Raw genomic sequence first — 136802 nt, 5'->3', positions numbered from 1 at the left:
CTCTCATATCCAAATTTCTGCTACTGAATCTCCTGCATATACCCTTTTAGTTCCAAATCCTTTACTTTCAAATGGAAAGGGTGAAATCATAGATGTAGAAAGCAGCTCATCATTTCCTACAGAACCAAAGGAGCTGGCTAAGGATGTGAGTTTCAATTCAGTCCAAGATGGGAGTAGCTCACCAAGTGGATCAAGGAGCAAGAAAAATCGTCAGCGGGAAGACGACGATGATCTTGATGAAGGGAGGAGCAACAAGCAATCAGCTGTTTATGCTGATGAATCTGAGCTACCTGAACTGTTCGATAAGGTACTGCTCTGTCAAGGTGAAAAGCAAGAGTCTCAATCATGTTCTCCTCAGGAATCTGAGCACAAAGAGGGGAGCGGAAAGTTGCAGCTTAACAGGAAGTCAAGAGGATCCAAAGGCAAAAACACACGCAAGAAAAAACCGGATGACAATACAGGAGGGGTTGATTTATGGACACTGCTAATTCAATGTGCACAAGCTGTTGCAAGCTATGACATAAGGACTGCAAATGAGCAACTCAGGCAGATAAGGCAGCACTCTTCTCCCTACGGTGATGGAACCCAGCGATTAGCTCATTACTTAGCCAATGGCCTTGAACTACGCTTGGCTGCAGGAGTTCCCTTGAACCCAAAAATGTCAGCTGCTGAACTCTTGAGAGCTTACCAGACTTACATTACAGCATGCCCCTTCCATAAGATGTCAAATTTCTATGCTAACCGAACAATTGCAAAACTAGCAGAGAAAGCAACAAGGCTTCACATCATTGATTTTGGCGTTCTCTATGGATACCAATGGCCTTGCTTGATCCAAGGCCTCTCCAACAGACATGGTGGACCTCCCACACTTCGCATTACTGGAGTTGAGTTTCCCCAACCAGGTTTTCGGCCTTCAGAAAGGGTTGAAGCGACAGGGCGACGCCTGGAAAATTACTGCGAGAGATTTAAAGTCCCATTTGAGTATAATGTCATAGCAAAGAATTGGGAAACTATTCAGTATGAGGATATCAAAATTGACAGAGATGAGTTGATTGTTGTCAATTGCTTGTACCGATTGAAGAACCTACCTGATGAAACAGTGACAGACAGTCCAAGGGATACAGTTTTGAAGTTGATCAGGAGAATTAACCCAGATATATTTATTCATGGTGTAGTCAATGGGTCCTATAATGCACCCTTCTTCGACACACGCTTCCGGGAAGCACTCTTCCATTTCTCTTCACTGTTCGACATGTTCGAGGAGACTCTGCCCCGAGAAGATCAACAGAGGCTACTCTTTGAAAAAGAAGTATTTGGTAGGGATGTTATCAATGTAATAGCATGTGAGGGTTCAAGGAGGTTTGAAAGGCCTGAGACATACAAGCAGTGGCAGTTTAGAAACAAGAGAGCTGGGTTTAGGCAGTTACCACTGGACCAGGAGATCTTGAAGAAAGTCAGGAGTATGGTAACGTCAGAATACCATAAAGATTTCGTTGTTGACGAGGATGGCATGTGGGTCTTGCAGGGATGGAAAGGCAGAATAATTCATGCTATATCTTACTGGAAACCTGTTTGAGACTTACAGAAGGAGACCTCATGCCATGAGAAATTTCTCTTTCATCTTTGTTCCCACAGTTATAATCAATGTAACAAGAACTTTCAAGGGTTGCTATCCATGTTACGTTCTTCTTTGGCTTCTCTGGCATCGAATCGAAAGCGTTGCCCGATGTGTTTCGTGCTAGCATTCAGCCTGGCAGAGATTAGCTAGAGCTGCTTAGAGCATGATGCATATGTACTAGCTTTAAAATGGGCAAGGTTAGCTGTGTCCTCTATTACAAACTGATTTGCATGTACTACATAATTCAGCTTAATGAAAGTTTTTTCTGATAAACAGAGAGTTACGTAGTTTATAATTGACTCTCATAGTTCTTAAATTTCTTGGTATCATGATCTGTCTCATAGCACTAATTGCTGGTTAACAGCATATTTATAACATCGTCATGATTTGTTACTTACTTGAAAAGAAAACAATTATTTTATTATCCAAATGACTGACTGAAAAATACTAACGTCTTTACAGTATTGATGTAGACAAATTCCGAATTTGAATCATAATATCCAACAGCATACACTTTGGATCAAAATTCTATCAATTCATCTCTCTTTCAAGCCGTGCAACATTCCATCACCTCAAATCGAGATACTCGTCTTGCAGGCTTCAGCCAGAACAATAAAGAGAATATCAATGTTCAAAGTCATTGATTTACAAGCTCACACATGCTTATCAAACACTGATCTACTAGGTCTCGCACACGTCTACTATGTGTTGTATTGTTTTTGCATCCAGCTTTACTGAGATCCATGTTGTTGCCCTTCTTCATCAAGAGATGCTGTGCCACAACCTCAAAGCAATGGGGTAGTGAAAAATAAATGGTCAACACTTTCAACTGCAACTTTACACATATTGCACTAATGAGGTGATAAGCTAATGTTCAGCCTCGTATTTTGAATTACATCACAGATAATGCTTCTTCCAGAACTAATTATCCAAGCAAGTATTTGCACCTTGCAAGGAATCTTAGCCTTTCAAATCATCAAAGATGGGTAGGAAATAAGGAGTGAAACAAATAAGGGATTATTTCTCATCAATCAACTGGCTAAAAATTAGGAATTTGAAACATAATAGCAGCATTGGTCATTGCAAAATATACCTTTCCCTTTATACTAGTGTGCCAGTAAATCATAACTAACCAACATTCACAATCCAAATACTAACACATAAATGTAATGCACAATCCCTATTTTGGCCAGTGACGCAGACAAAGTGGGCTGGACAAGGGCCACTCTTTTAGATCCGTGCATATTTTTACAACTACGGCATCCTGAAAATTCCTTCATGTTTATACAGAACCCAGAAAGGCACATAAATCAGTGGCCTTGACATTCAAAATTTTCTTTAGGAAAAATCAGACTTTAGGATGGGTCTTGTGATGTTCAAAGCAACATATATGCCAAAAGTGTAGCTCATAATAATGTAATCAATGTTTTCTAAGTTTGATTGGAATAAATAATGCAAAAACTAGTACAACTTTATGCATTCATCTTTTCCAACTAGTGCATGAAGTTCGGGAGAAATAGCCTTTGGCACTAGAGGGTAACAAATAACCACAACTTTCAAACAGAACCCAGTTTGAATAATCCTAGCAGCACTAGCTAGAAGTCTTTATGTTTTTTTTGGGTCGGAAATAGAGAAACCAGTTCAGCTTGAAAGCTAACAACTTTAAATGGCAGTTACAAAAACTGAGCGTCGAAAATTTGACAGCAAGATTACAGATACAAATTATAGGGCCTGAAAGCCATTCAAAAATAAAATTCACACAACTGCAAGTGAATCACCTAGTTATGTTCAACCTCTTTTGTTTTGATTTTTTGTCGGTCTAAGAATGTTCCAGTCCAGCTTTTCACCCTTTGGTTTCTTGAACGAGCCTTTACTTTTATTTGGTGATGACAGCTGATCACCTTGATCAACTTTGGGAGACTTGTTCGGATATTGTTTTCCAGAAACTACTTCAGACGGTTTTCTTTTATGGTCTCCATCACGCTCACAATTCGACTTATCAGTATTTGAGCATTCCGCTTTATCCGTTGAGGACCCATTTTCTCTGTGGAAATGCAAATAGGAGAAAGAAGATAGGCGAGCAGAAACCAAAAATTTTGGAAAAAATTTAGGCAACGTATATTTCTTAGTCTCAACCCATTGGAGCAAAAAATTCATTTACAAAGACAATACATTCTTATAAATAAAACAAATAATTAAAAGACTGAAATGTCCAATCACCCACCTAAATGACCCTTTTTCACTTTGGATACCAGAAGAAGTGGCAGCAGGCTGACAAGGGTTTGCCGATGCTTCATTCAGTTTCTATCATGGAAACACTTTTATGTAAGGTGAACAAAAGCCAATCAAGAAGTACACAAGAAATTAATAGTCATCGGAAATCTTAAGGTCCATGAACCTTATACTCACATCAATCAATGGATTGAAACTTTGAAACGACATCCGCCCTTTAATTGCTCCAGGATGGGGGTCACCTTCCATTATGACCATACTGCAGCATGAGCACAGCCGTCCACATGAAGTAAGTCAAATTTGAAGAAACAAGGTGGATTAATGTAACTAATGAATAACTATAGCAGGCAATTGCAATCATCTCTGGTTCAATGCACAGAGTTATCTTAACTGACGCCTTAGGGCATCTATGTTGAGTCATTAATGCCTTTGCATCAACAAACTAAAGGCTTCCGAAAAGGGTAACCTTATGAAAGCTAATTATGTAAAATTAGCCCTTCAAAGTAGTAGCTTACGGTTAGGCGCTACAAACTGATTCTCCAAAAAATCATCTATCACAATCCAGACAATATTGCAATACTAATAAATCCAAAATTTCTTCAACTTTTTAGATACTGCACCTACGTTCACAAAATAATTTTTCCCTTTGGCAATTCAATAAAAAAGGTTCAAGAAGCGAAGTACTGCAAAAGCCAATATATGCTTATGCCTGAGGTGGACATAAAACTATAATGAAATTCTAATAATCCACACTGAACCTTAAAATTATATATTCTTTCATTAATGTAACCCCAGAAGTAAAACAGCTCAAATACTTAGAGAAATATCAGAACAAGGAATAAACAGAAAGAAAAGCTACCACTTCCTTATTTGGCTGGCAGGGAAAGTAGAATCGCCAGCAGGTTTGACATCTTCTTCTTTCTTCTCCTCTCTCTGAGTTGCTCTTTGCATGAACTACGGTAATAACCCAAAACAAAAAAAAAAACAACCCATATGCATTAATGTATTTGAAAAGCTAATTATGGGTTTACCAGAAAGTTAAAAAAATTCAACATTAAAGAACGCCAAGATGAATTTAAGCAAACCCCTGATCAAATTTCACGTGGGTTTATAAATAATAAAAATAAAAACTTCAAACAGAAACTAATACTGACCATTAATTATTAAAAAAAAAAAACAACAAAAAGGAAAAGGAGTGTGTTTCGTGTAGCTGTTCTCTTCAATTCTTTTACCTTTAAGTTCCTAAGCGTGCTGGAAAGCTCTCGCTTCGCCATATCACCGTCGGAGTTTTTCCTCCAATTGAAAGCTCAAGGCGGGAACTTTAAGCTTGATTTCTCCGTGAAGGCTCAGTTTTGTCTCGCCGTGAAGGAAAGAAGCTTCCTTTATTTGTTCTCCAACTTCAGCCGGGGACGAAGAGGATGAACGAGGGTTTTGTTTTGGGGAAGAATGGTAAATTACAGAACAAAAAGACAAATATGTCCCTCGCTAGTGATGGGCTTTCTTTAGGCTAGCCTTTGGGCCAATCAGAGTACCAAATGTTACTAGCTTAGATCTGGACTGCAAAGGCCCAAATCAGTCTCAAAATACAAGTCATTTTATAGTGAGGGAGCCATATAGATGTGAACTTAATTTTAAAGAAATTATCATATGACTAATATGAAGATCCACATGAGGGGTCCATATATGACACAATCACTATAGAATTTCGCCACAAAATACTTGTGTGAGAGAGAGTTGAATTCAAGTAAGGTTTTTTGTTGTTGAAAGGTTAAATACAAACTTGCACCCTAAAATTTTAAGGTTGTGATTTGATCAAGTTTGACATAATTGTTTAATGATTTAATAGTTCTTTTTGGTTATTAAGAAAGAACCAACCGTCAACCATGTGAATTGAAACGAATTGGATTGGATTTGATTAAATTGTAATATTAGAAATCTAATGTACATTGGATTATATTCTAAATATTAAAATATTTGAATCCACGAACACCGTAAATAGCTTTGTTTTAAAAGTTTCATATGGGTCCCATAGAATAAAGCTCGAACTCTGTCATATATTGTTCATACCTTGCAGCTTGGTTAAATTTAAAAAGTAAAAAGAGGCAAAATTCTTTAAAACGCTCAAATTGGGCTATTTTTCATAACTTTTCGTTTCTTTTGGATTACAATTTTATTGTAATTAACTTTAGTTTAGTGGTATTTGTCTTCAATTAATTAAAAGATGTGTTAAATTCAACTCACATAGATGTCAATGACAAATATTAATAAAGAGTTCAATACCTAGTTATATAGTGTATTAACCTGTTATGAAAGTATCTTATATATATATATATATCTATTTTTTGTTTTGGTTATTAAAGTATCTTTATATATCATATCTTTTGTTAAAGAACGAAAACCGAGGAATTTTGTTGGGAAGTGATTGCTTGCAAATTGAAATAAAAGAAAAGAAAATGCATTACAAAAAAAAAAAAAAATGAAGAAGAAGAAAACAACAATAGTAAAAAGAAAAAAAGAAATTGAACCACTCCTCCTATTCCACGAGCCACAAACCCGCGAGGACCCGCTTTAGTTTTTCCATCCGAATCCAAGGCTCTCTCTTAACCTATAAAAACCTCGGAACCCACCATCTCACAAAATTCACTGCTCAGACTCAGAGACTCACAGAGTCTCAGACCCAGCTGGCTCTCCTTAGGCAGCAAGAAAACCCAGCACCTCAACTCAACCATCATCCATTACAAACAAAAAGGTGCCCGGCTCTTCTTCAAAATCCCTGCTTTCTGTTTTAACAGCATCAAAATTCAATAACTTTTGGTGCCTATTTTCTTTTGGGTCTTCTATCTTCAATGCTTTTGTTGGTAGTCAGATAGTAGGTTTCTTCTTGTTCTCTTTGTTTCATTTTTCGAACAGAGTGGGTTTCTTTTGCTTGTAACTGTATATCTAGAATCTATATGGGTTAACTGATATTCTGAAGTTTGGATTTAGATTGATAATTGGGTTTTTCTTTTTTCTTTTTTTGATGTTTTCTCATTGTTTGCTTATTTGACAGGCAATCAGTTCTGGGACCCAGTGAAAATGGTACGTTCTTTTATTTTCCTTGTACTTTGTGTTTTCTTAAATTGAAATTCAAAATAAAGTTAAGGACTTGATTGTGTTGGCAGTATAGTTTCTAATGGGTTAGCTTGAATGGAAATCATGGGATAAAGGGGAACGGTTTAATGCATGTCTGTGGGATAGAGGAGGTTTTAGTTTGGGAGTAATATGTTTATGCGATTGGGTAACAACTTGGCATCAGATTTTGACAATCTGACTGTTTAAAACAGTGATGGGTATCAGTTAATGAGCTTAGATTGCTATTTTGAGTGTTGCTTGCTTCTTTTTCACATTGTATCCATTGATCTAATTGTTTTGAACTTGTTTGGCTGATAAATGTTATTCACCATTCTGATTATTTTTGTGTTACAGGCTCATGAAAACTATCGCATTTCTGCTTTTGAGCAGAGTTATCGTTGTTACCCTGTCTCATTTATTGACAAGGTTTGAATTCTGAACCTGGAAAATTTACTAATTAATTTCTCACCAAAAAATTTCGCTGATTAAGTTGAAAGTTTTCCCTGTGCCCTCCAAGTTATAAGCAAACTTATTCTTTGGCCAGCTTCCTAATTGTTTATACTGATTCCTCTTACTCTTGATCTTTTGCAGTCACATCTGGAAAAGGGGGATAAAAGTATGTTTATCTGCCTGACTGGTTCTTTTATACTATCCATGGCATCCTGTATGCTCATTTGCTTGATAGTATTAAATACTTACTTAATTATTTGTTTTTTTTTTTTTTGTCCTTCCAGTTATAATGCCTCCCTCAGCTCTTGACCGCCTCGGTAAATTGATAATTTTATCTATTATATGTCCTGCCGTTGCCATTTGGATTTTCAACTTATGTAACCCTGGGTCCTGATATATGATATGCCAACTAAATACGAGCTTTTCTTCTCCAGCATCTTTACAGATCGACTACCCTATGTTGTTCGAACTTAACAATCCTATTGTTGACCGAGTTACTCATTGTGGGGTTTTGGAATTTGTTGCTGATGAGGGCCTAATCTATTTACCTTACTGGGTACACATCTCTCTTGGAATTTGTTGCAGCAGCATTCCAGATATGGTGATGCTTACTCATTTATGTTCTTTTGTTTCTTTGTAGATGATGGAGAACATGCTCCTTCAAGAGGGAGACATTTGTCAAGTGAAAAACAAAAGCCTTGTAAAGGGAACGTATGTGAAGTTGCAGCCCCACACCAAGGACTTTCTTGATATCTCAAATCCCAAAGCCATGTTAGTTAATCACTTTGATATCTTCATTTGGGTCATTGCATTGCACTTTGAGTGTGATAATAAAATATTTATTTCCTCACTTTTCTTCCTTCAGTTTGGAGACTACATTGAGGAGCTACTCTTGTTTAACCACTGGTGACACTATCATGGTTCCTTATAACAATAAAAAGTATTACATTAACATAGTTGAAACAAAACCCTCCTCTGCAATCAGTATAATTGAGACGGACTGTGAGGTTGATTTTGCCCCTCCTCTTGATTATGTGGAACCCGAGAAACCAGCACCTATTACTTCGTCAAAGAAGAGACTGCTAGAAGGTAGTTATGTTATTCTGTTTAAATAATTTTAAAAGATGGTTCAGTTCTAACTTTTGACCTTAATTTTTTGCTTATAAGATGATAGAATTCCTTTTTAACGGATGACATCAATTTTCCATTTTTAACATGTATCTTTCAGCCGAAGAAGAACCATCTGAAAAGATAGCAAAATTCAGTCCCTTTACTGGTTCAGGAAAACGATTGGATGGGAAACCATTGGCACAATCAGTTGCACAAGTTTCCTCTCCCATACTCAAGCAGCACCAACTGAAGAGTGAAAATGGAACCAAGAGTTCGAAGTCATCAACTTGTGCTGCACGTCAACACTCTGGAAAGCTTGTGTTTGGTTCAAATGTCAACCAGCCCACAAATGAAACCCCAAAAGTACGTCCTTTTTTTTTTCTAATTTAATTGATTATCTGTTCTTATTAGCTTTAAAGTATCTCATCTGTTTGGTTTGAACTTGTAAACCCAGGTTGCCCCAAAGAACAGCAGGCAAGAACCTTCTCAGAAGGCAGAAGATCCTTCTCAAAAGACAGATGAGCCAAAGTTCCAAGCATTCACGGGGAAGAAGTATTCACTGAAAGGGTGAAGTTAAAGGCATATCCTTCATCCAAAGCAAAAGAAAAAAGAGAAGGCATTTATTCCATCAATTCTTTTTTAGATGAAACAGTCAAGTGATTGTGGCACTGGAAGGTCCAAACCCAGAAAGTGTTTTGCACATGAATAATGCTTTTTGTCTTTGTGTAAATATCCATATGAACCAGAAGTTGGTATGAAATGACAATTCAAACACACCTTCCATGTCGTACAGATTGTGTGGAATTTTGTTCATATATTTATAATATATCTTTATTTTCTTGAATTGTTGGATATTGTCCTGAGTGTTTTCCTGCTCTTCATCGGGCTTTGCTTCAACTCAAAATTTATGCGCCAATCAATTTAAATAGAGTAAATTATGCAAACCTTCCTTGAGGTTCAGTAAGCTTTACCCTAACCCTTCCTCTTATTTTGAGAAACAACACTTGTTGTAATTTTAAATCTATCATATGAGAAGGGAGGTTAGTGTTATTTATAAAAAAAAAAGTTTAGGCTATAAATGATAAACACACATGTTTTCATAACTTAAAAGATTTAAAATCATTTCGGGAATTTTTTTATAAATTTTTTATACTAGTGATGGTCTAGACTTTTCTAAACTATAGAGAAGAGGATCGAACTCAAGTACTAGTGTTTGGTTCTTTGTGCTATGCACATGTTCCAAATCAACAAAGGCAGAAGCTTGACTTAGCTAGTACAAGATGTATATTTCTGGGGTATGGTAGCTGTGAAAAAGGCTACAGATTATATAATATTGCATCTGGAAAAATGATTATTTCTAGGGATGTGATATTCAATGAGGCAGCTGTTTGGGATTGGAATGCACGAAAGGAATGTGATATCTCAATACCTCTTAATGAGACACTCGCTGAGAGAGAAGAGGAACCTAGTGATTCTAGCCTAAGTTAAGAAGAGATTTCAGAAGAGGGGCATGCTGATCCTGACTCAGGATCACAGGATGTTGATCACACACCTCTGAAATACAAGAGTGTTGCAGAAGTGTATGCAAGATGTAACTTGTGTATTATCGAGCCTGAGACTTTTGAAGAGGCTGTTAAAGATGAAGCATGGCAGAAGGCAATGGAGAATGAGATAGAAATGATAGAGAAGAACAAGACTTGGGAGTTGGTTGATAAACCAATTGATAAACCAGTGATTGGTGTCAAATAGATTTATAAAACCAAGCTGAATTTAGATGGTACAATTCAGAAAAACAAGGCTCGACTAGTGGCAAAGAGCTATTCTCAAAAGCTAGGGATAGACTTCAATGAAACGTTTAGACCTGTTGCTAGGTTGGATACCATTAAAACATTGGTGGCATTGGCTGCACAAAAGGGGTGGAAACTGTTTCAGTTAGATGTAAAGTCTGCATTCTTGAATGGAGTGTTGCATGAAGAGGTGTATGTGGATCAACCTCCTGTTTTTATGGTTAAGAACAAAGAGGACATAGTGTGTAGACTCAAGAAGGCATTATATGGACTTAAACAAGCTCCAAGAGCTTGGTATGAAGAAATCAATTCTTACTTCACCAAGGCAGGTTTCCAGAGAAGTCCTAAAGAGGCAACACTATATGTAAAGGCTGCAGAAAGTGGTATTATTATCGTTTCTTTATATGTAGACGATATTATCTACACTGGAAGCTCAAAAGCCTTGATGATGGTGTTCAAAACTAAAATGATGAGGCAATATGAAATGACTGATCTTGGTTTGCTTCACCATTTCTTGGGGTTAGGAGTGATACAAACCAAGTCTTACATTTTCTTGCACCAGAAGAAATATACTAAGACATTGCTAGACAAATTTGGCTTCAAAGACTGTAAAGCTGTAGCTACTCATCTTGCAATGAATGAAAAACTATCCAAGGAAGATGGGAGTGAACAAGCTGATGAAGGGGTCTATAGGCAGATTGTTGGAAGTCTGCTGTACCTGACTGCAACAAGGCCAGACATCATGTTTGCAGCAAGTCTTTTGGCTAGATTTATGCATGGACCTACTAGAAAACATATGGGAACTGCCAAAAGGGTACTAAGGTACATTCAAGGCACTTTTGATTATGGCATAGCTTTTGAGAAAGGAAAAGAAGCAAGGCTCATCGGCTACTATGACAGTGATTGGTCAGGGAGTGAGGATGACATGAGAAGCACCTCTGGATATGCATTTAATCTTGGATCAGGTGTGTTCTCTTGGGCTTCAGTTAAGAAAAGTAGTGTAGCTTTGTCTATAGCCGAGGCAGAGTACGTTAGTGCAGCAGAAGCCACTGCACAAGCAATCTGGTTGCGCTTTGTTCTCTCAGATATTGGTGAAGAATAGGTGAGTGCTACTACAATTCTATGTGATAATACCTCTGCTATTGCCATAACCAAGAATCCGGTGCATCATCATAAGACAAGGCATATAAAAAGAAGGTTTCACTTCATCCGAGATGCTTTGCAAAATGGAGAGATTGATTTGTTGTATTGCAAAACTGAAGAACAGACTGCAGACATCTTTACCAAGGCTCTAGCAAGAGATCGGTTTGAATACCTGAGAAGAAAGCTTGGAGTAATCTCACCTAAACACTTAGAAGGGAGTGTTGAAATATAAGTGTTTTAGCTGATATGATTTTGTATTTAGTTTAAGTTTACAGATTTAAATGTGAGCCCTTGGATTATAGTCCAAGTGGACAGCTAAGATCTAATCTTATAATAGAAGAATGGATGGCTAGATTTGGATGATGTAATTTGGAATATCTTATTCCAGCTGTTATTAGTGCACAGTGTGTGCGTGAGAAGAATGACAGACTTCTTCCTTTTGCTCTGTCCTCAAGCTTTCTCTCACTCTGAAAATTCCTCTGAAACTTCTACTCATTCAGTAGCATTTAGTAACATGCAAGTTACAATTCAGATCATAGTCTGAATTCTAACACCACCAGGGATCCCAAGCCTATTGCCTCTAGGGTCCCCAGGCTTATTACCTCCAGGGATCCCAAGGCCACTGCTGCCAGGGAACCTGGGTGACATAGCAAAGTGTCGGTCATCACTTCAGAACGTTCTTGGGTGCGGATGGGAAATTTATACCTCAATATCTACTGGTAAATTTGTAGTAGGCCCTGCTTGTTGCAAGGTCTTCCAAAAATTGAATATTTTAATCGTATAGCCGGGCGGCTATACTCCAAAAATTATACTATCATACAAGTATTGCTAAAACTAGAATATTCCGGCTATACTAAAAATAGAATATCTTAGAAGTATAGCCGCGATTATTCTCCAAAAAAGAATACCTTAAAAGTATAGCCGCGCGACGGTACTCCAGAAATTATAATATTGTATAAGTATAGACGGGCGGCTATACTCCAAAAATAAAATATCTTAAAAGTATAGCCGCGATTATTCTCCAAAAGAGAATAGCTTAAAATGCATGTTTGGCAAGATTCATCTTTATAGCATTTTGGCTTGTTCATATAACAATATTTCTGGTTAGACAAGGAGATGCAGAGGGTGTTCAAGCTAATATGGAGTATTGAATACATGTCTAGGGATTTTTCATTTCAAAATGAAATTCCGCATACGGTCGTAGTTGCTTTCAAAAAGGAAAAACTCATAATTTAATTTCTACAAAAAATTAATAAAAGAGGAAATATATAAAGAAAGAGAAGATGAAGACAGAAGAGGAGAGAAAAAGCATATTGGAGAGAGAGAGAGAGAGAGAGAGAGAGAGAGAGAGAGAGAGGAGAATGAAGAGAATAACCTTGGAGAAGATAGCAAAGAACAACTTTGGAGAAGATAGCCATAGGGAGAAGAAGATGAACATAGCATCGTCGGATTTTTCACATGAACTGTGTGTGTTCTTTTTCCCTAGTTGTATAATTAAGAGTGTATTATCTAAACCGAGATGTGTGGGTTGTATTAGTTAGTCAAGTAAGGAGAGTATTAAGAGCACAACCTGTTTAAAATAGTCAGGTACTTAAATAATACAAGTTGACACCAAACACCAGACATAGACTATTTACTCCTATCAATAGTCTAATACGGTGTACCAAATGAGCATCAACAATGGGCTCCCTAAACCACCTCCTTAAACTAATTTCAGGGAGGAATTAGAAAAATACAACGCCAACCATGCTCCCTATCCACCTCCTAAAATAGGAAGACCTCTAGGAGCTCCTAAATCTGAAGAGAGAGAGGACTTCTAGTGGCTCCTTATAATTTAATGCTGCTTTGTTTTATGCATAGTTTAAACTTTTAATTAATGATAACTAGTTTTTTTATCTTATTTTAGGAGTTCTATATAAAATTTAACTCCAATCATGCTCTCTAGTTTAGGGAGTCATAAATACTATAACTCTTTTTTAATTGGTCCATCTCAATTAAAAAAATAATTAGCATTAATTAAAGGTTTTAAATACTCAGTAAATACTTTTTATTAATGCTAACTAGTTTTTTATCTTATTAATGCTAACTAGTTTTTTTAATATTATTTTAGGAATTTAAACTCCAATCATGCTCTCTAGTTTAGGGAGTCATAAATACTATAACTCTTTTTTAATTGGTCCATCTCAATTAAAAAAATAATTAGCATTAATTAAAGGTTTTAAATACTCAGTAAATACTTTTTATTAATGCTAACTAGTTTTTTATCTTATTAATGCTAACTAGTTTTTTTAATATTCTTTTAGGAATTTAAACTCCAATCATGCTCTCTAGTTTAGAGAGTCATAAATACTATAACTCTTTTTTAATTGGTCCATCTCAATTAAAAAATAATTAGCATTACTTAAAGATTTGAAATACTTATTAAATAAAGCAACGTTAAATTATAGGGAACCATTATGAGTCATTTCTCTCTCCTCAAATTTAGGAGCTCCTAGAAGCCTCTATTTTTGGAGGTAAATAGAGAGTATGGTTGCCTGTGAAACACATAAGCTTACATATATAATACAATTCTACAATTCCAAAGTACGAGAAAATCACATAAATAAGAAACACATCAGCCACATGGTTGCCTGTGATGAATGTAGCTCTCAACATTTCAGATGACTTAAAAATGGCCTAAGCTTGTACTGGTTGTTCGATTGCAATCTCTCGCGAATATCGAACATTTTCACACTGTTCAGTGGTTTCCCAGAGTTCTGGCAATGCTTCCTTGATATTATGGATGCTCTCAAATGCATGATCCGCACCTTTAGTTCGGTGAGATGTGCCAATCTACACAGCAATTTCATAAACCATATTGGTGAGCACGATATCCTTATAGATCATTTCTCAGAAACAGCAAAATTTTACTTGCCCGAATTTGGTATTAGTAACTTACCATTACCGTATGGAGCCCCAACTCCTTTGCAGTTTGCAAATTGCGAATGCTATCGTCGAAGAATAACTGGAAACAAAAATGAAATCACAAAACGAATTGAAGAATGTTGAAGACAAGTAAAAGTATACAAAATGAACTGAAAAGTGCTAAGAAATAGCATACACCCTATTATTTCAAACAGTACCCTGCCAATTATGAGACCTATGGCAAAGTCAATTGCCGTAGTTATGAAAATAAAAATAAAAAATCTTACCGTTCTTTTGGGGTTGATGTTTGCAATCTTAAAAGTTTCTTCATATGCATGCTCAAACGGTTTGCACACAACTGGGGTCTTTGAAATTACAGAACCAGTATTTGGTTGTTCAATATTTTCAGTTTCTTTGGCACCAACAGAATCATCAGCATTGTTGGTGGGATTCAGAGTCTCGAAGCATATAATCATCTCAAAGCAGTCCTCTATTCCAAGCTTCCCGAGCACACTAGCGGCATGTGCCTTGTCTGAATTTGTGAAAATCTACACACAATGACCAACATAACATGAGAAGAACGCATCGTTGTTAAAACATTCCCCTTTTTTTTTAAAGACCAAATTTGAGAGTATAGATTGATCAATAAAACTTACCACTTTCCGGATAGGTAGACTAAGTAAAAGACCCCTGAGAATAGGGTCAGGATTAAGTGAATCGTAGGGCAACCTCCCATGAACAAAACTGCAAAAATGATTATTGTGACAAATCAAGATCATATGATTGTCGTAAACAATAGGAGCACAAATTAAGGTTAAGCATTTGGTACCTATGAAAGTCATCATACTCGAAGTTATAGCCCTGAGCCTGGAAATAAGGAAAAACGCAAAACCAACTTCATTATCATTCTGTTCTGACTTAAATACTTTTAGAAACAAAAATTAAAAGTTGAAGGGATCATAATCACCCTACCTTAAGACCAGCCATCGTCGTCCCGTAATCCTTATATAATGAAATACACAATTCAGGAACTTCACTTTCCTTCATGCCAAGCTTTTGAAGCATATATTCTACAGCGAAAAATTCATAGAAATTTTATTCAAACAATGAACATTTCACATAAAGCTTTAAAATCCATAATCATAAAGCATTCCTCACCTTGAATATTCTTAGTGATTTGTACTGAAATCCCTGAACTCTGAGGATATAGGGTGTCATCTAGATCTGGAAATCAAAACAGCTAGTTGTTATTCCGCCTTCTAGAACCATAAATTTCAAATCGACAAAACCTGTGTATTAAGGCTTACCAAATAGAAGGCAGTCATATTGCTGATATTGATCCTCGTTTTCCATCTTGATCTAGAAGGCTTCAAACCAGAGGAATTGAAGAAAAGCATTAAGCATATAAACAACTTCAACCAAAAAATCTTAAATGCTAAAAGTAGTAATAAAATTTCCAATGTTTTACATTTTCAAACTTCATTTTGATGGAAAATCACAATGCCTTCAAACCCAAACCTCACAAAAAATTCAATCTTTTATTTCCAAAACATCAAAAAAATCCAAAACTAAAAGGCCCTATATCACAAAAGAAAAGGTAACAAACTCACACATTACATTTCTGTTATCAAAGGTGCAAAAACATTCACACCCCACACCCGATTAAAGCAAGAAGATCACTCAAATCCCAGAAAGTATAGACATTGAAGAAACATTACAATGGACAAAATAAAACCCAATATTTGATTTCTACAACTTCAAAAATTGTGAACGAGAAATCAGAAAACGATGCTTCATCACAATGAAAATATAAAGAAAAAGATCCAAACTTCTAAAGTAATAAAAAAAGCATTCAAAGACTAGAAAATGAGCGTTACCAGATCCAAATGGCCGCAGTTGTAGATACTAGAGAGAGAGAGAGAGAGAGATGGAGAGAACAAGAGAGGAATTTTAGAAGGGAGCAGAGAGAGAGAGAAAATAATTGGAAGCGTGAAAGTGTTTAAATAGCCACACACCCGTCATTTTAGTATTGGATTTCAATTTCTTCGAACGTCAAAGTCATAACCCCATTTTTTACCGCATTACGTGGCCCTATGCGAACCTGACACGTGCCTGCTTTACGCGATATGCCTGCCAAAAAATCGCGTTTGATTAGGACACGTGTCGTTTTCGCCAGGAGCCTTTGGTATTTTATTTTTGTGGGCATACGTTATACGTACCCGGTTAGCCACGTCCCTGAAATTCACTTTGATTTGATGCTTTTTTGAGCAACAGAAAAAATCTTAATGCCACGTCCCTGAAATTCACTTTGATTTGATGCTTTTTTGAGCAACAGAAAAAATCTTAATGACAAAGCAACTTTTTGCGCCTTTTTTATGGGAGAGTTCTTACTCAAATAATCTCTTCTTATTTAGGTATAGCAAGTTGCAACACCTTATCAAACTCAAAAATCCTCAAACAATAGAAGGTTTTCTCTTCCTAGGATTCTTCCTTCTCAATATAAGTTTTTGTCTTCGTGCTGTATATGGCAACACATTCAGAGGCGGCGGGGTGGTAGAATTGTAAAATTTGGAGGGCAAGTAGAAAATACAAAATATAAAACACCTAAGTATTCAATAATTACATGTTTAGAGCTAAATATTTCTAATTGACTCATGTCTAATTTGTTTTAGAGGAAATTTTAACTTAAATTCTAAGTTGTTTATTACAAATTCTATATATTATATATAATATAATAAAATAGGGATAAAAATATGGTGGGGCCAGGGCTATTGCAGGTCTAGGAGTGGCTCCGCCACTGAACACACTCAAAGATGTAGACCAACGTAAAATACTAGTCCGACAGTCGGATTCAAGAATTTCTCTTCATTACAACTTAAAATTTAAGAGCACTCCAGCAACTTTCTATAAATAGATCGTATTTTCCGTTCATTTACCTAAACTTTAATATATCTTATTTTCAAACATATGGTAATATGATGATTTGAGCGTTTATGTTGTTCATTTACTCTTCCACGAAACTATCTTGATTACCCAAACCTCACAAAAAATTCAATCTTTTATTTCTTTGGCACATTTTAGTGTTTATGTTTGTTGGATATTAAGCCTTTATCTTATCTTAATTACTATTTAAGTACAGCGAAACATTTTGATTTTGGGTGGTATCATTGTCAATCCTTCGTGTGGAGAACTTTTCTTTTACGAAGATATTTAATTGATATAGTAGATGACATGACATCTTAATTACTAAAAACAAATTGGGTTCAGAATGCAACGCAACATGAACAAATAAAACAACGATCCCATTAGTTAGTACACCGACTCATTGTTGAAGATGTAAAGCATCTTCAAAAATAGATTGCTGACACTCTTTTTCAATTTACTCATAGGAAAGCAAATAGTGTTGTAGACCGACTTATTTGATTCGGTCTGCATAATGTGAACAACTTTATTTGGTTTGAGGTGCCTCTGATCTTATTCAAAACGCCAATTATGTGATTTGTTGAGTCGGGGTCAGGTGTGTTGTTCCCCGTTGTAATTTTTAATTTTATCAATAAAGTTTCTCTCATTCCATCGAGGTTCTCTCCACACAAAAAAAAAAAAAAAATGATCCCTTTAGTTAGTACTCAAAAATTGATATCTTATCATGATGTTTATTTATTCATTGTTTAGGTTAGGACAATTGTTTCAGTATGAGATTTGAGTATGAGATTGGTATTACGAAAACCCAAAGTTGTCACAGCAGACACCAATTTCTCATGTGAATACTTTGATTGTTAGAAATGAAGGGGGTGAAAGGGTCGATATTATGAACAAATCATATCAATTGCTGTCTAGAATTTTGAGATTAAATTTCGTCGGTGCATGTTGTTATCCATTGTGGTACCCTCAAAGGCTCATGCACACCTGTCCAATAATTGAGTGACAGCATGGTGGATATTAGCAAACTTTTCAATAATTTTCATCAATAATAGGCACCATTTTTTTTATCTTGTACAATTAATAATTTTCAGTATAACTGTCATTTTCCCCTTTCTGGATTTTAATTTGCTCCAATTATTTGTAGTTCGTCGGAGTTAATCTTTTGTACTTTCTTGTAAAAATCAAGAGGGGTTGTGGGGAATAGAGGGGTGTGATTGATCATCACAAATCAGAAAAGCAGATTTCTTTTTCATTGATCATACATTTATTAGAATAAACATGTAAATATATATACTAAGCCAATTGTTGGAGGAAAATATTTAGAGCGATAAACACATGATTGTATACAAACTGGTTACACTTAAGATTTTCTCCGACTTCCGGCCTGCATGCTGCTTCTTTTACTCAAAGGACTTTGAAGCTATATATAGTTAGGCAGTCACTGATGTCTCCATTGCCAGCTTACCAGAAAAGCTTCTGCTTATGTCTTTCTTATTATTGATTTCCCAAAGCTCTGGCAGTGCTTCTCTGATATTGTGGATGCTCTCTATTGCATAATCCACACCCTTTGTTCTGTTGGAAGTGCCCACCTATACATACATTTTGGTGCGAATGCATTATTAAAATTTTTATTCAACAATACAATAAACTTTCATTTATAAGATTTGAACTCAGGATCTGTATTTAACAAGAACTGAAAAATCCTTTTCTTTTATAACTTACCAATACAGTATGAAGACCCATATCCTTTCCAGCCTGTATGTTGCGGATGCTATCATCAAAGAAGAGCTGCAATAAGTGGTAAATTCACTGTTACATCAACTGAATTATACATGAAATGTATAAATAAACAAATAAAAAAAGGGTCATTTTGAAGTTTTTTGGGTTGAGGAATGCATGGTAAGAAACAAGAGCATGTTCAAGGGGTTGGGTTTCTCGCAAGGCAAATTAAAATTGCCTTGCCACATTCTTAAGCTCCAAACGGTCAAGGTTAGAAGCAAAGGAAAATTTTCCTCACCTCTTGGCAAAGGCAAAATACCTTGTTGAAAAGTCGTGGGGCAATTTGGGGACACGTTATTTTTATATTAACTATTTGCCTCATCTTTTGGAGTAAAGTGTCACATAGGTTGTCAAATGACGCATTTGCCTAGTCCATTGGAGATGCTCGAAGAGGGGGGGAAAGTAAAAGTTCACAGAAAATTTAAAACAATTAAGAAGGGTTATTAGAAGTGCCAGATTAGTTGTCTTACAGTTGTTTGAGGGTTAATATTGGCTTTCTGAAAGGCTTGTTCATATGCATTTGCAAATGGTTTGCAAACAACTGGAGTCACTGGAAGTGCTGATCCAGCATCAAATAAACAAGAATGGTCAAAAACGTTTCTGCAGCCTGTGGACTTTGAGTCTTCATTATCACTGATGGGATTCAGAGTCTCAAAACATATAACTCCTTCAAAACAGTCTTTCAATCCAAGCTTGCTAAGAGTTTTTGCCACATGGAACTTGTCCCCATTTGAGAAAATCTGTTTCATATCGTAAAGCCAAAACATCATCAGAGAAATTATATCTTGAAACAAAATTTTTTAGTTACGATCAACTTGTTTCCATATGTAACTTGCAGCTTACGAGTTTTCGATACGGCAGGCTCAGCAGCAGAGTCCTAAGGACATGGTCAGGTCTAAGTACCTCATAGGGCAATCTTCCATGAACAAAACTGTAAAAGGGGAATTTGTGAAATAATTTCATACTTCCTGATATGCACCAGCTCATATAATGATAAATAAAAGAGGTTAAAGGGAGGAGGAAACTTGGTACCTATGGTAGTCATCATTGTCAAAGTTATAACCAATGGCCTGGACAGGAGAAAAAATTGTACGAAAGTTTAATGATATAAAAATTATTTTTAAAAAAATTAGGATATTATAATCTGTGGCCATACCCTTAGACCAGCCATTGATGTCCCATAATTCTTGTATAACATTTGATTAAGCTGAGTGACTGTTGTTTCCGCTATGCCTAGTTTTTGAACCATGTATTCTGAGAAAAGAGATACAAGAATAATCAGATTGATTTTTTCTTGTAATTATTAGATAATGGATGAAAATGGTTTTGGATGGAAGGGTGATGAATTATATACTGTACCTTCAATATTCTTGGTGCATTGTTTAGACATTCCAGAACTCAAGGGATAAAGGGTATCATCTAGATCTGCAACACAAATAGTTTTATGTCATTGTTGGTACTAATGAAAAGTGGCTAGCTAGGTTGCAGATGCAAAGAACAACACAGAAATATGTTGATTGAAATCTGACACAAGTTATTAGTTATAATGACTTAAAGAAGGATAAAAAAAAAATGAAGGAAAAAAGACTTACCAAAGAGAAGACACTCATATTTTGGCATCTGATCAGCCTGCTGATACTGGTTTTGGAAATCCATCCTACTCTACAAATTAAATGCTTCAAACGAAAGGAGCGTCATCAGTTCATAGATATGAAAAAGAAAGCTAAAAAAGTGGAATTAGTTGAAGCATCACAATGTGGGGATTCATTTCAGATTCTTATTCGTTATCAGAGAGAGAGAGAGAGAGAGAGAGAGAGAGAAACCAATTATCGCAACTTAATTTATTTTTTTTCAACACAACCATCAATGAATATGCAACATTTGAGAGCTATTATGGGGAAGAAAAAGTACCTCAGAGAGAGAGAGATGTAAATAAGGACTGAATGAATGAGGAAGAAGTTGTGTGCAGAGAATAGAATACAGATGACAGGCTTAAATTGAGAGAACTCTATATATATAGGAGGCTTGAAGTATAATAATGAAATCCACAGGAAGGTCAAAGCTACCACCCTCTTTGATATTGGTCCAGCCAGACTCAACGTCTAGAAACATATGTTATGCGACTGGCCACCCCTTCACAATTCAAAATTTAACAGCGAAAATAAATTAACAAAAACACGAACTACATCTTTTTGACTTTCTTTTTATATGCCGCTCATGAGGAACATCAGTGCCTGACCATACATTATAAAAATAGCCAAGGACATATCTGAAAACGTTTCAAGCCTTCAAGCTACAAGCCCTTGGGGTTAGCTCAAGTGGTCGGACGCGTAGCGAAAATTAGGTCAAAGGTTGGATTCCCTTTCACAAGAAAAAGAAGATAAATAAAAAAGCATTAGGGATATCACAGGCGCAAGAGCTTCTAGCTTAAGCATAGAAACTTAACCCCCACACTCATGAACAAACGATTCTTTTAAGTAATTGTGAGAAATCATTTTAACAAAGTTCATTTCTTTTTATCTTTGTTAGCTTTCTTAAGGTGGTAGATTATGATTGATTTGTTGGAAACATAACATGAAAATCTTGTTTATATCATCAAATCTTTGACCAACTAAAGTACAATTTACAATCATAAAAGCAAAAGCATGCAAGCATTTTGGTGCCAATTTCTTAATCCTATAATGATGCTTTTAAAACGCATGGTCATTGACTTCACGGTCACCAACAAATAATGTTATTTGGAAAAAATCAACATCGCACTGTGAGTTGAGAATCTGAAAAATAAAGACTAGTCTATGACATCATTGAAAATGCTGTAGTCATAAAATAGCAATCAACGTATAATACAGAATTCGTCCATACAAGAAATATTTGAAATAGTTAGCACAAGAGTTGAAGAAAATTTTCCTTTTTAATGTACAATTACAAACAACTTCCTCCTCAATAACTTCTAAGTAGGCAGAACCTGGGGCTCAAGGGGCGAAGAGCCATCTTCCTCGGACCCAACTAGTGGAATCTCCACTATTTTCTCATCGTCTTTCTCTTCAAAACCTTCCTTAAATCTATCATAGTTGGTGACTTCGCTTGATTTAAATGGTCGCTCCCCCAACACCCGGAGAAGGTCATCTTGGTGAAGAACTTCCTTTTCAAGCAACAGTTCTGCAATTTGAGCTACTTGCTCTTTATGTTCCTCTATGATTTCAACTGTGCGTGTATACGCCTTACCCACCCATTCTCGCACTTCACTATCAATAATGGCCCCCGTCTTGCTGCTGTAGGGCTTTGCCATCTCAAACCCATCGTCCCTTTGAGGGAAAGAAAGGAGACCCACCTTGTCACTAAAACCATAGACTGCAACTTGGGCATAGGTCATCTTTGTCACTTTCTCCAAGTCGTTTTGGGCTCCCGTCGAGATTTTTCCCAACAGAACCTGCACCACAGAATATGCTCACCATCACTATCATAACACGACTAATAATGTTCCAAGACTTGAGAATGAAGAATTACTAGAAGTAATATAAACAATTTGCATTATAAGCCTCATCCAAAAAATAAGATTAAGTTTCATAGATAGCTACCTGTTCAGCTGCCCTACCACCAAGGGTCATGCAGGTCATATCAAAAAGCTGCTCCTTGGTCATGAGGAGGTTTTCGTTCGGAACATACTGGGCGAACCCAAGTGCAGCAGTACCTCGAGGAACAATGGTCACTTTCAACAATGGTTCTGCATATTCTAAGAACCAGCCTGTAACAGCATGCCCTGACTCATGGTAGGCAACTGTGCGGCGTTCGAGCTTGCTTATAACCTGTTTGACAAGCAAAGATGTCAAAAATTCCATTCTAAAAAGAACAAAGACAAAGAAACACACTGAAGGTTCAAAGTCGAAACATTTTCTTATAAAGTATAAATCGCTGCTAAAGCATAAATTCCTTCTAGCTACCTGAAAGTTTGATCTGGACCTTTATTAACAATTGCTGCCTCCCTAGCGGAAGGTCAAAATGGGTTCTACAAAGTCCAGATCAAAAGAAAAAATTCTCTCTAACCCAGCATAAGGAGCACCTAAAGAGTCATATAAGATGAGCAATTCCAACCCCAATACTATAGTTTAGGAAGATGGATAGCAGGAGTGTATTTTCTTCCACGGTATGTAATGATTATCTCCAAACAACTCTCTAGACATAGTGCATATCATCAGAGCCGTAACAGAAATGACCAGACTCCTAAGTGGGGGAGGACACAGTGTTGTCCCAACCCCGTGTTATGCAGCATCAGTCTTTCTTTTCCAGAAGATGAGGAGAGGGGAGGGAATGGTAAAAAATACTAGGAAATGAAACAAAGTAATCATATACCATGAAATTTACAAGGAGCCAGCCAAAAATGAGTTACCTTGTTCTTCTTCTCCAAACCACCAATAATCCTATCTATAGCCGCCTCAAAATGCTGCATCGTGACCAGTGCACTCTCATTCCTTGCAGCAATTAGAGCACCTTCGTTGCAAACATTTGCAATGTCTGCTCCAGCAAACCCTGGAGTCAGGGCTGCAAGTCTTTGAGAGTAGTATGATGGTTCATGATCAAGTTTGATTTTTTTCAGGTATATCTGAAATATCTGGTCGCGACCTTTAATATCAGGTTTATCAATAGAAATTTGGCGATCAAATCGACCAGGCCTCAATAAGGCTTTGTCCAAAATATCAGGCCTATTGGTGCCAGCAAGCACAACTACTCCAGCAGTTGTTCCAAAGCCATCCATTTCTACCAGCAACTGATTTAGAGTACTTTCACGCTCGTCATTGGAACCTGAGAAGCCCCCACGCCCCCTTGCTCGACCAATTGCATCAATCTCATCAATAAATATAATACTAGGAGCACATTGCCTTGCTTCCTGAAACAAGTTTCTAACTCTAGATGGTCCGACACCAACAAACATCTCCATGAAGTCTGAACCAGATATAGATAGAAACGGAACACCAGATTCCCCTGCAGTTGCTTTCGCTAGAAGAGTCTTTCCAGTGCCTGGAGGGCCTACTAATAGAGCGCCTTTGGGAATTTTGGCTCCCAAGTCCTCATATTTCTTAGGGTTCTTGAGGAAGTGAACAAATTCCATGATTTCCTGCTTTGCTTCATCGCACCCGGCAACATCTTTAAAGTAGATCTGGACCAATTAAATATGTAAGTTACTGATGAAACTTTGCAACAGAGTGCTTAAGAAAAGGTATTATAACTATTGGAAAGAAAATTCGTAAGAAAACATTTTGAATGCACACGAAAAACAAACAAGCACCAGTATCGACTTGGGAAACAGAAAGCCAACCTTATTCTTTGCATTTTTATCTACTTTTGTAACTTGAGCCTTTCCTATGTTGAAGATACCACGGCCACCTCGTCCACCAGAACCGCCAATGCCTAGTCCACCCTGCATTCTACGCCCCATAAACAAGAGGGATGCCAGAAGCAGTAGTGTTGGTGCAAATCTCATCAATTCTTGGTACCAAACCATTTCAGAGACATATGTAACAGGAACATAATCATGAGGGTCTATTCCCAATGCTTCCTGTGCATCCTCCAACTTCTCCTCAAAAGATTCAACACTTCCAATATTGAAATAGTATTTGTACTGGCCCCCATTTGCACGAGCAGGGTTACCATTAATGGGTCCTTGGACAACTTCATCACTTGTTTGACTGCGTGGTGAACTACGCACATATACTTTTGCAACTGATTTGTTAGAAACAACTATATGATCCACTAAGCCTGGTTCCAGAAGTTTGTTTTTGAACTCTTGGAAACTTATCTGCAGAGAGAACAAAATTGCATAGCATATGAGTAAAGAACTTTTTTATTTCACTGGAATAGAAAACTTACCTTCAAGATAAAACAGAATGATATAGAATATAATAATTTACACTGGTCATGCAAATTAATTTATTTTATAAATATCACCACAAAAGATTAAGAGCAGGACTCAGATCTTTAACCTGACATATTACAGATCCAATTCAACGAATTTACCGATATGAAAGTAAACGGATAATTTTTCAGTAATTAGGGTCACAAAGCATGTAGCCTGAATCTAGCTGAAGACCAACTTCAGTTCAGTCAAGGACGTTGCCCATGCCAAATCTAATCTAAATCAAAATGAGACAAACTTCTTTTATTTTTACATTAATATTTTATAGAAGATGTTAAAGAGCCAAACTACTTTTTCAACTCTCTCCTCTCATGTGTACGAGGTCCCAGCCACCTCATGTAATAGAACTGGAAAGAAAGAAAAAAATAAAATAGTTGGACTCCAAAGAATTTTCCTTAGTAATGTGCACAATTTAAACTTGTGAGTCGTAAGTAGAATTGACTTGGCTTTATATCATTATAAAAAAAGGAAAACGAAATGAAACAATATGCGACTCTATTTGCATAAACTAAAATTGACTTGGCTTTATATCATAAGAAAAAAATAAATGATAAAATAGGCGACTCTAATTGCATAAATCTATCCTATATATATATATATATATATATATATATATATATATGGATGCATTTACCTGTTGCTGATCAGGAGAACCAAAGGAGAAGGAGGAAAGAAATAGCCCAATGACCAATAAAGGGGTGATTAAATTTTGAAACTGCCTCAAGAAAGTTTCCTGAAAACTCCCCTGATCATCTGCCTTTGAGTCATCTGAAAATGAATGAACATTCAAGTTAGTATAAATGTTAAAGATTTTAAATCCAAAACTCAACAAGGAATTGACTTTAAAGCATATTCCTGAAATTCAGGGTGATGAAGGAGCATATGATCTAGGACGGGTGAGAGAAAATAGAGAGAGAGAGAGAGAGAGAGAGAGAGAGAGAGAGAAATAGAACAAGGAGAAAATAAGATGAACCAATATTCTTACTCAATATGACAAAATCTCCAAAACCTACTAAAAAGGCCTATATGCAGGCAATCCATAATAATAATACAAATTAACAGAATACAAAAACCAAAATATAATTAGCCATAAATAAATATAAACGATCGTAAGTAAATACTCAATCCAAAAATTCAAAGCCCTGACCTAATACAAACCCCACGAGAGATTTTATACTCTCTAACACCTCATCCCCTTCACCCCACCCGCTGAAGACTGGACAGCCTTAAATCACAAAAGTTTTCATTATCAAATATTAACACAGAACCTAGCATTCTAAATTTGACACTACTTTCTATCACACCTACTTGAGTCTTATATGATCAAGTCAAGATATATACCACTGTAGTCATTTATCTAAATGTAAGTTCACGCACCCCCTACATAAAACATCCACTTTACAACGAAACATGTCTCTTCCGTGGCAGAGGGAAGAGCAAGAGTCAAACTCTGACAATGAGTGTCAGGTATGTGCTCTACCACTAGAGCCATGTGTCCCTTGAAAATACTTATTTAAATCAACAACTAAAATATCACAGAGGTGCCACTGCAAACTCCAACTCTTAAAAACCACATCACTTTTTTTCTTGACAACCTGAGTTTTGTAGTCATAAAGTGGCAACTTGAACTAATCCAACATTCCAGCATTCATAAGTTGTGATGACTTAAAAACACTAATCTAAAATAAATTGGTAATAACAAAATCCTACTTTTGTCCACTTCTATGATAAACATTCAATTAAAACAAATACTAATGGCAATTCCTGATAGAACCATATGTAATTCGATGGAAAAATAGCATAGAGAATAAGCATTGTTCCAGCTGAAAGGATGGAAATTTAACCTTTGGACTCTGATTTCTGCTCATCTCCTTTGGGAATTTCCTTCTTTTCCTTGGGATAGAAGTTCTCATAATCTGCAACAGCAAGACCCACACAAGCACATGCTTAGCGCAATCACTCTTTTGTCCACATTTTGATTCATTTAGCTGAAATACCAATTGCTAACCAAACCATAAAAGATTAACCAACAAAAATTTTGTAACTTGCTTACTCTTTTTCTTTGGGGCTTCACTAGAAAAATGTCTGCGAAGCTTAGGGTTTCCAAGAATGTAACTGAAATCAGAAACGCAGGCCTTGTGGGCTGCTATTGATGAAGCAAAATAAGACCTCAAAAACCCTAAATCCCCATCTACCGGACCCAGATACGAACCAAGACGTGGTACACCCAAAATCGCTTCATTTCCATTCAGAGCCGCCGATCGCCCACTTCCATATATCGAATTCTAACACCAAAAACCAGATATTTAGCATACAAATTAAATTAGAAAAGGGGAAGAACAAGATTGGGAAACTTACTCTGGAGCGAGAAGATCGAGAAAAGGAGCGACCAATCCGAGAAAAAATCATAACTTTGCTGTCTCAGGCAGAAAATGAGATTGAAATTTCGTTCCTGAGAATTGGTGAGAGCCAATGGAAAACCACCTTATTTTTTAAGCTGATTCAAAGAACCCATTTGGGAAAATTATATTATTATTTTTTTAGTTTGTTTGTTTGTTTGCCTCTTTCTTTTATAAATAACTTTTGGGGCTATTTTCAGCTGTGCTCTTCAGAAAGGGCACTTTGAGAGAGAGATATATATATATATATATATATATATGAAATGTGATTTTGGGTTGCAGATATTTGGTGGTCTGTGTTGTGTGTATAATGGGTTGGTTGAGGGGGCTTGAGGTCAGCAAATGCGTTACGTAGATTTATTATTTATTTCAATAATTGGCTTGGCAAACAAGCCATACACGCCCACAGCTTTCGACTTCAGTTTTTCGGATTGTGGTTTGATACTTCTTTTGGTCATGTAAACAAAATTATATTTACAAAGATATATTTACAACATGATAACAAACGCACGACTCAGATCTGTATTAGTCGAATATAAAGCTTTATTTTTTTTATTTTTTATTTTTGTTCGAATAGTCGAATATAAAGCTTATTTCAACTAAATAGAGACAATTATTATTAAATGAAATTTTATATATATAACCAAATGACGACAACTATTACTAAATGAAAGGATAAACGATACATACCGTGTTCTATTTAACCAACAAATTAAAAATTGTAGAGGCCTTATTAAAGTGTGATAGGTGAGGGGAGATGGAAATACAAGTCCTTGACTCAAAATATTGATTCACAAACCAAGTTCAACTTGTTCTTTTCATGTTCAAAGCATGCAAGTTTGTAAATTGATAAATTTTAGGAATAGTCGGGTTTATATGCGTGTGATACTGTCAACTGTATATTTTTATAATTAATACAATATAATAGTCACAGTCATTCACGTGTGTCTCTAACACTTGTAAATTTTAGATAAAAGAATTAGTTTTCTAATATTTCTTTTGAATGTTGCAAAAGTACTTGAGAGCACTTTCACTTATTTGTCATAACAAAGAGCAAGGACAAGACGAGGGGTATTACTATTCATGTGAATAGTGGCAGTCCTTGCAAAAGGCTTGTGATGTTTCCACTCATTGTCATGGCAATCACTATTCACATGAGATATGAGGAGATGAATTTGTATAGAGTTTTGGTGTGGGAAGTGAAGAATATGACTAAGTATTTATTTTTATTTTAAATCTAAAATTTTAAGGATTTTTTAAATTTTTTTCGTTGCTGACGTCAAACAAATCCAAGTTAGAGCACGGGCTCGTTTTGCATTTGTGCTGGCCTGGTTTCGTGGGACCCAGCTGCTGCCCATTGAACTATAATTTGGGGCTTGGCCCCCCTCCTGCCCTAGCATGGGCTCAACAATGGAACTACTCTAAGAGCATTTCCAGCAAGAGAGGTTAGCCCGGGCAAGAGACCCCCTAAGCCCTCAATTCTGTTTCCAGCGATCAAGGCTTGCTTGGGCTGCTGCCTAGGCAAGATGACTTAATGTTGATGTCATTGTGACGTCAGCAACCAATTTATATAACAAAAAAATTAGAAAAAAAAAACCAAAAATTTCAGATTTTATATATATATATATATATATATATAAATACCTAACCATATTCTTCACTTCCCATACCAAAACTCTATACAAATCCATCTACTCATATCTCATGTTCATAGTAGTTGCCATTGGGTTATCATGGCAATGGGTGGAAAGCTAATAAATAAAATTGCTAAGGTATGCACGATTCACAACACTTGTCTCCCCTTACCTTTTGCCATGACAAATGGGTGAAAATGCTCTAAGGCCCTGTTTAGTTTGTGAGAAATGAGGCTTGGGGATGAGAAATTAAATGCTTTCTTATATTTGGTAAGTCCAGGCATGGAAAATCATTGCCTGTCACATGGGAAATAGGGGGAAAGTGAAGCCCTTCTCCCAACTTGGATTTTGTTTTCGCTCCTCATGGGGAAGTTTGGGAAAATGAACCAACATTAAATACACATTTTTCATGACCATTTTGTCCATATTAACAATTTAGAATTACAATATATCATTAAATGCATTCTTTTGTTGTTTGATTTAGTATGGGTATAATTGAAAAATTATACAAACTTTGTTTTTCATTTCTACTCAAAACAAACATAGGAAAGAAATTAAAGTTATATCTCTTAGTTACTTTCTCAACATTACCAAACGTGCAAAAGGAATATTTCATTTCTCATCCATTAGTAAATGACATTGGAAGTGATTTCCCCTCAAAACCGTTTTGTGAACCAAATGGAGCCTAAGTACTTTGAATGTTTACTTTGTATAAATCAGATAACCCGTTTCCCAACCCAAAAATTTAAATTTTAACTTGGGCCCATCTTCTATGAAATGATATTTGGGCCATTCCAAAAGCAGGGCAGGCCCAATTAGCCCGTAAAATAATTCGTAAGATAAGACCCTCGGCTCCATCCTAGTAAAAATGTTTTCATGACAGAGAACACAGAATGACAGAAGAACCCTATTTTTCCCATGTCTGTCTATCTGGATAGTCTGTTGACCAACGTTGGCTTGAATTAGCCAATTCTTGTAGACTCGAAAATCGTTGCTTTCCTCTCACACCCAACCATGGAAGCCAAGTCAATGTTCCTACATTCCAAAACAATCCCATTCTGTTCTGCTTTCACTGATAGACCCAACTTCTCTCTCAGACCTTTTCGTAAACACCTACAGGGCAATTCAATAAACCACAGCTCTCACTTACACCATAGCCTTAAACCCCTCAAGAACCCATCAAATTTATGTCTTTCACAAAACCCATTCTCATCATCACCAACAAGAACAAGAAGAAGCGCCCATTTGTTACCTCCGCTCAAATGCTCATACTCCAGCACCTCAAGCTCAGAATCTCAAACCCGATTGCTAAAACTCCTCAAAAATATTTCCTTTGATTCATTCAAAGCTACCCTTTTTAAATTAACCCCTTTTGATGTCATCAAGTGGTCTGGAATCTTTTCCATTGCAATTGCAGCCACAAAAGGGACTGTCAATTTGCTCTTGAGCCCCTTTTTCTGGATGTACTTTAGCTGGACTTGGATGTTTTGGCCTTGGTTTCTGGCTCTATCAATCGGGGTTTACGGGTTATACTGCTTTCGGAAGCATTTGCAAGGTGAAGCCAGCATCTTTGAGCAACTTGCCATTGTCACTTCAGTGTTTTCTTGGCTCACACTAGTCCCACCTGCCCATTTCAATGGCTTCCTTGAAGGTTGGCCTTATGTGTTCTTCTTTGTCTACCATTACTTCTTTTTCTTCAATGTTAGCGTGAGGAAACGGTTATATGGAGATTACTATGCTCGCCCGCATGACCCCAAGTGGGATGTGAGCCCACCAAAGTGGTTGCGCCTTTTGTTCTGTGCCGGGGTCATGGCTGGTCACTGGCTGGCTGCATTTGAAGGGCCAGAGCTTCACCGCATTCCTGGCGGGTGGAGCAATGTAGGTATTTGGATTTTGATATTGGTGACTCTGCTAGTGCAATATAACTCAACATTGTATCTTGCAAAGTATTCAGAAAAGGTGGTGGTGCCAACTGCTGTTGTACAGTTTGGGCCTTACCGGTGGGTACGCCATCCAATATATTCATCTACGATGCTTGTGTTTGCCACATATTTCATTGCGCTTCGAGCACCTTTGAGCTTGCTATTCATCGTAGCAGTTTGTTCGTTGTACTATGATCAGAAGGCAAAACTGGAGGAGGCTTTGATGGTTGAGACTTTTGGGGAGAGGTATGTGGAGTATGCGAGTAAAGTTAGGTACAAGTTCGTTCCTTTTATCTATTAGTTGGTCACAAGGTGTGCAGTTATTAATTCTGTATTCTGAAGGATATAATGTGTTGTACTTGAGTACTTGAGTTTTGAAATCAATATGAGAATGTTAGATTTATAGACAAGTTCAGCATCTGTGTTTGAGTGATTTCTATTGAGCTCTTTTTTTGTTTTTTCGTTTTTTTTGGCTATTGTTTTTGTTGCATTTGTTTTATGTCTTCTTTTGGGGAAAAGTCTTAATTGGTTGTACCCATAGGAAGGTTAACATGGAATATGGATTAGTATGCAGGGATGAACCCAAGACCTAATGGTTTCGCTTTTGAGTCAAGTTGAGTTCCACATGTATGCTAAGGCCCTTTTAGTTGAACTCCTCAATCTCTCCAAATTCTAATGAACCATCAAACTCAAGTGGCTGAAGATTTCGGGTAGGACAATGTTCCTTGAAGTATGTACCTAGTCTGTTGAGTGATCTTGGGTTGGACAACTCCTTTGAGCAAAGTATGGGAGTTGGTATCAGATCATTGAAAAAAAAACACCCCCCCAGAAATATAGAGTATGGGAGCAGGTATTAGACCACAGAAATACCCAAGAAAGTCCAAATAAAGGTGTGGGAAGAAATGTGATAAATTCGCACTTGAGAGGGAGATTTGTGGAGAAACAAGTGTGATTTGTTATCTTTCATTGCAAGTCAACATCGAATTGTTGATTTGTATATACATGGATAGACACCCAGAACATAACAAATTTATGCTTTTGGATCAAGTTTAGTTCATGTATGTTACGACCCATTTGGTTTGACTCCCCATTCTCTCCAAATTCTAACGCCTTTTGTTCACTTGTCTTGGTGGTTTTCCTTATAGGCTTTAATAATGAAGTTTTGTTTCACTATGATGTGTTGGAAAACTGTGCATGCTACGATATATAAAGCAGAAACAATTTGTTCTCTACTCTATGTTTGTCTCAAGGTCTTAGTTGTTATTGGTAAAAATGACAATGATTTCTGATTTCTTGAAGTATCTATGATGTGTGTGTGCTGAAATAATGTTGGAGAGATATGGTCAACACGCTGCTGCAATCACATTGCTCAATCTCCACGCTTATTTGGACCATTCTCCACCAAACATGTTGGCATGATTTAACTGCACTGAATCATGCTGTGCTCAGAAGGGCTTGGGCTTGCAGATAATCCATCTAAACTGGTAGTTGATTGAAAGAGTCAAAAGTTAATGACTGCTAAATTTGGGTAGAAATCTAACCCCGGAAATATTATACACTCCACTATAATTCTCCTTTTTGGTACGCATTTTGGTTCATAGGAACAGAATCCACTATAAGATTTATCATAAAGTTATAAAGTATTTTGCCACTATATTTAACTGAGAGATTGCAGACACTCTGCTACCTGTGTAGAGTTAGGGCAACTGAAGTGGAAATTAAGTTGAGCATGTTGCAAGATTGTTAAAAATTTATCAATCTGAAGAAGAAAGCTAAAATAAAGGTCACTAGAAGTGAATCCATATGTGGAAACTTAAATTGGCTTTAGCAGGTGATAGCATAACTGAAGACATTGCAAGGGCATGAGGAAACGCCAACTTCGCTTTTGCATTGTTCCTCTTCTCCAGTTTAATCCATAACTTCAAGAAAGAAAGCATTGATATTGAGCTTGAACATATCTGCAATGAATGTGGGTCTTATGTCCGATTCGTAAATAACTTTTTTTTTTGGGTACACATGTTTGGAATCACTGTGGGTAGGTGAAGCCTTTCTCAGTCGTGTTTAATCTATTTAGTCTTTTTGGAAATAGAGTTTCTTTCAATTACAGGTTTCAATAATGGAATTAAGATTATCCATTAGTGCTCTTTGTTACCATGCTCATACATATGTATGCATGTGAGATGCCAAGACTTTCTTACTTAGGTAGGTTTACTGCTTCGTTTGATATGCCATGTTACTCAGCTTATCTCTTGAACCATGTTCTAAATACCATTTGACTCTTTGAGCTTGAAATATTTCTGATTTGCGTGCTTGAATTGGCATGCTTTCTTCCTTCCAGAGTGTCTGATGATCAGTATAAATTAGATAAACAGGAGACAAATCTCCTCTGAGATTGAATTGGAGCCTTATCTCTGAAATTATGACAAAGTCATGTCTTTGTCTCCCAACAAAGAGGCTGAATTTTCAAATTAAGAAATTCAGTTGCCTTTTCAGGTTTTCAATAACTAACGCAAGAGTAAACTATTTGAAAACAGATGCTGATCTGTAGGAGCATTATCCTGCTGTAATCCAGAATAGCCTAGCTTTCCATGAGAGATCAATAACATGTGGTCTTACTTCTAGATCAGCACATACGCAGGCTAGTTTTGTGGTATTCACCCACTGTCTCTGTGACCCTCTGGTGAGCCAAACTTATAATGTTTGACAAGTTCTATAGACTGGCATTGTGGAACTCCACCCCATGAACATGAGGGACACCTCATTAAATGTGAGATATATCGACTCATCTTTGATTTGCACCACAGATTTCTCAGGTGCAAAGGAAAACTGCCGAGTATCTGGCATTAGTACGGGTTGTTTCTTCTGTTGGCAATCAAACAACTGTATTTTACATCCTTTCTATGCTATTTCCAATTTCATGCACATGAGAAGATAGATTCTTGGACCTTTTTCTGACTCTTGTGTTTTTCGTGTACAATGTCCAGTTTCCTCTTTTCTTTCTTCTCCGTCTTCTATTCATGTAAGTTTATGTTTGCGGGGGCCACTTAGTATGAATAATGTTATTCTTGTGTTTCATGTTAGTTGTAAATTTATTATCTATTGCCCTATCCTTTTAGATGAAAAATCTGCGTCCATGTGTTTGGCCTGGTCAGGAAATTAGCTTCCCATTTTACACGTCTAATTTTAACTAAGGTTTTTGAAACTTACTGATTGACGTTTTTCACGTTTAGTATATGGAACAAAGTTAACTCATTTTTATTATTCCTTGAAGGGTCATGGTTGCCAAGTTAGGATCTGACCATTGTGTTCATATGTTAGATAGACACTCTTTGGCATTTCTTGGCGCATTTTTCAAACGGAAATCGACATCATGTGGCCTGTGGACATGCTTGTCCTTTCCAATGCTGAATTTTGGGTGATGGAAATTTTTACTTGATTTGATTATTGAATGGCTGATGAAATCTTGCAAATATCACATGTTAAAGCATGTTTTTTGTTTGTAGTAGGAACAAAAGTGTGTTGTTCTGGTTCCTCTTCATGTCGTCGAGTAGAATTGAACTATCATATCAAACAAGCGGTATATTATTTCTTGGCTACGGTGAAAATTACATTATTTGTAAGTACTCTCTTCTTAGAGCAGCTAGACTTACAATGGGATTACTTGTCTGAACGAATTCAGCTTAGAGCATCTGGATGAGTAAGTTTGAAGGTGGAATTTGGGGTTGGTGAGTGAGGGACTTAAACTCTCATACTATTTTAGAAAAAAAAAACATAAGAAATGATTATCAATTAAAAGAGAGATCTTACAAATATCATAAAATACCATTATCGTCAACATCACCACCAACACGACCCCCCAACATTACCAACACCGTCATTGTCGCTGCCACCGCTACCACCTCCTTACGGTCGTCATGGTCATTGCCACACCACTGCTATACGTCACAACCACTTACCACTCCCACCACCGCCATCACTTTCGTTGCCACCGTTACTACCACCATGGTTGTTGTAACTGTCATCCCCCTTGCTTATACAAACAATTAAGCCACATTACAAGTTTTGAAATTTTAATTATTTTATCCAAAATCTGGGGTTTAAAATGTTCAAACCCACTTGATGTGACTAGCTTGGAGAAGATTGGTCAAATCGGTATCTTTTTGGTACACACATTTTATTGTGTATATTTAAAAAAGCAAGTGTCTCACGCAAGCCGAAAGACATCACCAGAAAAACAACTCAATTAGGTTGAACATCATTGTCTCTGAAGCTCTAGAGTTCCTTAAATTTCTAACATTTTACCAGCACTGGTTCAACTGGCCCTGTTAAACGCATCCACGTAGGCTACAATGTTGTGCTTTGGCACTGCCCCACGTGGATTTCTAGTGTGCACACCCTATTTATCCATGCACACAGTTTGCCTTGCCTTGCCTTGTGACTTGTTAGGTTAAATTGGGGTAGACCTAGTGGCCGGACGAGGGGGGTCCTAGGTCCCTACTCAACTCTCTCTCTCTCTCTCTCTCTCTCTCTCTATCCTTTACTCTCCTTTTCTTTCTTTCTCTCTAAATAATTTAATATTATGTATATGAATTGAATAGAATATTGAAAGGGGATATAATGGTTTTTTTTTTAATATACAACAATCATAACTTAATGTGTAAAAGTTGTAATTTAAAGCTTATTTTTTGATTTTTACATTAGGGGATATTGGTCCAGCGGTCTACAAGAACCTGTAGTATTCCTTTATTTTTATATTTTGCAAAAAGGCCCCCTTTAACATCAATTTCTGAGTCCGCCGCTGGCCATACCTCTTCCACAGCAGAAAGAGCAGCAGAAGAAAAATCTAAGAAGCTGAAAGTTACTTCATCAATATTCAAAACCACACACATTTGATATTCCTTTCTGATCCTTTGTTATTCACACATTCCACAGAAGAAAAAGAAAAAACGGCATCTTCATTTCATCTTGAAAATTTTCATTTCCTGGCATTGCTAGTTTCTGCACAAAACCCATTTCATTTCTATCACACATTACATTCACAGTTTGACACTGACATTTTGATCCTACGCTAACAAACTGGACAAAATCCACGTACCCAAGAGACGTAGAAGATACATAGGATTCCCAACGACAAATTGGGAAAGAAAAACACCATGGAACGAAATTTAAAAGAGAAAAGAGCTCGATGGGGTATGCTTGCTTTTGGCCCCATTGGAGAAGTTTGTGTTGTCGTCAAGAACCCAAAAGCTAGCTTCGCTTAGCTTCATGTTCAACTCACAATCTTGCTCCTTGGGACTACTGTTATTGGTAATCCCTGTTTGGGTACTGGGAAAGGGCCATATTGTATCCCATCCTCATCTCCTGTCACGTGCCACCTGGTCAATGTCAATCATACAAAACTTAATTAGCCAAAATAAAAGCTTATATGTATATGCTGCTATCAATTTTGCTAGGATCAGCCATCTGAGGCAGGCGTGTGACTATAAATCGTTCGTACATTATAAAACTCACATGCATCAACAGCTCATAGATCGTCCATATACATGAGCAACTGAACTTAGCATTCCTCATTATGATACCAAAAAGAAAAATCTGCAAAAGCCATCAACCACTTGGTTGGTAGCAATCACATCGCCAAATATCACCGTTATAATGAATAACAATGTCAAACTTTTAGTTTGTTTAGCCAAAACCCAACAAAAGTAGTGTAGTAGCTATGATGCTAACAAAATCATGAGGCTATAAGGATATATGTACTTGATGTGGACAACTTGTGATGTTGTGGTGTAAAACATGCAGAAGAAAGAGCTGTGGTGACCACCATGTCTACAGCTGGCAAACCAAATGTTTCATAGCCGTTCTGTCTAGACTGAGCACACAGCTGGCTAATTGTCTGTCTCAATTTGATTTTTTCGAATAGAATTGTATATACGGAAATATTCTCTTATTCGACAGTCTAGTTAATATGTTATATATAACTGAACTTTCCAAGTTTAATTGACATGTTACATATAATTAAACTCTCGATGTGAAATATCATGAATGGAACATAACAATTGGTAAAACTGTAGAGGCTAATGCCCAATATGAGGCTTAGCTAGCTAGACGTCGTCCCTGGATGAGACTAGAGATATGGGAAGAAAAAAAAGGGTGGATTGGGAGAGCTGTCTCACAATCTAATATCATTAAAAGGGTTGTCTCTGTCTGTCCTGATGATAATTGATTAGGGTTAAGGGCAGGTCCTACATGTACGAAAAACATTGATGGATGTGTACTAGAAATTTGACCAAAGAAAAAGGCTTTTGATCCTCGTACAGACAAAACTGTATACGTATTATTGATAGTATCATATTTCTGTTAAGTTTGTTACTCATGACATAAAATGAACTGTCTAGATATCCCTTTTGCGCATGGTTTATATGCGTAAATTGGTATAAAGAAAAATATTTTAATCTACTAGTTGAAATCTTAATCGGGAGATTATATATGTGTCTGTATGTCTGTATTCACGTATATGTGAATACACACACGGATTAATGCCAGTCGCGAGTGCGACTGGCAATGGAGGGAGGAGCCGCTGGAGGACGGCTGTCGGGTGGGGGGTTGCTGAGCCTTTTGGCCTTTTATTTTTAAAGCTTGCTTCAATTTTTCATAGTTGACATTGAATTTGAGAACTTGTAAAGATAATATAGGTCCATGTGCATATTCTCAAGCAAACTTGAGAGGTCAGGATTAAATAATGCTTGACTAATTGTATGTGCATGCATGCCACGTGTTTTAGCATGCAAATGAAAATCTATATTTGGGTGTATATGTCATATGGTGACCCAGTTTTCTACTCAGCACACTCACTGAGAATAAGAAAGAACCCTTATAAAATGCCCACTCACCCTCATTGTTGATGATACTGAGGACCACTTCCACAGCCTAAGGGAAGGACCATTGGACCACCAATCATTCCCCGGCCACTTCCCCGCTACCTCTAGCCTCTAGTCAACTAAGAGGGGGACAAATGACTTCTACCCAAAACAAAAAAGGAAAAGAAATAATTGCATAAATATCAACAGGATTGTCACCCAATGAAAATTTTTGACAATGTGCTTTAATTTCAGTAATTAATAGTTTTTATTTTTATTTAAATACAAGTGATAGTCCAAACTACAAAGATGAGAGAATTTCTCAACCACACGCTACCAAAAGGTGTCATGGGAATTCGAACATAAGATTACTAGTCTGCAAATCAAGGTTCTTTTTCATTAGACTACACCTTTAATAGCATATTTTATTTAAGAGAGAGAGAGAGAGAGAGAGAGAGAGAGAGAGAGAGAGAGAGAGAGAGAGAACCTGTAAGCAATGGTGAGATGGTGGAGGAGGATGAGCATCTCAAGCTTGGCCAGCTCATTGCCTGGACAAGAATGCACGCCATTCCCGAAGGGCATGAAAGTGTTTGGTTTTGGTGGCACCTGCACTATCACACAATTAGTCACCAAACCCAGCTAAAGCATCACTTCAACCATCCATCACTAATTTATACAAAACATTGATTATTTTCTCATGAGTTTCTTCTGCCACATATGTATAATTCTATAGGCTTTCTAGCTAAGAAAATCCAACCAATTAAATATAGGGAGATTCACTCTTATACCCAATACGGGAGCCCAAATTATAAAAATACCTCATATGAAATGGACTTTAGAAACACACCTAAAACTCATTTACAACATAACAAAAATGCTTTTAACTTCTTATAAATTACAAAACTGCCATCAATTTCTTAAAACAAACCCAACCCCAAAATCTCATAAAAATACCCAAAACACTTAATAGGGCATCCAAGTAATTTAATAATTAATATTAAATTCAATAAGGCCAGTTGTCATTTTTTGGGTTTGTTTATAGAAATTCAATTGTGTAAAGTTTATTTATAATATTAGTGCTAGAAATAGGTATATTACTAAATATCTCTTAAATCTTTTAAATATATGTATATGTTACATATTAGTGTTTTAAGACAAATAATTATTTAATTTAGTGACAGAAAGTTTCCATTTTGTTGTTCGTTGAAATACGTAATTTATGGACGATAGTTATTGATAAATAAATTACTAGCCTACAAAAACAAAACCAGGTCACATGACTTGATAGTTAGAAAGATATTCATGACTCCGATCCTCTTAAGTAAAGGAAGAATCATATACAACAATGAAAATGACAGGACCAAGATAATCCAGCGATTGATAACCTTATGTTTCTGCCAAAACAAGATAAAATGTAACAGTGCTGCATGACCCACTTGTTGAATCTTGCCCAGTGACACAGTACTGGTCACACACACAGATGAGAGAAAGGGAGGATATTATTAATATTATAATTTCTTTGGCTAAGGTTTTACCTCAAATCTTGAAGGGTCAAATTTTTCGGGATGCGGGAAGAAATCAGCACAGTGATGAATGCTTCTGAATAGAGGCAGCACCTTCCAACCTTTAGGGATAAAATAACCCTCAAACTCCACGTCTTCCACTGCTTCTCTGAATGTGAACGACAGTATACTTGCTGTTCTTAGAGTTTCTTGAATCACCTGAGATATTTATCAGTTCACTTCAATCATTCTGCCCTATATATATATATATATATATATATATATATATATATATTTCTTGTCAGAATATTTTATTAATTCAATTCATTAACATAATTCACCGGCAATATAAAGCATTTGACTTGTAAGTTGTAACATAAATCTTTTGAGGATGTCAGTTTATTAGACTGTTCGTATCAATCTGAATTTTTGATCAAATAAATTTTGATTTGCATATGTGATTCGAGTTGGCAGTATAACAACATAACATAACATGTACAACAACATACCCGACTTGTTAAAGGCATGTGTTTAGTATCATCCCACGTAAGCCCACGATTCTCAGCGAATAATTTGCGTCGAATTCCTTCTTGTTCTCTCTGAAAGATCAACTTGTCAATCTCTGTGTGTTTTTCTTTTTTTCAAAGAATCAAGAAGGGAAAATTAATATTACAGTGACAGCTTCTAGGAGATCGGCATTATCGTGCAGATATTTGATGAGCCACGTTAGGATACTTGCAGTAGTGTCATGAGCAGCAAAGATAACCCCAATGATATTGTCAGCAATTTGAGAATCACTAAGCTGCAGGTTAGGCTTATTGTGGTCCTTTCCCAACAGTACTCTCAGCAAGCCACCACTTTCTTCCCCATCACTCTTCCTTCTCTTCGCTATCAATCCCCTCAACGTCTCATTGAGAAGCTTCCTTGCCTACTCCACAAAAATACGCAATTCACAAAAACATATTTAAAAGTTCAATTATTTTGAGTCCGTTTGATAATCAGTCTAAAAGCTAGCATGTATGCTCTGGTCCAATCCAATGTATGTGCTCGAAGACCAAATTAAGGTGAGCTTATGACATGTCTTAAATTCCAATGCTGTTGTAAAGAAATTAAAAAAGTCCAATGTCCAATGATATTGATTGAGTTTGGAAAATTGGGTGGACCACAAAAATAAAATATACATAATTTTTTTACATATCACCTTCATGGCTTTGTGAAAAGGAGTTCCAGGTAGATCAAGAGGCATAGAATTATAGCCCTTCTCAAGGCATTGATACAGATGTTTAATTCCTTCCATTTCAAAGTCCCTATTGTTGCCGAAGGCTGAAATCATTGCCACATCAAAAGCAAACTGGCAGGCCAGGCCAAGAAAAGGAACAAACTTTAAGATTCCAAATGACTCAGAGTCATGCAAGAAAAGTCAAAATAAATTATACCAACAAAACTGACAGATATATATATTTTACCCTCTTCATCTCTTGCAAAGTGTTGATGCTGCTGTTTTCCCAAGTGGGTAGAAGCCTTAGAACAATTTGCTCAATCTCTGAAACTGACCCTTTTATTGCACAGGGCAAAAGGGCAGCCTGAACCAGCTTCTTCAGACTTGCATGGTAGGCCCCTTGGTGGAAAAATATGGCTTCTGGTCCTATCATTCTCTCTTTGCTTCTTGGATAAGTTGGTTTGAACAGATGCGCCTGGCTCACAAGAACCATTCTTGCTGCTTCTGGGCTTGTAATCATTACGCAGGGGCACCCCAAAACATGGGTCTTAAATATATTTCCATACCTACAAAAATAAAATGAAAAATAAATCAATGAACTATATTTCCATTCCTCTCTCACATCAACTCATTACATGTCAATCATGTAGCGAGATTATATACAACTTTTGTATATAAGAATTATATATGCACTAACTATGATACAATTAAAATAAGAAACGTGTTTGATAAAAAAGAAAAAAGCTAGATAGGATGAACTAGGAAATGAAGAAAATTGCAAGGCAAAGTGGGGGGGTTCTGGTGGTTGAATTGAGTACCGTTTTTGCCTGCTGGAGAAGAATGAATTTGGGTTTTCAGTGTAAAGCCTGAGAGTCTCTCCAATATAAGGCCAGCCCATTGAGCCAGGGGGCAGGCGCTTGTGTTTGGGGTGGCGCCATTGGAGGACGAGGCCTAAGAGCAGAAGGGCTGGAATCAAAAGAAGAACAAAATCAGACTGTGAAAAAGGTGGTGTTAGTAATGATGAGCAGAAAAGTTGCATGGTGGTGAAGTGGTGATGGGTTTGAGAGGGAAATGAAGAGTTGGCGTTGGGTGGTGGCTTGAACAAGTAGCTATAGTGGGGGTGACAGTGAAGCAAGAAGGGTGAATAAATGGAATGGTGGGTTGGTTTTTATAATGATGTGTGGAGAGAGAGTTGTTGGTGGGGAGGTTTTTGGGACAGACGGCACTGGTTTTATGGGAACACCTTGCTCTGGCCCCCCCTCTCCCCCCCTTTTTTTTTTTTTTCCTCTTTTAGGGTCATCCCCACCCTCCTTTACCCCCACCCTGTCTATACTATCGATGGGACACTTACAAATAGGGTACCGACTACTAATTTACAGTATAGTATATGTAACACGTGATTTAGAATTTGTAATTCAAATGATTCAGATATCATTACAATCAATATTCTATGTTCGGTTTCCGTCTTCTCTAATATCGCTTGAAAACCAATCAATTTTTTTTACCTTTGTAATTTTCAAATGGACAGGCCTAGACCTACAATGGCTGATCCAAGTTGCAGCCACAAATCTTGTTTAGCCAACTCGTGGCCTCATACGTGGAAGAATCTCAGGTTGGTTCGTGCGACTGAGCCATCAGTCCGTACAAGTTTTAGCACCAACTGCGGGCCACCCTCCTCTTTTTTTCTCTCTCTCTTTCTCTTCCTCCTCTAACTCTTAGTGTATGTTTGGCTCTTTGCCCTCCCCACCTCTTTGTTTTTCTGGGTTTCTATTTTTCTCTTGTTTTCACTCATCTCATGCCATTCTAGGCAAAACCATTCTCTAAGCTAATTTGCTCGCACTCTCGCTCGATTGACAAGTCATTGTTTGCCTTCCACGTACACCAACAAACACCCCCACTTTGTGCATGTAATGAAGCACAGCTTTCAACACATGGGCATGCTGACAGGATACCCAAACATTTCCTTTTTATATACCTCAATTCAAAAGCTCACGATTTCCATTCCTCGTCAGAAAAGGCAAAGATTTGACCCAGAAAAAACAGAGAGACACGGCAACGAGATTTTTAAAAAGAAAAAAAATTAGTTATTAATTGCTAATAAATTTCGTAAGTAACCGTAGTCGTTGAATATAAATCATAATTTGACCGTTTCACTAATTATATATTAATTTTGATGGAATGGTTGAAAAAAAGGGTGCGTGATGGTAAGTTTTGTAAACCTAATTAATCCAAGCAAAGCAATTCACGTGGGTGGTGTCTGGTTTACAGTTTTCCTTAAACCAAGTGCCTGCCTTGACTTGTAACCACAGTAACACAGAGAGAGAGAGAGAGAGAGAGAGAGAGATGGCTGTGGCCTGTGGCCTGTGGCCCTCTCCTCTGTGCTGTGCGTGCCGCCCGCTTATTGCTAGCTCATTGCTCACGTTAGTCTTGTTCCAAAAATTTGACACTGTTCTCACGTGTCTTCCCCCAAGTCAGAGCTGGCCTCAGCGACTCTACCCACAAGTGTGCCATCATCACCTCCACTCCACATTCATATAAAACTAAAAATAAAAGTTTCTTTTTTCTGATATAAACAAAATAAATATTACCTCATATTTCAGGTGGATTGAGTTCACTAGAAACACAAGAAATGCATACGTGATGGATGACAATAGGTTTTATCCTTATTTATAGAGAATTTTTGTTCGACATTGACTCTTATTTCTTATTTCTTTTTTATACAAACGATATTAGGTTTTATCGTCATATCATCCAGCTAGGGTCTTATTGACATCTCCTTTTAGTATCTGACACGTGTTTCATACTATTATTTAAAGACTAATAATAGTAAAATTAAAGCAAATTGATTGAGTATCATCTTCCTTGGTCAAATTGAAGCCCTATTGATTAGGTTTCATCATGTCCGCGGAGTGTGAACTTACAAATTTAACCACTCGCTTGGGTTTACCTTACTATTTAGTTTCATGTGACTTTTTGACTCTTGTTTGTAACTCATAAAATATGATGGATGGAATGGATGCATGGAAATTAAATGCGGGCCGGCGGGCGGGCGGTTGGCCGCAAGAAAATCCCAGCACGTCATTACTCTAAGATGGACTATCCAAAGGACCTCAATTCTCCAACATCTGCACGGCTATGATTTACCCACCTGCCCCTCTCCTTGAGATCATCGCCTAGCTGCTCCCTCTACGTGTCTAAATCTCGGTGGCTGCTTGTCGGCTTTTCCCTCGATTGCACCGTAAATGTCAATGCACTCGCGGCCGGTATTAACGGCGACTCAGCGTTTATGGGTCCCATTTCTTTTCTACCCTCCCTGTTTACCTCACCGTTGATCTGAATTTTGAGATGACATGGGCATCTGTGTGAACAGAATCACAAATAAATATAATATTAAGCTATGCGTTTATTTCATGCAGGCTTGTGTTTTGAGGATATGTATGGGCATTGTAAATGCACTGTTTACAAGTGTCAACTTAGGGTATTGGGACCCAAAAAAAAACTTAGGGTATTGAGTGGGACCACAATATCTTTTAGAGTCTTTGATAGTTTTATGGTAAGCCTCAATGTTCAAAGTTCCAAAATCAAAATGGTGTGCTCCTTATTCACCTACCACATATATAGTCATTAAGATGGCAAATCAAACGAGTTTTGCCAACATAGGTCAACCAAAAGTGGGACAACACCAACGATTCAATGGGATCCGAAGGAAACCTTCAAAATTTGAAGTGCGCTTTTTCTCTGACGTTACGGTTAGCGGAATTGTGTCAAGTTGAAATGTTGTAAAGTGGTGACTGATGAACTGAAAAATTATTATATGTATTAGAAAGTTACAGAAATTTCATAACGATCACACATCAAAGTGGCTAATGTTATTATTATTTTTCATTATTTATGAAAAAAGAAGCTACTTTTAAGGCAAGTACAATTCTCATTGATCTAATACATATATAGTCATCATGATTCAGAGGTATCCGATGGAGTTCTTGTTAGATTTTGCTATCTTGCCTACATGAGTAATTGTAAGTATTGTCGTGAATCAATAATTTGTGTGAATCGAACCATATGTTTCACATAATAAAAAGTTATAGAAAATATATAACCTTCACATGAACATGAGTGATTATCAATTCTTGGTCAGTATTTGTCCGACAAAATATTAATTATTGGTTTTGCCATAAATTAGTAAATTGCCAATAAATGCATGACAATTGATGATTTATGTGAATCCAACATTTTGTTTTACATAACAGAAAGTTAAAGAAAGTAAATAAGGCTTACACCTATGCAAGTAGCTGACGTTATGATTGTTTCTTATGATGAATAATGGAAGTTGCCTTTTGGACTTGTATTCGATTGTCTCTCTTTGAATAGTTTCTTTTTTGTATCTGGACATCAATATATATATATATATATATATGTATATATTAATCAAATTTGACTATTTTACCAACGAGATATTTTTCATGTGGACTTTAGTCATTAGATTGTCGGAGAATATAGGGATTCAAATTCTTGCCATAGATGTTTCAGGTTGATTTTTCTTTCATTCATATTGAATAAATCAATGACGTGTTATCTTCGTTGTTGATAGGGATGGTAATAATCTTTCTAGGGGCGGGTTTCTGTCGGGTTCCGACCCTAACGGGAGGAGATTTCGGGACTAAATGGGTATCAGATACGGGCATTTCCGAACTTGAAAAATCCCTGACAGGTATGGGGAGGGGATGGTATTGGCGTACCCATCTCCGAACTCGACCCGAAAATATATATGTTTATATTTAAATATATAATTATAATATTTATGTTTAACTCTAAGTTAACTTTCCTCTCCTAATTCTTCCTAATTTTCTATGGAATTTCATATTGATGTGATTTTGAATAGTTGAGTTGAACTTTATAGTTAATTTGGATGTATTGAATGATAATGTAATATGAAATTTAATGTTAAAATATATGATAAATATTTTTTTATGCAAAAAAATCAGGGATTCGGGGCGGGTATGGGGGATAGTCCCCCACGGTGACGGGGACGGGGATTTCCCGAAACCTAATAAACGAGGATGAATTCGGGGACCGGGGCGGGGATGGAGGGCGGAGATATGGATGGTATTGTCATACCCAACCCGTTGCCATCCCTAGTTGTTGAATGTCTTCCACATTTCCCATGTGGATTTCTGATTGTTCCCATATGAACGAAAAAAAAAAAAAAAGCATAGAAAATTGTTTTTGAAACAATGCTCGACTATTACTTTGCCAACTCATGACTTTCCTTAAGTGGTATATATATAGATATGATTTAGAAATCAACAATTTTGATTATGACATGTGTATGTTGAAGATTCCCTAATCACAACGGGATGAACAAAGAGATGCACATAAATATATAACGATTTGAAAGACAATGCTCTCACTTAATATGTGGCATTGCTTGTGCTTGTACTTTTTCTTTACCAGTGTGTTTTTATAATAGACAATGGTTTAAACTATAAGGAGGAAATGAGGTTTCTCATACACACTCACACTACCAAGATGTCATGAGAATTCGAGTAGGTTACACTTCGGTGGCTTCTTAAGATGTGTATAATGTTGATTGAGTAGGCAATCCTTGATTGTTAATATATAGAAGCTCTTGCATGAAACACAAAAACTAACTGCTAGACTTCAGGACAAGCCCAACCAAAAACTAATTGGGCCTCCAACTACTTCTCGTGCGCCCAATATCGTTTTAGGTCTACAATATAGTTTCCCGCGCTTTCCAACACCGACCTACATTTCGAGCTTTGCATTAAAAAACCCAAAAGAGCGCATTACGCACGGTCGTAATGGAGCCACGTGTCACTGCCACGCTCGTCGAATTCGCGACACGTAGATGTCGCAGCTGTCCCAGGGGCTGCCACAACAAGTTCAATTTAAAAGCGGCACCAAAACGACCCACTAGCAACTAGCGACTTCCAGAACAAGCTTTACCGAAACAGTGCTTCCAGAAGAAGCCACTCTGTGCCTCCGAGTCTCCCGCCACTTCAAAAACAAAGCCCTATAAATCCTCTGTTTCCCACATCTTCAGTTTACTGCAGGCCGGCCTTGAAACCGACTAAATTTCTTTTTATTATTTTTGTTGTTGCTGTTCGAGATTTGGTGAAGATGGTGATGAACATGATGATGATGGAGATTAAAGAAGAAAACGATGGTTGCTGTACGCCGAAACGCTCCGAGTTTCGGATACCGGAGTCGGTGGCGCCTCCTCCCGCGCCGAAAAAGAAGGCGTATTGGGTGGGGAAGAAGAAGCCGCAGCCGCCGAAGAACGGGTATTTCAACCCTCCTGAGCTTGAGCTGCTGTTTGCAGTAACTCCAACACGCCAAGCTTTGGATTAATCAAATTAAATTAATTCCTAGGTGTTTCCTGATTGACATGTTTTGTTTGGGACAAGATAAGCGGTTATTTGTAAATTTTAATGTAACATAACTACTCTGTTTTGGGCTCTGTTTTCTTGTACACTTGAACTTGAAGCGTAGGGTTTGTACTTTGGTTATGGATAATGATATCGACATCATGTACACAGTCCATCTTCATCGTCTTCCAGAGAAGGAACTGCTCTGCTGCAAACATAGCTAACATACACACGACATAATCTCGGCTTTGATTTGTAGTTTGAAGTATGGACTTTTTGAATGTAATTAGCCAGTGCATGCAGTCCACTAATCCAAAACCAAGTTGGGCTTTACCATTCCAATATTTGCTAATTGGGCCGGGGCTAATTTAAAAAAAATCAAATATTAGAAATTTATGGTAGTAATAAAATACGGCAGTTGCCTATGTGCCCGTCTCTTCTAAAGGGAGCTGATTTTTCCACTCTACTCGTTTCGGTGCGGCTGTTGATTTGTTTGTTGTAGCTTTTAAAAAAATTTATTTGAAGCGAACCGAGGAATGACAATGGAAATTAACGTACGATTGTCCCAAAGTTAAAACAGCTAGCTAGTTAAGCGTCCCATCCATAGCATAGCTAGTTAAATCTCTGGATCACGATGCTTCCTATATTTAATTAAAAGATTCATGTTTAGAGCGTGATTGAACAAGACTCCCAAAATCAATTCCCCGATCCATAACAGATAAATCAAAAGCAAAAAAATTAGGTAGTAAAGACGGCAACGTATTTTATTATGTTAAATTTCTAAAAGATGAGGGCATGTGACCCACTAATATTGTTTTTAATTTAACCACTTATAAAGCTCATAAGGTGTTCGAGGTTATATTACAAAAAATCTCAGTGTTATTATGAATGGAACTTCTTATTATAACTTATTGTAGTCATGTTTTCGATGTTAGATTTTATATTCTTAAACATGTAGCATCGCTTCTTCATTAAAAAGAAAAAGATAAAAATATGATAGAATCATAGATAAGCGTACTTTCATCACTAACATACATGTGTCATGAGAATTTGAATTATAGACCACTGATTTGTAAGTTAAAGTCTTTTCTTCGTTAGACTAACCCGATTGACACTAATATTTTAAGCTAAACGTTGTTGTTGATGGATAAGACGATTTAATATTTAAAGTAAATATGTTTCTTTGACAGATAAGGGCAGCAATACGAGCCAAAAGGCCAAAGGTATAATCCTCCTACGCACTAAGCTCACTGGGCGCGGCGGAATCTATGAACTAATAATAATATTTTTTATTATATGATACTAAAAAGATTTCTTTCAAAGTTTAATATGACTTTAAAAGTTGGACAGAAAATATGATTCTAAAAAGTTACCACTACGCGTCATATTCCCATTAACTGTTATCCTTCTTTTTATTTTTGTTCTTTATGAGTGCACTAATCTTAAAAGTAGGCTTAATTATTGATTAGATAAAAAGAACCCAATTATTTTGTCATTTTCTGATATCTTTTAGTTTCAAGTTATATTGTCTTCAACTTAAGTACATAAAAGAGCATTACACATAGGGTTTTCGTTTGATAAACAATAATACATAAGTTATTTCTATACTTGGGATAACTTACTTATTACAAAGCTACATCAATATAAAGGGTTAGTCACAATTAGTTATCGAACTCACTATAAATATGTGTCGTTCTTACATTCACGTGAGTTGAACATGATTGAAATCTCCACCAAACTATTAATATATATGTAAAATAATTCTCAAACGCAAGTTAAGGTGATTCGATCTGATTGATTGTTGATTAATATAAACTTAGAAAATACCGGTTATCACTTCCGATTTGTGAAGCGGTGCCTTTACACGTGACCACACGTGGCACTGTCTATTACTATTACCCGTACAATTACAATTAGCCTGCTTGCAAATTACAATCATGATGATTTGTTGTACTATAAAAGATGAGTATGTCACATGGCACTTGCCCATATATCAAAGTTAAAGCAGCCGCGCGATTCTTTTTCTCGAGTTGGACTGATAGAGCCTGATGTTATTTTGCATAATCAATGTAATAAAGCAGAACACAAGGAATTGAATATTGGATTGCAACTGCCTCCGAGGCTTTGCTAGATTGCACGACATCATTACTTAATGTACATATGTTATATGGATTAGGACTATGATAAATTATAGGTTTATCCAACAGTCACTGAGCTGACTCTACTCATCACCGATTCAGCCTACCAATAACATGGTTGGGTCGAGCAATCACCGGGTCAGCTATGACCATCATCGATCGGGCCAGTCAATCACATGGTCGGGTCCAAACTGGCACTGGGTGGGTCAAGACACATTTAATAGCTTGTTTGTAAATCACATGAAACATTTTGTTTATAAAAACAATTCTCAATTTTCTTTTCATTTGAAAATTATAGATAATGACTTTCTTTTTTAAAAAATAAAAACTAAAAACTGCAATGATTAACAAATAAGCCCTTAGTTTTTCGGTTCGGTTTCAATAGTTTTCAGTACAAAATCAATGAAATCCAAAACTATTTAATCATCTAATTATCGTCGCATATGGCGTTTTTACTAATCTAAAATAAATGATGATTATGATAATCAAAATTATTAATGTTTTTGTAATTTGTTTGATTTTTATTCCATGAAAGTTTTTAAATGACACTCCGAATAATGAATACTTATGTTCATCATACCCTACTTTAGAATGGTTCCAAACAATTTGGATCTTTTGCTTAGACTTTCTCTTCTAGGATTTGCTTGACGACTCCTCTCAACTTGCTACATCAGACCCTATTTCGGCAACTGGTAAATATATATATATATATATTTATTAAAAAAAACAAATTGTGATGTGTTAGGTCTCAAGGCCCTTAAATGAAATTTAAATAATGTGGCATGTGGAGAGGAGAAGTCAAGCAGATCCTAATATAGAAAATCAAAACACCTCTAAAATGAGGTTTTCCCAACCTCAAAAGAAAAGGAATAGAAAAATAAAATAAAAGGCTTCCTTATTAGAGGACTAATTTACCCGTAATTAGTGACTTTCTTGAGCCAAAGGTCCTCTCCTAAATTATATTAGGTGGCTGTGGTGTAACATGAAAAGTTGGGAAGCTTATGCGATCTGGGGTCAGGCATGTCCATTCCTCCCACATGAAAAAAGCCTGAGGATCTGGCTTTGTATAGATAGAATGGAGCGAAATCTTTTAGTATAAAAAGATAGCTACTTAGTTTCTCCTTATATGGGATGGATGCCTGTAAGTATCAGTGGCCTAGCTAGCTAGGTCTCCTGTGTACTTCTCTCAGGAGTTGTCATTCTGGTCTTGATAAATTAGGATGTTCTTCTGCAACTGCATCTTTGATTGCTCTCTCTTTCTATTCTTCAACCATAGGCATGTTTTCTCTTCCCCGTAGATGGGACTCGTCAAAGATCTTGCTATCAATTCTTATTGGTTTGCTGTGATCCACACAAGCTAAGTGGCTCTGATGGCCTTCTTTATAGATATCTTGTAGTTTTTGAAATAATTTTCCTCTTCTGATTTTTTTCTGTTAAATCAGGTGGATGGGTCTTAATTAGCTTCTGTAGTTCCTATAATGATATCCATAAGATGGGCTGGTTCTTTTTCGCTTTTCCTCCAACTTTATAGAGTCTAGCTAGTACTTCATCCACGGGTCAAATTGTCTTCCCTTTAGGGTTAGGGTTTCTGCTTTTATCTGCAAATTTGCATGGGGAGATCTCAAGACCGTCATGATCATCAGTCAGTAGTGAGTCGGTATTCGCAGGTGCGGCATCATCAAGATTCACATACTTTAGTGAGGGGTCTACCTTTATCGATCGAGTTAATTGGTACTACTAACACCACCAATTGATTTTAGTACTTGAACTTCCTTTAGTACTCGAAAGGTAGTTCCTTTGAACTTAGAAGTGGGAATCTTGATGATGCTGCATCAGCAAGTACATGACTATTTGGAACCGGCGCCAATTCTCCGATTCAAACATGACAGGTTGCCCCTTCTTGAAGAACATATGATTTCTGGGGTTCTTTCAATTTCAATTTGAATATGAATTTTGATGATCTCATTTTTTGTTGTCTTGCTGAACTACAGATAATGACCATTCATCATGTTGATTCTTACTTCAGCCGTATATTCAGATTTACAATCTGACATCAAGCATCTTGCCGGCAATATATAAGTCTGGTAAGAGAATATTACCCTTATTGTTATAGGTTGTTTACTTTAGCCCTTATTGCTGAAGTGTTGCTAGTGCTACCTTGAGTATAACATGAGATGATATGACCCAAAGCACCATCTTTGCTCAGTTATTTGCTGTATGTATTAATTTTCTATGCATTTTAACACCACCCAAAAAACAGTCAGAGCACCTGATGGATCTTCTGATTGGCCACCAGAAATGCAACAGGCCAAGGTAATATTTTATGATAAATACTGCTTCATATATATATATATATATATATATATTTCGATGATTGTCATTCTCTTCAGCTTTTATTCTCTTGAGGGATTAAGGTTAATTATGCATGAAATCCATGGTTTTTGTTTACAAATTTTTCTTAACCGACCGACTTCATATATACTTCACTGTCTTTATTTTAATCCTTATTTTTGTCAAATTGAGGCTTATCATTTTGCTGTTATCATATATTCTTCTGTAGTTTAGGAATTGGAGCTCTGATGTTTGTTTGATTCTCTTTGCTCTTTATTGATAATGGGCCGGGTTACCCAAGAATGTCAGGAATCTGATGTTTTATGTTTTACATCGGAATCAGCTTTTAGTTTTAAGTCTGTCCTGTCGTATGCGGATTCATGACATATGCTTAATAATAATAATATATATATATATATATATATGTGTGTGTGTTGTATTATTACTTGTGAAAGCTTTGAATGACCAAATTACAGCAGATCATTAATTTTGTGATCCAATTGACGTTTTCTAAGCGCTAAGATGCTGTTTTCTGGCTTGGTTGGAAGGAAAATAACAACTTTTGCTAAAGAAAACAGAGTAACTTTTCATCATCTCAAACAGAAGCGTTAATTGGTGTACCTCGGACTAGTAGGAAGCTAGTTGAGCCTTCACTTTTACAGAAGGTGAAAACTGACTTTATGTGTTTTTTTTTTTAAAAAAATTTATTTATTATCAGTATAAGGATATGCAATGGATGGTTCTAGCCAATCACTTTCTTTGAAGCAATTATAGCCCGTTCATATCTATGTTTTTAAGTGGTCAGTCTAAGTTTGATATACATTGTTGGCTCATTTCTTAATAGCTTAAAATTTTAGAGCGAGTGTCTAACATGATACCATAGTCTTGTTTGCAAGTGGTGTTGAGTTCGATCCTCGTTTCCAACTTCTTTGTTGTTTTGCACAATGTGTGAGGAAGAGTGTTAGTTTGATACACATAGTTGACTCATTCTCTAATAGTTTAATCTTTTGAATCGAGTGATTGTCTAATGTACAATTAATAATATAAGTACACTCTTCATCATTTTTTGGCCGCAAAACATTCTTATTTAGATGGATATATGCACTTGACTTACTTTGATGCTATCTTACACTACTTCAAGTTGAAGGAGTTCTTCAAAAGTTGATATTCAGCTTAGTATATAAGGAGTTCTTCAAAAGTTGATACCTTATTAAGCAATAAGGAGTTTGTGCATGGGAATAACTTTTTACAGCAATGCCGAAGTTCCAACTGTCTATGAATTCCTTGGCCTGCGTTGTGGAAAAGAATAAAGAAACAAGCTTAATTGGCATTGCTGCCATTGACAGAGCATTTTGAATCTTTCGTTAGTTATAATAGATTAAATATTGTTTTCCTCTCAAATCTTCTTGTTAACTTCAAGCTTCAACTTTGGATTATGTAGTCATACTCATTCGCCTTCAAGAATCAGATAGATGCTGCTAGACAAACATATTCATTATTATCTAAATGTTCATGCTTATGGCAGTGAGTGAGGACTAAGTCAATTTAATTTTATATCACACTTTGCTACAAAATTACTCTAAATGTCTACATGTCACTTTGACTGAAGCTCCTTCATGTGCTTATTACTTGAACTTCAATATTAGAGAACTTTGGGGCAGTAGTTGAGGATTAGACGAACACAACTACACACTAGAATCCAATTATCCAACTATCAAAGCAACCTACATATATGTACGTACCATCTTCTTGCTGAAAGCGATTAGAGATAACTTATCTGCAAAGCTGGCCCTCCCTATCCCTACAAACGTACCATTCCAGCCAACATGGATGATGGTTTATTCAAATCCAACCCAACAACACCACCAACAAGAACGTTTGAATACTAATAAGTGAAGCGAGAAAGAAGGACAAAATGGATAGCATACCAAAAATATAAAGGACAATATGGAAGAGGGGGTTGGGGCCTAGTCAAGTACGTACAGCCTGCAGCATCTCTTAGTGGGTTTTTATTGGGTCCATTTCTAGCAGTGACATCAAAGCAATGGACCCAAGCCGTAGTCCTATTATAAGTTGGATCCAAAGCTATGCATAATAATCTCAGTACATAAATTAAATGGTTTTCGATTCAATTGGTCTTTGAACTTGACAACGTGTTGCATTTTGATTCCTTAACTAAATTCTTCGTTCAAATGGTCCATCTACTTTCTATTATGCCACAAAACTAATTCAGTATGTATTTTATATTTCAAAATTTTAATATGACCAATTAATAATATAAATACTTAATATTGAATTTGTTGTGCTTCTGCAAATTATGAGTCTTATGCCAAAAAACAAAACAATTGTCTAATATTTATACATATCTCTGATCAAGATACATACTTAAACAAGAAGGCACTACTTTTAGTCGGTCATGTTATGTGTGCTTATGGCTTAGGCAAGTGTGTATCCATTGAAATTGTGGACAGAACCGAAGCCATTTATGACTGATGATGCTTTGCTTGCTTGAGGAATGTAAATTCCGCCTCAAGAATAATAATACACAAATTATATAGCGCGATTTCAAACGTCCTTCTGACATTTTTGTCTCTTGGAAAATTATTATTATTATTATTATTATTATTATTTGGGGTATATATGAAGCCAACAATGTGAAACGTGAGGACCCTTTTGTTTCTTTCAGACCTCTCTTTCACGAGGAAAATTTGTATATCACCGAGATAGCGCTGTTTTGTTATTTCAATCAATCATATTTCATTGCGCATGATAAAAATTTCAAATCACAAAATATGATTGAATGAAAATAACAAAACAATAGTATTTGCATGACATGCAAGTCTTTTTCATGGACACACAGTTTTCTTTCGAGTGTAGTAGACAGGGTCCACGCCTTTCATGGTTCCACGTCCTCCTGGCCACCCTTGTGCGGCTCACATGTATGCATGTGGGCTCTCTCATGTCCCAAATGCTCATATTCTTAAACCCACATGATCATGAACCAGAATTTAACAATTACTTCGTTTATCACAAACCAAAAAAAATAAAAAAATAAAAAAACTCTATAGAAAAGTTTAAAAGGTGCATTGTATACCAACCACAACATACCATGTGACTTTATTTTGACCCATCATCAAAACTTTGGTTCGATTGACCAATTCAGTTTTGTCATTAATTCCCTAGATCGAGTGGTTGAACATTATTACTTAGATATAATCATACCCATGCAACTAAATAACTTGATTCATTGATCTAAATTCAAGACATGATCATCATGGTATTTGAATTTTGATTTAACTACCTAGATATAATCATACCCATCCAACTAAATGACTTGATTGATTGATCTAAATTCAAGACATGTGTGATGATAAATTTGGCATTTGAATTTTGATTTAACTACCGTGTCAATATCCACTCAAACAATTCAATTTCGATCAACTAGCTCTTAATTTAATGAGGCGCACTTCTCTTCTCAATAGTGTAAGATATCTTAAGTTGGTACCCATCTCTCCCCAAATGATTTTAAAAAGAAAAACTATTGAATACTAAAATTCAACTCTAAAATGGCGACGTTTATAAACATTAGTATCTAAATAAGAGCCCACACCACAAGATGACCATACAAGGCAAGGCACCGCCTGTGTCTAAAGCACGTGCACCTGTTTATTTACCCATTTCTTTTTAGGACTTGTTTGCGTTAATGTGTACTTTTACTAATTTTATTAAGCTGAAATTGATTCTGCTTTGTGGTCAATATTCCTCTAACAATGATTCAAATCTTCTGTGAAGGTCACATGGGAATACTATTCTTTTTCCAGAGAGAAAAAGCCTTTAATTGCTAAATATGTTAACACATTTTAATTTTATAATTAAACTATAGACTAATTATATGTTCACATATTACCAAATTAAACTGGAACTGCAAGCACCAAAAAAGTTTAGAATAGACCTTTTGACTGGTCAAACCTTCTAGCAAAACATAATTTGTTTAGCTAATTACATTCCCAATCACAAGATTGCCCCTTATTATTTTTCTCTTTTATATATGGGGTTATTTGGGTTGTAAACGCTATTTTTTTAAATACGAGCGATCTATTGAAGTAGAGCGCGCATTTGAACACAAGAGTTCAAATACAAGAATAACTACCCTTAATCATTTGAACTACAAATCCCTTATAACAATAAACTTACGTTTTTAGAAGTTATAAAATGGTCTAGATGAGTAACAATTAATCTTGCAGCAGGCTGGCCAACACACAAGAAACATAACCCAAATCAATTTCCTCATGCACATGCAGCAGGGAGCAGCACCAATGGACACAGATTTGAATTTATTTTAATAGTTACCGGAAACTATACTTGCATAAGATTTCAAACTCTCTCTGACTGTTGATCCAAAGGGTGCATGTGCATGAGAATCCTAACCTCTTACATATGTACAAAATTATTTAAACTTGCATATGCTACAATATTTGGTATATATATATATATATATATATATAGTTAGGTCCGTTAAGATTATCTTAGTACAATGTTTTACAATTACATAGAAGGTATCTTTGATTAATTAGATAATTAGGGTCCTAGATGTTTATAATTAATGACTTCCTTTTCACACAGTCGTCATGAAAAAGAATCCATAAAGCTGAGGAAATTTAAAGAAGAAGAATAGCATGCATTGCATGGTCAAACAGTAACAATTTAAGCGCATGCAGTTACTCCTTAATTACAAGATTGCTTACATAAACTAATTGGTAAGAGGGGGTTTGTTTTCTCTCTCTTCAATATAAGGTAATTATCATATGTAGCGGAACGTAACTGATTGGGAATAACAAAATAGTATTATCTCTGTGATATATAAATTTTTCTCGTTCAGATGGGCCCTGTAAATTTTAAAAAAGATATTCTCAGGGTAACCAAAAAACAAAAGGAAAAGAAATTTGAATTTTCAAAATCTGCAGAGTACTGTATGTGTTATGTAAAATAATTGGCACAACAAACCTTTCACATGAAGAACAGAAGTAAGCATTGTCCAATGACCAAGGTTTGCGTGGATCTCCATATATTTTAACGTTGCAGCACCGTACAATAATGGTGTCTCAAAAGAAAAATATGCATTAAAAAAACAAGATAAATAAAAACGAAAAAGAGAGGATCTTCTCCTCCTTCAGAATTAGGAGGTGATATGCAAAGGGCAAAAGACTGTGAGTCTGCAGAGAAAGCAGCCAATTGGTCAATGGCATAGAGCCATCTGACACTCATCAATAAATGATCATGCACACATGCTGCAGTGCTGCACCAACAAAATTACTTCTCCAATATTTACCCATCAAATTTTCATATTACAACATAAAATAAATCTTAATTTTAGAATTTCAGTATATATTACACCTTAGATACGTTGTTCTGGGTATATTCATGAGTGCATTGTGTATAAACATAATAATGTACCCAATCAAAATGACTAAAATCAAATAAACTAAATTTTTTTGCTTAGTAATGATGAAACGTTAATTTAACGAGTGTCAGTTGTCGAATTTTAGACATGTTGACCTTTAATTATATCACAAAACTGACAAGTTAAAGAGGAGCAGCAAATCAGATTAAATACTTGGGTTTAGTAAAAATAAATAACCCATCTTAATAATGGATGAAAATCTAAGGGCTCAATAATAAAATTTCTAGTAAGTTCTACTCATATGTGGTCAGTAATATCATCACTATACGTAAGCACTCGCAAAACATCTCCACCAAAACACTTCCTACACCACTATATATAATAACACCAATACCCCCACTGTACCCACCGACCCACAGGGCCATACTCCCATCTCTCTCTCTCTCTCTCTCTCTCTTCAGAAACACACATTGACATTATAAAGCAAACAGGTTGATGAGAAGTTAAGTGCCAGCTACCAGAGGCCAGAAGAGATCAAAGATCAACTTCACAAATTTGAGCATTGCAAATTTACATACTATTATGGATGAGAAATGGAAGCTGCCAAAGAAGCACCAAGAAGGCACTTCGTCTTCTTCTTCTTCTTCCAAGTTTGCATTCACAAGGAGTTCATCAACAAGAAGCCAGTCTTCAAATGCTCCTCTTTTGATGAGGAGCTATTCACAGAAGAGCAATGCCTCTAATTCCAAGTGTCCACTTCCCAGAAGTACGTCTCAGAAAAGCTCTAAAATCAGCAGAAAATGTAGCAGCCTTGCCAAGGAACAGAAGGCTAGATTCTACATCATGAGAAGATGTGTTGCTATGCTTGTTTGTTGGCATAAGCATGGTGATTAATTAATCTTGATGGGATTTCCCAAATTAATCCATTATTGTGTTAGTGCTAGAAATTAAGCTATCTCCCTTCTTTTATTTCATTCATATATATATATATATATATATATCATCTTCCTGTGTGATGGGACTCATAGATGTATCAAATTTTCTCCCATCTGATCAAGAGGAGACTGATAACACAAAAGTTCTCTAGTTTTTTAATTTTAATTTTTTGCTTTCCTTAATCTTGGTTTATATTAGAGAATTATATATATCATTTGTAATTACAATTGAGATGAGCTACCAAGTCTTTTATATGTACATTGTGAGAAGAGATTAGCATATATATCAAATACATATTCAATGTTCAAGTTAATCAAATCTCATGACTAACCCAACATCCATAATTTTAAATAAATAATTATTTGTTTATATATATTTTTAATGTTTGGAGGAGAGAAAGATTCCCTTTGGATGTTGGGGGGAGCTGCCAATATAATAAGACATTAGAAGTATCTTCTATCTGCCTCGGAAATGCAAGCCACACCTTTTCGTTGCTTTGATGAGAAATTTTGAGTAAAAATTCTCTTAGAAGTGACATCATACTTTAGTTTGATTTAATCTAGGAATGTAGCTTCTCTACCATGTATCCTCCTTATACACTAATCTCGATGCCTACCTATATTCTAATTGTGCCCTATGCCGCTGCTGAAAAAAATGGAATATATTAATAACTTGCTTAAAATTTTGATACTTTTCAATTGTCAACATGGAAGGACCAATGTTTTCAATTTGACAATGGAAGAGATACATGAGAGGTTTAGCTCATTTTTGTGTGGAAAATTGGTGTTCTCGATTGATGATTTGAAATAATTTGGGGAATCAATCCTGTAAAACGTGCATGCCAACTATGGGTGTGGATCATAGTTGAAGCAATTGATTTTCAAATACACACAAATTCTAGTGAAAGTAAGTAGGAGTTTCTACATTCTTGCCAATAATATTGTGATACATGTGTATAAGTTTTTTGTATGTATGGCAACATGTGAATGTGTATACATTCCACTTCATTTGCAAAATGTGCTATAGAATATAGATCAAGAACTGATCTCACCATGGACGGATCCAGGATTTGAAAATAGGGTGGGCTGAATTTACCTTACATACAGACCTACTAAAAGATAGAAAACTCAATGGTACAAGTTAATTTCATTGTTAACTAGAAAAATTGAAGTAGGAATTTTAAGGTCAATTATAGCAATTACACAATACACTTCTCCCTGAAAGGAAAAAAATTGAAAGCATTTATCCATTACAAAAGAAGAAGAAAAAAACTGAACCATTTTAGTCCATCTAGCCATTCAAGCGAACTTGGAAAATAAAAATGAAAAGAAGGTATTCAAGCGAAGGTAAAGGATTTTCTCTGAATGAATGAAATGAGTGTTTTCTTAAAAGGGATATGTGTTACATGTGTGGGGTTAGTTTATATTTTTCTTTCTATCAGACTTGTTGGGGTAGTTAATGAAAGAAAAAAAAAAAAAAAAGATTTTTTGTGGGTGGGATAAGGGTGTGTGAGCCCGTGTGGGGTATAAAAAATCAAGTCAGCTAAGGTACCTATTAACCTTGGGCTATAAAAAAATCAAGTCACCTAGGCTAAAACCCATGTTAATTTATTAAATTAATTAAAATACTTAAATATTAATTATTCATTAAATAAAGAACAATTCAAACATAATTAAGAATTAATATAATTGAATAAGGTTAAGGTATTACTTAATTGAAAATATTAAACTAAACAAACTAACTTTGTATAAAGAAAAAATAAAATAAAACAAAGTCCACAAAATTATTTAAATTATTTAAATTATTTATTAAATTATTTAAACACTAATTATTCCCTAAAGAAATAATAAGTAAAACATTATTACTAATTAAAGTAATCGAAAAAGGCTAAGAGATTACTTAATTACAAAAAAGAAAACCATCTCAGTTGTGCAGTATATAGTCGCGTGACTATACTTTTAAAATATATAAATATTTAAAGAGTATCGCTGCGCGGCTATATTCTTCAAATATATTCAAATATTTTAAAAGTATAGCCGCTGGGCTATACTTTTAAAATATTATATATTTTGAAAAGTATAGCCACGCGGCCGTACTATTTATGTAATAACCCAAACCTAAAATTCATAATTAAGGAATATTTTATTTTGCGAAAAGACAATTTTGCACTCGAAATATTTTATTAAGAAAAAGGTGACTTTTTGATCGAGAAGGAATTTGATAATTCCACTTACACCGTTGCGTATAGCACGGTGAAATGAGTTCGTAGACACGTAGTGGGCTTGAATCGGAGTTGTAACGAGAGAGTTATGGTCAAAAGAGTCTCAGTGGCATAACCGTAAATATTTTAAAGTTAGAATTATAAAAACCAGCTCAGTCTTCTCTCTCCTCGCGCCGACCTCCCTCCCTCTCCCGCGTCCGTCCCTTCTCTCCTTCGTATCTCCGGCCACCGACCACGGCTGTGGACAGGGCCAGTACCAAAACGACCGGGACGACGTCCTCTTCCTTCCCCGACCTTCCCAGCCGGCGACGTGACCTGTGCTAGCCGAAAAATGAGAAAAACCGACAGGATGTCACCGAAACTTCACAGCCATCGATCTCCCTCCTCCGGCCACCATTTTCGTCGACCCATGTATGGATCTTGAACCTCTCGAGCTGTTCTAGCTGCCTGTTGGGTAGGGATAGATTGATTCGTAGTGTAGCTATTGGATTTTTGAGCTTGAAGTTTCAGCCGATTTTCAGCCTCCGTTTTCGGCCACTTCCGGCCACTTTTTGAGGTAGGTCCAAGAACAAAAGTGGCTCCAAATATGGTGTTTTTCCTTGGGTAGGAGTTTGGAGCCGTGGTTTGAAGTTTTTCTGGCGAGGCGTAATCGCTTTAGACACCCATCGCTGCCGGCTCGTGCTGCGGCGCGTGGGTGAGGGTACTGCAGTGGCACTGTGTCTTGTTGCGATCCTCAGGTCGTCACACGCGCGTGAGATTTCGCAGATCTCAATTTGGATACCGTTTGAGCCCCGAACGGATTTTTCATATTGTGCGATTTCCGGGTTCAATAATACTGAACCGTTGGATCGCGCTCAATTTCAGATATGTTGTTCTAAATAATTTCAGAATCGTGTAGGATTCGACGGATTGTGAATCGGAGTCCCGGATACTCCGAAATCGCAAACCCTGGAGCTAGGGTTTGGAAATTTTATGATTTCACGATCGTGGTTAATCCGATCATCAGTTTCAGACCAAACTTGCAAGATATGGTTCCTTAAATGTGAGGAACTTAAAGGAACTCTCAGATTGGTCATTGGAGGTCGTGGACCCCACGGGGTTCCGTATCGACCAATATGGAAATTTATCTCTTAGTAAAGTTTCGAGTCTTTTCAAACGATTTTAAATATCTGAAATGCATAAGTGAGCAGAAAAATAACTTTAAAGTTAGTGCACGCACTTTTAGAAGTCGGGGGTCAGGGTTTTACTAAAAAACTTATACCAAGCAGTTTTATTAATTAAATATTCCTGATGGTTTACCCAGACATCCGGGACCAGGCAAACCTGCAGAAGAGACCTACAGGAGGTCTAGCTAGCTCGGACCAGGAGTGAGTGGACTTTTCTTTTATAAATGATTTTATATAAATGAATTTCATTATTTGATCTTAAGTAAGTTTTATTGACTGTTTTCGAGCATGATTTGTGCAGTAAAATATCTTTATTTCTATGCTGCTTAGTTGAACATGCTAAAAAGTTATAGAAAGCAGAGTTTGAGACTGTATCAGATAAAATAGCAGCATAGTTTCAGATTTAACAAAATTCAGTTATTTATCAGATTTTTCAGAAGCTTTCTATTTTCTTATGGCAGCAGAGTTTTTGATTTAATGAAAATTCAGTATTCAGCAGATTTTCCAGACATGTTATACTTTCTCATAAATGTTATTTTATTTTAAACCACCATGTACCCAATTATGGTTATTACCCTCAGTTATGTCGATGTCTACGGACATCCAGTTTACCCTCAGTTTTGTCAGTGCACTTGACATTTTCCTCACGAGTTTCGGGGACGCTCGGACCGTAAGTGCCAGGATTTGCGGCTCGGATTGACTTGGTGTCCCGAGACCTGCCAGGATTTGCGGCTCGAGCTGACTTTGTGTCACCGAGACCTGCCAGGATTGCGGATCAGGCTGACTACGGTCCCCTGAATCCTGCCAGTTGCGGCTCGGGTTGACTTTGTGTCACCGAGACCTGCCAGCGGATCAGGCTGACTATGGTCCCCTGAATCCTGCCAGTTTGCGGCTCGGATAGACTTTGTGTCGCCGAGACCTGCCAGGGGAATTGACGGAATTACAGGGGTACACCGAGTGGTAGTTTTAAATTGATTACAGTGCTTTTATGCAAGGTTTGAGTACAGTGCTTTTATGCAAGTTTGATTACAGTGTTTTTATGCAAGTTTTGATTTCAGAGCTTTCATGCAAGTTTTATTGATCTTGAATACGATTGTATATATTTATATAAATATGTCAATGCGTTGATTTTAATATGCTTCAGAGGTAGTTTAGATATTCAGTTTTACTCAACTATATTTTTACAATGGGGGTTAGTATATTCTTAGGATATTTTATGAACCTTTATTTTTGTCCACTCACATTTTCAAATGTTTTGCGCCCCCAGGCTATAGCGTGCACAGGATATCCACCACCGGGCCATCTTCACTTCCGCGCCTTCTTGTTCAAAAGTGATGGTTTGTAAAACGATTAACTTATCTGTAAACTATTAGAATTGCTCTTATATATTGCCCTAGAGTGAGAATGGAACTATTGGCATGTTTATTGAAGTGCTGGCAGTTGGTTGTGTGGATAATTTGCTCGTTCTGGTAGGTGGAAATTTTGAGATTGAGCAAATTACAGGGGAGACTCTGCCGAATTTTCGGCAGGAGTCAAGGTTGAAATGTCATTTAGAAGGGCAATTAGGTTAATTGTGCCCGACACTCGCCAAGTGTCGGACACGCACAGGGTTCGACTCGAATTCCAAAGTGGAATTTAGTTCGGGTCCTGTCAATTTAAATATTAATATATATATTCAAACGGTCTAACAAAATATTCTATAGAAGGTACAAACCTTTATGGTATGGATGCATTTTCTACAAATTTCACCAAATATGTAATTCCACTTCAGTCACCATGAAAGTTTAAATTTATTTATTCTTTACTCCAAAACTTTCCCAAGTAACATGAAATGAAAACAAGATCCTGGTTGATTAAATTAACACTGAGTTATTGACAAAAACAAGCAATTGGGCGTGCACACACTCACATATAAGCATATAGAAAAATTGAACTAGGAATTTTAAGGTCAATTATAGCCATTACACAATAAACTTCTCCTTGAAAGGAAAAAAATTGAAAGCATTTATCCATTACAAAAGAAGAAGAAAAAAACTGAAACATTTTAGTCCATCTAGCCATTCAAGCCAACTTGGAAAATAAAAATGAAAAGATGGTATTCAAGCCAAGGTAAAGGATTTTCTCTGAGGGAATGAAATGAGTGTTTTCTTAAAAGGGGTATGTGTCACGTGTGTGAGGTTAGTTTATGTTTTTCTTTCTATAAGACTTGTGGGGTTAGTTAACTAAAGGAAAACAATATGAGATTTTCTATGGGTGGGACGGGGGTGTGTGTGTCTGTGTGGGGTGTAAAAAATCAAGTCATCAAGGCTGCCTATTAACCTTGGGCTATAAAAAAATCAAGTCACCTGGGCTATAGCCCAGGTTAATTTATGAAATTAATTAAAATACTTAAATTCTAATTATTTGTTAAATAAAGAATAATTAATATAATTAAATAAGGTTAAGATATTACTTAAGTGCAAATATTAAACTAAACAAACTAATTTATATAAAAATAAAAATAAAGTCGGCAAAATAATTAATTAAAATTTATTAAGTAATTTATGAAATTATGAAAATATTTAAATACTAAATAAATAATAATTCAAACATAATTACTAATTAAAGTAATAGAAAAAGGAGCCGATTTCCCATTCCTCTTTTGTGCACTACACTCCCTTTTTTGTTATAATAAAAACTATTAAAAAAAACAAAAGGAAGTGTAAGTGGACAAAAGGGGAGTGAGAAAATCAATATCCATAGAAAAAGACTAAGATATTACTTAATTACAAAAAGAGAACAGTATAGTTGCGCGGCTATTTTTTTAAAATATATTAATATTTAAAGAGTATAGTTGTGCATCTATATTGTTCAAAGATATTCGAATATTTTAAAAGTATAGCCTCATAGTTGTACTGTTAAAATATTTGAATATATTTGAACAATATAACCGCGCAGGTGTGTGTCCATATGGGGTGTACAAAATCAAGTCACTTAGGCTGCCTATTAACTTTGGGCTATTAAAAATCAAATCACCTAAGCTATAGCTGAGTTAGGCTAGACGTAGGACCGTCCTTGGTCCCACATTGGATCACAATAGGTTCGATAAAGAGTTAATGTATATATGGGTGGATAGGCAACATCACCTATCAGCATGCTAGTCTTTTGAATGGAGTGCATGTATGAAGCTAGCTAGTGAGAGGCAAAACAGGCCCATTTCAATCCCACATTTTCTTTATGTTGGGGTGAATGTCGTGGACAAAAAATATACCTCGTGTAGGAATGGATTTGATCAAGAGTTTGAGTTTGCATCATTGGATCTTCTATTGTTAGTGTTAACAAGGAGAAATTTGATATTTTTTTTCAGTCAATGGAAAGTAAGAACTTGAACTTAAAACATCTTCCAACACCGAAAGAAGTATCAATGTAAAATTGCATTATTATTTATTTCCAACAAAAGCATCAATGTTCCGGCTAACACAAAACCTCCACAATTTTCTTCCATTTTCAGGGGAGGGTGCCAATGTTGCAAGCCCCTGGCTGCTCTATAGGGCGCAAATTAAAACAAAAAATTTAAGTTACCAAAAAAGAAAAAGAAAAAGACAGAGAGATAAATGTATAAGGAGCCTCATTGTATCCGAAAAAAAGAATCAACGATCAACACTTGGGGAGATCCGACGGTGGAGGAGGCAGTTTCTGATTAGGGAGCTTCCCATCCTGGACTACCCATGCCATCCTTAGTCCCCAACTCAAATGGACGTCAAAGTGGCAGTGCATGAGCCAAACCCCTGCAATTTCAGTCATACCAAAAACATTAAAGGAAAAATATTGTTCGTATCATCGAGTACCAATCTACAATACTTATGTATTGTCAATATTTATTAAAATTGTGTTAATATATGATAGCATCCAACAAAATATAGATTAGTACTCGGTACGAGCCAATCACTGCCTTAACATTATTTATTTGCTTTGTTCTTATTATGTGTTGATATTGTGCTTATGTGAAACAAACCAGCAGTTACCTGGATTGTCCGCCAGAAATCGGATAGCCACCCAACCCCCAGAGGGCACTCCAATAGTGTTCCTTTCAACAGGATCAACAAGGTTGAAGCTGGCAGGGTCTTTGTTAGGGTTAAAGTTTCCAAAACCTTGTCCAACAACAAAGAAGTTGAAGCCATGAAGATGGAGAGGGTGGCTCTCAGCACCCAAAATGCCAGTGCCCTGCAACACCACTTCCACACTAGTATTAAACTTGAGCACCACCGCTTTTGTCCCATTGCTCACATTGATGTTGGTGTTGTTGGATGGAGTGCCTGTGTAGTTGAATGGCTGGAGAGGATTGGTGGGAAAATCTGTGGTGAAAACTCCATTGGATTTGCCAAAGAAATGAGATTGAAGGAGGGCTGTTGTGGGAAGAATAAAGGAAATGTTGTTAATAGAAGCTGCAAATTTGCTGCTGTTGTTAGGCCCTTGGCATGTCTGGTTTTTGGGGCATGGGTTGGTTCCAAGGCCTACTGTGAAGAAGAAGCGTTTTCGGACAGTTTTCGGCACATTGGCTGGGAATTTGGAATTAGCCAAACTCCTGAATTTTGCTGAAAAATTTGCAACAAATGAGGTGGCATTGATTTGGGGAAGGGTTGGCTTTAAAAGAGGAGGGTTTTTGGGGGAAGTGGAGGCAGAGGGATTTGAAGGGTTTTTATATTCAAGGATTCCAGCCACAGTGGAATTGTCAAAAGTGCCCATGCCTGTGAAATAGGGCCTGGCAAGCATGAGGAAAGTGGCATTTGGGTAGCTTGGCTTTGTCCTCAGAAGCACATTGGTGGTTTGGCCTGGTGTGATGAGCAAAATATCAGTCTTGAAGGGCTTGACATAAAGAGCATCTGCTTCCACTACTGTCAGGCTGTGGTTTGCTATGCTGAAAAACAGTTCATCATTGACTGCAGCGTTGATCAAGCGCAAGAGGTAGGTCTTGCCTGGCTTCACCTTTAGCCTGAAAGTGTCTGAAAAGCATAAGAACAAGAAGAATTAGAACTTCATTTGTAGTGAGACAAGACTTGTGCTCCATAGACAATAAGGCTCACATGACCAAGATATATATACCCTTTTTGGAACAATTGTACAATGGCCCTGGAAGTCCATTAATTGTGTAGGCTTCAGAGACATTTGGACCTGCTCCAGTCTGAAGAGCCTGGCGAATTACAGCCTCTGGATCAGCCTTCCACCACTCACCTGTAATGAATTGGTCAAAACAAGTTAGCAAATTAATTGTGGCGCATGAATCTGTTATTATGTTGTCAGACTGTCGAATTTGACGAAATATATTCTGAATTTAATGTGTGATTCAAGATTAACAGTCTAACAACATAACATAAAAATTACTCGTTTAATTAATTATATTAAATTTGGTGGGTTTAGTTACCAAAAATGATGGGAACTTCTTTGTGGGGTTTGGGGAAAGGGTAGGAAGCATTGTGCTTAGGGAGGATAATGAGGGGTCCATAGACAGTAGCTCTTAGCCATGAGATGTGAGCATGCCAGAAGAGAGTTCCCCTTTGGCCAGTGATGGTGAAGTTGTACACATAACTCTGGTTAGTTTGAATAGGGCACTGTGTGATATATGATGGCCCATCTGCCCATCCACTCTGCAATTGTCTGATCCCATGCCTGTGTTTAAACAAAATTTTAAATTTTAAAAAACTGAGAATTATACATAGATAATTAGAAAATCTGAATTTTATGTATGGATAATGTGCAAGTTGTGTCATACCAATGGAGGCTGATGTTGTTCTGAACATGATTCACCACCTTAACCAAAATCCTGTCTCCCTCTCTAGCAATAATTCTAGGACCAGGGAACTTCCCATTCACAGCCACAATGCTCTTTGTCTGGCAAAGCCTAGTCACATTTTTCAACTTTATCTGCACAAAAATTACACAAAGATATAATTAATTTCAGCTCCCAAAAAAAAAAAAAAAGCTCAATGGTGGCAGTATAAAATATTTATGGTGCGTACGTCAAATTTGTAGTGCCTTGTAACACCACTTGCTGCAGCAGCAGAAAACTCAGGAAGGGACCAAAAGCAGCTCAGAGCAAGAAGAAAAGCAGCTACAAATGCTGGTGATAAAGGGAAAGCAGAAGCCATTTTTTTATATAAAAGTTGGTGTTTCTTTTGAGATATCTCTGCAAAGGTCCGAGGAACTAAGGCTTGTGAGAGTAGTTTATATACAGATGAAAAAAAGTGTGTTTGGTTAATTAGGTAATGGGATGTTACAGGTTTTTGACAAAGAGAAAATTTACCAACTGAACTTGTTGGTCAAGTTGGTCAATGAAGTAAAGTTATTTATTTCTGTCTGTCAATTTGGTGCACGCTGCTGGCCTCTTAATTTTTGTTCTTATTTACCAGATTTTGTCCATCGATCATTATCCTCAACAGAAGCCAACGGATTCTTTTTATATCTTTTCACAAAAGCCCGTTTGGTCTAGTTCAAAAAGCCACTAATTGTGTAGTTACAAGTGGGGTATGTGGAGGTTTGTATAACTATTGACAGGTTAAATTAAATTTCTAGGGCCTTATTTAATTATTCACCTAATTTTCCACAATTTAGATCTTGCTTATGTGACAAGTAGCCATGTAGTTTATCTTATGACCCTCACAAAAACCATGAGTTATAATACATTTGAAATATACTGTTACATGCAAAATTATCTTTAAAAACTAATATACATATGCCGGGTTGGTGCTGGTTGAGATTTTAGCAGTACTGACTGATGTCGATCGGTTGTTGAATTTTTGATTTTTGATCAGTAACCAAATCGATTTCACCCTTAATTTTAACCATCTATATATATGATATCTTTTTGTCTCTTTCAAGTGGTGGAGTCACATGTAGGTGTGAAATGACCTTGGCTCTCCAAATCTACATGTAATTCTATGTGCGCTTCTAAGAATTAGTATACAATTTTGAAACAAAAAATTCATGCAATGGCCCCCCAATTAAGATATTTGGATTTCTTGACCACTCTAGAATAAAATTTCTAACTCCGTCCCTACCTCCAACTCTATGTACATAATCCATAAACCCTAGCTAACTCAAGGCCACATGGCAAATGATACGTCATTAAGCTTGCACCATGAGCTATGATTTTGCCTTGTGCACGACAATACACCACGAATATCTTGCCATCATAAACACCGACAATTTTTGCAATTCTAATTTCATGTGACAAAAATATTCTCTTTATGATTAATTATGGTTTTATGAAATGGTTGAACTTTTGGTAAATTTGGAAATTACCAATTTGCACAGAATTCCAACAGTTCGTTGGACTTTGGTGGCCCAACCCAAGAGATATGATCTATCAAAGAAATATTAATATATTTTTCTGAACCGAAAAACAGAAGAGAGAAATATTACATTTGAAGTCATGATTTTTGTGTCCAATCATGTTGATGCATTTCATGCAAGACTCACTTGAGGTTGGGCCTCTGCCAGCCAAACAGAAATTAATACCAAAGACTCCAAAGAGGACGACATTTGATCCACCACCAATCTTTCAAGCAAGAAGAGAAATGATAACAATTGAATTTAGGTTTGGTTTCAATTGTGCTTACCCCATTTAGCACAAGCTTAAACTTTAAAACTAGTTTGGATTGAACAAAAACTTGTTAGATTTTCACCCTACCCTATGTGTTGATGCACCAACTACACTCCTTATAATCTACTCTAAAACTACAATACATTAGGACAATTTAACTACACCTAATTGTAGTTCAACACTTAGTCCCCATCCCATGATTTTATCACCCAAAAAAGAAAAAGAAAAAGTAAGTAATAATTCAACTGTGGAGACCAAGTTGTTATACGTACATAACTGTACCTGCAAGAGAAAGATCAGCCTGTGTCTGTGTAATGATGATATTGTGGGCAAAGAAACCGGTGTTGAAGATGATTAGCACATGAAGGGTGACAATTTTTTTATGGTGTACCAAGAGAAGGGAGCAAGAAACCAAAAAGGTTTAAAGCATGTTCACTCTTAATTAAATTCATTAATGTGGAAGAAGCAGCGATCCAATGATCCAATGCAGAAATCCAGGCTTTTAAAACGCATAGTAAGCAAATGGTAACTAAAGAAAGAACAATTTCACTTTTAGTGATTTATGAATTAGGATGTGAATCGAAACTCCACATGCGTTATTTGAATATTTTCAATCTTGCCGAACTCTTGTGAATGTGGAGTAAGTGTAATATAAGTGGCTGAACTCAGAATTGTCGTTTATGAGATTTGAATTCAAAACTTGCTTCGACAAGTGGAGATTGTAACTAAGAGCATCCGCAATGGTTGTTCAATAGTGCAATACTATTTTGGGATCTATTGAATTGAACTGCAGTTTTACTTACAATACTACAATTCAATAGCTTCAGTTTAGGGAGACTTTGGAAAAAACCGAAGGAGAGAGAAAAATTTTAAAAGAAGCCAAAATGGACAAAATTGCCCTTATTTATTTTTTGATTTCCTAAGGAATCCTTTACATTTGCATGTCTTTGGTTTGAAAGTTGAGAAGTTTTTCTGTCTTTTTTGAAAAAGTTTTGGCTTTTTCCAAAAGTGAAAGTTTTTTTATGGGCAAAACCTAAATTTACTTTCAGTTTATTGGCATGTGGGTCTTATAGTTAGCCAATTGTAATTCAATAGAGGGTTCACCACACAGCACCCTCTATTGCAATGAACTAAATCACGTCATTGCAAGTGAGATTTTACTATTTTAGTTCAATTTCATGCAATAAAATTGCATTGATCCTAACCATTGCAGATGCTCTAAGATACAAAGTGAGGAATCAAAACCTCGGCAGTGTAGATGCTTATCCAATATAATAAATGAGGATAACACAAAGCTAAAAACTTTTCTAGGGCCATTATTAAGAGGAGTGGATTTGGTATTGCTTACATGATGAACCTTTCACGCAGAAAAAGCGCCAAAAGAAAAGGAAAAACAGGATAACCATTGTCCAATTCCAAGTTCCAGAAAACACTGGAACATTCTTAGTTTTAAACAAACACAAAGCAAATTATTGAAATCCATTTGTGGTAATTTTAATTAGCTCATTAATTAATCCCAGATCATAACAACTGCTATCACTCCCACCCCAAGAAGCACAGCAAGAAACTTGAAAGCTGGAGTGTCAAAGTAAGATTTGGCTTGTGGCTTGAAGCCTTTGGCAATGAGATGGTTGATTGCAACATAGATGAAAACCCCACAAGCAAGCCCCATGGAAATGGCATAAATCCAATCAGCTACACGTCCTTGAGTTGTGGCATCAATGGCAATGCCGATGCCTACTCCAACGGGGCTAGAAACAGCAAAAGCAAAAGAGTAAGCTGCAGTCACCAGCAATGCCCTCTTAGGTAGCATTCTCAGTAACGCTATCCCCATAGCAATGGCCGCAAAAATCTTGTGCAATGATATCGTCCACAGATTCCTCCATGCATCTGCCTTTGTATCTACAATATATATACGTATACTTATATGCATACATGTACGTAAATTTATATCTTGCCAAGTTAATCAATATTATACTCTAAACTTTGAATGTGTGTCTTTTAGCAAATTTATATGCATTCAAATGATATATGACCGTTCGATCGTCGCCTCAAATTGCATAGACTTATTTGAAGAATCAGATTTACATACCTATACATAAATATTAACACACATAGGAAAGATGACCAATTTGGACTCTATATATAGTTTGGGAGTTTTTTTTTCTTCAATCAGGTTCATATACGTTCAATTCTTCAATCAAGTCCTTAGTTTACAATCTTGATAATCTATAGAAAAAGTGTGGGCGAAATCCGACTGTTTGTCTATTGTTGGCCTCACATGCACCAACAATCAGAAATCTCTCATGCATGCGTAAGCGACTGACCGTAGCATAATTTTTAGGGCGATTCTTCCTAACATAATCTTTATTGTAAATCAATATTTGAAATATTGTATTGTGAGATAGAATCATTTTTGCTTCATTTATCAACTTGTTAGACAAAATTATTACTTCTTTGTGACTCAAAGCTGTGAGAACTGATTTGAGGCACCATCTAACAATCTGACGAAGTTATGAACTAACCTCAACTATAGCGACCTAACTAAAACTATAGGGACTTAATTGAGTAGACGCGCGAACTACAAGGTTCAAATTAATTAGTCACTTTCTATGTACCAGCAAAAGAAAATTTGCCCATAGTTAAATGGTAAAGCATGCAGAGTTATAGATATATACCATATATATGAAATTAATGTGGAATCAATAAGAGTTAATGAGAGCTCAAACTATACCTGCAACTCCAACAGCAATACCCTCAAAAACCGAATGAAAACAAAGGGCAATGATGAGAAGTATGGTGTCTCCGAAAGACGATGTCTTCAAGAAAACCGGGCTGACGCCGCCTTCATCCTCCTTATGATCATGCTCTGCATCAGTCCTTCCCTCCTCCACTTCCACTCTAGCTTCTTTTTCGTTGGAACTTGTCACGAATAGCACGATGCAATCTCCGAGCATGGTTAGCAGATACCCAGCCGATGCTAGCATGAATGCAAAAGGGTATGTTTTGGTGGTAAGGTCACCAAATGTCTCAGCTGAGTCACTCAAGAAATGCATCAAAGAGGTACCAAGAAAAACCCCACCAGCAAATTGCGTGCCCAAGAGAAGAAAGCTTTCGTTCCATCGGTAGAAGTAGGGGGAGATCCCACCCGCGAAAGTGCTCACCAGTAGAATAATCAAACACCATACTTTCACCAAAACCAAGCCTTTCGAATGCAGAACTTTATGTTCGTCCTCAGTGCCGCTACCACTGTCATGTTCTTCGCCGCCGTGACAGTTGACTAGAAACGGTTGCAGGAGTAGAAGCAAAGAAACTAAAACACAGGTTGAGTTGAGAGTCTTAATGAAAGGGATGGAAGCCATGGATGAGTTTTGATGAAGCTCCTCTCAACCCAATGGCTTGTGTGCTAAGTTATTTATCTAATGGTTTCGATTGCTTATACATTTAAACCTTCTTGTTTAATGGTTAAACAACAATATCTAAACAGAAGCCGACTGGCCATATATTGGCTCTCTCATTGTAGTACAAGTTTGACTTTCGAAGATCGTATAGCATTGATGTACTACACAAGTTCCACAAGAAGCTTGTTTGTTCCACAAGAAGCTTAGCTTAGGTATATACCAATATTCTATTTGGTCCGGCTAAAATAAGATGGCAAGTACTTTTTTATGTGACTCATCAAATCATGATATATTCAGTGATGCGAGATGCAAAATCAAACAATATTCAATACCATAAACTTTGTATCTCTATAGACTTTATTTCTTTTATAATATGGAAAGTCACATCTCTCATAGTCGAGATCACGCTTATATTACGCACGATATATACACATGATAGATACTGAGTAAAACCCCAGACATATATCATTGATCGACATATAATTCTCTATAATATTGAACACATACATACTGGTTATATACAAGTTCTGCAAAACATCCCCTCCTTATTTGCAAATTGCAGTAGTACATGTGCTTCATTGCGTATTTGTACTACACTGCGTGTATGTACTACGTTGCGTATACAGGTTGTGTAACAAGGCTCATTACACCATGTCTGAACCGTCGGATTCACTCTCCCTGCTCTCCGGCCATCTTGATCCAGCTCTAAATTTGCACACAGGGCATGTGCCTTGCTGCCGGAGCCATGGATCTATGCAGTTGGCATGGAACTGCAAAAGAAAATGATACTCTTGGCATTTTAATGTACAAACCAAAAATAACGGCCAACACACAGCTTGGATTATTAGAATGGAAATTTCCGAATTTTATAACTTGCAGCATAATGAGTAGTTCAAAGTTTCAAACCTCAGATATAAGCAATTAAGAATGACCACAACTTTCTTTTCCTTTTTCCTTCTTTTTTTTTTTTTTTCTGGTTGGGTACCACGTCAGGAAACCAGTATTGACAACGCTTGATGAGAATTTTTAAAATAAAGAGGGAGGATGGAGGAAAGTGTGCACAAGAAAACGATTGCAATTTAATGAATCTTACTAATCGCATTATGTACTGCTAATGATAATAACCCACAAATCAAGACTGAAGGCAGAGGGTGTACCTGATGCAAACATGGCAAGCTACGCACTAGGTCCCCTCCGTTAACTTGCTCCAAGCAAATGCTGCATGTCAACTCATCTTCTGGATCCTTCATGCCTCCATCCACCCTTTTGGAGTCTTGCTTTTTCAGCTAGAAAAAATGGAATCAAGAAATTGAAAGCTATCCATAGGAAGTACGCATAACGACGACAATGTGCACTGTGCATTTGGGAAGAGAAAAAGAAAAGCCACAAAGAGACACATAGAGAGATGTAATACACTACTATGTATATGTTGGTATGGGTTTGTCATGCAACCAACCGTTAGAAAATTATGCGAAAAGTAAACAGACTCAGCAATCCAAGCCACCACCCACAGATTACCAAAAGCTTGAAAGAAGGATAAGAAGGTAACAGGTCAGGGCCAAATTCCATCTGCCGCATGGCTGAACAAAACTGTGTACTGAGAACCAATAAATGAAATGTGCTAATAAGCTTCTCATAAGATTTCAAAGTTGATTGTACCTTTCCCTACTCTCATTGGAAACAGAACACAGCTCACAAATATATATTTACAATGTAATACAGTTAAGTGACAAGCTAGCTGTTTTAATCAAGAAAAAGTAACAACCGCCAGGCAAATTCTTATTAAATAGGCAAGCAAACTAAGGGTTCAAGAGAATACCTCAACTGGGGCTGAAGATGATGATGCCTGTTGCAGTGATGAACCATCCCTAAGAACAGAAAAGACATCTTATCAAATAATGTCACATTTGGTGAAATTAAATCCGAATAAAAAGAAAAGAAACCTGCTATTTGTTATATACGAATATATTGAAAGAGTCGCAGATATATATATAAAAAATTCTCACAAGTGACATCATGCAAGAAGTGATGCAAGTTTTTTCCCATCTTACAGGATCTCTGGGTCGGTGACTTTGTGCTTGTGGACAGGTAAGGCATTAATCTCCTCCTCGCTCATTGAAGTTGCTGTAGAGGCATTATCAGAGTCCAGAGCCCTCAAAGTATCATAATCTGCAATTGAATGTACAGAACAATTCATCTTGCCAATACACACATGATTGAAATTCAACTAAACTAGAACCAGAGATCTAGACTTGCTTTGGACATCTTTGAATGCACCTTTAACATCAAAGAGGGAGCCACTCTGATGACAAAACTTATCCAAGAAGTACAACTCAGACAAAAAGACAGTACCTAGATCATCAAACTCCCGGTCAAGTAGTGCCAACTGGAGTCTTAGTCCTTGTAACCGTCCTCTGGTTGCAAAAGCTATTGAAGGTGGCATGTGCAGTCGCAGTTCCGTATGATTAAGCAACCCACTGGCAGCTGCAGCATGTGCTCTAGCCTGTGCTTGAAGTTGCTGACAAGTTGCAAACATCCTCAGGGTTGTGGCCATCAAAAAGACACCCACAACTAGCCAGAGCTGCATACAAAGATACAGAGGATTACCTCCTTCTAATTGTTATATAAGTTCTATTTTCCAAAGTTTCTAAGTGAATCACTAGTATGCTTAGATTGGACGCTCAGTGAAAACATACCAGAAAATTCGGGGACATCTGGTGAGAGTTTAAAAGCATGAATAGCAAGATAACTGTTAAGCAAACAGGCAACTTATGGATTAAAAATGTGGTCTAGTCAAGGCATGCAATGAACAAAAAATACAGAAACAAATGCATTACCCGTGACAAGAAAAGCCAGTGAATTCGTGCTTACTGGTCGAGAAGCATGAATACGCTGATACAAAAAGGAAAAAGTGTCAGCAGTCAGCAGAATGGCATGATAAACTCATCAAGACATGTATGAGTTACAAATGACCAGGATGCAAATAGATACGTATACAACATAGCACACATACTTCCACGAGTAAATGTATGTAAATGAACATACCATTGCTGGTCGTTCAGGAATAAATCCTGGAAAGCCACTTTCAATATCTGCTCTAGCCCCTCGGAAAACAAAACTCATAGTTGCCACTTGCAAAAGATTTCAAAGAAATCCCCTTGTCAAGAAATTAATAAAGAGATAAGTATGGTGAAGTACTCGAGTATTCGAGTATAACAGTTTATATATCTCCCAAACCTGCAACAGCTGCAAAAGTTCCGAAGTACATCAGTTACTACTACACAAACAAAATTCAATTGTGAAGCAGTGGAAAAGCTGACATGCCTCGTAAAAATTTTCCACAACAAATCATATTTTCCTCTAACAAGTATCATTAAAAGTTTCCCACCTGGGAAATTTTACCATAAAATTTCTCATATCCTATTTTACACAACCACATGGTTAACATTTCACCCCTAAAATTAGTGTAGCAAACTTAAAAGATCCAACCCCATTTCTACCACAAAATTCAGAGAGATTCCCTTATTCTGAATGCAAGGTTAAAATCTCTCTGATTAAGCTGTCAATTCCACTACTGTTTTTCAGCTCATATTGTGATTCACAATGTAAAAGGTACAATTCATTTGATAATTTCCTACATTTACTCCATTCCCAATTTCATATTGCTAGCTAATTCGCCCATGCATACTCCATCATTATACATGTAAATGATGAACATAAACACAGATCTAACAAATTATATAAATTAATCACAACTTATGCAGAGATGAAAAATGAAATGCTTAACCTTAGATTTGGTGGAAGAAGCAAAGAGACTGCGATTGTACGACAAGTGCAGCAAATAGTAAAATTGCCATCAGATTTTCTCGGAAACAAACAGAATGAGAAGGAAAAGGACTTACAGTTGTGAAGCGAAACACAGAGCAGGTGGAGAGATCTTGTTGCGGGATATAATGTGGAAGCGGAGATTGGAGAAGTGGAGGGAACGAAAGAGATTGAGCAACGCTCTTCCTGTTTGAACAGTTAGTTCTGCTCCTTTCTTTCTTTTTTCTTTTTTATTTTTTTTGAAAGGGGATGTAAATATTGGTGAAAATAATACTAATTTATTAATTTGGAGAAGGCTCTAGAGGCTGCCACGTCCGCTTGCCTGTGATCCAACCGCTGCCACGACTTCCTCAGCATGCAAGGTTGCGCCAACGCCGTAGGATTTGGGCTCCTTATCCGAATCTGCCACGTTACACCAGTGAAGTGAAAAATAAAATTAAAAATTGGATTTTTTTTAAAAAAAAATCAAAGAAAGATAATTTCATTGAAACTTCAATCTCTGGATTTTATAAAGAAAATTTAATTATTAAAAAAAAAATTTAAACGAACTGCTACAAATTGATAATCAATCAGCCAATTTTAATCCCAAAAAATATTAATGTACACTCTAAAAAGTCAATTGACAGTTGGACTTATTATATAGGCAAAATTATAGCAATGGTCCCTCAAATAAGACCTCATTTTACTTTCGTTCCTCAATCCCAAAAGTTGTTATGGTCAATCCTTCATTAGATATCGCGTTGCACTACTCGTCCTTTCGTTAATTCTATTAAATTTTCTGCCAACATTAAGGGTAAATTGAAAAATTCATATCAAATTTTAAAGACAAATAAGACTTTTACTTAGTCACAACCTCATTCTACCCAAGCCTAACAACAACTCTCTCTCTCTCTCTCTCCAATGATCTTTTTGGGTTTTGTTTAGATTGTTCAATTGATTGAGAGGAAGACCAATCAATGAAAAAGGTTGGAAGGAGGAGGGGGTTGACAGACAAAGAGGAAGAAAATGAGAGAATGAGAGAGTGGATCGAGGTCGGAGTGGGTTTGTGGGGGTGGGTCGGCGGCGTATGTGTGGAGTTAGGTCGGTAAAGGGTGGCTGGAGGAGAGAGAGGTGGTTGCTGAGGATGCGTTGTGCTTATTAAGGATTCAGCACATGAAAAGACAAATATAGCCTTATTTTTAATGGAAAAGTTGACAGGACTAACGGAAAGGACGAGTTTTGAAAGTCGAGGCATAGTTGAAGCACCATCATAATAATTTTTAGAACTGAGGGACTAAAAGTAAAGTCGAGACTTACTTAAAGGATCATTGCTACATTTTTTCCTATCATATATAAGAGTACATATAGTGCAAATAATCTCAGCACTTTTCTATCTAAGGGTTTTTTTTTAAAACTTACATTTTATATCGAAAATGTATCAATAACTTGTCCCTATTTTTTTTTACATACCTACATACTAAACATTTTTTATAATCTCATTTTTAGATATAACATCAACATTATTATCACCAACAAAATATATTGACAAATTATTGATACATTTTCGAAAATATCAATTCGCATTTGTTCTCCATCATGCACATATCTAATCTAAAATTAAAAAAACGGCCATCTTGCACAAAATTCTGGTCCAAATTTATTGTGTTATGTGTTTTTTTGTTCTTCCACCATGTTATTTGCCAACCGGAGTTATTCTATAATGAAGGCCTCAGGGGCGGCCCTGGGTGGCGCAAGTGGCGCCACCGCACAAAGCCCCCGAAATTTTATATATATATTATATATATATATTAATATTATAGAAATTGTCGTAGCACTAGAGTTTGATTCTCGTTGAAATTGGACTATTTGCTGTTTTTATATTATTTTTGTATTATAACTAAAAACTTTACATACTTATTAAATAAATAAAAATAAAAAAACAAAAAGCCTTGAAATAAAAGGAAACATCGAAGCTAACCACAAGAGGAGTATATATATATATATCCCCCAAACACTTTTTACTTCGATTATTCTTTTTATAAAAATAAAATAAAATAAAATAAAAAAGTTTTCTCCTCTGAAAAAAGTACTTTTTTCATTCAAAACAAAATAATAAAAAAAACTTCATGGTTTCTGAGTCATATGTAAAGCCATGAATTCTTGTTGCCAACCGTCCACGAAGCACAGAAGTACAAGCAGCCAAACTGGACCAAAAGTAAAAAAGAACTGGGCTTAATTTCAACCCCTCAGTTAACTCGGGCCTCCACGATCTGACCTCCTTGAACTAGCCGTATTTCTTTTTTATTTTTTTATTTTTTTATTTTATGTGATGGGCAGAGGCAAAAAATATCCCATGGGGAATATTCCTTTCCAATTGCTTGGCAGAAAATAAACGACTTGCAATTTCTGTCCAGCCAAACACAAAAATGCTCAACAATATTGTCATAATATCTATATATATGCATATGTGTGCAAGCTAGATATGAGTTGGCTGGACTTTCCTTGCAGCAAAAAGCCAAAAGTCAAAAGCCAAAAACCAAAAGCCAAAGCCAATATCTATATCTAGTCTACAAGGATATGTTGTAGACTTGCTTGACTTGGACATTTATTTTAACTTTGATTGAGTAATCACTTCAAATCAAGGACCATTTAAAATCTGCGTGCTCCCGTTGTTCTAATATTCTATTGCCCTTCCTGGCAATCTGAGGATGTATCAAGAAACAATTATATGACCAAGTTTTTCTGCTAATAGGGAAATCCAGTAGCTTCCCCCTATGGACGTCATTTTTACAATAATTGATAACATAATTGATCACGGAACAAGCACATGAATTAAAAGAAATTTTTATGTTCTTTCTGACTAGCAATGGTGTCTAATTATAAAAGAGACGTGTGTTTAAGAAATAAAAATTAGTTATGCTTCATCTTTTAATTGGATTATACAATCACGGCAATAATCTCAGTGAAATATCTCTATACTCACTACACATTCTTTGTATTCAAGTATTTTTCTAATTATACATAGGACAATACTTAAATGCAAACCTTGGGTGCACCTCCTTTTCCACTCCGTTGTGATTAACGAATCTTCACCATGCACATGTCATAAACAAAACCGTTCATTTTCAAAATCATCATTTAAATATCATGTTTGCAAAAGAATTTAAAAAAAACAAATTAAAGATCATTTAGTAATTCATATGTATATAAATAAATAAAAATTAACAATTTTGATAACAATTAAGATCCTCATGATAAAATGTCCATTTAATTGGCACGTATAGATGACTAAAGGATCTCCAATTCGATTGATTGATTAATTTATTTTTATAGAAATGATATGTGATTTGTTCGCCCACTACAGATCCCATACTACCCCAATAAACTGAAAATCCATAACTCCAATTTAAATGATAATTTTAAAAATGGACAATTTGAATTATTATCACGTGTGTTTAAATGAAGATGAAGATTTGTTATTCATAATGTCATCACCAAGAATTTTCCTGATAAATAATGGAAGGGCTCCCGCTCCTCCTACAAACAAACTCAGTGGGCGCGTTGTTGGTTTGCCAATCAGCCAGCTAGGCCTCAGGAATAATTCTGATGAATAATGAATCCCTTTTTTTGCTATAAGTGAGATGACCACCCATCATCTCACGGGATATAAACACTGTAAACTTAACAAGTAGCTTCAATTATTTGAGAGAAGAGAGGGCCAAAATTTGGTGCTTTCCAGCCACAAAGGCCAAACATAACATTCATTCATTCACGGTCGCATTCTCAAGCTACATAAAAGCAGAACTATGAGCTGACACTTTTGCTGTCGCTCACTTCATAAATAAAATCTAACTTTTTTTTCTAATTTATCGGGACGGAAATTCGAACTTGAGTGTAAAGAGCCAATCGTCAACCGACTTAATCCACATCTACTAAATAAAATATACTAATTAAACTGCAATGAGCAACAGAAAAGTTGCTGTAATTAAGTTTTAAGAACTCCATTTCGAATTTGCTGTAAAATGCTACCTTTTAAGCAAATTTTGCTTTAAAACAGAGGCCTGCTAGTTCTCAGCTCAGTTGCTTTTGTCATGAACACAGAACCCAAATCCGGCAAAAACTTGAAACTCTTCGAAACTCCAATGCTATAAAAGTATATACAGTGATGAATATAAAAATAAATAAATAACACCCCAAAAAGAAACAAAATTTGCGGCCCTTTTAATCATCCAACACCCAAGCCCTGCTACGCCTCTGGACGAACCGGCCAAACACCGAACTTGAGTGACTCTGACTTCTGCTGAAAACCGACCCGGATTCGGACCCGGACCTCGAAGAAGACGAATTGGACCTAAACCGACCCCAAAACGACGCCAGATTACGGAAAGCCCTGCGAATCCCACGACTCTCACTTCCTCTACTTCTCGATGACCATAGTACCCTTCTCGGAGCCCCGTTCCCGTTGAATGGGCCATCCATTTCCGTGTACACAACCGGCAATTCCCTCTCTCCGGGTCGTCTGCCGCCGGAGAATCTCCCCACAGCGAACCCACCGCCGGGTAATCTCCAGATGGTCAGCCCCATGGTCTCTTCGTCGAGACCCGGATCCGAAGTTCGGTCATTTCGGTCGGCGGGAAGCTCGTGCCGGCAAACCGGGCATGAGTTTCGCATAGCAAGCCAGGGGAGGATGCAATCCGAGTGGTATATGTGCTTACACGGCATTTCTCGGGCCTCCGACCCGAGTTCGAATGCTTCCTTGCAGACCGCGCAGTGCGCATCCGACACGACGTGTGTTTCGCCGATTTGAACAACGGGCATAGAGTCCACGGCTGATTTAGACGCGGGCGGATTTTCGGGTCGGCCCAGCCCGGTGATTTCAATCTGGGAGAGCTGGTCGAGCAACCGGTCGAAGCCCGAGCCCATTAAGATCTCCGACATGGTGGGCGGGAGGGGCTGGAGCCCCGACCCGGCAGCGTCGTCGTAGTAAAGCTCGAACGAGTTGGACTCAGTATTTGACTCGGCCCCGCCACGTAGGACAATAACCGGGTTGAAGGGGGAGGACCTGTCCACGGGGGCCCGACGGACTCGGCGGGAAGTCGGAGCCGGGTTTTGATCGTGGACGTGGGAGGACGGGAATCGACGGTGGTGATGGATCGGCGGTGGCTGTGGGTGCGGCGTCGTTTCGATCTCTTCCAGAAAACCGGTTTCGCAGTGGGGGCATGAGAGGGTAGAGTCCTGGACCCAGACACGGACGAAGCGAGTGCATCTGTAGCACCAATACGACGTCGTCGGCGACGGCGATGACGTGGCCATAGAGGTTTAGAGATCTGAAGGCTGAAGAGAGAGAGAATTTTAGAGAGAAGGGAGAATGAGGAGAGATGAAAAGCGGAGGGGGAAGAAGAAGGCTTTTATGGAGGCACGCGTGGGAGGCGAAAAGGGACGAAATAGGGTTCTTAACTTCTTATTACCTGGCGCGTAATTTCACGCGGAGTTTCACTGAGCACTCTGATTAGAGGAAGTATTAAGACTAATTGTCAGTAAACACAAGCTGCTCCACTATCCTAAATGATTTTTTGGGAATTTTTTCCACTTTTATATTTTAGATAAGAATGATAAATCCAAGATGCAAAAGGGTATTTCTTCTCTTCCTATGGATTCAAAGAATTTAGATAGTTTATAATATAGTGATAAAGAAGTATTTATAGTGTTATTATTGGAGTTTTAAAATTGTTATTTTATTTTATTTTTATTTATCTTTTAATGTCGCTATTTAAACATTGTGTTTATTGTAAAGGACTTCAAATGATTTCAGTTAACTGTGTCCGTGAGCTTCTATGTTCGAATTCATCATCCGCCAATATCGCTTGAATTTATAAAATAAAAATAGTGTTATCATTTTTTCAAGAGAAAAAGATTTCAAATTAGTAAATTATGAACATGAATAATTAAAAATATATAATGTTTTGGGAAAAATCAGAGTACTTTTAAACAATTATAGATTAAGGAATTTCGAAGAAGCTACAAAAAAAAGAGTCTACCAAAAGATGAGTCACTCAAAGGCTCAAGTGGGTCAATTATAAAATTGGACATGTGATTAATTGATAAGGGAAAGAAATATGAAAGTATGAGAAACTAGGGGGATTGGATGGCGCCTAGGTGTGGGACGTTGACTTGAAATGGGAAGGGGACGCCGGGTTTGAAATTTAAAATCGGTCGCCGGTTTCGGCAAGAAGATTCCTAACAACAACAACAACGCAAAGGCAGAGGCAAAGGCGCGTCCTGTAAATTTGGCTTGGCTCGGCTTGCTTCACTCGTCTACAGAGACCACACCTGTATCTGGCATGGAAATTGGAATGGCCTCCATCAAATGGGGCCCCATTTCCCTCTCGATCATGATTTTTTTATTATAAGTTTGGTGCTGAGTTCCATTCCCATCCAACTGTATGTATTCTCTACTGTTTTGACTCAATTCAAATAAAGTGATATAAAAGTGATTCATATCAAAAAGTTTATTTTAATAAATTTTTTTTAAAAAGAGAAAGCGATGTTTTTTTGCCTAACTGTATTAGATAGGACAATATATTGGTCATATAATATTATAAAACTCATAATAAATTTAGAAAAATAGTCTCATGATATCAAACTATTTGGGAGTGATAGGTATAGCGTACAAAATGGTATCCTAAATCAATCTAGGCATAACCGATAACATATTATCACACTCTAAATAAACTTGGAATCACGTATATATTTTATATTTTGTATAAGTCATGTTTCAGAAATAATCAACAGCATTAGAAGGAGATATAATTATCTTTTTTTTAAAGGTTCGTTTTAGAGTAATTCTAGATAAGCCATAATTATTTTTGGAGAGAAGTATCTTCTATGTGCTTCTCCATAAAAGTGATTATTGACATATCTACAATCACTCCCAAACGAGCCTTAAAAAAAAGATAATTATATCTCATTCTAATGCTGTTGTTTATTTACAAAAATTAACTAATACAAAATATAAGATATATATGTGATTCTAAATTTATTTAGTGCCACTTTGGCATTGCTTATTTGGGGTGATAAGTGATTTTTAAAAAAATTTGGAAAGCACAACCCGTTTGGTAAATTATGACAAAATCACTTATTGTTAAAAATTGCTGTAAGATAAAACTATAAAGGAAAGCAGCTAATGAGGTGCTTTCATTTTCAGATTATGCAGGAATTAGTTTCATAGAGGCGTTGGATTTAATGATTATGCGGCAATCATTTTCTGATTATGTGGCAATCATTTTCTGATTATGTGGGAATTAGTACCAACAACACTTTTAACAAAAAGTTTACCAAATGCCAAATTGCTTTATCTCATAGTTGATTTCTCTTACAACAAATCTGACAACAATTATTTTCATAGCACAATAAGGCCAAATTGGCCCTTAGAGTGTGATAATATGTTATCAGTTATGCTTGAATTGATTTGGGATACCATTTTGTACGCTATCAGTTACAACACAAGTTTAGATACTAACAAGGTTGTCAAGGATCTAATTATTGGTCCAAACGTTGACATCACACATTTTAGTGGGAAAATTTGTGATAACTGTATAGTCGACTTATACAGAGAGCCTATTAGTAACCAATTCTTGTGGGATATGACGCTGATACACAAGTTTATAAAAATCGCATTTGCTTATGGGGCAAGGAAGCTAGGAAGATTACAATGTAGTTCGTTGGGTAATATGGTAAATTAATCATGGATGTACATAATAATAATCTTGACAGAAAAGTGATTATGAATTTAACCACATTTTATTTATTTAAATGCAATTATGAATGCATGTTCTGCGGTACGCTCCCCCTTCTTTAAGGGGCAAATAATAGAAGGGCTTATTTTTTTATTTATTTATAAATGAAAATTGAGAACTGAAATTAATGAAGATGTACAACAGGAGAATCATATTGTCCTTTAAAGAATATTTTTCAGAAAAGAAAGATTAATGAAAAATCGTACTATAATGTTTTTATTTATTTATATACTAAGAGTTTGGTAACACATCAATCAAGAAAAATTATTTTGTGTCTGTCTCTTGTTGGCTTCCGTCCAGAAAAATCATGGCGCATAGTTTTCGATCTGTTCGGTTTGCATGCGTGAAAAGTGTGAATTACAACTTCTATATGGCAAGGGCTTTTATTTTACTTTCAGGCAAATTCGTTAGGTCAAGCCCACCATAATGCTATTCAAAGAAAAAAGATAGGAACCCATGAATGCATCACTATTTCAATATGTGCATCCAAAGCTTAAGCAATTAAGTGAAGATGTTAGGTACTAGCTCACAATTCAATATTTTGAAATTTTGTCGTAAGTGTAAAGATTATGCTACGGTCAGTCGTTCATGTATGTGTGAGAAATTTCTAATTGTTGATGCATGTGAGATGAACAATACATAAAAGGTCAGATTTCACCCACACAACTCACTTAGCAAAATTCATGCTGTCAAAACTTATTAGTTATTTTCATTCCTTTCACATCCAAATTTTTATGTAAGTATAAATTAACCATAATATGAATAAATAGCATTTTGTGTAAATGAATCCATGATTGAAATTAGTTTAAGAAAGATAGGGGAGCGTCTTGTCGGATTGGTCCTCTCAAATGCAAAAGGTTCAAACCCCAAAAAGCTTACAAAGCAATATTTGTGTGGTTTCTCAAACCTTTCCCAGTGCCAGCCTTTTTTTTAATTTTTTTTTTTTTTAAATAATAACAGCATTATGCTACTTTGAGTTGTGTCACTCTCGCACCACTTTTCCAAAGAAAAGAGGGCAAACTTCTTTGTTGGAAGAATTTTTTTTGCTTTCTCATCGCAGTCTCGGGGAAAAGCCAAAAAGCAAATAATATTCTTTTGACAAAGAGAAAACTCATTATGTGATTTTACTAATTTAATTTTACTTAAAGTATTAACGTCATGACACATGTGATAATACTTTTATGCGACAACATTATTAGTCAGAGATAACAAAATAATGTTATTCCCGTTACAATCAAGTTTTTCCCTTAAACAGGGCCAAATCTTTGACTTGGTTTTTGGGTATGAGTTTCGTGTGGAAAACTCTAGAGGGCTAAAGCTCGTGTGTAGGGCCCAGTTTATCATAAACCCAATTTGTGTGTTCCTCGTTATTATAAGAGAAGAAATCCAAATTTAGGATTTTGGGTTTTCTCTCAATTTGGTATTGGGTGGGGCTTTAAGTTGTTGGGATTGTGAACATTTAAAAACACAAAGTAAAATGGAAGAAAATCAAAGGCCCAACTTAAACCCAAAGGGTTGCTGCTAGGTATGCCTTCTGTTCCCTTCGTCATTCAAGATTCAATCACCACCCTACACTCGGCAGCTTATCAATGCACGACATAACTGAGGAAGTAGGCAGAACAGAAAACCCAGAAGAGATAATGTAGTTAAAGTGCTTCCACGTGCTCGGGCCATTAGCTTCAAACTGAAGACTTTCAGAAGCAGAGAAAGAGACTCTCAGAGGCATTTTCACGAACAGGGGGTGGGCTTAACAGACGACCTTCCTCATTGATCTCCTTGTTCTAAATATAGGCAAAATACCCAAATTGCCATTTTGCTGACACATGGAGAGAGTCAGAGACCTTTCCTACCCCAAAGGGTTTTTCCTCAATTTGGCATCCAATACCAAACTTGCTTATGTCACTTCTCTCTTGCTTCTTCTTTTTTTCACCAATCAACTATCTCTGATTTTTTTTTTCCCGTATTTATCTGCAAGATATGGACAGCTTCATTTCGTAACTTAAAAAAAGAAAAAAAGAAAAAAAGAAAAAAAGAAAAAAAGGATTTTAACTAGATAATCAGAGTGGTATTTACTATTTACCTTGTTTAATTTTTTTTTACCCCTCCACTTTTTATGTGGTGTAATTGCTAGTATGCAATCACGTGACAAATACAAATGGTGGATCACCGATAACACCAACCAGATTTTGTACTTTTGACTTTCTTTTGTGACTAAGACCTCTTCATATGCAACTCAAGGAAATATCACAAATAAAGTTAAATTTCCTGGCAGAAAAGAAAGTTTGGAGTTTTTATTTTATTTTATTTATATTTAAAGAATTTAAATAATGACTAAAGGAGGTGCTCTAATATTCTTCTCTTCATAATATTATCCATTGATTAAAAAGAAATGCATAAACTACACATACAATGATGGTTTTGCGTACATAAGAGTTTGAATTAGGGATGGAGGCCCAATATGACTTGAAGGCCTTTACAAATTTACTTACTTAAAATAGGGAAAGTAAGAAATTGAAAACTTAAGAATATGAGAATTAGGAATATAAGAACTTAGGAATCGGGGAATTAGCCTTCTTAATTAATTCAATTTCTGGTTTGGGAAGGTATTCGGTTACGAATTTTAATGTGGAACTCACATATTTTTTTGATTTATTATGTGTTAGTAAATATTTGTTTTTTCCTAAAATGAGTATTGGAATGATTTTAATTTATCATAATAAAAGATTATGTGGGTTTCACATTAAAATACATACTCAAAGACTTTAAAAAGCATAAAATAATCGATTTGGGGAATAGTTGATCTCATACCTATTCAATCTCTTCAGCATTCCGCACTTTCTCAATTCATAACTACTCGCAAGACTACAATTTTTTTATTATTTATGACAGGAAACACACACATAAGATTTTCCTTCGATCATGGAAAGCTTTTATTACTATACAAGAAGGCCAACTCAAGACTACGATGTTGATTGGTATATATATATTAATCTTATGTTTCTGTTTTTAATAAAAAAATATATTTCTCTTAAATCTTTATTACTTTAATTAATTAAATTTCTAAATTAATAGTTGCTTTCACATTTTCTAAATTAATTTTATTTCCTATATACTCGTCTAAATTATATAATTTCATTTTGATACATACAGAAAGAACTTCCTAAACAAGCAAAATAAAATCTGATTTACACACATGAATGATTAAATGTAAATTGTGGTCCTTAATTACAAAGTATAATGAAAATACAGGTGAGATCCCCACCTAATTATAACGTTTGCAGAATTTAGTTTTTGGGCTACAATTCCATGCAGCAGGCCTAATAAAGCTGCTTCTTTGGACCCAACGCAGCAAAAAGCCCTGCAAGCCTCCAAGGAATTTTGTTTCAAGTCTTGTCTTAATAAACTTCATGAAAAAATGGTTTAATTCGGTGACCCAATTGAATGAGCTAATTAAAAAAAAAAAAAAACTATAATTGTCTGTGTAAAATTGATAGCATTACACAATAAATACAATAATAAATACACACATTTACTAGTATAAGTTATGTTTTGTTTTTTATAGGCTGAGACCCTTTTTTATAAATGTGTTTTGTTAATTTGACCCATTATGTATTCGTATTCGACACCTTTGTTGATTTGTATTTGTATTTGTTTTTGTTTATATTGTCATTGGTATTTTTTTAATAAAAAATTAGAAACCAAATTTGGGCAAAATGCAGACATAAAAATGACAGAAAGAAGGCAAAAGGAGGAAATAAATTTTAAAAATGGAAAATCAACCTACTTACCCAAAAGGAAGGGAGAGATTTTTACCCAGAAAATTATAACCGTCCAATGAAACTGTACTTGCCCCATTTTTTTAACTCACTGCTAATTTTTTTGGGTTCATGGAAGAGGCAGCGAATCTAAGGAGCTGACGTGGCAGTCAGAGATTCTTCCTATTTGAGACGAGAAAAACTAAACAAACATCATTATCATTAATCATTATAATTAATTTTTATTTAGTGAATTTTTTCCTTTAAAACATCAGTCCGTTATCACTTGGTCAATTAGCCCTAATTTTTAGGCACGTTAATTAGCTATTTCCAGATATTTCAAAACCCAAAAATAACAAAAGAAGAAAAAAATATTCCCATAAATTTATTTATCATTTTTTATTACTTTCTTTCCTGCTTTCTTTCTCACTATCACTGTATTTAATCCGCTGCTTGAACTGCAACAAAACCCTAACAAGGGTTCTTGTAAGAACCAATCGCCGCCCTATTGATCTCAGCCGTCAGTTACCCTTTGTTTCTCTATAACTCTTTTTGATCTTAGACACAACTCCTCAGCTCTCTCACTGATATTGTGTTCTGTATTTTTTTCCTTCACAAACTTAATATTTTTGTCTATGCTCTTGTTTTTGTGCTGTTACATGGAGAACATGCTGGAAAAAAAGTGGTTTGAATAATTTTATGGGACTGAATTCAGGGAAAGATAATAACTTTATGAGCTCTGATTGTTGTTTTGGGGTATATATATTTTAGGTGAGGCATGAAGTGGCTTGGGAGAAATTTTGGGGTTTGATCAGTTTAAAGTTAGCAACTTTGAGGTTGTAAATATTGGGCTTTTAGGTTTAAGTCTTGATTTTGGGATTGTTGTAGGGGTTTAGGGTTAGGTTACTGCTAGTGGGTAGTGATCAATTTGAGTTTTTGGAAGAGGGTTGATTGTAGGTTAGTGTTTTTCATCGAGAATGTTGTCTGAAATAGGAAGAAGACCAATGCTTGCAGGTAACGAGGGGTCCTTCGGTGACGAATTTGAGAAGGAGATAGGTATGTTGCTCAGGGAGCAGCGCAGGCAAGAGGTTGATGATCGTGAAAGCGAGCTGAATATATTTAGAAGTGGATCAGCACCTCCAACTGTGGAGGGTTCTTTGAATGCAGTGGGAGGATTGTTTGCTGCTGGTGGCGGTGGCGGTGGCGGTGGCGGTGGCGGTGGTGCCACCGCCTTTTCGGATTTTCCTGGAGCTAAAAATGGGTTTGCGTCTGAAGAGGAGCTTAGGTCCGATCCTGCTTATCTCCAATACTATTACTCGAATGTGAATCTGAATCCGCGGCTTCCACCTCCATTGCTGTCAAAGGAGGATTGGAGGTTTGCGCAAAGGATGAAAGGAGGAGGGAGTTCTGTATTGGGTGGAATTGGAGACAGGAGGAAAGTGAATAGGGCTGATGATGCTAGTCAAAGATCGTTGTTTTCGATGCCGCCAGGTTTTAACTCGAGGAAACAAGAGAGCGAGGTTGAGCCGGACAAAGTACGTGGCTCAGCAGAGTGGGGTGTTGATGGACTGATTGGTTTGCCAGGTTTAGGACTTGGTAACAAACAAAAGAGCCTAGCTGAAATCTTTCAGGTGATTTGTTTCTATGGTTGTGTTCGATGTTCGATTTGGTACACGTGTAACTGAAGTTCGTGCTTTCTTAATGTTTGCTTGCATTTGTTGATAACGCTTTGAGTATCACTTAATATTTGTTCCTTGAATTGTCTGTTCTTACATTTATGCTTCCCATTGATATTTGAGAGTGACATAATGTATAACTTAGGAGAATATTGATTCATGGGATAGAAAATATGAGTATTTGATTCTTGTATTTAGAATGCAAATGTGTGCCTTGCCCCATTTGGCTTGGACCAAATGTCCTCATCCTGAATGCTACCTTTTACGTTTATGTTAACAACTTGATTGTGTACCTACAGCTGGTCCACTCTTTCAGATATTGGATATTGAGGAGGTTTTCTACTTAGGACAATTAGTCAGTCATAATCACACTCTCTTTAGGAACTCGCTTTGAGAACTTTGAAAGTCCAATCCATCCTTTAGAAGCTTTTAAAAAACAGGGAAATTTTTAACTGCATCTAATCTTGTTTAGTTTTTCCTTCTTTCTGATGGCTGTAAGTTGCGCCAAGTTGTTCAGCTTAACAGTCCTCTTCATGATTGCATTGGTCATCTTGGTTATGGCTGCATGTCTGTAGTCATACTAGCACGGAGTGCATTTGTTTTCTTTCTTTCGTCCGATTCCTGGGATAGGTTTCCAGCCCTCGTGGTTTCTAATACAATCTAATGTTTTGCAACTATCCCTTATTGCCTTGCATCTCTCTTCAGCTATAGTTTCCAGGTTATCATGCTATTCTTTAGTTGACCAAAATAATGCTCCACAGAGCATAGTAGTAACACCAGTATCAGTGAATTTGGATAATCCTTCTTGCTTCTTGCATTTAACTCAAATGAGTGAACTTGATGAGTATGTTCAAACCCTTTTTTAAAAAAAATCTGATTGAATACAAATTGGTTATGCCATCACAGGTACACCGTAATTTTTTTTTTCTTCTTAATAGTATGGTTGAATATGATCCGGATAATTTTCAGTCCATACCATACACTTGTTTGGCAACCTCAAAATCAGAGTTGTAATTAGCACTGAGCAGAAAAGCTCTTATTTAGATACTTTATTCTTAAATTCTAAAGCTATCAAGTAAAATATTTTATGCATTCATAATTTAGATTCCTATATATGTTTAAACCATTTTTTCCTATATCTTTCTGTATCAGTAGTACCTATAAAGTTTTATAGTTGTATGGAGCCTTTGTTGTTGCATGCTAATCTTACTTATGAGTCCTCATTTTTGGTTCACAACTGTTGTATTTGTGCAGAATCATTAGTTTGATCTGTTTACTATATTTTATTTGCTGACAAGTTAAAATTTTTGTTGTTCAGGATGACTTGGGGCGTGCATCTCCTGTTTCTGGGCTTCCTTCTCGTCCAGCCAGCCGTAATGCATTTGATGAAAATGTAGATGGTTCTGCTGAAGCTGATCTAGCTCATTTGCGCCGTGACGTGATGGCTTCTGATGGTCTACGATCTAGTGCAAATGGTCAGGGCTCATCTGCAGCCCAAAGTATGGGCCCACCTTCTTCTTACTCATATGCTGCAGCTCTAGGTGCTTCATTGTCAAGAAGCACCACTCCTGATCCTCAACTTGTTGCTAGGGCTCCTAGTCCTTGCCTTACACCAATTGGAGGAGGAAGAGTTGGTACTTCAGAGAAGAGAGGCATTAGTAGTCCGAGCTCCTTCAATGCTGTCTCATCTGGCATCAATGAGTCTGGAGATCTGGTGGGGCCTTTTTCCAGCATGAACTTGTCTTCCAATGGTGTAATAGATGATGAAAACCATTTGCCATCACAGATCAAACAAGATGTTGATGATCACCAGAATTATCTCTTTGGTTTGCAAGGTGGTGAGAGTCATGCCAGGCAACTAACATACCTAAAGAAGTCTGAATCTGGGCATATGCATATGCCATCTGTTCCACACTCAGCAAAAGGTTCATACTCGGATTTGGGTAAGAGCAATGGTGGTGGGCCGGATTTTAGTAACTCATCGTCTGATAGGCAAGTTGAACTACAAAAAGCTGCAGTTTCTTCAAATAAATTGTATTTAAAAGGATCCCCCACATCCAATCATAATGGTGGTGGCAGCTTGCATCCTCAGTATCAGCAAGTAGATACCGCAAACTCGTCATTTTCAAACTATGGTCTAAGTGGGTATTCTATGAATCCTGCATTGGCATCCATGGTGGCTAGCCAACTTGGCACTGGTAATCTTCCACCCTTGTTCGAATCAGCTATGGGATCCCCTGGGATGGATTCAAGAGTGCTTGGAGGAGGTATGGCTTCTGGACCAAACCTAGCAGCTGCTGCATCTGAATCACATAATCTTGGTAGATTAGGGAGTCCAATTGCAGGGAGTAGTCTTCAAGCTCCTTTTGTCGATCCTATGTATCTTCAATACTTGAGGACATCTGAGTATGCTGCAGCACAGCTTGCTGCTCTTAATGACCCCTCCGTGGATAGGAACTACTTAGGTAATTCATACATGAATTTACTTGAACTTCAAAAGGCGTATCTTGGAGCCTTGCTTTCACCACAGAAGTCACAGTATGGTGTTCCTTTGGGGGGCAAGTCTGCTGGTTCTAATCATCATGGTTATTATGGGAATCCTGCATTTGGTGTAGGCATGTCTTATCCTGGAAGTCCCATGGCAAGTCCTGTTATTCCTAACTCTCCAGTTGGACCAGGTAGTCCTATGAGGCACAATGAGCTTAATATGTGCTTTCCTTCTGGGATGAGGAATTTGGCTGGGGGTGTCATGGGACCCTGGCACCTGGATGGTGGCGGTAACCTAGATGAAAGCTTTGCATCTTCACTCTTAGAAGAGTTTAAGAGCAATAAAGCAAAATCTTTTGAACTTTCAGAAATTGGTGGACATGTTGTGGAATTCAGGTATCAAATCCTTATAAGTTTTCTTGTCATTCATCTTTATGCTTTTATCATAAGTTGGTTATGATAATTTTGTTTGTATGTGCAGTGCGGATCAATATGGGAGTCGGTTTATTCAACAAAAACTTGAAACAGCCACTACAGAAGAGAAAAACATGGTTTATCAAGAAATTATGCCTCAAGCGCTTGCTCTAATGACTGATGTGTTTGGTAATTATGTGATTCAAAAGGTAAATGATATTCGCTGGACACATGCTTTAGTTTGATTTCTACTTGTTAGTATATATTACATGGTAACAATTTGTGTTCGTATTCAGTTTTTTGAGCATGGACTTCAATCTCAGAGAAGGGAATTGGCCAACAAGCTTTTTGGTCATGTACTGACACTTAGCCTTCAAATGTATGGTTGTCGGGTGATCCAGAAGGTACCAATAACTTGTGACTGGATTAACTTTTTCTGCTACTAGGTTGTGCCCTGTATTTCTTTGGAATATGGATATCTTTCTTTCATATTTCAACATATGATTGATTATTCAACCATTTGTTCTGGTAGTACTGCAAGAAACAATCCTAGTCTTTTCGGATGCTATAACCATTACTTCCATTATTATGCTTTTGTGCACAGCAAGGGAGGCTTAATAATAACTGTATGCCAATGCTAATGACCTGATTTCCTTTTAACTTTCATGCTAGTAGACTAAAATTCATTTGTTTATCCAAGGATTGCTACAGTTGGTTCTAGCAGTAATATACTTTTATCATGTTCAGGCAATAGAAGTTGTTGATCTGGACCAAAAGATCAAAATGGTTGAAGAACTTGACGGTCATGTTATGCGCTGTGTACGTGATCAGAATGGGAACCATGTCATCCAGAAGTGTATTGAATGTGTTCCTGAAGACGCTGTTCATTTTATTGTCTCAACGTTTTTTGATCAAGTTGTGACCCTTTCCACCCATCCATATGGTTGCCGTGTGATACAGGTTGAGATACATCTTTTTCTTTTTGTTCTTTGATTTTGATAACTTCTTCTGAACAAACAATTAATGTGTAATCCATAATAACGTTTGTGTATTTGGCAGAGAGTGCTTGAGCACTGCAATGATATGAATACACAGAGTAAAGTTATGGACGAGATATTGGGAGCTGTTAGCATGTTGGCACAAGATCAGTATGGCAATTATGTTGTTCAGGTTCATAATCTTCCCTAATTAATGGACTCTTCTGTGCTTAAACACTCGCCTTTGTGAACTTTTATATTGGTAACGTTTGTCTTTTTATCAGTCAGCCAAGTGGCTTACTTCTAAATATCTATCTCTAATGCCTTTCTGCCTTCTATTCCATTACCATATTCAATGATATATTTGCAACAAAATTTCTGCTCCTCTGCCTTTTGTTTTTTGTTTTCACGTCTGGTGATGCTTCTCTGTTTCTTGGTGTTTATATTCATAGAATGATTAATTACAAAACCTCGAATTTTTTTATTCTTGTTTTTTTCCCACACTGTTTCTTGAGTTCGAAGCTGCAACTCGTATTGCTTTTTTTAACATGTCAACGTGTTATTCGTACTTTGTCACTTATTTCTGTCATGAAGACCACAGGGTTGGAAGTTTTTCGGGGTTTAGCAATTTTTAGTATTTGAAACATTTAAACCACCTTTTAGATGTTCATTTGTCCAGCTAGCCCAAGAACATGAAGAGCAACTATTCTAGTACAGTTAGATTGATATGTTTGAGATTGGACCATATACTTGTTTCTTTGATCTTCTGGGTAGGGCAGCAATTGAGCTGAGATAATAATCTTTGCCCAGCTTGAGCTTGTTTTAATTTTACAGAAGCTCAAGATTTCAGTTTAGCTTAAAAAATACTTTTTATTGAATTCGAGCTGAGCTTGAGTTTTATTCATGCTCAAAGGATATTGCTTGTGCTTGCTTATCCATGGATATTGATTATTAAGTTTTCTTAATGGAAAACGTAAACAATCCCCTTGGCTAGGTCAAGCTTTGAGCTGCTTGCGGACTACTTGGCTCACTTGCAAGCCTAGTTCTAGGGCTCTTTTCACTTTTTTATTGCTATATGTTTCAGTTTTTCATGAAAACATGAGAATACTTTCTTAGTTGCTGTGTTATTACTTATCAACTGAGTTTTTCATTATTGAAAAGAAAAGAACTCGGGGTTTTCATCCAGTTTTGATTTATATGTACATTTAGACTTTTAATTATTCTTTGGTCATCTGCTTGCCTTATTTTTTTTAAACAGCATGTCCTCGAGCATGGAAAACCTCATGAGCGTTCTGCTATCATAAAAGAATTAGCTGGGAAGATAGTCCAAATGAGTCAACAGAAGTTTGCCTCCAATGTAGTTGAGAAGTGTTTAACTTTTGGCGGTCCCGCTGAACGTGAATTACTAGTGAATGAGATGCTTGGCACTACCGATGAAAACGAGCCTCTTCAGGTTCGTCATATCTCTATGTGCTTATTACACACTTTAATTTGTTGGAAATAAAGTCATGGACTCATTGTTTTTCTGATAAGTGTAATCATAACAAGCAGGCACAAGTAGAGGCGTCGTTTTTGGTGGAACATCATTATTTTTTTGGTCTGAGGGTGGGATTTTTTTGGTGGAACAGGATACATGTTTTACATTTGTATACGTTATCATCCTAGGGATCCCTTGGTATGGATTAGACCTTTTGTGCTTCATAACCAATGTGTATTAGCACTTCCTTTGGTTCCATCAAATGGATTGGAAGCAATTTAAGATTATGTTCTGAACATTTGTATATCAGCCGTTGCACACAGGTGTTGCAACAAGGACCGAAGTTAAGAGCTTGGATTATAGCCCTTAAATGACGAAAATTAGTGATCATTTTGTGGGGATTACAGTGACCTATATTTCTTCATTCTTCCCTATTGTTTTTGTGGATATTGTGGCTTCAGATGTTTTGAAAGCCTTATGCATGAATATATGTGATATCATTCTTCTTTCTGCATGTCTTATATATGTATTCTCTCATCCCCAACATTTTGTCCACTTATTTAGTTTGACTGACTGCTTGTATATATAGGCAATGATGAAGGATCAATTTGCGAACTATGTTGTACAAAAAGTGTTGGAGACTTGTGATGACCAACAACGTGAACTGATTCTTTCGCGAATTAAAGTTCATTTGAATGCATTGAAGAAATACACTTATGGGAAGCATATTGTTGCTCGTGTAGAGAAACTTGTTGCTGCCGGGGGTACTCATTCTTCTTTTTGCCTTCTCAGTTTTTATACATCTATGTCTGTAAACTGCATATCTTCATGACTCATTTTTATGTATATGGATATATATATTAATGAGTATTGATGTATGACTGAATGTACAAATATCTGTATGTATCTTTGGATGCCAATTTTTTAATTTATAATTGGGGTGATTTTCCTGGCTTTTATGCTTGGTACAAGATCATGCTTTTATCTGGCGTGCAAGCCATTTAGTGTTATTCCTGGCTTTTGTTTTTCTTTTGTTTTACTCTTTGCCTTTTACAGAAGTACAAGTTTCAGCCCTCTTAACACATTTTGCTATATGAATGTGCGACCAAACTTAACAAACTAAAAGGACCGCTTTATCATTCTGTGGATGCATTCATCTATGTACTTGATTTTTCCTGATTGTTTGTTTACCTTAGTAAAGACACATCTCCCTGCAATATGTAGTACATTATCTTACTACATAGTACATAATTATAGTTGATTAACTTCCAAAATAGCATATGTGGCATGATTCATTCTTTAGAGATACGTTTCTTACTGCGTACTTTGATGCGTGCAGAAAGGAGAATTGCTGCTCAGTCTTCGCACCCTGCTTAGGTGGTGTAGGAACGAAAGTTGTTTGTACAGCTAACTGAGGCTAGTGTGTGTTTCCCTCTCTTTGTCGTCGTCGTCGTCGTCGTCGTCGTCTCTTCCTCATATCTATATCTATGACTGGCTCTGCCTATCTTTGAAAGACAGGTATGAGGCCGATTGAAAATAAAGTTGTTGCTTGTACTGGAAAACTGTACATTGTGTAGTTTAAAGTTTATACATAGAGTCGAGCTAGCTGAGGTTCAGATGTTAAACACACCTGATGCCCCTGCAGAGGAGATAAATGACTATACAAGTTTTTTAAGGGTGTAAAAATGATTAATGGTGAGGTAGTTTATATGTCGACGTGACTGTACAAATGTTGCCATGTGGAGAGCTGTTCATGATTAGGCGAGGCTGCAGTTTTTTTAAATGTATGGTAATGACTTTGTTTTTTCTCAGTCACATAAAGTACAGTTTTCTATGGAAGTATATTGTTCAAGGCTATATATCTCATGTATTTATTGCTGATTTTCTCTGCATCACAAGCTCCTTAACCCTTTATCTGGGTAGTGAATTTTTATCTATCCCTCCCGTGAATAGAATGCAGCTCCAAAAACTCAAAAACTATAATTTTGTCTCATTTTGACAACTTCCAATTTTTGAAACAGTAACTCCCTAGTTGTAGAACATTTCAACTTCTGGGAAGATTTGTAAGTCGTGTAAAAATTTGAGGAAAGGACGGATGTGGGAGGGGAGAGGGATCTCTGTTGTCTTTCGTGCATAAATTGATCACTTTCGATTGGGGAAGAGGAATCCGAAGAAATAAATCTTTTGAAATGGTAACTTATAGAATTATATTATGCTTAAAAATGATTATAAAACCGGTGAAAATGATGGTGTCTGTTCTGATAATATTTTGTCAGCATGTACCAAAGCGTGAAGCCAGTTGTGCTGCTTTCATGTACTGACACTTTAGAGCCAGTTATTGTAGCCCAAGCCGTAAACCCTAAAACCCTGATGTCTAAAGTTTTGACATCAAGTTTGCTTTACTAAAAGAGGGTTCGACCCCTAAACCTATGCTTTGCGGCTCTCAACCAAAAGCTGGAATGGCCTCATAAACTAACCTTTACATGTTTCCACATCAATAAATTACAAGATCAATGAATAAGCCAGTCAACCCTCCCATTTTACATAATCCAAAAATTGAAAAACCGGAATCGTGGTTAGATTATGATTAATATATTACAAAATCGAATTTTACCGATTTATACAATGGGGCTAATCAGTGATTGGATTGAGCAATGAAACTAAAAATCCTTAAACGATGTATGGGGTTGCCATTGTATTGTGTGATTGTCAACCGTTGATAAATATAATAGAGTTTGCATGCATCTACAGTACAGTTGGCAGTCACTAATAAGTAGTGTTAGAATTTTGTATCCATCTAACAAATACATAACATTTCCTCATGCATCAGATTAAGAGACAGGATTTAGGCTTTAGGCTTTAGGGTAGAACTCACTATTTACAGCATCTAATTAAAGGTTGATAAAAAATGAAACCATTCAAGGTCTGCTGCCAATAAATGTAAAATCTACATGCATCAAGTTCAAGGGAATGTGCCTCTTTGATCATCACTCATGCTATTTCCAAATGGAAGACAGTCACCAACAAACCACTGAAAACTTCATAAATTACATTTTATAAGAGTTACCCAAAAAAACTAATCAAAAGAGCAATTGCATTTCAGTCATCATCATCATCATCAATAGTAATCTTTTGCCCAAATCCTTTAGGCCCAGCCCTTGCTCTCACCCTCCTCTTCTTTCCACTCTTCTTCTTGTTAGTTGCCTCATCTTTCTCAAGCTTCTCTCTCTCCCTCTTCTGCAGAAAATCTGTCACACCTAGGTAGATAACCTGAATCCAAGACAACCCAAATTTAGCAAAACCTACTTCCCAAAACCATAAATTTAGTAACTTAAACAAATTGGAATTCAAAAAGGAACATGGGTTCTTGAGTTTACCCCTATGGTGAGAACAGATAGACCAACAAAAGCAATGAAAAGAAGAACAGAGATGGTGATAGAAACACCATCCTCATCACCAGTGGACACTATCTGCTGGGAAGTCTCAAGTGGGATGGCTTCTGCAGGCACAGCTTCACCAGAGGTTGCATAGATTTGCCAAATCGGGGTGCTTCTTTGGGTGAAATTATCATGTGGGTTGTGGAAAATTATGCTCTTTTTGGTTGGTGAAGCAAAAGGCAAACATGGTTTCTGGGTTCTTAGAAATTGACAATAGCTTGGCTTGAGAAAATGGGAAAAAGTTGGTGGGGATAGATATATGGATGTGGTAGCCATGCCCATTTGCTACCACTTCTCTCTGCTGCTGTGGCAAAAACAGCCTCAGTAAATGTTGGGGATGAGGGGAAACTGTATGGTACTAATCCATCACACCATAGTAATGTGTTTGGAAATTTCTATTGGGATGGTGCTTGAAAGCAAAGGCCTAAATGCTCCCTTTTGACCAAAAATGAAAAAGACCTAAATGCTCTCTAGTCCATGGGTGGGCTTTTGGACTAGAAATGGTAAGACAGGAAAGATGCTATATCAGGATAGGCATAAAGCCTATTAGGCCCAGAACAATGTCAAAACTCCCCCATGCCTAATAAACACCACAAGCCTAACCCAACCTTTGTAAAATAATAGTAATTTTTTTTCCTACTCTTGTTCAACAACTTTCATTCATGACACTTGGATTTGGGCCATTCTTATCAATGGAGTGTTTGTTGGATTGACTTAGACTTTTGGTGTGTTCTTTAGTGGTCTTAGATTAAAATTCCCATGGTATTCATGTGTGTAAATTTCCCCCTCCCCCTTCCTAACTATAGCAGGAAAAAAAAAAGAAAAAAAAAAACTTGGGCCATTCTTTGATAGTTCATTATGTATAGTGCTTGAGGTTAGATTGACAAATTACTATTGGATCAAATTTTGATTAAGTTTGAATTAGGACTTCAACTAGTAAAATTTTATTCTAACTTGCTCAAATTTCTCATTCTAAACTTACATAAAACATATTATTGACATTCTAAAAAATTCATAACATGTTGTTTTAAAAACACATACAATCGAGTTCAAGTTAGGTTTTGAGGACCTTTTGTTAGTTGGTTATTTTGTATGTAAGTAGTTGGTTTTTCGCCAGGCCTTGAATTTGTGTGCTTCTAAGAGCATTTCCAGCAGCTAAGGCTGGGCTCGGGCTGGGGGTAGGGGTGTGTTAGGGCCAAAAAGTAGTTTCAAAGAACAAAAGTCAGTCCCTGAGGCAGAGGTGGGGTCACCGACTGGCTGGTCTGAGGTGGAGGTTCAAAATGAGTCAGGTGATGTCATCCCTTACGCCAGACTTGGCCTGTCACTGAGGTTTGAATTTTTTTTTACTGCACCAACGTTAAAAAAAATTTCAACTCAGCGCTACAGTGCCGCCAACGGCTCTTTGACACGTGTCGGCCTCTGGTCGCTCCGATCGATTTTTTCTTCTCCGACGGCAACCAATTTTTTGCCAAAAAAATTGAAAAAAAATCAAAATTTTTTTTTAAAAAAACCCAAAAATTAATGAATTTTTTTTTCTATAAATACCAACCAATACTCTTCACTTTTAACACCAAATCCTCATACATTTTCTTCTCCTTCAACTATTGTTCACTTTCTTCTCATTTATTTTTCTTTCATATTATGGTTTCCTATCAAAATGAACATGGCCAAGTTCGGGCTTTGAGCCCTCATGGGCAATGAGAAAAAAAAGATGTTCAATGTGGACAAAAATTGCGGGGTAATTCGTTGCTTTCCGATATTTTTTTCCTCCAATCCAACGGCAGCGAATTTTTGTGTAATAAAATAATGAAAAAAATTTGATATTTTTTTTTAAAAAACCCAAAAATTAATGAATTTTTTTCTATAAATACCAACCAATACTCTTCACTTTTAACACCAAATCCTCGTACATTTTCTTCTCCTTCAACTATTATTCACTTTCTACTCAATATTTTTTTCACTTTTAAGTTTTATTTTTCTCTATCATATTATGGCTTCTTCTATCGAAACCGGAGGGGCATGGAGCATCATGGAAGATGTTTTGTTGTGTGAGTGTTGGGTTCAAATTAGTCATTGTCCCATCTCGGGCAATGAGATGAAATTCTGTCATATGCGGAAAAAAATTCATACTGAATTTTGTGAAAGATCGGGTTAGACCTGTACAGAAATGACATTATTTAGTAGGTGGAAAGTTCTCAATAAAGAGTTGGGGAAATGGAGAGATGTCTTGGCAAAAGTGATGGACAACCATAGAAGCGGGGAAAATCTTAGCAATGAGGTAAATTATTTGTAGTTTTCATATTATTAATTTTAATGTCCTATTAATTTTAATTTAAATGTTTCTTACAATTTTTATATTTTGTTAATATTTCTTGCATTTCCAATAAATTGTTAAAATTGCATTTCCATTATTTTTGTTTATATTTGTTGCTTTGCCAATATTTTTTTTTAAGTTTCTTGCATTTCCAATATTTTATATATATATATATATATATATAGATTATGTAAGCACAAATGTGGTATGGTGCTACTGGGCAAGGCAAAAAAACTTTCAACCATACCCAATGTTGGGAGGTGGTGAAGAATTGTAAGAGATTCCGAATTATTCCAATAGGTCCGACGGTGATGTTAAACGAGATGCCACTCCATGATTCACCGTCATCGGATTCGCCTATAGATTCCCCGATGAGTCAAGACTCACCCATCCAAAGGGAGCCGAGGCCTATTGGGAGGAAGGCGGCAAAGGCGAAGAGAGGGAGTAATTCTACCAATAATGGGTCTAAGTTTTTGGAGGAAATTGCAAGGCAAAGTGCCATGAGAATTGAAATAGACATGAAAACCCAAGAAGACGAGAAGGCAATTCAACTAGAATATGCAAAAGAAAGGGAGTATGTACGCAAAGAAAGGGAGTATGTACGCCAAGAAAACATGGAGAGGAAGGATCGGGAAACCATGGCCATGGATACAAGCCATATGTCCCCTGAAACAAAACAATTTTGGAAGCTAGAACGAAGGGATGTTATGAGACGAAGACTTTTTCGTGACGATAGACCTAGCAACACGGATTGGTTAAATGATCAAAACCATTAAGTTAGTTTGCTTGCCTTTCATTTCATTGTATTTTAATGTTTTGTTTTAAAAATTAGTTGTAATTCATGTATTTTATTTTATTAGTTGTATTGATTTTTTTTGAGTGAATAAAGAAAGCATTTAATAAAATACCTTTTTATTCAAAACATTCCATACATAAAAAAAAAAAACCACAACCAAAGCATAAAAAATAAACAAACCACAACCAAAGGATTAAAAAAACAAAGCATAACTAAAAATACAACATAAACATAATAAAATAAAAAAACATCTTCACTTCACTTCATTCACAGTCAATGCCTTTCACCGCCCATAAATGCTCCATCAAGTCAACGTGACGTCGTTCATGAATATAAGACGATTGCATCTTCGTGTATCGATCAATCATACGGGGCATGAAACGACAGTTCCTAACCAACGGTTCATGCTGCACTGGTTCTCCATTTGACCCCATTGGTTTTTCATAAATTCTTGTCAAGGCTGTGTTCATGGGATTCGGTTTGTATACCTCTGCAGCATCGTAATCATACTCATCCTCCACAATCATGTTATGGAGGATGATGCATGTCATCATTATGCTCCTCAGCACCTCCTTATCAAATAGACATGATGCGCCCTTAATAATAGCCCATCGGGCTTAGAGGATACCAAAGCACATCTCCATATCTTTTCTGTTACTCTCTTGATAGGCATCAAATAATTTTTGCTTATGAGATTGGGGATGCAAAATTGATTTCACAAATGTGGTCCACCTCGGGTAGATGCCGTCGGCTAGATAATACCCATTATGGTAGACGGTATTGTTGATTTTATAGGTGATATTCGGGGCTTCACCTGTCAAAACATCGTTGAACACTGGGGATTGACCCAGGACGTTCAAGTCGTTTTGAGATCTGGCAACTCCGAAGAAGGCGTGCCAAACCCATATATCGAATCCAGCAACGGCTTCAAGGATGATACTTTTTTGCCCTTTTCTATTTCCATAATCTTCTTGCCAAGCGGTTGGGCAATTCTTCCATTACCAGTGCATGCAGTCGATGTTACCAATCATTCCTGAAAATCCTCGAGATTCGCTTTTTTGTAGAAGTCGTTGCAGGTCCCTAGGCGTAAGTCTACGCAGGTAGTCCCTGGTGTACAGAGTTTCAACTGCATCACAAAATCTCACCAAGCTCTCCAAAGCATTGAACTTCCCCATCCGGGAAATCTCATCCACTTGATCAGCAGATGACCCATACGCCAACATTCGTATAACAACTGTGAACTTTTGCTCGGGAAGAAGTCCCAAATTTCCAGCAGCATTTTTCTTTTGAACAAAGTATTCATCATAATTACAAATATCATGCATGACTTTATTGAACAAGTGGGGTTACATTCTATATCGCTCTCGAAAATGAACATTAAAGTATAGAGAAGTTTGGATAAAATAATCTTCCAGAAGACTCTTGCCCCGATAATGTATATGTCTGTGCACAGTCGGGTCACGGCCTTCTTGTGAACCATGTCGGTTCTAATTTTCTTCATCAAGCAAAGCCACTACCATGATAAGTTGCTGATCTAGGTCTCTCTGGGCCCTTTTGCCAGCAACTCGTCTATGCCTTCTTTCTCTAGTTTCTCGTTCTTGCGTCTCCAAGACTTCTTGCATGTCTGCCATTTGAGAATGGAGAATGAAATCTAAAATATGAGAAATGAAAATGTAAAGAAGATCTGGTGTGGGAGGTATGAGTTGAGTCTTTGGTTTTATAGAAAAATTTAGGCCGATAGAAATGACACGTGGCGCAATTTTAGATGGTGAAAATCTTATCTGAAATTTGAAATTTGAAATTTATTTGAAATTTGAAACCGAAAATCATATCCGATTATGAGATATGAATAGTATTGACACGTAGGAACCCAAAAATCTTATATGAAAATATTATCCAACTAATTGTTTAGATAAAAAAAGTTGTGAAAAAAACAAAAAAAATAAATAGTATTTGCCATGCAAAGGGTATGCTGGAAACACTCATTACTTTTACAAGAGCAGCCACTATTCACGTAAATAATAACTGTCCTAGCCCCCTTTGCCATGACAAGAAATAAACTGCTGAAAGTGCTCTAAAGTTATGCCATCATCACCATCAACCTCGACCAAGAAAATAAAAATCACCATCACCCTCACAAAAAGTACAGATATTCCACATAAAACAAAAGATTACATCCACAGCTGTTCACCAACATCTCTCTCTTCCCATTGGTCCACCTACCTTTCAACCATACCATATAAAATGCTCCACACTTTATTAAAAAATATACAAAAAGACCCCAAATGCAAGAGTCGGTTCTTTAATAATTTATTCACACTTTAATTACCAAAACACCCTTAAAAAGTGCAGGCACTTTGCCAACTTGGCACTTCCACCAAAAGACACACTTTCGGAAGCCTCCAACCGCGACGGCTATTCTGGTAATTTCTTATTCGGATAAAACCACACCAAAACTCGAACACGGGTGCACAATCTGCGCACGTGTTTGAACGGTACAGCGAGTAAGCTGTGAAATCTGAGGGAGCAAGTGGGGAAGTAAACCCAAAGGATGAGATATTTAGAAGATCAAAAATATCTGGCTAAGTCGTCCACGTCGGCACAAGATGGAATCAGATATTGCACTTTTACCAACAAAAAAGCGCAAAAAAAAAAAGAAGAAAAAAATAAAATTTCTTTTCTTTTTTATAATTTTCCCTCGTTTTCTCACTTCCCAAACACCCCTCCGAGTCTCCCGAATTATATATCTGCTTCTTCTTCTCAATAGTCTTCGTTTCTCTCCTGATTTTTCTCCCAATCCGATCCGATCCCGACACGGACAATTCGACCTCGCTGATGACAAGAACCTAAAAAAAGCAACCAGAAAAAAAAAAAGAAAAAAAAGAGAAAAAAAAGAAGATAGAGGGAGAGCTTGAGCTGTTATTGCAATGGGTGAAGAGGTGAGGATGAGCGAGTACGAAGGCGGTGGCAGTGGCGGCGACGACGAGACTCGAGTTCTCGAGTGGGAGGCGGGGCTGCCGAGCGCCGACGATCTCACGCCGTTATCTCAGCCGTTGATCCCAATCGAGCTCGCTTCTGCCTTCAGCATCTCGCCGGAGCCGTGCCGTACAGCCGTCGACGTCAACCGCGCATCGCAGAAGACGGTCTCGACGCTCCGCGGCGCCGCTCACTCTCAGGGCTTCTCTTCGAACTACAAGTCGTTTGACGAGAACCGCAGCGACGACGTCGAGCCGATGGTCGTCGAGGTCGACGAGAACGACGGGTACGGCAACGCCGGATCCGATTCAAGAAAGTCGCGGAAGATTGATTGTACGGAGGAGGCCGATTCGGCGCTGAGGACCGAGAATTTCTCGGCCGACGACACATCGGCGCGGGCGCTGAAGCGGCCGAGGCTCGTGTGGACCCCGCAGCTGCACAAGCGGTTCGTGGACGTGGTGGCCCACCTGGGGATCAAGAACGCGGTGCCCAAAACGATTATGCAGCTGATGAACGTTGAAGGCTTGACCCGAGAAAATGTGGCTAGCCACTTGCAGAAGTATCGGCTCTACTTGAAGAGGATGCAGGGGTTATCGGGCGACGTTGGGCCGTCGTCTTCGGACCAGCTTTTCGCGTCGACGCCGGTGCCGCAGAGCTTGCATCAAGAGTCGGGTGGCGGGTCGAGTCAGGCGGGTCAGAGCCTCGGGCATGGAAATGGGCAGTTTTCGTTTTCTATGCCTTACCCGCCTACAATGATGCCCATGCCGGTTCTCGGGTTGACCCACGGGCACGGGCACATGGGCATGCCGGGTGGCGGGTACCATGGGTTCGAGTCGCACCATTACAACATGGGTTCGATGGTTTCGTATCCACATGGTGCTCCAAATCACAAATGAGAAATCTTTACACATTAAGTTGAGGTGAGTGAGTTTTCTTGACCTTACACTGAATTTAATTTAATTTATAGCTTTAATTGCGGTTTTATTTTATTGGATTGTTGTTCTGGCTCTGTGCTTGGAAACTAGAATTTGATTTGTATGATTTGCTTAGTTTATTTGACTGGCTGTTGCTTACCATATTATATTATGGTTCCTTAGTAGAATTTGCTGGCATGTGTATGTACCCAAAGTAACAGGGCATCTTGGAAACTAGTTTTATTCCCTGAAGCTGATTAGATGGTGACAGTGTGTACCTGTGTGAATCTCCTCTGTGAAGTTCTAATTCTATTGGACACCACTGGTCTTACCATGTAGACTGCACTGTAGTTAAGTTTACTATGGTCTTGCCATGGAGAAATAATGGAACTCTAGCTCTAAAGCTTGCTCTTCTTTATCAAGGCTTTATAGCAGCTTCTGGGGTTTGTTGTAGTTGCTGTTAATTTGTGTATATGATGCAGTTCTCTATTGATAACTGCTCAAGAATTTCAGATTATTCATCGTATGTTTTTGTGTAGATTCAGAAGTTTCAGCAAGTTGGTTGAAGCTAACTCTTGGAACTCAACCTGTAAGCTTGCTTGATTGGTAATGTTGAACCTGACAGGCATGGGAAGGGTTCTTAGGAATTATGTGGAGACACTTTAGAGGTATATGGGTTTTGAATGAATCAGCCAATGTAACAAAATCTCCCTCATTAAATGCATGTATTCCCAGTTACCTAACAGTGGGAGGTTCGTTCCTAGTCTACATAGTTGACACCGAGGCATCGAGTACATTCTTAACCTGTTTCTAGTTAATATATTCTTTTTGCATCAATAAGGTATTAAGCCTTTTGTAACCGAGAAAATAAGGTATTGAGCCTTTTCTTTCCAGAATCAATGGAAAAAAGTCGATCTAAATATAGAAATGTCAGTTAGCTGTCCTTCATTGCGATATTGAATGCTTTTATCACCTTGTCACCTCCTATGTCATGCATGGAGATTCCTGTATGTTTATGCAAATATGAATGTGGATTTGGTACAACAATAATTTTGCAATTGCTTCCGTCAACCTTTTAAGAGTGTTCTCCTTTGTCTGTAGCTCTTCAGAATAATGAAAACTGTAATAATTTCTTGAACAGATTTTGGTGAGAACAAGCCCCTTATGTTCTCGTTATTATTTGTAAGGTTCCTTTCTGATCTACAAGAGTTATTTGTGCATTGTTTAGTAATGCTAGAGAAAATTTATGGCCATTTTTTGTAACTCGGTGGATGTTGTGGCGAATAAAATTTCAAATTCATCTGTATTCTGTCATCTTTAACTATAAGATTCATCTGTATGGTTTAGCATCTGCATTCTATCATCTTTAACTACATCTCATCTGTTGCTAGTACATAGTAGGAGGGGAAGTTTTAAGACGCTTAAAAACCTAAAGAAGAGCAAGGAGGCCCCATGTGTATACAAGTTAAGGAAATTCGTCTAACCTTTCCAAAATTTAAGGGGCCTCGTTCGTACACGTCATTAGCAGTTACCACAGTTTTGTCAAGACAAGTTATTGCAGGAGTAGAGGATGACAGGGATGGATGTAGATGATCTAAAGAACTTGGGCAAAGGGTGAAAGACTGAAGAAGCTTTACCTAAGTACTTTTACTAGAAAGCTATGTTCAAACACTTTTTAGGTGAAAATGTCTTTTACCTCAGTGGACCATATACATTCTGCTCTACTCTTTTGTTATAGTAGTGTAGCAACAGTTTTTTTATTATTTTATTTTACATTTACATTTGTTCCATAACAGTGCCTGTAGTTCATTTGGGATACATGGTTTCTTTGTAGCTTCAGGTTAGGATATTTTCCTTGGACTTCAAATTGATGTCATTACATCACTTGCAGATTGTTCTGATGGACTTCATCCGAAAAAGCCGTGTCCTCTCCAACAGGAGTAAAGGCTGAATGGCTGATACCCATTATTTTTTAAGGTTGTGTTGTCAACTAAAATAATTAATACTGTACCTCTCTACAGATTGGAATTGAGCTCTTTTTTATTTTTTCATATGAAATTGCTTGCTCTTGATTGAAAGCCTACTTGTTGTATACTGAACAAACTTGAGTGAGAATTAATAGCATTCTAGCTTGATGTTATATCCCATAATTTCATTTTCACTGTCATCCGGCTTCTCTTTCCTTCTCAATCTCACATATCTTTTACTATTTGGTTAGATTATCACGTTGCTGTGCTCTGCTGTGATAAAAGTTCGATAAAATAAGCTTATGCAAGAGCTGGTTTACAAAATCTTCCTTGAAAGGCCATTCTATAATATCAGGCAGCTTCCATCCAACTGCGTCCTGGAAGTTTCCTTAACTTGTTTTTCATCATCATTTTCTTCAACCTTGTAACATTCCCCCAACTGCCAGAATCAGCATACAGACTTGACAACAGCAAATTGTTACCTGCACTCTCCGGTTCTAACTCCGACAAATGCTTTGCCGCTACTTCAGCAAGATCTATATTTCCATAATTCCGACATGCTCCCAGTAACGCTCCCCATACAAAGAAATCTGGCTCCATAGGCATTGCATTAATCATATCATAAGCCTCGGTGAGTTTCCCTGCTCGACCTAGAAGATCAACCATGCATGCAAAATGTTCTAGTCTTGGCACGATCCCATACCTTTCCTGCATCAAATGGAACAAGCTTTCTCCAAGTTCGATCATTCCGGCATGACAACAAGCTGTGAGAACTGCCATGAAAGTCAAGTAATCGAGTTTCTTATCGTCTTCCATCTTCATCTGGTTGAAATGCTCAATTGCTTCATTACAATACCCATGATTCGCATATCCAAAAATCATCGAATTCCATGTCACCGTGTTCTTTTGAGACATCTTGCAAAACAATGCCTTTGCTTCGTATATAAATCCGCATTTTGCGTACATGTCAACAAGTGCACTGCTCACATATACATCTTCTTCAACTCCTATCGCCAACGCGTAGGCATGAATCTCCTTCCCACGCTTCACATCCGTCACAGCTGCACAAGCAGGCAAGAGGCTACTAATAGTATTCGAAGTTGGACAGAGTCCATGACTCAACATTTGCTTGAATGTATGAAAAGCTTTGTTGTTCTGAAAGTTCTGCACAAACCCAGATATAACCGAAGTCCAAGATACGATATCAGGCTCAATCCCGTTAACCAGCATTAGGTTAAAAATTCGATACGCCAATGCTTCATCGCCCTTCTGCGAAAACCCAGAAACCAAACTGTTCCAAGTTATCAAATTGGGCTTTAATCCCAGTAGCTGCATTTTCTCCACCAAACGCAATGCTTCTCTAGCCAAACCATGTTGAGCAAAACCCGAAACCATAGCATTCAAAGCCACCAAATCTTTCTCCACCATCATATCGAAAACTTGTTGTGCCTTCTCCACCCGCCCATTCTTTGAGTACATATCAATGAGCGCACTGCTAACAAAAGCATCAAATTCAAACGAGAAGCGGAGCACCACGGCGTGTATTTTCTTACCGGTTTTAAGATCAGAGAGGTGTCCACATGCTTTGAGAACACTGGGGATAACAATCTTGTTGGGCCTTGAGACCTTTCTTTGCATCTCCCAGAACACATCGATTGCCTGCTGATAAAACCCACAACGAGCATAGGCTCCAATGAGAGCAAACCAGCGGCGTATGTTCGTTTGGGGAATTTTGTCGAACACTTTACGAGCATGGGCTATTTGGCCGCAGGCAGCGTACAAAGCGATGAGCTTGGAAGCCAAATGGGTCGAGCGAGCAGAGCCAATGGTGATTAAATGGGCGTGGAGAAGTCTCGCCGGGTGCAATTCTCGACCACGAGCGTAGGTTTCGATCAGCTTTGTGTAGTAATCAGGGGTTGATTGAAATGGACGGTGGATGATGGGGTTGTTTTGGCGAGCTGCTGGGAGTATCTGGCCTTTGAAACGACGCATTGACATTGGAGTAGCAACGGCAAAGCGCGGGAAAGAACCAAACACGTTTCACTCAGTCAGAAGATTGAAGTGAAGGTACAATTCTCGTCCTTGTAATTTGGGCTATTTTTCATTATTTATTTTGGTCTTGTAATGTAAATTGATTTTAGAAACAGTTTTATTTGAGTTTAGACTAAATTCAGATTTCTGTTGTATTAATTGGCAAAACTCGCAAAAGTCACACTTGTAAGAAAGTGAAGAAGATTGATGAGTGTCGTTAGCCATTGGTCCGAAATAAATAAATAAACTGAAGAAGAAAATTGGCCCTTTGATTCAAAGACTGAAAACCAGGTAGGTACTTAATTAAAATTGGCCCAAGCTTCCAAGGTTCAAGCCCCTGTAAACAAAAAACCAACTTGATTAAATTAATATAGAAGTCAATGCTGTAGGAATTCACTCGTTATTTTTGTCACTTTTTAAGAAATAGGAGCCAAATTGTCTCCAAACTACAAGAGTGCAAAGTGTTATTGACTTGTATCTATATATTCAAAAGGATACAGATTACAGTTGAAGAGAAGAGATCCAACCTTTTCTATATGGTTTTTTTTTTGGCTTTAACCTTTTCTATATGTTATTTGTATTTGTAGTTGTAATTGATATTTTTATTGGATTTTTTTGGCTTATTTACTGTTTCATCCTCTGAAAAAGACGTTCGGTCTCACTTTATCCCCTTAAACTGAAATTTTCTCACTTAACCCATTGAATCTCTAAAAATTGTTGAAGTTTTCTCACTTTACTACTTCTGTCCATTTCCATCCACAAAATCGTTAAGTGGGCTAACGTGGCATGGCCATTCTAGTAATTTTAGCTTCTCTCTCTCTCTCTCTCTCTCTCTCTCTCTCTCTCTCCTTTTGCCTCTCTCTTATCTCCCCTTCGAGGCCCAACCTCCATTGCACCCCTCCCCTCCTCCCTCTTCTATCTTCTCTTTTCTCTCTGCCTCTTTCTTCTCTATGCCTCTCTCTTCACTCCTTAGACCCAACCCCAAGCACACCTCCATCGCACCCCACTCTCTACCTCTCCCTTTGCCTCTCTCTTCTCTCCCTTCCCCAACCTAAACCCCATCACACCCCACCCCCTCCCCCTCTTCTTTCTTATACATGCCGCTCTCTCTCTCTCTTGCTCTCACTATCTTTGCCAAGAGAGAAAATGGGGAGGGGGTGTCGAGGATAAATAAATAAATAAATATATATATATATATAAAATTTTGAGTGGTGGTGGTTTGGTGTGTTGAGTAATTCCATGGAGGGTTAGGTCTGGGTGGGGGTTGGGTCTGGGGAAGGGAGAGGAGAGAAGAGAGAGGCAAAGAGGAGAAATAGGCCAAGAGAAAAGAGAAGTGGGGGTTTGTTGAGTAATTCCATGGAGGGTTAGGTCTGGGTGGGGCTTGGGTCTAGCGAAGGGAGAGGAGAGAAGAGAGAGGCAAAGAGGAGAAGAGAGAGGCAAAGAGGAGAAATAGGCCAAGAGAAAAGAGAAGTGGGGGTGTGTTGAGTAATTCCATGGAGGGTTAGGTCTGGGTGGGGGTTGGGTCTGGCGAAGGAAGAGGAGAGAAGAGAGAGGCAAAGAGGAGAAATAGGCCAAGAGAAAAGAGAAAAGAGAAAAGAAGGGGGGGGGGGGGGGTGGGGGGGGGTGGGGTGTGATGGGGGTTGGGTTCAGGAGGGGAGAGAAGAGAGGGGCACAAGAACATAGGGAGAGAGAAGAGAAGATAAGAGTTGAAATTACTAGAATGCTCATGCCAGGTCAACACACTTAAAGGTTTGTGGATAGAAATGGACGAAAGTGGTAAAGTGAGAAAATTTAAGCAATTTTTAGAGATTCAGGAGGTTAAGTGAGAAATTTTCAATTTTAAGGGGGTAAAGTGAGACTGAGCGTCCGTTTAAGATGGTGAAACAGTAAATAAGCCTCTATTTTTTTATGAAAAAAAGTTTAGAAGGAGGGGAGGGTACTACATTCCAAGGTCAGGGCATATCAAGGCCTCTTGACCTTGTTAACAAAGAAAACGATCCTTACCAACTCAACCAACTCATTGACTTTATTGGAATTTTAAAGGAGGTTTTTTTGGATTGGATTTTTATAAGGAGTTCAAAAATTAAGGTTTGTTCACAACTAAAATGGTTAGAGAATTAGATTGAGAAGTAAAGAATAAAACATCGTTAATACGGGGACCACATACAAATTGGAAGATATTATGATTAGTTTAAACCGGATAAGATCCTTTTTCATTTTATTTTCTGTACAAAATATACTTGATGCCATATGAAAAAAAATGAAGAAAACAATTGGATCTAACGAAATCTGACCGCTGATTTTCTTTCATTTTTGCTCTCTTGTCTTGTCTTTGTCTTTTCATCCATTTTTCCAGGAGCTTCGAAGCTCAAAACAGAGCCACCAAAGAAATGCACACAACAAAAGCCAAACTCACAACCCATCTTCCAAAGCTAAACAAGTCCCAAAGACACTATTTTTAGGGACATGGAAGTAATAAACAAACTTCTCAGAAATTAGTGTTCTTCGAATATGCATGGATTGGCTCTGCCTCTAACACCACATCCACAGCCACACACCCTCTTCTTCTTCAACCTCTCTTCGACTTCAAGATCTCTGCTTTACCTACAAAACCGACCCAAAACTTCGATACCCATTTTCGGAAAAGCTGACTTGAACCTCCTCGTGTTCTCTTCTCGGTCTTCCACTCCAAGTTTCTCCAATTTCAATAGGAAAAGAGGGCGCTTTGTTACCCTTTTGAGAGCGAGCCGCAGAGAGTCTCCTTACCAAGTTTTGGGTGTGTCTCCTTCTGCAACTAACGATGAGATCAAAAGGGCTTATCGGAAACTTGCTCTTAAGTATCATCCTGATGTTAATAAGGAGGTGATTGATAGTTTCTGCACTCGACCCAATTTTGTTATGTGTGTTTTTGTTCTGTTGGTTATAGTTAGTTGTGGGATTGCTAGTGCTCTAGCTTCAAATTAAATATTTTTAGTTTCTGGGTAGTTTTGTTTTCCTTATTAATTTATGTTTGTATCCAATAAGTATTCAATTTGATTTTGTGTCATAATTTGTTTTTCCATTAAATTTCCGCTTACCAAGTTTGAAGAATGTCAATTCATTGGAGGAGGCAGTTCCGTTTCTTGTAGATAAATGACTCCCCAAACAGGTGGTCCAAGGATGCTATTACCCAAATCAAATTTTGTGATTTTATGGTGCCAACTGTCTAAGCATGTATTTTGTCTGCTAAAAGTGTGCTTTATGCTCTTCTAGATTTCCAATTACCCCCACCCCCTTTTGCAGTTTTGTATTGTCTGGTGGTTTAGGGGATATGAATTGGTTTTCTGAATCTGTTATGCCTTCTCTCTAAAGTGGTTTGGCCATCTTGTAATGGTTTCACTATTCGTAACTTTTTCTTTTGTACAGGCAAATGCTCAGGAGAAATTTATGAGGATTAAACATGCCTATAATACATTGTTGAGTTCTAAATCTCGGGGAAAATATGACTCGAATTTCGGATCTGACTATTCCTTTTCTTCTTCTCAAAGAAGCCAAAGTAAGAACTCTCAAGATGAAGAAGATTTTTATGGATTCGGTAAGAACTTAGTAAACTCAAATATACAAAGAAACCTTTCTGCTCTTCTACAGAACTTTTTGCACTCTGAATCAGTCTAGTCCAATGCTAAATATGTTTCAATGGCGTGTACCCTCTTGGATGCTGCCTGTGGCATTGGAGTATCAGCCGTGACAATTTTTGTTTTATCTTTTTATTTTTTTGATCAGTAATCTGGCAACATGCATTTACTTGAAACCTTTACTGAAGGATCTTTTGGTCCAATTGACCATTCCAATTTTCAACTGATTATCTACATAACTGTCTTCTTCAGACACTGATGAATAAAGTGTCTAGATAAACCAAGAGATAGCTTGGACCAGTCTATTAGGTATATTTTAGCACGTTCTTATTCTTAAGCCCTTCGTTGTGCAGGTAATTTTTTGAGGGATGTTCAAATAACAATAGGTAGATTTGTCCTCTCTGTGAGACATCATACAGGCCATAATGTTTGCTTTGCATTGCCCTCCAAATTTCAGCTAGCATCCATTTCTTGTATCCTTTCTTAATGCAAATAAAGTTATAGTTGTGTCATAAGTCTTTTTGCTGTTACAGAGGACTTCTTTAAAGACCTTCAAGAAGAATTCCAGAACTGGGAAGCAAGCGCTTCTTCACAAGGAAAACCGAAGAGTCTATGGGAGGAATTGGGAGTAAGACATTATGAACACTTTACATGAAATCATAATTACGTTAAACCATCTTCACCATTTAGAATTATAATATATATGCTCACAAATACTAGTGTGATTCAGTGTGGAGCTATACCAAGGAAACCTCACTTATGTTCTGGATTACACTTTGCAGGAGATTGGAGAAGAATTTGTGGAATTTCTTGAGAAAGAACTCAACATAACGGATCCAGAAGTTGAAGAAAATAACAATAAGGAAGGCAATCCTTTCAGAAGTTCTGGGACACAGAGAACTGGAAGTGGTAATCAAAATGAAGCCGGTAAGGGGAGCAGCATCGAGGAGAATATTGACGAGATAGAAGCTACTCTTGCCCAGTTAAAAAAGGAATTGGGATTATAGCACAGAAACACGGCTTCACACTAATTCTTTGCTGGAAGCATCAAAGGTGAAGCGTTATGCATATTGCTGCAGTTTGGTAGAAAGCAAAGTTGGAGGGAAGGAAAAGGAAGAGATTGATGGAGTGTTTGTTGTTTGCTAGAGGGAGACTGGAAGAGTAAAGGAGAAAGGAAATGTAGAGGAAGAGGATTTAGGAGATCCCTCTGGGCTCACCGAATCAATCCTTTCAATCTTTGGATATATTGATGGATGGAAGGATCTCAACTGAAAATTGTTAAATTACTTCATTTTTGTTATTTTATCATTAGGGTATAATCATATCAAGTAATTTTCTAGTAACGAGTCCTTAGTGTTTCTATTTGAAAAATTGAAGCTTGTAATGAGATTACATCTTGTAAACCAAACAGATTTGGATGAATGAAAGCAAGTATTGTTGTAAGGTTTGTTGTCTTGAAGGCTTGGGTTCATGGTATTATCTTGTATAATTTAATTTCTCTGCAATTATACAGCAACCTCAAATGTTCTTTTTTTTTTTTTTTAAATAATATTGCGGAAGATTTTCTGATAACTAATATTTTGAAATCTACAACCCAACATAATCATAGCAACATCCTACATAAATTCTTCATTATATTGTCCTTCCTACCAAACCGTGTTGAGAACAAATGTGTGAGCTTGTAAGTTGCAAGTACCATGAAGGCCTCATTGTCATTAGTGGTGTGCCCAAGTTGGGATTTTGGAGGGAAGGTAGTTATTAAATTATAATGACTATTACTTTTCAGAACCCTTGGGAAAAAAACAATTATTGGATACTGGCCACAATTGTTTGATTAATTCTGTATATATAATTTTTTTAATTTATTTTTATTGAGGGATCCCTTAAATATTATTTGAAGGACACACTTTAGGATATCGTACAAATTTTTTTTATAACGATCCAAACAATTTATTTTTGAAGTCTACATTCATAGATCATCGTTGCAAAAAATTAGACAAATCGAAAATCATTTTGACATCCAATTGTATCATACAAAATCAATAAACACAATGCTTCAAGAAAATACTAAAATTTTAATAGCACAATTGAGTGGTCAAACGATATCGATTCAAATAATTTTTTGTAGAGATGATCTTTGAATGATTATCTAAAACATAGACGATTTGGATTAGTGAAATACAATACAAGATGGACCATACAAGATGTTCCTCAAATAAGCTTATTTGAGGGATTCCTCAATTTCCAACATATTGAGTGTAAGTGGACAAACGAGGAGTCGGAAAATCAACACTATAAATTGGGTTATAAATTTGTTGCTCCACTCAGAAATTATATTACAAATCTCCCATTAGATGGACATTTGGGGAAAGGATATTTAATCTCAAAGAATTCATAAAACATAACAAAATCAGGATACAAGCATAAAATCAGGATACAAGCATAAAGATAGAGCACTAATCGTATTATTCTATTTAAAAGTACAATCCTCACTGAATTTGAATTATGTTTTTTTTATCCATACCAAATGAATTGCAACATAAATTAAATAAGAAAAAATGTTATTTCCGAAAACTAAAGGCCAAATTAACAAAACTGAGAAAATAGTAGGTAGCCGCATCTCAAAATCTCTCACCGAATCGGAAGAATACTGCACCTGAGCCGGAGTTATGATCGACAGCATACTCAGCTCTTACTAGACCTATCTTGACTCCAACACCATATGCTGACCCATGACCCATTCGCCTGTATACCTCTGTTGGGTTACCCTTGACGTCCTTGGAACTTCCTAGATCATTTCCATGTTCTGCAAATGCATACACATGTGTTCCTTTCACAGGTATCCGTAGCTCGGCTGCAAGCTGGAGATAACAACGGGGAAAGACATTAGCTAATCATCATCATAACTTTTGAGTGACCATACATGAGACCGTGTTAATGTTTGTCTAAAGTAGTTCCTACCTCAAGGATGTTTCTAGCTGCGCCTATCTCACCCATGCTGTAACCCCTCACAGAATATGGACCCCCAAGGGTAAAGGCATCATAACTTGGGAGGTCTCCCACACAGCCACCGTAGTGCCCATGAAGTACAAGCACAGGTGGTGGTGGTTTACCAGCACCTTCCTCGACTTCCTTCAGCTGGAAAAATCTTGTTAATGTTAGCTGGTGACGGTTGAAGAATGGAAACTTGCTGCCGACACCAAGGCCCTGGTCGACCTGTAATAAGTACAAAGAGTATGCAAGTTAGCTAAGGACAAAAACATGTTACACAGAAGGGTAAAAAGGAAAACAACCTTATATTTCAAAGCACTGAACGAGCCCAATACCCTAATACTACTGAGAATTTAAAAGGATGACTGGAAGTTTAAATTTCACAACATGTGCAACAGTCATCCAAAATAAGATCAAGGTGGAATTATATAAATCCACACACAAACACATTTCACCTTGATGCACCTATGAAAACCTTAATACAAATAAGCCTGGCGAATTTTTCTTTAATTCTACAAGACTGAGCATGCAATCCTGTGCATCAATAATCAAATGCATTACTAAATAATATTCCGGCCAGAACCAACATTTCATGAAGTTCATAATTCCAAATTCTAAAGAAAGACCAGGATGGCTTCCCTTTTAAACATTTTTTTTTCTTTCCCTCACTTGTTCTAAAAACTAAACAGAAGCAAGTCCATATAACAAGGAACAAGAAAATGAGGTTACCTGAAACACATTCCTCTGACCAACTATAGCTCCATTCACAAACTTGGTGTTATCGCGAGTGATATTTGATTGTAAAAATGCCACACGGTCAATGCCTGTGCCGCTGAGAGTTGTTGGAGGTCCATCTTCACTGACTCCTCCACTGGGCAACACTCTTTGGCCATTTGAACAGATATGACTGCGTTCATCGCGTGTAGTTATCTCTTCCATTACAAGTCCATAAGTGAATTTGCTTTGACGGGTGAAATTCTGGTAGGCACAGCCAATTAAGTTATGTAATCATCATCATAATAAAAAAATAAAGGACTAAATGCATTAAACTTTTAAAAATGATGACAAGTACCTCTGTTATATTAGCCTTAACGCCAGCTCGATCAACCCATATAGGGGGAACTTCATCAGCCCCTGGCCCACCAGTGAAGACTGGACTCAGTTTTCGGCTGTTGAAGCAGCTTACACGGAGAGTACGATTGCGTGGATTGTACACGCCATCCAGATATGGATGCACGTACTCAAGCTTAAAAGCAAGATCGTCCTGAGGAAAGTAAACCACAGAAAATACATGACACAAGAATTCATGCAAATGTATTAAACCATCAGTTAACTTAAACAAGGGAGGTGTATTATTGATTAAGGCAAGATTACCTGAGGATTACAGAAGTTGGTGGTGTTTACTGTCCCAAGAATAGATCTATTGAGTCCATTGAGATTCCTATGTTCAAATGTAACAGTTCCACCAGGCTGCAGTGAAGCCTAAACACACAACATACGTAACATACAATAAAAAACAATCAGAATTCCACATTTATACCTTCAAGAATTCCATGGTTGATGGACAGAACAGAGAGATCATCTAACACATACCAAAGTGGGATAACCTCCACGTCCAGGAACAATGCTCCACTCAGTGTTCACTTCAGCTGTCTTCTGTTCTAGTTCTTTAAGCTTTATTTCAACAATTATCCCTCCTTCATTCTTCTCGTCAGGCCGTGGGTTCACTTCAATGTTTGAAAACAAAGATAGGGAGTTTATGTTCCTCAGAGCTTGTTTCCCAGCTTCTATGTTAAAAACATAACCTGGTCGAAGCTGCAAAACAATTTTGAACATTCACCAGAAATTCAACCAATCAATAAATCACCCATTGGAAGTTTTCCAACATACATATAGCTTAAGCACCAAGCATATACATACACCTTTAACCAATAACCCCATGATTAAAGTCTACATCTTGAAACCAAAATTGTAATTCAGCAAACAAGCAAATACTCTAAGTTAAGACATTTCACTCAATGCGTAATATAAGTACCTGTCTGGGCAATTCTCTCTTCAACACGGGGATCTGCGTGTTCCCTTCGACAAAATTCCCAAGTTTATCCTGGAACTGAATAAGCAGCTGCGTAATATCCCCTTCTACAACTTCACATACCACCTCCTTGGTGTTCAAGTTCCCAAAATTCACAACCTGGGCACATGCATACCCTTCATCCTGGTACCACTTCTGAACCCGGTCCCTTATCTTCTGCAACAGCCTAGCACTCACTTTCCCTTGTTCTCTCAACATCAGCAACACCTCTCTCTGCACAGGCGCTGGCAACAAACAGGGCCTCGCCCTATCAATCCTTCTCTTATAATCCTTCTCTTGGTTCCTAAAATACTCGAGTTTTTCCTTATCGGTCATATCCGGGTCCATTTCGCTGGGCTTGGACTGCGGCATTAGACCCACATTGATGCATCGAAACTTATCAGCCGACTGCCATGTACTCTCTGTAAACGAAATCGTCACACCCAAAGTCCCATCTGGGTTGGTTTTGCCTTCCAAGTCGACCTTCTCGAACATACCACAATTGGCTAAAGACTCTAGCTCTTTCTGCAACTGGGCTTTGGTGTAAACCGATCCAGCTCTCAAAGACACCATCTCGAAGAACGAGTCATCGCTGCCCACTGTGGTCCACCGTCTCCGATCAAAGAAAAAGATCTCTGAGACCTTGTATTTCTTGAATCCACTGAGCTTGTTGAGCTGAACCACAATGTTGGCTGGTAACCCATGCGAGTCCCACTCTTGGGACTGTGGCTCGTCCGCCATGGCCGTCTGCGACCCAAACAAAAGCCTCCTCCAGAACCCACCGAACCCATCTCCGCCTCCACCGCCTAACCCATCACCGCCTCCGCCCCCAAACCCACCTCCTCCGCCGCCGGAATTGCCGTTTCCGTTGAAAGATCCTAAATTGAAGATAAGGGTGACTGTGGACGCTGCTGCAAGGGCTTTGGAGAGGGTTTTGAGGTGGGTGGAGGAGGGTTTAGGGTTTTGGGAAAGGGGTGAGGAAGAGGAAGAAGAAGGCGATGACAGGTGGCACTTGATGATTGGGCGGCGGCTGCTGGAGGCGGTGGCGTAGGTTATGGGTGGGGATAGGGTGCGGGCAGAGGAGGGAATGATGGTGGGCTTGGGGTTGAGGTAGGAGGAGGAGGGCGCCGCTGCGAACATTGTGTTGGGTTGCAGCGGAAGAAAGACGAGAAGAGATAAGGCCCCTACAAAAGAGAGAGGGTTTATTGGGTTTGGACTTTGGACCCTCGGTGGTGAGAACGAGTTAGCACAGTCGCTCAATTTTCAAGTGGGTAAACAAGTTTTTTTATTTTTTATTTTTATAAAAGTGATAATGTTTACTTACCAAATATGGGAGAATTCCTGGGTCAACTTAAATAGGGTAATTAAGGAATTAGAATCATATCAACTAAAAGTAGTTCATTTTGTTTCTTATTTTGAGAGTATTTGATTACAGATTTTAGCATGTAACTTACATAATTTTTTATTCATTATGTGTTAGTAAATGTAGGATAAGTGAGGAACGTAAGTGTATGCATTTTGTAATTTTCTTTTGGCTTCTCTTGACAATTTTGTAAGAGGACAATCATTGTATTTTCCCAAGCTCTAGTTTAGATTAAGAATTACTTCTCTAGATGTTCTTATCTGGCTACAATCCCATGGATAATCAATGTGTTTGACAAAGGTAATTTCTGCATTGCATCATATTGCATTCACTAAATTTCTTAAGATTATGACTAGTCATCTTTCTTTTGTATGACTAGTCAACTTTTGCATAAGTAGGATTTCTAACACATTGTTTCCAGCTTGATCCTAACCAACTTTTTGGTCCTATTTTACGAATTTTCTGAGCTGTCATTTGTACTATTCTAACCTAGTAATTTTTAGGTAAAAGCCAAAGAATTCATTATTTGGCAGCCGTCTCTTTTGTGGATAAGTTTTGGAAAGTTTTTTTTAGCAAATTTCTCTTTTTCTTCCTCAAGAGTAAACCATCATATTTTTCATCTTTGAGTTTTCCAAATTGATTTTTCGAAAACTGCATTTGAAATGTGAAATCTGCATCTAGTTAGATCAAACACTCTCTCATATATATCTAGGTCAGATTCAAGATTGATTGCTTCAAGAGTATGGTTTCTTGAAGAGATTTGTCATTTTCTCCTCGATTCCAAATTTTAGTTATGTCTGAGTTTGAGCTGGCTAACTAGTACCATGAGATGAAAGAGTAGAAGAAGAAGTTGTCATTGCCATGAAGGACAAAGCTGCTGGTTTTGCTAAGCTGGAGAAGAAGATTACATAAAGAATGTATAACTCATCTTCCTAAATATATCTAGGATTTCATGAGCTTGCTTGTGTTCCTTTGTAAGAATGTTTTTTGCTTAGTAGATTGCCTGGTCGACTGATGATCCCCAGTTTTTCCCAATGGTGGGTTTCTGGTTTGCATCTTTGTAATTTTCTGGGTTTGTGTTCTTGATTATTGACTAGTCATCGCATGATGTTCATGTATTTCTGGGTTTGTGTTCTTTCAGTTGACTAGTTATCATTATGTGATGTTTGGTGTTTACTTGATTATGATGCCTTCACACATTTTTACCATAGTTGTTCCAAGCACATGGGATGCCTAGATTGACGGGTCCTTTTGAGTGCCTAAGTTGTCATTAGTAATCTTCTAGGCTTGCAGGTACATATTAGTATGATTTGTGTGTGTTCTTGGTTATGGTTATTCTTGGCTAGCAGTTGACTAATCATAAGTATATTTGGTCAAGGTCTTATGTGTGTGAAGATTGTTGTGTTTTGCTTGAGTATTGTTTAAATTTACCCCTCGTCACATAATTACCTATTTCAACGAATGAATTAGAAGTAAGAGTAATGCTACACTTACCGCATTTTTATCCCATATTTCTGTACCACATGATGTGGCATGTCCATATTATGCCACATCAATTAAATCAATGAAGTGTATTTTAATTAAGGCAATTAGAAAAACAAATACGGGAATAAATTATAAAAGAAAAGAAAATATTAAATAATTTTAATTGATGTGGTTGTCCACCTCAACTACCACATACGATGGTATAAAAATGTGGTAAGAGTAGTATTATTCTTAGATGTAATTCAATATCCATGTTTAAGAAAACACATGAAAAGTAGGAATTACAATCATTTCAATATCCATTTTCTATAAGTACACATACTGAATGAAAATCAAATCTAGGACATTGGATATAGGTAAGGTCCGGATTGGTTCACGAGAAAGGAGGCTTGAGAATGAAAAATCAATTGCTTTTCCATGTTTGGTAAGTTCAAACGTAGGAAATGGTTGCCTGACACATGAGAAAGTAAGGGGAAAGTGAAGTCCTCCTCCCCTTTAGGTTTTGTTTTCCTTCTCATGAGAAAGTTTGGAAAAATGAGCTAACATTAAACACACATTTTTCATGACCATTCGATCACCATTAAATATTTAGAATTATAGTATAGCATTAAATGCATTATTTTTTATTTAATTTTATATGGGTATAATTAGAAAATTAAACAAATTTTGTTTTACATTCCTACATAAACCAAACATGTGAAAGAAAATAAAGTGATATTTTCTAGTTACTTTCCAAAAATTGTTTAAGAGATTATTTTCCATCAAATCTTTTTTGCCAACCATACGATGCCTAAATGCTCTTCACTACCAAATAAACATGTTGGCCTTTGGGTGGTATTGTTATTGGTCAAATTGAATTGGGAATTGGAGTGCATTGCAAATTTGGGAACGGGGCGAGATCTACAATGCTGGTTTATCAAATGGGATTTTTGTTAAATGTGAAAGCATGCGGGCTGTAGTCTAGTGGGATTTTGGCTTACATGTTTATTTGTTTTTACTTGTTTGTTTATGTATGTTACTTATTCTTCCAATTCTTTCTTTTGATTTGTACCAAATCAATTGATCTGCGTTTTTATGTAATATTTAGGTTAATTAGTATCCTGTACATCGGATTTTAAAAAAATTACATAAATCTCAAGTCCTTAAAAAAATTTAACTACTATTTATTTCGTTAATGGTGGTAATTTTGGAGAGAAGTTATTTGAATTTTATATTTGTAAAATACTCTTCATATCGTATGGTAAGAAATAAGACCATTTACCTATACTTGTACATGTATTGCATTTATATGTCGACCGACCACTTGCTTAAAGGTAAAGTCTTTTGGGTGTTTGATGTAGAACAGCCCGTAGGTTTAGAGTAAACAGCCCTTAAGGTTAGAGTAAACGCTTGAGCAATAGAATAAAGAAGAAATAAGGGATCGAGGAGAAGAATTAGAGATCGAAGAGACGAGGGAAAGGGAAGGAATCAGAGAGTTTAAAGTAAGAAAATTTATCATTAATCAAGTCTGCCTTAAAAGATCACAAACAACTCTATTTATAGAGGCAAAACCCTTTTTAGTCTAAGAAAAGGAAAAGTAAACTTTAAGAAATAGGAAAGCAAATTAACTAATAAGAGATCCTTTAACAAGAAGGAATCTTTAAGAATTAGGAAAACTAATAATAGGAAAACTAATAAGAGGAAAACTAATCCAACTAGAAGTAGGAAAACTAATAATATGCATTCTGCATCAGTGTTTTTTAAAAGTTTTTATTTTGTTGGAGTGTTTCTTTGAAATTTACATTGGAAAACTTTATACAGGAAGTCTAACATAATATAGTTTTAGGCAAAATCATAATACAAAAACAACATCTCAAAAAAAATAAAATAAAAGTATATGATAAGAAAATCACATTCACAAAAAATAACTAGAAGATGATATTCATAAAAATCCTAGCCCCCATTCTCCCAAAAAACACTCTTAGAGCCTTTTTCACTTTGAGGGGGGAAGAAGCCATTGTTCTTCCCCCTTCTCCCCTCTTCTCTTCATTTTTTCACCTCTTCCCCCATTTTCAGAGACAAAAGGTTTTTCCTATTTGTCTTAGTTTTGTTATGATTTTCATCCAACCATTATAGGCGGTTGCGGCTCAGCGTCGGATCTTCACCTACATTTCGGCGTCGGATCTCCACCACCATCTTTTTTGCAATTTCTTTATGTTTGGAATAAGTTGCAGAGACTCTTTGTGTTCTCTGTGTAGTTTTCATCTCTCATTTTGTGAGAGTTTTTCATCTTTCCTTTGTGAGAGCTTTTCATATTTCCTTTGTGAGAGCTTTTCATATTTCCTTTGTGAGAGCTTTTCATCTCTCATTTGTGAGAGTTTTATTTGTATTGTTATGGCTTAGTTTTATCAAGTTTTATCTTTTTTTTTTATTATTCTAAGTTTGCAATCTTAGTTGGGATGTCTATGCCAGAGTTTCTTCAATCCTGTCTGATCGTTAGTGGAGACACATCAGATTATCTTAATTTTGATATTAGACTGCTCCGTTATTGTAATGGCCCTTTTGTGGCTAGTTTGTATTGGCTCTTTGTGGCTAGTGACTTTTTTGGTTGAATTATGAATGCAATCATATAATTTCTCAAAAAAGAAAAAGAACAAAAGAAGATGATATCCATGTGGGAGTAGAAATTTTTGTTTTCTCATGTTGTCATATTGTTGCATGATATTATTAATTCATGTCTTGCGAGTATGGTACTAATATATATGTACCTGTTATGATATGTGTGAATTAGTAATACTTCTCAATCGTAATCTAAATTTATGGTTTTAAACAACTCATTTTGACAATTGTTTTTTTGTTGGAATCATTTTGACAATTAATAATTTATTTTGCTCATCATATTATAAATCATTTCTCCTTAATTGTTGAACTGATCACAAATTGCATTACACACAAAATGTAGGAACTCGTTTCAGTGCAAAACAAATATGATGAAAAAGAACGCTTTGTCATTCTCATGCTTATCACGGTTCACCTCAAAAATAGCCACAAGCATAGCCCTTGGAGTAGTTTTCTGAGGGTATGACGACTAAAAATCTCCACCATGACGATGATTCAGAAGCTAGCAAAGCCTTTTGGTTTGGAGCTGTTGGCTCAGTTGCAACAAGGAGGGTCTTCACCCACCCCTCAAACCCTCAACAAAATCATATCCTCTTGCGCAACATCGACTTCTTTGGACTTGGGTATTAGGCTTCACGCAGTTGTTATCAAGTTGGGTTTTTGTTCTAATATCTATATATGCAGTGCTCTCGTTGATATGTTTGGAAAATGTGGCTCGTTGGCGAATGCCCAGAAACAGTTTGATGAAATGTCTGACAGAAATGTAGTTACTTGGAATTCTTTGATTTCTGGTTATTTGCAAGCTGAGTTGCCAAAAAGGGCAATTGGGTTGTTCCTGGAGATGTTAAAAGTGGGGGTAGTGCCAACGCCGTTCAGTCTGTCGGGGGCCTTGGTGGGTTGCTCACAATTAGAAGCAGAAGAGCTTGGTGCTCAGGTTCATGGTTTGAGCCTGAAAACAGGGCTTTGCTATAATGTTGTTGTGGGAACAGGATTGATAGATATGTATTCAAAGTGTTGTAGTGTTAATGATTCAAGGCGGGTGTTTAATCAAATGCCAGAAAGGAATGTTATAACTTGGACTTCCATGGTTACTGGCTATGCACAGAATGGACAATCTGATGAGGCGATGATTTTAGCAAGGGAAATGCTGCGGTTGGGTTTGAAACCAAATTATGTAACTTATAATAGTTTGTTGAGCTCATTTTCTAGCCCAGACTTTTGGGATCATTGCAGGCAAATTCATTGCCGGATAATGAAAGAAGGTTTTGAGTTTAACGTGTATATAGTTGTTACCCTTCTGACCATATATTCAGATTGTAGCAATAGCTTGGAGGACTTTCAAAAGCTTTGCTCATGTGTTGCAATATGGGATCAAATCTCATGGAATGCAGTAATTGCTGGTTTTTCTAATATTGGAAGTTGTGAGGAAGCTTTGAAATGTTTCTCTGACATGAGGCAGGCCCGCGTTGCTACAAACTTCTTCACATTTGCTAGCATTTTAAGAGCAGTAGGAACTCTTTCAGACCTTGAAGCGGGAAAAAAAATCCATGCTCTCATTTTCAAGAGTGGGCAAGCTTCAAATTTTTGTGTTCAGAATGGGCTTGTTTCCATGTATGCAAGATGTGGTGCCATCCATGATTCGAAGTGGGTGTTTACTTTGATGAACGAACATGATGTGGTCTCCTGGAATTCATTATTAGCAGGTTATGCTCATCATGGATTTGGATTGGAGACTGTTGAATTGTTTGAACAAATGAGAAGAGCAGGGGTCAAACCAGATAATACCACCTTCCTCATTGTACTAACTGCTTGTAGCCATGTTGGTTTAGTGCACCAAGGACTTATGTATTTCGATTTGATGAGAAATGATGATTTGCTTGAACCCCCCAGAATGGAGCATTATGCTACGGTTGTTGATCTTTTTGGTCGAGCTGGAAATCTTCATGAAGCACAAGCATTCGTTGATAGCATGCCAATAGAGCCAGGACCCTCCGTATACAAAGCTCTACTTAGTGCTTGCAAAGTTCATGGAAATAAGGAAATTGCTCTTCGTTCAGCAAAAAAGCTTCAAGAGCTGTGGCCAAACGACCCTGCAACTTACATACTACTATCAAATGTGTTGGTGACTGGAGGCTGCTGGGATGATGCAGCAGGAGTGAGGAAGCTCATGTATGATAGAGGAATTAGAAAAACTCCTGGTCATAGTTGGATTTGAGTCAACAAAGAGGACAATGGCAAAAACAGTCAACAAAAAGGATATGTTTATGTTTTCAGCTTTTGACAGAAGGAAATCCAATTTTCAATTTCTTTCTTTCATTTTCAATTTCTAAAGAGCCTCAAAAAAGAAAATCCAATTATGATGGAATCAGTTACGCGTTTCTCTTGCAATACCAATACTGTCCCAAGACACAAGGCTAAGGAAGAGGAAGATGGTTGCTCCTGGCCTAGTCAATCGCTATTTCAGGAAATAATCATTACTGAGTTGCAAGCAGCAAGCTAAACTTAGTACCTTCTCTTGCCACGTGTAAAAATGGAGCCCACTAACAAATTAACCAATTGACCTGTGAACCCTGTTCGTTGTCTTGGCAAGAACCCCGGAAGAAAATGCAAGAACCCCATACAAATATCAGAGTTGTCTCAACAACAGAGGCAGCCTAAGGAGACCCTCAATTGTGAATTGCAGATCAATGGCTCAACTCGAACGCGTGCAAAGACATGTCGACTCTGAAACTACTACCACCCATGAGCCAAAAAAACTCACTACCAGTACAAGCCCAACTATGGAAAATTATCTTCGAGGTATCCGATGCCATCTTACTGTAACTTCTTCTCCACCAGTGAACATGGTACAGATATTTGGATTGTAGCAGGGTCGCACCAAGATATGAGAAAATATTAAGTGTAACCGGTTGTATATAGCCATGTGTCGAACATGTCAATCGGCCAAGGCACCATGCCTTGCCAGAACATGTGTCTGAAACTCTTTTCTGATAATTACAAATATTCTTCTAACCCATTTTTCCCGTCCAGGAGGTGAAGCTTTAAAGTCGTCACCAGCATCCTCATCCTCATCATCTCCGCTTGGGTACCATGATCAAGAAGACGATCACGGACACCATCACAAGAAATCTGTTCTCACTAAGGTGAAAGAGAAAGCCAAGAAACTGCGGCACTCACTCAGTCACAAGAAGAAGCATATGGAAGGTGATAACAGCACCCCCATTTTGGGTGCAAGCATGAATGAGCATGAAGACGAAGAACAAGATGCTGAATATCTAGGAGCCCCAAGTAATAATTATTATCTTCAAGATTTTATTATGCATAACATATCTTTTTCTAAATTTTCGCTGCTTGTTTTCCCTTTGGGGAGTAACGCCAACCATTTCTTTGTGGCTTCCAAATCATCCACCGATCCCCGCTTGAATAGTTTCATTTCATTTGCAGTGTATGAATCAGAGCTGGCACCTGAGGGATACAAGGAGACCGCAAAGCTACATCCCAGAGCAGTTCCTGTGATTTCTGAGAAGCATGTTTTGCCAAGTAGTGTCAATCAAGATGCTGAACAAGATAAGGAGAAGCCTCTTAGTCCAAACAAGACAGTAACCGAAACTGCAGCCGTGAAGTCTCTTAGTCCTAACGAGACAGTTACCGAAACTGTGGCCAAGAAGCCTCCTAGTCCTAGCAAGTCAGTAGCTGAAACTGTAAAGCCTCCTAGTCCTAAGAAGACAATAACTGAAACCGTCACTGAGAAGTTAGGACCAGCCTATGCCACAGTATCAGATACAACCCATGCCATTGCCTCAAAGATAGAAGGTCTCACTGTTTCAGCCCCTGCTGCAGTAGCAGATGCAACCCACGCCATTGCCTCAAAGGTAGGTCTCACTGTTGCAGCCCCAACACCTTCAGAAAACAATGAATCCCTGGAAGCTCCTCACACTTCTTTAGCAGTATCAGCTCCAAAAAACTCTTCATCCCAGGCAGCTCAACAAACCTTGGCAGCCTCAGAGGCACTGCAACCTTTGTCAGCCCCAGCAGCTCCACAAGGTGGAAAGCATGCTGGTAGCAGTGACCAAATATGGGATAAGGGTGTTTCTGTGAAGGAGTATTTGGCCCAAAAGTTTGAGCCAGGGGAAGATGAGAGAGCACTGTCAAGAGTGATATCTGATGTAATGAGTCCAAGGACAAGTCCCAGTGGTGAGGTTGGCATGGTGGGAAAGGTGAAAGGGGCTATAACTTCCTTGCTTCGGAACGATGAGTCGCCCAAAACTACTACCTCACAATCAGCCATGATTACATCACCAAGCTTACAACCAGCCATGACCTCATCATCACCTCGCTCACAATCAGCCATGACCTCATCATCGCCACACTCACAATCAGCCAAGGCCTCATCACCTCGCATTCCGGTCTCTACCAATGCATATGAAGGTAACTTCCATGGTATTTCCTTCATTAATCAATTCTACAAAGTGCAAAGTGATAGATTAAGTTATAAGGTTAATGATTCTTTGGCATGTTATGTTGTAAAACCGTTAATCTGGTATCACACATTAAAATAAGAACCCATCTCTGATTAACGGTCCAAATAACATGTCACACTGTCTAGTAAGAACATTTCCCTTAGTTATAAAGTTCGATTGATGAATAAATGGCGATTCAGTTCAAAAATCATATAGATGGACCAAGTATATCTGTGAAGGGCCACGGTCGTCAGGGCCAGCTATAGATTCTATACTTGACACAGTATTAAGTTATATCTTGTAGTTTCTTTTATTTTCTTCTTTTTGAAATGATTTATCCTCATGGAGATCTATTATGCATTGCAGTCGTCGAGGAAGAAAATAAGGGAAGAATACTACAGACTAACTGAAAAGTGGAAAGCAACTGTTGATAAAGAAATAATCCTCTGGGCTTTTGTACAAGTTTCTACGCATCAATAAGTGGTTCCCAAACATCATTTACAATGTTTGTGTAAGCTTTGTATTGTTGCCAATAAACAAATTTTGTAGCTTCAGAAGTTGAAAAGTGTTGATGAAAATAATTTCACAGAAGCTCTGTGAACAATCTTCCATACTAATTTACATATACATTTTTGAAAGTCAGCAATCACATAGGGCACAAGAGATGAAGAGAAAATTTCCCTGATAATCTTAAATTTACAATTCTTCTTGTTTTGGTTTCCGGCTGCATACGATCAAAGGACTTGTTTCCTGTTTGTGTGGCTGGATGATTCGATTTGAACAATTGTACCACTCAAAAATCAAAGCAAAAATATAAATAAAATATATATCACACCCTCTTCTCTTCCTTCCCTTTCCTCTCTTTCTGTATATGTTTGTTGCGTGGGCTCTAGTTAGATTTTTATATTTCATGATTCTAAAACTATAATTTAGATAATGGGTGCAGATAAACAAGTCCGAGGATAATAACAATGGAATTTAGCCGCAAGTTGCTTTTAGCTCAGTAGTCAAGAGCATTTATCCATTCACTTGAGGTTTTAGGTTCCATTCCCCACTTTCCAATATCCATTGTATAAATAAAAACAATGACATTAAGCCTACGAGCCTTATCGAGTGGCATGGGATGAATGGGTGAGAGAGAATAAATAATATAGCATTAATAGCTAATTTAATCATTAAATAAAAACAAGGCATTAATCCCCAATAAAATACAAGTGTATATTATAAAAGAAGATAAGAACCCAGCAAGCAAGCAATATCATTATTTCTTCCAACTCCCCATTTACTCATATTGACAACTACCATTGTCACTCCTAGCTGTTGGGTCAAAGTTTGCAGCTGATCGATCAGTACAGCCTTCAGGGACAGGTACTTTAATTTGTTGGGCTGCCTTGCCTGCATCAAAAAATTTACAGAAAACTTGAACAAACTACTATAGTTCAGATTTGGTAAGGAAAATCTGCCCCAAATTTAAACGAATGAAATTCCGCCACATCACTTGAGATTTAAAAAGTTGGGAAACAAGTTGGTGCCTCTAGGGTGGTTGTGTTAAGACAAAGTGTGCTAACCATAGAATTCTCCTCTCTTAATGGCGTCCTGGTTTGCATCTCCAAGGGCTGCATCACTCAAGTACTTGTCAGCCAGTTGAACTCTCTTCACATTGTCCTGCTCCTGAACCAGCATTTGACCATAGTGAAGGAGCTTCTCCACTGTCATTTTAGGCTGTTCAAAAGTTGGGGGACCTTCTTTTGAGTTCACAAGCTTCTTCCCAATGCCATCTACCCCAACACCTGATACCCACTTCCTCACTTCATCATCGTAAACTCGAGCCCTTAGAGCACCAAAGAAGTCTGCAGTGTGGCATATAACAAGTTAGCATGATCGTATTTTCAACCAAGTCGCTAATTGAGTAATACTATAGGGATCATATTTACAGATAATTCCCAAATTATATGCAAAAGCTACTACAACAGAAGAGTCTCTATGGATTGTTGAAGACCTTTCCTGCTTTATACTGAAAATTCTCATCAAGAAAAGTGTTGTAAAATTCCAAAACACCAAGCTTTTGAGCTATACTTACCAATAGATTGACCAGGGAATGTGTCAACAATCTTAACAACATCATCCGCACTAACATTGTCAGGCTTGAAGATTCCCGTGCAAACCCCAATCCGGTCTTCCCTAGTGGGAGCCCAGTAAAATTTCTCCATACGACCGTCACGAATGAGAGGAGCATACAATGTGGAGAAATCGTTACCGGTGACTATAATGGGGACTCTGGGATTGTCCTCCTTGTTATACATACCAGGAAGCTGCACATTTGTTGGGTTATCAGCAATGTTCATGAGAGTAGCATTCACCATCTGGTTGTTCACAGTGTACTGTGTAGTTCCACCCATCCTACCAGCACCTGCATCAAGATCATTGATGAAGAGGGCACACATTTTTCCTTTCCTGATGATGTCTGCAGCCTCGCGGTACCTTTGTCTGATCAACTTTGCAGGCTCTCCTGCATTCCCACTTTCTAATTCTCCAGCACTCATCATGATAGGGCTGAAATGTAATAACCAGATTATTAAAATTAATTAATGACAGCAAAATGGATGCATGAAATTCTCAACTGGCACTAAGGCTAGTCAAGAATGCAGCTGCATCAAGTGGAACCAAGCAAAGATTTTCGGGTACCATCATATTGCTTAATTTCTATGTGGTTCTCCAAAAAACTTTTATAAAACAAGCTAAACCATCACGAACTCACGTAATTCCCATCTTGGCAAACACAAGCTCACATTGGAACGATTTACCCTGACCTTTGCCTCCCCATATACCAAGAATGAGAGGAACCTGATACAAGTTCAAATAAAATTATCTAAATCAAAACCAACAATCATGAACAAAATTTTACTGATAAAGTTAAGCTAACATTAACAATTGAAGCAACAAAAGTTTCCCAAATTTTAGTCACGCGAGAATGGTATGGCAGACAACATGACAATATCTTACTTCTTATTTGTTAGAAATATATAAATAAGCTTCAAGATGGGCCAAATATGAGATTTACTTTGGTGTTTGGAGCATCATCTGTACCTTAATGTTAGGCAGGCTCATGAAGTTTTTGGTGATATGAACCACAAGCTTGTCCATGAAAGCTGGAGCAATATAAAACCCATCCATGGTGTTGTCATAGTTGTATCTGAAACATAATTCAGAACTCTCTCATAAAAACATTCAGATCTCCAAGCAGCCATAAAAATTGAATGAATTTCTATATTTTCTTGCTTACTCTCGAAGTCCCGTGCTAATGTATTCATACGAGCTCATGACAGCATAGTGAGTCCCAGACCCCTGGGGAGCTTGGAAGACAGAATCAACCAATCCCTTTCCTCTTGTTATGTCTTGTTGGTCATCAGAAATATCATAGGCAAGGCCTCTCCACTTGTCCTCTTTGGTCTGCTTCTCCTCATCACCAATTTCCGCAGTAATTTTTAATTTACCTGCAGATACAATCTTTTGGTAGGGGACTCTAGAGCTGACTTTCTTCAAACTGCTGCCAAAGAAAGCTGAGCTTGGGATTGAGCTTCCAGAACCAGAGCTGTTCAAGCTCATCTGCATCAAATATAGACATCTTTAGGGCCAAGAAACAAGAAAGTTCATCAAACTGAAGTCACCAACTTCATTTCACAGCAGACCCATGTGAAAAATATAACAACTGATCAAAATGCTTGAATTTCAGGCATCACACAGAGAAACAAAAAGGATCCTTTTGGGTGTTCTACAAAAGCTCAAAAAGAAAAACAATATGGAAAACAGTTTGTCAAGTTTTCTGTAACAGGAAAAAAGAAAAAAATGAGAGATGATAAGGCGGGAAAACAAAGTACCGGTGTTCTGTTAACAGTTCCAACACTTGAGACTGTGGCAGCCATGGATCAAAATGGTACTGATAGCTGTGTCAAATTTAATGCAATAAAGCAGCAGATGTAGAGCTCGTTGTATCTGTGGGATTGGTTATAAAAAGCAAGAGCTTTGAGCTCGGGGGTGTAATTGACAAAACATGTGGTGTGGTGATGAATTCCTTAAGGCCACACAAATGGGATTGGCTGACACATGGCTCTCTGTGAACAAAATAGGATAAAATCTGACTTTCCAAACTTGACAAAATACTGGACTGTTGAGGATCAGGTTTTAAGCTTTTCTTCTTTACCTCTTAAAATAGATTGTTTTATCACCCAATTGGTCTTAAAAAAATAATGTATTTAAATTAAAACCTGGAGGGTGTACTGTAAGACATGGAAACAGCTCAGATGAGTTAAGCAACTCTACATGTCATTGGCGTTTTAACAAAGCAGAAAGAGATACTTCAAAGTTTAGAAACTATATAGACAGTTTGTTTCTCTTGCACGAAAATAATGTTCAACGATTAATTCATCATCACCGTTAATCATGTATTTGCAGTGATCTGCGACGACCTGCAGTTAAATCCACCGATGGCCTCGTGTTAGAATGGAGTTTGCTATGCATGCACCACCCTGTTCCTCATCACAGATACTCAGTTACGGGGTTGAGTTCACAAGGTTGCAAGATTATTATCTTCAGTTAAAACGATGTTAATTCACTAAACTTTAATCTTCTGTTTGAATTGCGAGTTTTAAGTATCGATAGTTGAAGAATCTAGCCAAATACAGCATTACTAGTTCATCTCCATGTCACAATGAGTATGTCCTTTTGCTATTAAACTTGATAACTCAGCATCAATTTCCCAAAAGATGCATCAAAGTTTCAATCGTTTTAATAACAGAGAGTCAAATGCTCAATGGCACTGTTCTGTTCCAGGTGTTACGACCAATGTCTAACTAGCAACCGTCCTTTTTCTTGGTTGCATTCCCCTTCCACCACAACGCCATTGCAAGTTTTCTGGCCATACTATAAGCTAAATGCTGTTCCAAATTGAATGTCATGGATCAGCTATCGCTTAACAGTGGAAGAACTCCTTATACTAAAGTGAATGTACATAGTTGTATAACAGATTTACATGAATTTGTGAATATAAGACCTGTCCAGGAGGCACTGAGAAACAAGGTTACAAATACATGTCACGTTGGAAACTTACAATGATAGTTCCGGCAATGGGGTTAGCCCCTATTTCGAGAGTTTGGATTCTATTTCTTCCAAGCTCAAACCTTTGGTTTCCGGGACAAGTAGTACAATGAACAGAAGAGATAGCAAGGCAATAACACCAAAGAGGATGAAAAGGTTTTCTGCTCCTAGCGCCTCCTGCAAAATTAGCAAATGTCAATCAACCACTTCTATACCAGTCAGTTTGAAGCCTTAACTCATGAGACATGAGAAAACCTGCCTCAAATATGAAAGAAAAAGGCTGGCATTATAGTGAGGAAAGGGAAGTGGGGAGGGGGGGTATATATACCTTCAGTGGTGAGAATGCAAATGTCACAATAGCATTTGAAGCAAAGTTAGCAAGAACTGCAAGACTAATCCCTTTTCCTCTTGTGCGAAGCGGGAATATTTCTGACACCATCAGCCAACTTATAGGACCAAATGATATCTGAAATGAAATTTGAACACAAAATTCCATCATGTCAAAACCTCTGCCTTAAACGATAGCAAGAAATACATCAATAACGATAGCAAAACACCGTCCTATTTCTTTTGGAGAAGTTAGAAACAGAGGCTTTCAAGGTGAAGTTAACAGATACTATTTTAAAGTTTTTTAGTTTTTTTATATGAGCAAAACAAGATTCTGGCTCTGTTAGAGTATTCCATTTAAATTATAATGAAGAAGACTGAGCAGTAAATGCCAATAGCCAAAACAAAAAATTGTTACCTGGTAGCAACCAACATAGAGAAGAAGAGAAGCTACAGCAACAAGTGGGAACCCTCCAAGAAATTTGAAGTAAGCAGAAAGGAGAAATAAGGAAAGAGCCTGAGGTGTAAATAGAAGAAAGAAAGATGAAACCCACAAGCCTCTTCTTTATAAACCAACATGTGGCAAAGTACATAATATAAACAAAATTGACTGAGCAAATTGTTGGATAGTTAGGATGCATACAAGTCCACTGACTCCTACAATCAGCAAAGGTCTTCTTCCAAGTTCATCAACTTTCAGGACAGCTATCCCTGTCATCACAAACTACAGGAACATAAAGAAACAAAGAATTTTCAGACCAGAAAGAGAATCTTACATCATAATCGCATCCTGAAATTAAAATAAATAAATAAATAAAAGATCAAATGACATATGCACCTTGAACAATCCAATTACAACTGATACTCTGGTAGCATCAGAGGCAGCAGAGAATCCTGCAGTCTTGAGTAACAATGTAACAAAGAGTGCACACAGTTAGGAAAACTAAAATGAAACAAGGACAAAACAATTTTCGCAGCAGAATAAAATAAATAAATAAAAAACAGAAGTTGATTATCAATTACCTGAAGAATGGGACCTGCATAATATAGGACACTTGGTTGCCCAGTTATCTGCCATGTCAGGTAGTAAATTGGCTTACTTATTCTTTGTACACATGTTTTGGGAATATAAAACAAAAGAAGAAAGATGAATTCAATTCATAGCAGAAAGGAGGAAAATACCTGTTGGAAAAGGACCAAACCCACAGCAATTATGAAGGCTTTCAAATTAGGGCCTTGAAAGACCTCCAACAAACTCCCCTCAGATTCCTGATCTGCATAGGCCGACTTCAAAGAAACATATGTCTCTTCTATTTGCTTTTCAGACACTTTGTCACCAGGAGGACGGCCTCTCAACTTGCTCAAGGCAAGAACGGCTTTTTCTTTGTATTCTTTTACAGACCCTTTACCTTGAGCTGCCCTGAGAAGCAACCAGCGAGGAGATGGCGGGAGAAGCCACATGCCTATTCCCATCAGTAAAGCAATAGGAGCACTTATTCCATACATGTAACGCCACCCCCCAATTGCATTAATCTCAAAGCTTCCCACAAAATAACCCAACTGCAGAAGAGTGCATTTCACATAACATCTCACTTCACTAAGAAAGTGAATGGAAAAAATTAACATTAGAAACATATTAGTTATACAATACCAGAATCCCCAGAACTATGAGGAGCTCCTTCAAAGACACTAGAGTTCCACGAATTTGAGATGGGCACGTTTCAGCAATATAGAGAGGAGCCCCATGCATGGCCTGCCAAAAGATATCTTTTAAAATGTGAATATAGCACGGTCACACACATCATGATATTATTTAACCCTGCCAAAGACAATATTGAGAAGGTTCTGTTTTAATTTTGCTCCTTTTGTTTGATTAGAGCAGTTACAGAAACTGTGCACAGAAGCTTACCATGCCAATACCAAGGCCATATAAAAGACGCCCAAGTAAGAGAACACTAAGGCTCGGAGCATATGCAGTGATCAGACCCCCAAGGAGATAAAGTACTGCTGATATGATAAGTTCCCTCCTCCTGCCTTTATACACCAATTCAAAATTTAGAATAACAAATTATTCATGATCAAGCTCGAAACCTCGTGATAAAGTACATATGCAAAGCAAAGTACAGACCAAGGAAATCAGCAATCGGGTAGACAAGGAGGGAACCAAAAAGAGCTCCATATAGGGAACCACTAACCTGCATCAAAACAATGTAATTTGTGAATTTTGATGAATGCTTGGTGAATTTTGGGAGACAGACCACAGGTTTGCAAATGGAACAGGAGCAAATTGAGTAAGATTCAATAAACCATACCACAAGACCAAGCTGGACAGCTGAAAGATTAAACCAAGCTGTGCCACTAAGCTCAGGTGACTGTGACATACCAAAACATAACAACTTAATCATATTAAATTACTGATCATCAAAACAATTGAAAAACAAACCACTAAAACTGAAGCTATACCTGTAACGAGATGGTAGCTCCAGAAGTAGCACCAATGTCATACCCAAATAGCAAACCTCCCAAAGCTGGAAACAGGAAGCTAGAATCCCAAGAATTTAGTAATTAATTTATGACAGTTAGAGGTCAAGTATCTACATACCAACAGAGTAGAGAGATATTCAAAAGTAAACTTAAGCAAATTGCAATTTGTTAATTCATCTAACCCTGCTTCTTTCATTTGTTTCAAAAAAAAGAAGAACATAAACCTCTTCATCTTTGACAACACAGGGCATTGTTGGCTACAATTCAAAAAGCACTCAACTTGCTTCCATACCAAAAGTAAGCAAGCATACTTCCATTGAAAGCACCCAACTTGTACAATACTTCGAAAATCATACCCCATTACTTACCCAACTCCAAAAGAAATGAAGAATTAAAGCTAAAAAACGATTACCCATTTACTCAAAGCTTGAAAAAAAAAAAAAAAAACTCATATAGATAAAGAAGACTTGATGGAAACGTACGGAATAATCACAGAAACCCAGGAAAAATCCTCCTGTTGGGTTGCTTCAGAAATAAGCGACTGAGCTTCATCCCCGGAAGAATAGTCTGGAGATCCAACCTAAACACCACACAAACAAAAACAAAGATGCAAAATCAATTCCAATACTCAAAAACACAAACAGAAGCAAAAATTTCATAAGGGTTTGGTCAGTTTGTGTGCCTTCACACTGAATCTGAGCCTGGGAGCAGAGAGGTTTGTGAAAGTGCCATAATTGGGCCTGAAACAATCGTTATAAGTTGAACGAAGGGGTGGGGTAAAATGGGCATGAGAGAAAAGGATTACAGGTTTCTTCTTGGGTTGATGATGAAGTGATGAAGAGTGTGTCTTGGTGAGTTTGAGGTTGAACAAAGACCGAGTTGAGGAACTGAAAGCCATTGGGAATTTGCCAAAAGAGGAGAGAAATCAGACGGTTGGTGCTTGGTAGTTGTGGTTCCCGCTCTAATAATATCCCTGTGTTCTTGTGTGACTGTCAGTGAGCTTGTGAGTCTCTCCTTTCGATATTCTGCTTGCCTTTTTGTCTTTGATATTTTCTTTTATCAGTCTTCTCAATAATTCAGCCTATAAAGTCAGCCGGTCCAGGGTTTTCTAAGGCCCTGGGAAAATTTCGAAAGTGAGCCCCTTTAGTCAAATTAAACACTAAAATTACAAATTTTATCAAAATTAAACACTGCCCAAATACATTTGGTAAATTTTCAAATGAAGTACTGGTCTTTTTAACAAAATATTTATTCAAAGATCCTCTTACACTTAGAAAAATTTCATCTTCTTTTTCTTTTTTGTTTTTTGAGATTTTTATGGCCACAAAGTGCTACCAACGGGTTTCGAACACCTGCCATTGAGGCACCAGGTAGCTCGCTAGCTGGAGGTGGCAGTTTGATTTTTATAATAAACACAAAACAATAACAAATA

The 136802-nt window shown here is 37.2% G+C and overlaps 23 protein-coding genes across 36 annotated transcripts in view; 9 read left to right on the top strand and 14 right to left on the bottom strand.

The window, feature by feature from the left end:
* Window positions 1-1858, top strand: part of LOC117631391 (scarecrow-like protein 30) — a 2703-nt gene extending 845 nt beyond the window's left edge. The window contains exon 1 of the mRNA XM_034364514.1: window positions 1-1858. This exon is cut by the window's left edge and continues 845 nt beyond it. Coding sequence (XP_034220405.1) covers window positions 1-1576 — 1576 coding nt within the window. The 3' untranslated portion in view covers window positions 1577-1858.
* Window positions 1859-3068: 1210 nt separating this feature from the next.
* Window positions 3069-5298, bottom strand: LOC117633244. The gene is made up of 5 exons (XM_034366964.1): window positions 5083-5298; window positions 4710-4804; window positions 4028-4109; window positions 3843-3922; window positions 3069-3662 (listed from the first exon to the last, which is right to left on the bottom strand). Exons 1-5 carry the CDS (start codon window positions 5122-5124, stop codon window positions 3407-3409), a joined length of 555 nt encoding a protein of 184 aa, XP_034222855.1. The 5' UTR covers window positions 5125-5298; the 3' UTR covers window positions 3069-3406.
* Window positions 5299-6435: 1137 nt separating this feature from the next.
* Window positions 6436-9365, top strand: LOC117631132 (ubiquitin recognition factor in ER-associated degradation protein 1). Its single transcript, XM_034364103.1, has 10 exons — window positions 6436-6599; window positions 6900-6928; window positions 7316-7387; window positions 7553-7577; window positions 7696-7728; window positions 7846-7967; window positions 8052-8182; window positions 8277-8500; window positions 8640-8884; window positions 8976-9365. Exons 2-10 carry the CDS (start codon window positions 6926-6928, stop codon window positions 9090-9092), a joined length of 972 nt encoding a protein of 323 aa, XP_034219994.1. The 5' UTR covers window positions 6436-6599; window positions 6900-6925; the 3' UTR covers window positions 9093-9365.
* A 4632-nt stretch (window positions 9366-13997) lies between these two features.
* Window positions 13998-16330, bottom strand: LOC117631155 (uncharacterized protein C24B11.05-like). The gene is made up of 9 exons (XM_034364144.1): window positions 16233-16330; window positions 15663-15722; window positions 15514-15579; window positions 15328-15425; window positions 15185-15222; window positions 15012-15099; window positions 14643-14903; window positions 14390-14455; window positions 13998-14283 (listed from the first exon to the last, which is right to left on the bottom strand). Exons 2-9 carry the CDS (start codon window positions 15706-15708, stop codon window positions 14128-14130), a joined length of 819 nt encoding a protein of 272 aa, XP_034220035.1. The 5' UTR covers window positions 15709-15722; window positions 16233-16330; the 3' UTR covers window positions 13998-14127.
* A 2323-nt stretch (window positions 16331-18653) lies between these two features.
* Window positions 18654-20749, bottom strand: LOC117632215. Of its 2 annotated transcripts, XM_034365646.1 has the most exons (9): window positions 20649-20749; window positions 20416-20481; window positions 20213-20310; window positions 20089-20126; window positions 19900-19987; window positions 19661-19796; window positions 19527-19615; window positions 19000-19065; window positions 18654-18866 (listed from the first exon to the last, which is right to left on the bottom strand). In XM_034365646.1, the coding sequence occupies exons 1-9, from the start codon at window positions 20710-20712 to the stop codon at window positions 18708-18710; spliced, it is 804 nt and encodes a 267-aa protein (XP_034221537.1). In that variant the 5' UTR covers window positions 20713-20749; the 3' UTR covers window positions 18654-18707. The 2 variants fall into 2 exon arrangements, with proteins under 2 accessions (XP_034221537.1, XP_034221535.1); XM_034365644.1 differs by having other exon boundaries at window positions 19527-19796.
* A 1103-nt stretch (window positions 20750-21852) lies between these two features.
* On the bottom strand, window positions 21853-27685 carry LOC117630768 (ATP-dependent zinc metalloprotease FTSH 10, mitochondrial-like). Its single transcript, XM_034363539.1, has 8 exons — window positions 27326-27685; window positions 27021-27252; window positions 26812-26883; window positions 25602-25735; window positions 24371-24850; window positions 23444-24211; window positions 22635-22862; window positions 21853-22486 (listed from the first exon to the last, which is right to left on the bottom strand). The coding sequence occupies exons 1-8, from the start codon at window positions 27374-27376 to the stop codon at window positions 22007-22009; spliced, it is 2445 nt and encodes an 814-aa protein (XP_034219430.1). The 5' UTR covers window positions 27377-27685; the 3' UTR covers window positions 21853-22006.
* A 2199-nt stretch (window positions 27686-29884) lies between these two features.
* Window positions 29885-31340, top strand: LOC117631731. Its single transcript, XM_034365019.1, has one exon. The coding sequence runs from the start codon at window positions 30015-30017 to the stop codon at window positions 31221-31223; it is 1209 nt and encodes a 402-aa protein (XP_034220910.1). The 5' UTR covers window positions 29885-30014; the 3' UTR covers window positions 31224-31340.
* Window positions 31341-35853: 4513 nt separating this feature from the next.
* Window positions 35854-41653, bottom strand: LOC117631366 (abscisic acid 8'-hydroxylase 2). Of its 2 annotated transcripts, none has more exons than XM_034364479.1 (8): window positions 41319-41653; window positions 40748-41066; window positions 40483-40632; window positions 39955-40209; window positions 39791-39880; window positions 39315-39500; window positions 38267-38390; window positions 35854-36297 (listed from the first exon to the last, which is right to left on the bottom strand). In XM_034364479.1, exons 1-8 carry the CDS (start codon window positions 41537-41539, stop codon window positions 36287-36289), a joined length of 1356 nt encoding a protein of 451 aa, XP_034220370.1. In that variant the 5' UTR covers window positions 41540-41653; the 3' UTR covers window positions 35854-36286. The 2 variants fall into 2 exon arrangements, with proteins under 2 accessions (XP_034220370.1, XP_034220369.1); XM_034364478.1 differs by having other exon boundaries at window positions 38267-38385; window positions 41319-41651.
* Window positions 41654-57197: 15544 nt separating this feature from the next.
* Window positions 57198-57877, top strand: LOC117632467. Its single transcript, XM_034365948.1, has one exon. It carries the CDS (start codon window positions 57342-57344, stop codon window positions 57651-57653), a length of 312 nt encoding a protein of 103 aa, XP_034221839.1. The 5' UTR covers window positions 57198-57341; the 3' UTR covers window positions 57654-57877.
* Window positions 57878-64480: 6603 nt separating this feature from the next.
* On the bottom strand, window positions 64481-67230 carry LOC117630939 (laccase-2). Its single transcript, XM_034363820.1, has 6 exons — window positions 67079-67230; window positions 66832-66983; window positions 66484-66728; window positions 66165-66293; window positions 65087-66064; window positions 64481-64849 (listed from the first exon to the last, which is right to left on the bottom strand). The coding sequence occupies exons 1-6, from the start codon at window positions 67205-67207 to the stop codon at window positions 64719-64721; spliced, it is 1764 nt and encodes a 587-aa protein (XP_034219711.1). The 5' UTR covers window positions 67208-67230; the 3' UTR covers window positions 64481-64718.
* A 2795-nt stretch (window positions 67231-70025) lies between these two features.
* LOC117632547 (zinc transporter 1) lies at window positions 70026-72111 on the bottom strand. The gene is made up of 2 exons (XM_034366056.1): window positions 71396-72111; window positions 70026-70563 (listed from the first exon to the last, which is right to left on the bottom strand). The coding sequence occupies exons 1-2, from the start codon at window positions 72021-72023 to the stop codon at window positions 70172-70174; spliced, it is 1020 nt and encodes a 339-aa protein (XP_034221947.1). The 5' UTR covers window positions 72024-72111; the 3' UTR covers window positions 70026-70171.
* A 280-nt stretch (window positions 72112-72391) lies between these two features.
* Window positions 72392-76124, bottom strand: LOC117633000 (E3 ubiquitin-protein ligase SDIR1-like). The gene is made up of 9 exons (XM_034366657.1): window positions 75965-76124; window positions 75108-75308; window positions 74900-74954; window positions 74759-74811; window positions 74415-74643; window positions 74114-74231; window positions 73882-73930; window positions 73220-73348; window positions 72392-72832 (listed from the first exon to the last, which is right to left on the bottom strand). The coding sequence occupies exons 2-9, from the start codon at window positions 75183-75185 to the stop codon at window positions 72707-72709; spliced, it is 837 nt and encodes a 278-aa protein (XP_034222548.1). The 5' UTR covers window positions 75186-75308; window positions 75965-76124; the 3' UTR covers window positions 72392-72706.
* A 3727-nt stretch (window positions 76125-79851) lies between these two features.
* Window positions 79852-81280, bottom strand: LOC117632345 (E3 ubiquitin-protein ligase RDUF1). The gene has a single exon (XM_034365791.1). The coding sequence runs from the start codon at window positions 81177-81179 to the stop codon at window positions 80088-80090; it is 1092 nt and encodes a 363-aa protein (XP_034221682.1). The 5' UTR covers window positions 81180-81280; the 3' UTR covers window positions 79852-80087.
* A 6495-nt stretch (window positions 81281-87775) lies between these two features.
* Window positions 87776-96329, top strand: LOC117629954 (pumilio homolog 1). Its single transcript, XM_034362634.1, has 9 exons — window positions 87776-89048; window positions 90412-91976; window positions 92062-92203; window positions 92291-92398; window positions 92742-92954; window positions 93054-93164; window positions 94230-94424; window positions 95038-95212; window positions 95788-96329. Exons 1-9 carry the CDS (start codon window positions 88395-88397, stop codon window positions 95823-95825), a joined length of 3201 nt encoding a protein of 1066 aa, XP_034218525.1. The 5' UTR covers window positions 87776-88394; the 3' UTR covers window positions 95826-96329.
* Window positions 96330-97325: 996 nt separating this feature from the next.
* Window positions 97326-98278, bottom strand: LOC117631954. Its single transcript, XM_034365299.1, has 2 exons — window positions 97826-98278; window positions 97326-97718 (listed from the first exon to the last, which is right to left on the bottom strand). The coding sequence occupies exons 1-2, from the start codon at window positions 98165-98167 to the stop codon at window positions 97548-97550; spliced, it is 513 nt and encodes a 170-aa protein (XP_034221190.1). The 5' UTR covers window positions 98168-98278; the 3' UTR covers window positions 97326-97547.
* A 5330-nt stretch (window positions 98279-103608) lies between these two features.
* On the top strand, window positions 103609-107032 carry LOC117630893 (transcription factor PCL1). Of its 9 annotated transcripts, none has more exons than XR_004586272.1 (3): window positions 103610-104891; window positions 105425-105553; window positions 106777-107032. XR_004586272.1 is itself a non-coding variant. In XM_034363739.1 (2 exons), the coding sequence occupies exon 1, from the start codon at window positions 103923-103925 to the stop codon at window positions 104865-104867; it is 945 nt and encodes a 314-aa protein (XP_034219630.1). In that variant the 5' UTR covers window positions 103609-103922; the 3' UTR covers window positions 104868-104891; window positions 106777-107032. The 9 variants fall into 9 exon arrangements, 4 of the variants coding, with proteins under 4 accessions (XP_034219630.1, XP_034219629.1, XP_034219628.1 ...); XR_004586271.1 differs by having other exon boundaries at window positions 106726-107032; XR_004586270.1 differs by having other exon boundaries at window positions 105425-106564.
* A 146-nt stretch (window positions 107033-107178) lies between these two features.
* Window positions 107179-109072, bottom strand: LOC117630892 (pentatricopeptide repeat-containing protein At5g59600). Its single transcript, XM_034363734.1, has one exon. The coding sequence runs from the start codon at window positions 108848-108850 to the stop codon at window positions 107204-107206; it is 1647 nt and encodes a 548-aa protein (XP_034219625.1). The 5' UTR covers window positions 108851-109072; the 3' UTR covers window positions 107179-107203.
* A 1912-nt stretch (window positions 109073-110984) lies between these two features.
* Window positions 110985-113951, top strand: LOC117632588 (chaperone protein DnaJ). 2 transcript variants are annotated; one of them, XM_034366113.1, is made up of 5 exons: window positions 110985-111745; window positions 112289-112457; window positions 112851-112883; window positions 113031-113125; window positions 113280-113951. In XM_034366113.1, the coding sequence occupies exons 1-5, from the start codon at window positions 111395-111397 to the stop codon at window positions 113502-113504; spliced, it is 873 nt and encodes a 290-aa protein (XP_034222004.1). In that variant the 5' UTR covers window positions 110985-111394; the 3' UTR covers window positions 113505-113951. The 2 variants fall into 2 exon arrangements, with proteins under 2 accessions (XP_034222004.1, XP_034222005.1); XM_034366114.1 differs by lacking the exon at window positions 112851-112883 and having other exon boundaries at window positions 111000-111745.
* Window positions 113952-114932: 981 nt separating this feature from the next.
* LOC117631823 (protein TOC75-3, chloroplastic) lies at window positions 114933-118864 on the bottom strand. The gene is made up of 7 exons (XM_034365138.1): window positions 117524-118864; window positions 117082-117303; window positions 116863-116970; window positions 116561-116752; window positions 116218-116466; window positions 115459-115713; window positions 114933-115358 (listed from the first exon to the last, which is right to left on the bottom strand). Exons 1-7 carry the CDS (start codon window positions 118697-118699, stop codon window positions 115119-115121), a joined length of 2442 nt encoding a protein of 813 aa, XP_034221029.1. The 5' UTR covers window positions 118700-118864; the 3' UTR covers window positions 114933-115118.
* A 4437-nt stretch (window positions 118865-123301) lies between these two features.
* LOC117632845 (pentatricopeptide repeat-containing protein At3g09040, mitochondrial-like) lies at window positions 123302-125251 on the top strand. Its single transcript, XM_034366445.1, has one exon. The coding sequence runs from the start codon at window positions 123490-123492 to the stop codon at window positions 125218-125220; it is 1731 nt and encodes a 576-aa protein (XP_034222336.1). The 5' UTR covers window positions 123302-123489; the 3' UTR covers window positions 125221-125251.
* Window positions 125252-125320: 69 nt separating this feature from the next.
* On the top strand, window positions 125321-128103 carry LOC117632846 (mucin-5AC). The gene is made up of 4 exons (XM_034366447.1): window positions 125321-125804; window positions 126036-126293; window positions 126450-127433; window positions 127832-128103. Exons 1-4 carry the CDS (start codon window positions 125693-125695, stop codon window positions 127873-127875), a joined length of 1398 nt encoding a protein of 465 aa, XP_034222338.1. The 5' UTR covers window positions 125321-125692; the 3' UTR covers window positions 127876-128103.
* A 494-nt stretch (window positions 128104-128597) lies between these two features.
* Window positions 128598-131633, bottom strand: LOC117632849 (ribulose bisphosphate carboxylase/oxygenase activase, chloroplastic-like). Its single transcript, XM_034366450.1, has 7 exons — window positions 131344-131633; window positions 130749-131071; window positions 130553-130658; window positions 130224-130309; window positions 129546-130018; window positions 129034-129315; window positions 128598-128860 (listed from the first exon to the last, which is right to left on the bottom strand). The coding sequence occupies exons 1-7, from the start codon at window positions 131386-131388 to the stop codon at window positions 128748-128750; spliced, it is 1428 nt and encodes a 475-aa protein (XP_034222341.1). The 5' UTR covers window positions 131389-131633; the 3' UTR covers window positions 128598-128747.
* A 529-nt stretch (window positions 131634-132162) lies between these two features.
* LOC117632076 (D-xylose-proton symporter-like 3, chloroplastic) lies at window positions 132163-136458 on the bottom strand. Of its 3 annotated transcripts, XM_034365458.1 has the most exons (15): window positions 136053-136431; window positions 135853-135950; window positions 135350-135428; window positions 135199-135258; window positions 135015-135081; window positions 134796-134920; window positions 134538-134639; window positions 134069-134446; window positions 133910-133957; window positions 133725-133787; window positions 133530-133610; window positions 133305-133403; window positions 132888-133025; window positions 132573-132736; window positions 132163-132399 (listed from the first exon to the last, which is right to left on the bottom strand). In XM_034365458.1, exons 1-14 carry the CDS (start codon window positions 136266-136268, stop codon window positions 132602-132604), a joined length of 1689 nt encoding a protein of 562 aa, XP_034221349.1. In that variant the 5' UTR covers window positions 136269-136431; the 3' UTR covers window positions 132163-132399; window positions 132573-132601. The 3 variants fall into 3 exon arrangements, with proteins under 3 accessions (XP_034221349.1, XP_034221348.1, XP_034221350.1); XM_034365457.1 differs by having other exon boundaries at window positions 132237-132736; window positions 136053-136458; XM_034365459.1 differs by lacking the exon at window positions 132163-132399 and having other exon boundaries at window positions 132429-132736; window positions 136176-136430.
* Window positions 136459-136802: the final 344 nt, after the last annotated feature.

This window comes from Prunus dulcis, chromosome 6 (assembly GCF_902201215.1).
Source record: "Prunus dulcis chromosome 6, ALMONDv2, whole genome shotgun sequence".
Classification (NCBI taxonomy): Eukaryota; Viridiplantae; Streptophyta; class Magnoliopsida; order Rosales; family Rosaceae; genus Prunus; species Prunus dulcis.
The sequence above is the reverse complement of the archived record's forward strand: the minus strand, read 5'-3'. Positions and strand labels throughout refer to the sequence as shown.

Bases quoted from the DNA above. Each gene is read 5' to 3' on its own strand.
- LOC117633244 (XM_034366964.1), bottom strand. From the start codon at position 5,124: ATGGCGAAGCGAGAGCTTTCCAGCACGCTTAGGAACTTAAAG. The intron at 4,110-4,709 runs GTAGCTTTTCTT...CTCATGCTGCAG, and splicing joins GCCAGCCAAATAAGGAAGTG to TATGGTCATAATGGAAGGTG. The intron at 3,663-3,842 runs GTGGGTGATTGG...GCATTTCCACAG, and splicing joins AGTGAAAAAGGGTCATTTAG to AGAAAATGGGTCCTCAACGG.
- LOC117631132 (XM_034364103.1), top strand. The intron at 7,388-7,552 runs GTTTGAATTCTG...GATCTTTTGCAG, and splicing joins CTGTCTCATTTATTGACAAG to TCACATCTGGAAAAGGGGGA. The intron at 7,968-8,051 runs GTACACATCTCT...GTTTCTTTGTAG, and splicing joins TAATCTATTTACCTTACTGG to ATGATGGAGAACATGCTCCT.
- LOC117631155 (XM_034364144.1), bottom strand. From the start codon at position 15,708: ATGGAAAACGAGGATCAATATCAGCAATATGACTGCCTTCTATTTG. The intron at 15,426-15,513 runs GTGAGGAATGCT...TTTTCGCTGTAG, and splicing joins AATCACTAAGAATATTCAAG to AATATATGCTTCAAAAGCTT. The intron at 14,904-15,011 runs GTAAGTTTTATT...CATTGTGTGTAG, and splicing joins GTCTACCTATCCGGAAAGTG to ATTTTCACAAATTCAGACAA.
- LOC117632215 (XM_034365644.1), bottom strand. From the start codon at position 20,712: ATGGATTTCCAAAACCAGTATCAGCAGGCTGATCAGATGCCAAAATAT. The intron at 19,066-19,526 runs GTAAGACAACTA...CACTTATTGCAG, and splicing joins ATATTAACCCTCAAACAACT to CTCTTCTTTGATGATAGCAT. The intron at 18,867-18,999 runs GTAAGTTATAAA...ATGTATGTATAG, and splicing joins TGGGTCTTCATACTGTATTG to GTGGGCACTTCCAACAGAAC.
- LOC117630768 (XM_034363539.1), bottom strand. From the start codon at position 27,376: ATGATTTTTTCTCGGATTGGTCGCTCCTTTTCTCGATCTTCTCGCTCC. The intron at 24,851-25,601 runs GTAAATGCATCC...TTCTCTCTGCAG, and splicing joins GTTCTCCTGATCAGCAACAG to ATAAGTTTCCAAGAGTTCAA. The intron at 22,863-23,443 runs GTAACTCATTTT...CTTGTCAAACAG, and splicing joins GTTTGGAGAAGAAGAACAAG to GTTATAAGCAAGCTCGAACG.
- LOC117631731 (XM_034365019.1), top strand. From the start codon at position 30,015: ATGGAAGCCAAGTCAATGTTCCTACATTCCAAAACAATCCCATTCTGT.
- LOC117631366 (XM_034364478.1), bottom strand. From the start codon at position 41,539: ATGCAACTTTTCTGCTCATCATTACTAACACCACCTTTTTCACAGTCT. The intron at 40,210-40,482 runs GTGATATGTAAA...TTTGTGGAGTAG, and splicing joins CTTTTCACAAAGCCATGAAG to GCAAGGAAGCTTCTCAATGA. The intron at 36,298-38,266 runs GTTCTCTCTCTC...GACATTGACCAG, and splicing joins CATCTCACCATTGCTTACAG to GTGGCACGTGACAGGAGATG.
- LOC117632467 (XM_034365948.1), top strand. From the start codon at position 57,342: ATGGATGAGAAATGGAAGCTGCCAAAGAAGCACCAAGAAGGCACTTCG.
- LOC117630939 (XM_034363820.1), bottom strand. From the start codon at position 67,207: ATGGCTTCTGCTTTCCCTTTATCACCAGCATTTGTAGCTGCTTTTCTT. The intron at 66,984-67,078 runs GTACGCACCATA...ATTTTTGTGCAG, and splicing joins CAAGGCACTACAAATTTGAC to ATAAAGTTGAAAAATGTGAC. The intron at 64,850-65,086 runs GTAACTGCTGGT...CTGAAATTGCAG, and splicing joins ATTTCTGGCGGACAATCCAG to GGGTTTGGCTCATGCACTGC.
- LOC117632547 (XM_034366056.1), bottom strand. From the start codon at position 72,023: ATGGCTTCCATCCCTTTCATTAAGACTCTCAACTCAACCTGTGTTTTA. The intron at 70,564-71,395 runs GTATAGTTTGAG...TATATATTGTAG, and splicing joins TATTGCTGTTGGAGTTGCAG to ATACAAAGGCAGATGCATGG.
- LOC117633000 (XM_034366657.1), bottom strand. From the start codon at position 75,185: ATGAGTTTTGTTTTCCGAGGGGCTAGAGCAGATATTGAAAGTGGCTTT. The intron at 73,349-73,881 runs GTATTCTCTTGA...CATTTTTTCTAG, and splicing joins CATCTTCAGCCCCAGTTGAG to CTGAAAAAGCAAGACTCCAA. The intron at 72,833-73,219 runs GTACACCCTCTG...TTTCTTTTGCAG, and splicing joins GCTTGCCATGTTTGCATCAG to TTCCATGCCAACTGCATAGA.
- LOC117632345 (XM_034365791.1), bottom strand. From the start codon at position 81,179: ATGGCCACGTCATCGCCGTCGCCGACGACGTCGTATTGGTGCTACAGA.
- LOC117629954 (XM_034362634.1), top strand. From the start codon at position 88,395: ATGTTGTCTGAAATAGGAAGAAGACCAATGCTTGCAGGTAACGAGGGG. The intron at 92,204-92,290 runs GTAAATGATATT...GTTCGTATTCAG, and splicing joins GTAATTATGTGATTCAAAAG to TTTTTTGAGCATGGACTTCA. The intron at 95,213-95,787 runs GTACTCATTCTT...TGATGCGTGCAG, and splicing joins GAAACTTGTTGCTGCCGGGG to AAAGGAGAATTGCTGCTCAG.
- LOC117631954 (XM_034365299.1), bottom strand. From the start codon at position 98,167: ATGGGCATGGCTACCACATCCATATATCTATCCCCACCAACTTTTTCC. The intron at 97,719-97,825 runs GTAAACTCAAGA...TCTTGGATTCAG, and splicing joins TATCTGTTCTCACCATAGGG to GTTATCTACCTAGGTGTGAC.
- LOC117630893 (XM_034363739.1), top strand. From the start codon at position 103,923: ATGGGTGAAGAGGTGAGGATGAGCGAGTACGAAGGCGGTGGCAGTGGC.
- LOC117630892 (XM_034363734.1), bottom strand. From the start codon at position 108,850: ATGTCAATGCGTCGTTTCAAAGGCCAGATACTCCCAGCAGCTCGCCAA.
- LOC117632588 (XM_034366113.1), top strand. From the start codon at position 111,395: ATGCATGGATTGGCTCTGCCTCTAACACCACATCCACAGCCACACACC. The intron at 111,746-112,288 runs GTGATTGATAGT...TCTTTTGTACAG, and splicing joins ATCCTGATGTTAATAAGGAG to GCAAATGCTCAGGAGAAATT. The intron at 112,458-112,850 runs GTAAGAACTTAG...TTCGTTGTGCAG, and splicing joins AGAAGATTTTTATGGATTCG to GTAATTTTTTGAGGGATGTT.
- LOC117631823 (XM_034365138.1), bottom strand. From the start codon at position 118,699: ATGTTCGCAGCGGCGCCCTCCTCCTCCTACCTCAACCCCAAGCCCACC. The intron at 117,304-117,523 runs GTACTTATATTA...ATTGTTTTGCAG, and splicing joins AGAGAGAATTGCCCAGACAG to CTTCGACCAGGTTATGTTTT. The intron at 116,467-116,560 runs GTACTTGTCATC...TGTGCCTACCAG, and splicing joins TTAAGGCTAATATAACAGAG to AATTTCACCCGTCAAAGCAA.
- LOC117632845 (XM_034366445.1), top strand. From the start codon at position 123,490: ATGACGATGATTCAGAAGCTAGCAAAGCCTTTTGGTTTGGAGCTGTTG.
- LOC117632846 (XM_034366447.1), top strand. From the start codon at position 125,693: ATGGCTCAACTCGAACGCGTGCAAAGACATGTCGACTCTGAAACTACT. The intron at 126,294-126,449 runs GTAATAATTATT...TTTCATTTGCAG, and splicing joins TGAATATCTAGGAGCCCCAA to TGTATGAATCAGAGCTGGCA. The intron at 127,434-127,831 runs GTAACTTCCATG...TATGCATTGCAG, and splicing joins CTCTACCAATGCATATGAAG to TCGTCGAGGAAGAAAATAAG.
- LOC117632849 (XM_034366450.1), bottom strand. From the start codon at position 131,388: ATGGCTGCCACAGTCTCAAGTGTTGGAACTGTTAACAGAACACCG. The intron at 130,310-130,552 runs GTACAGATGATG...AACTTGTATCAG, and splicing joins TGAGCCTGCCTAACATTAAG to GTTCCTCTCATTCTTGGTAT. The intron at 129,316-129,545 runs GTAAGTATAGCT...GCCACACTGCAG, and splicing joins ATTCCCTGGTCAATCTATTG to ACTTCTTTGGTGCTCTAAGG.
- LOC117632076 (XM_034365457.1), bottom strand. From the start codon at position 136,268: ATGGCTTTCAGTTCCTCAACTCGGTCTTTGTTCAACCTCAAACTCACC. The intron at 135,259-135,349 runs GTATAGCTTCAG...GGTATGTCACAG, and splicing joins GAGCTACCATCTCGTTACAG to TCACCTGAGCTTAGTGGCAC. The intron at 135,082-135,198 runs GTATGGTTTATT...GTTTTGATGCAG, and splicing joins CTGTCCAGCTTGGTCTTGTG to GTTAGTGGTTCCCTATATGG.